This window comes from Macrotis lagotis, chromosome 1 (genome assembly GCF_037893015.1).
Source record: "Macrotis lagotis isolate mMagLag1 chromosome 1, bilby.v1.9.chrom.fasta, whole genome shotgun sequence".
Classification (NCBI taxonomy): Eukaryota; Metazoa; Chordata; class Mammalia; order Peramelemorphia; family Peramelidae; genus Macrotis; species Macrotis lagotis.
Window position 1 is genome coordinate 288192368 of NC_133658.1, and position 121896 is coordinate 288314263.

Sequence of the window (121896 nt, forward strand, 5' to 3'; positions counted from 1 at the left end):
TGGCATTAAAGGGAATACATCAGGAAAAGACTATGATGTCAATCATAAGAAATGAAATCCAAGAAATTAAAAATGAGTAAAAGAATAACAAGGACATTTTGCCTTTAGGATAAATGGCAACCTATACTTTGAGTAAATTCATTAATTCAAGAAGATTTTAAGTACCATATTGTAAATCTTAGAATTAGCTATTCTCTTACCCACACTGATTATGTAGCTACCATTAGGAGAACCGAAGATGATGAGCAATTTGTGCATAATCCTTATAATAATTGAAATTGTAATACTAAAGCAAATCTTCTAGTGGAATGGTAATGTATCAGATAAATAGATTAGAATCTTCATTTGGCTTTCTGTTCAACAAATTGATTTTAAGCCACTTTGATTTTGGGATTAACCTAGCCATTCTGAACATGACAAGCAATGAGTTATTTTTTTGAATAGTATATGATGAGTTTGTTAAAGTGAAGAAATAAAACTTCTTTCTCCTTTGCCTTGACATTTAACAAAAATTCCCAGCTTCTTATAAATATTACATTTTTTGGACCTGCCTTATACTTTTTAGTTTTCACACACACACACACACACACACACACACACACACACTCTGTTAGAACTAGAAGAGAGTTAAAGGTTATATAATTCAACTCTCATTTTGCAGAGGATAAAATTAAAACAAAAGTTAAATAACTTGCCCAGGATCACAAAACAAAACCAGCATTTGAATCCAGGTCTCTTGGCTCCAAATCTTTTGTTCTTTATATTCTACCTCATTATCTTCCTTATTTATAGATAAGATTAAAGAGGCTCAGAGATAGTCTGGGCAATTTAATTTTTTTTTTGACTGTGCTAGAATGGAGATGGCACTACAAGAACCTCTGAGCAGTCCTTCCAGTTACCTGCAACCTAATTATATTTTCTGGTTTCATTTATACTGAGAATGTCAATATTGATATAGTTCAATTCCTTCAGTAGTACTGATTGGACAGGAGTACATTTAGGGTACAGAAAACCTAACTTACTATTAATGCAGTAAAAGATTATTGAATCATTGAGATCTTTTAATCCCTTTCTACCACATTAGCACAGAGAAGTAGAAGTATGGTGGTCTCCAAGAGCTGAAGACCATTTTGTATTTTTCTTTGTTCCATGGTTGCCATAGTAGATTAACCAACTGGTAAGGCTGTATTTATTTAGTTAGGCTGGACAAAATACACTATGTTGCTGCCACCATACTCAAAGCTTTTGTACCTTGATAGAACCTCCCTAGTGGTATAGCCTTTGAGAATCCAAGGGTACCCTCACTTGGATTTTTGAGAATTTTGTTTCAGTGGATGTCCAAAGGCAACAAGAAATAAGTTTTCATGAGACACTTGGTTACTTGTCTTGTGGTGCTCATGATAAATATACAAAAAAAGGCCACATTGCAGCTTATGTATTCTACACTGGATGATGAGGTAGAGAAACTAAAGAAATCAATAATTCTCCAGCTGAATTAACATTTTGAATATTTTAAAAATTTGAGTGTAAAGGTGAGCATAAAAAATCCAGTGGCAATGAGGATTCCAAATTAGGAAATTGAGTCCAAAGATTTTAAGTAATCTCTGACAAGACTGGCGAGTGACTGGACAGGTCATTTATCTACTCAGTGCTCTGGGCAGATAATCTGAGACTAATTATCAAAGAAGATGCTAATTTTTATTGGTGGAGGAAATTTCCCCATTTGAAAATAACCTAAATTAATGAAATTGCAGGTCCAGTGCCTAGATCCTTAATAGACAGGAAATTATTGGTTATTAATATAGGAATCAATTCCCAATCAACTTTATGTGCAGTTAAGCAAACCATTGACTTGTTATACAGTAAAGGTCAGAATGAACCAAATTAGAAGAAAAGATAAAGATGAGAAAATGTACCATTACTAAGTTTCAGTTTAAAAAAACTTGTAAAAATAGAAACTGGGTATAGGAAAAGATATTAACATGGACCAAGCTTCTGGGCAGAGATTGCTTAATTTCTTTTGTATTCCCCTGTACCTGCTTGGTACAATGTAGTAGGTAATACTTGCTGATTTATTTGCTTTGATTGATGATCTTCTGCTTATCAGTAGCAGTTACATAAGCAGTGTTTGTCCCTGGATTTCCAGAGCAGAATTCAAAGATGAAAGGATATTTCTAATAAATAATAGAGTCCTGATGTTCTTGTAATGACATTGTGCTGATTATATTAAGTCTTGAAATAGTTTGGCACTTCAGAAGTAGATTCACCAATACTTAAAAGTATACAGTTTAACATTACATTCAGGAAAAAGCAAGAGAATGAAACTTCCTTGTCAGCCCCACTCTATGCTGCTTATACTCTTAGCAATCCTCTTCATCCTCTTTCTATTGGAACTTTGCTTAGATTCTGCCCTTCAATGCTAGCCTCTGCTAGGTGAGCTTTTGTCTGATCTTGCCTTGGGATCATGAAGTTATAACATGAGGCCACATGACTGGGATTTCTGTTATCTGATCTGACACTGGGTCACTTCCCACTTCCCAAAGTTTTCTGGACACTGTTCTACCTAATTTTATTTGTCTCAGTCTTTTCATGATTGATTTTAAAGCCATGTCATAGCTAGTAACTGAATGTTCCCCACCCTCAAGACTACCACGCTACCTTTTCCCTCTTTACTCTTTAATTTGGTAATGTAAGTGGATTCCATGGGTTCACTTATTTCTATGTATGTGATTCCCAGATCTGTTTTTCTAGGCTTAGTCTTTGTTCTGAGCTCCTTAAATAAATTATCAACAAATGCCTCTTAGACATGGCATCTCAATATGACCAAAAAGTGAACTAATGATCTTTTCCCGAAAGCCCTCTTTTGAATTTTCCCTAGTCTTATAAAAGTCACTACCATCTTCCCAGTCACCCTGATTGGTGTCCTCCTTGGCTTTTCATATCTAATATACATTGTGAAATTTTGTCATTTCTAACTTCACAATATATACATTTCTCCCGTCACAGCTACAACATAGCATCGTTGCTTCACCTGGACTTCTCATTGCCTTCTAACTGGTCTCCTTCCTTTAAGCAACTTCCCACTTTAATCTTTCCTCTACTATGCTGCTAAGGTGATTTTTTCTTTTTTTATTAATACTTTGTTTTCCCATTGTATACAATAGTAGTTTCTACCTATCATTTTCTGTAAGGTTTTGACTTTTACAATTTTTCCTCCACCTTTTCTTCCTCCCCCATCCCCCTACAGAAGGCAGTCTGATAAACTTTACATTGTTTCCATACTATACATTGGTTGAAATTGAATGTATTGGGCGAGAAATCATCTTGAGGAGAAAAGAAATATTAGCGATAGCAAAATTAGTACATGAGACACTTTATTTTTTAAAAAAAAAATTGAAGGTAATAGAATTTGGTCTTTGTTTAAACTTTACAATTCTTTCTCTGGATACAGATGGTATTCTCTGTCACAGTTGCTCTAAAATTGTCCCTGATTATTGCATGATAGAATGAGCAAGTCCATTAAGGTTGATCATCACCCCCATGTTGCTGTTACGGTGCACAATGTTCTGGTTCTGCTCATCTTGCTCAGCATCAGTTCATGTAAGTCTTTCCAGGCTTTTCTGAAATCCCATCCCTCTTGGTTTCTAATAGAACAGTAGTGTTCCCTAATATACATATACCACAATTTGTTCAGCCATTCCCCAATTGATGGATATCCCCTTGATCTCCCATTCTTTGCCACCACGAACAGAGCTGCTATGAATATTTTTGTACAAGTGATGTTTTTATCCTTTTGCATGATCTCTTCAAGATACAGACCCAGTAGTGGTATTGCTGGATCAAAGGGTATGCACATTTTTATTGCTTTTGGGGTATAATTCCAGGTTGCTCTCAAAGGTTGGATGAGTTAACAGCTCCACCAACAATGTATGTGTCCCAGATTTTCTACATCCCCTCCAACATTGAACATTGCCCTTTCTGATCATATTGGCCACTCTGATAGGTGTAAGATGGTATAAGGTGGTCTTTCTAAAGGGTAGAAATGTTATTTCCCTGCTCAGTGAATTCATTGGTTGCTTGTTATGGCCAAGATAGTTTTTGGTTTAAAAGTTGCACAACTTGGCCTCCTTTCCTGGCTTCCTAATTTTACTCCCTTTCATATAGATACAGACCTACTTGGGGTTCCTTCCACATTGCTGAAACATGGCTAATATACAGTATAGAACTACTAGATGGTTTTATGTATAAAGCATTTTCATTTAGCCTTTTTTTGCTGAGCATATAGTTGAAGTTATATAAATCAAAAGTTACATGATTGTGTATATATATGTGTGTGTGTATACATATATATATATGTATTTTGAGTGTATATATACATATTGTATATCTTGAAAAGTTAATGTAGTTTAACAATGAAATAGGCCCAAAATTAAAGGGGAAAAAACTAAATTGGAATGCCTTTTGGAAATTGTGCAGTGTTTTCAATGATTCTAAGCTGCTCCCTAAACAAAAACCTATATTTTCACATGAGTATTCTTGTGGTATTGCTATGTAACTGCAAATCTTAGAACATCATAATCTCCATGGAATCAAAATGTTAGGTGATTAAAACAGTAATGAGAATGTATATGATGGTTATAAAGCTGACAATGAATGGTCAAAAAGTGATATTTATATAGTATGATAAAAGAATAATCAGCAATCCTGGGGTTGGACTGGTTCTTGTTTATCAATTTAATGTGAAAAGACTTAGAGAAAGAAAATTGTATTTTATTTTGGGTGGATTCCCTATGGTACATTAATGAGACATTGTTAAATTTTAGACAAGATGAGAAGATAAGGATGGGTCATGATCTTTACCATTGTCTGAAGGACCCACAATGATAAGATTATGGATTTGTTGAAATACTTAGAAGTAATTTTACAAAGAGAACCAGAAGGGGCTTTAAAATCATCTACTTCAATTCGTTTTACCAATGAGAAAGGAAACTGATAAGTGACTGGTAAATGACTTGTGCAAGTAGCAAAGAGAAGAAATACAAACCTAAGCCATTTGACTCTTTTTCTACTACATAACATTGAACCCAGTCATAAAAATCATCTCCAAAATTCACTAATAGGAGTAATATGATTGTGTGTGTGTGTGTATGTATATATATATATATACATACACACACACACATATATGTGCGTGTATGTTGTGGTTTTTTAACCATTGTTTTTCCCATAGCAAGGGATAATAGCATTCAACAATGATTTATGGAGTCCATTCCTATAATAGAAAACAAATAATAACTCTATTCCTTTTTCCCCCAGATGGTAATAAGAGAATTAAAAGATTATTTATGAAATGCCTGGGAAAACAAAGACCAAAAGGAAAGTAGTCCCTGTCCTCCTGTCCTCAGGGAACTTTTATTCTATTGGTGTGGAAACAATAGAAACACAAAAGAAGTAAACATGAAAATAAAGAAATTTGAACTTGAACTAAAGATTCCATTAATTAGAAGTGGGGCAGAAACAAATGGCATGAGGAACAGTTTGTAAAGTCAAGGAGAAGGGAGATAAGAATAAGCTGTTGAGGAATGGAAAGTCTATTTACTGGAATTTTGATTGTTTGAAAAATGAATCGGATTATAACAGGCTGTAAAAGCCAAAAAGTGAAATTTGTGTTTAATCCTAGAGGCAATAGGGAGAGTCAGGGGAAGCTCTTGGGTCAAGAAGTGACTTGATCAGAGATGCAGTGGACAAGATGAACTGTCAGGAAGAGATTTGTCATGTTGGATTTGGAGTTAAATAGGATTGAACTAAGGTGTCAGGTGCCTACCAGTTTTTCTGTCTGACCTGCTTTTTTTTTTGTTATAAAGAATATTTGTTTTCATATCTAGTAAGGAAAATTTCTTACCCAGCTGGTTCTAGTTATTCTCCCTCTCTTCCTTTTACATGCTTTATCAGTGGTTCTACACAAACGTCAACCAAGTGGCCTTTTGGAATTCCCATTAAATAAGATAAGACTTAGTTGTGACCAACCATATACTCTAGTTATCCCATTGAAGAAGAAAATGAATCCCTTCCATTAAGGCCAAGTTGGGGTAGAATAGGAGTGAGAATGGATGGCAACTACTGAAAGGAGCTCCTAGAGATACTGATGGGGATGCTGGCTATAAATAAATGTCTTAAGTCAGGGCTAAATTGCTGGTGGTTATAGGAGTGGAACACATTTTATAAAAGCAATAACTTCAGGAGATGTAGTCGGGCTTCTCTGTCTGCACTTCTGCCTGTTAAAAGGCACTTGACCTAAGCCTTGGTGTCTCATAATATACCCAAAGCATGTGCACAAAGTATATAACTTGGCATGTCTTGCTCATTTGGTATGCACATGCAAATTGCTATGGAAGGGGAAGATGATGTATTTATTTGGGACTTGGAGAGAATAATATATTTAGCAAGTGATCTGACAAGAGTTGATTTCTCTGTTAGGGCCAATTTATTTGCAGGTTTCATTTACAGTAGTGTTACAACACCATGCTCTATGATTTTTAAAGTAACTAGATATCATCCCTCCTATCTCTATCACTCCCATACTCCCAACTCCACCATTCATTGTTTGAAAATAATTCAAAGAAGAAACCAAAAATTTAACTTTTGCCTAAATAGAATTTATGGTGGTGTGCAATGCTACAAAGGAGACCTCTGTCCACAAGAAATTTCTTCCTATCTCATGAAAAGCCTCAGCTGTGGTCATACTTTATGATGGCACAAAAATAAAAATAAAACATTTCAGAATTACATCACCAAGTTGAATATGATGTTAGGTCCTCAAAATTCAGTCCCTGCACATATATAGGATCTCAAAGTTGGGGAAGACTTCAGAGACCTTGCCTAACTTGGACCCCCTCTTTTTTCAAATTTATTTATTTTGAATTTACCATTTTTCCCCTGATCTCACCTCCCCACCCCAGAAGGCAGTCTGTTGGTTTTTACAATGTTTCCATGGTATACATTGATCTAAGCTGAATGTGATGAGAGAGAAATCATATCCTTAAGGAAAAGAAATAAAGTATAAGAGATAGCAAAATTACATAATAAGATAAAGGGTTTTTTTTTAAATTAAAGGTAATAGTCTTTGGTCTTTGTTCAAACTCCCAAATTCTTTCTCTGGATACAGATGATATTCTCCTTCGCAGATAGCCCAAAATTGTATCTGATTGTTGCACTGATAGAAGGAGCAAGTCCATTAAGATTGATTATCATCCCCATGTTACTGTTAGGGTGTACAGTATTCTAGTTCTGCTCATCTTGCTTATCTTCAGTTCATGCAAATCCTTCCAGGCTTCTCTGAATTCCCATCCCTCCTGATTTCTAATAGAATAATAGTGTTCCACAATTTGTTCAGCCATTCCCCAATTGACAGACATTCACTCAATTTCCAATTCTTTGCCACCACAAACAGGGATACTATGAATATTTGTGTACTAGTGTTTTTAACCTGTTTTCATCATCTCTTCAGGGTATAGACCCAGTAGTGGTATTGCTGGATCAAAGGGTATGCACATTTTTATTGCCCTTTGGATGTAATTCCAAATTGCTCTTCAGAAAGTTAGATGAGTTCACAGTTCCACCAACAATGTATTAGTGTCTCAGATTTCCCACATCCCTTCCAACATTGATAATTGTCCTTTTTGGTTATATTGGCCAGTCTGAGAGGTGTGAAGTACCTCAGAGATGCTTTAATTTTCATTTCTCTAATAAGTAGTGATTTAGAGCAATTTATCATATGCCTATGGGTCACTTTGATTTCCTCATCTGAAAATTGGCTTTGCATATCATTTGACCATTTGTCATTTGGTGAATGAAAAGCCCCCTTTCTGTAGATATTGCCACCTACCAAAAATGGATATCCAGGGAGGAGGGGAATCCAATGCCTCCTGATATATCCCATGCCATGTTAAGATAGGACGAATTCGGGGGAGGGGGACTTTTCATTAAGTCTAACGTCTGCTCATTGCTCCTAGTTTTCTGCCTTCTGGTGTCAAATGGAACAAGGCAATTCCTTGTTCTACAGGACAGCTCCCTGAAGAATGCTATTATGTACAGCCTGAACCTCTTTTCTAGTCCTTGAATCTTTAAAGGACCTCCAGTCCTTGAATCTTTGAACCCCCTACAGCCCAAATAGTGCATTTGAGAGGGGGTTAGGAGAAAAGTTAAACACAAACCAGGTCCTGCTGTCAAGTAGCTCACAAATGAGACATAAATGGGATAAATTGGAGGTAATCTCAGTTGGAAGGTGCCAAGATGAAGGGGATCTGGAAAGGCTTTTTACAGAAGGAGGGATCTTATTTGAAAGAATCTGGGGAAGCCAAGAAGTAGAATTCCAGGTCAATGAAAATGCTCAGTGGTAGGAGATGGAGGGTCCTGTATAAGGAATAACAAAAGAGGCTAGTTAAGTATTTGGAGAGGAGTAAGGTGGTAAGATGATTGTGAAAGGCTCCTGGAGGGGACAGAGAGCCAACTAGTGATGACTTTGGGGAGTAATAACTCATCTTTTGTTGTTTAGTAGTTTTTTAGGGTTTTCTTGGCAAAAAGACTAGTGGCACAACATAAAGGAAAAGACATGCTCCCCTTACTCACTGACCCATAGAATTCTGGACTCCATATGTCCTCTGCTTTGGAGAACCTCTTGGTGGGGGGGGCAAGGTCTATCTATTACCATCTATCCAAAGCTCAGCCAGTCTGAGTTAGTGAGAAATGTTTAGTCTAGGATCACACGGCGGGATTTGAACTGCAGGTCTTCCTGACTCTAGCATCCTATATCCTATTGTAGATATCTCCCTGGTCTGGGAAAAATAAAGCTAATAAGACTATAAACATAAGCTATAATTTGAAATCACAAAAGGACATAGTACCATAGGAAGGCATTGCACATTTAAAAAAAGAGCACTTTCTCTGAAGATGAAGAATGAGCTAGGTGGGGATTCGATGTATAATAGCATATAGTCACATGATTTCTCCAGCCTCAGTTTCCTCATATTTAAAAGGAGGGGTTGAGATGAGAGGACCTCTGAGGTTGTTCCACATCTGTGATTTCTACCCTCTGCTTCTCAGCTCCTAAGAGAAATTCTGTCACCCACCCATTGACACGCCCCCACATTCAGGTGTGCCCATCTTCTTGTTGCCCAAGCTGTTGTACCAACTTGGAGCTTTTTTTTTTTTGGCAAGGCAATGGGGTTCAGTAGCTTGCCCAAGGCCACACAGCTAGGTAATTATCAAATGCTAGAAACCAGATTTGAACTCAGGTACTCCTGACTCCAGGGCCAGTGCTCTATCCATTATATCACCTAGATGTCCCCAACTTGGAGCTTTTGACAGATCTCAGCAACCTGCATCCCTTCTTCCACATATACAAGCAGGAGATTGGGTAAGAGCTAGGGAAGGAAGGAAAGTCAGTCGACTTCATCTCCCTTCCTCTTTTTGCTAAAGGACTCTGCTCTCCTGTTCTCCCTGTAGGTACCTGGTTCAGAAGCCACCTAATCCTAGCTGCAGGGAGTTAGGTCTGCTAGCACCAGCTCACACAGAAAATATTTCTTTTGTTTTTAAGACCTTGGAAGGGGACTCCCCAGCTCTCTCACTGTCAGAAAATTACTGTTTTCAATCAACCCAAATCCCTTATGCTATATACATGTGTATGTGTGTGTATGTGTAGTTTATACCTATTTTTTTTCTTTTCCCCTAGACTTCAGGACCAATTTTCTCCCAATTCCCCTTTCCCCCTCACATCTAATACCTATAACTCTCTCTTTCTCTAATCATCCCCACCCTCTTTTTTTCTTCTCTTGGAGTCAGAGGTATTGTCCTCATGACAGGAAAGGCCAAGCCTGACCCTGTTCCCAATGGATAGAGCACCAGGGCTGAAGTCAAGAAAGTCTCATCTTCCTGAGTTCAAATGTGACCTCAAATATTTACCAGCTATGTGACCCTGGACAAGTCACTTAACCCTATTTACCTCAGTTTCCTCATCTTTAAAATTGAGCTGGAGGGCAGCTAGGTGGTGCAGTGGATAGAGCACCAGCCCTTAAGTCAGGAGTACCTGAGTTCAAATCTGGCTTCAGACACTTAACAATTGCCTAGCTATGTGACCTTGGGCATTGCTTTAAATAAATAACCCCATTGTCTTAAATAGATGATTTAAATTTTTTTTTTAAATTGAGCTGGAGAAGGAAATGAACAAACAACTTCAGTATCTGTTTAACAACCTCAGATGGGGTCCCAAAGAGTCAGACACAATTGAAACAACTAAACAACATGGGACTGACGAGGATGTGAAGGACCTACTGGGAGGGAAGAGGAGGAAGGGGAATGGAATGGCCAGATCTCTCCCAATCCCATTGGAGGGGAAAAAGAACTCTTACCTCTGGTGCTCAGTAGCCAAGGATGAGTCTGCTCCCTTCTCTTCAGATAGATCAGAGACTCCTATTCCCAGGACATCATTGCCGGGACTCAGACTTACCCTTCTTTCCATGACCACTTTGCATGACCACCTGGGCAGAGGCCCAAGGAGGAAAACGGACTTGCCCACAGTCACACAGACAGTGGGCATCAGAAGTATGATCTGAACCCAATATTCTTGACTCCAGAGCCAGAGTTCTTCCCACTGTCCTCCAAGACATCTCTTCACGCCCTAGACAAACCTATTTTGCACAGAACCCAAATCTTCTCTGGAAAAGAATGCTTGTCCCACAAGGCCCTTTGAACTAATTCCTGGTGGGCTCAACTGGCCACCCTTCTTGTCTTTTCCTGCTTGGACCTATGCTCTGAGTCTTTCCTCCCTACTACTAAGTGTCATAGTGTGTTGGGCTTGGACTGGTAGAATCTTGCTAGCCAATGTAACACTGGTGGGCAAGTCTCTATCTGGGAAATGGAGATAATGATAGCAAATAATAAGCAAATTACTTTGCAAACTTTAAAATATATAAATATTAGGGATTGTTACTTTTTCATAATTTTCATATTTTTAAATTTTTATAATTATTACTAATAATATTATTATACCTACTATCATAGGGGCAGGGTCAATTGGAAGAAACTCTCTCTGGATCAGATAGAGTAACCACTAGACCTTGAATGTAAAGATAGATTTCATCCCTGAGCACTGGGTTCATTTATATAACCTTTATATAAACTTTTAGACTCATAATCTACTCCCATCCTTTTCAGTTCCTTCTTCCATCTTACCCATCTCTATCCTCGATGTCATCCAGGCTATAACAGCTGGACTAATTGCCAGATGCTTCCCTCTCCCCAGGGCCTACCATGTACCCATTCTTCTTTCACAATATTTATTCATCCCATTATTATCACTCTTGCCCAGGAATTTTACCACTTCATCCCCAAAGTATGGTTGTTGGCCAGACTTCCAGGACCCTCTTTTTCTTTCGGGATCAGTCTTGATGTATCCTTCTTCTGCCCAGAAAATTCTCATAGCTCTTAACCAACTGTTTGGAGGCTAAAGTAATGGCATCATACACAGAAGGAATTTGAGGAGTAAGCTGGTTCCTATGCAGTCTGGATTCTTACCTCCTATCACTTTTCCAACAAAAACATGTTGTCTGTCTCAAGCTAGACATGCCTTCTTGCTCTCTGGCCAAAGCTGTGCTTATTCTAAGTTTACCCTGAGATTCTTCTCACCTGGGAGACCTTCCCCCTCTTTTCTGCCTCCAAATTTTTCAGAGTCCATCTTAAGTTCCAACTCTTCCACAAAGCCTTCCCAGTTCATAGCAATCTCAGCCAGTTGTACTCTGTATTCCATTCTCCTCAAACCTTGGAGCATTTATTTAATATAACAGTCTAAATGTGACTGCCCCTTTCATCTGAGTATTGAGAGAAAATCAAGCCATCTAGTATCCATGTTTGTTATCATAAATCCTTTAGAACTTTGTTCCTTATGGTCACCTCTTCCAAAAAGACAGGATTTTCTGGGGAGACAGTGACAAGAAGGAAATGGTTAGTGATGAGTATTTGAGTAGGGATATTTGAGAGATAATGTTGAAGAGGGGCCAAAATATAGACAACTTTGAATGTCAAGTTAAAGAATTTGAATTTTACCTTAAAGAATATGAAGAATTCATTGAAAGATTTTGAGTCAGAAAGTTTCATACTAGAGATGATGTTCTAGGAAGATTAGTTTAACAATACTGCATGGGCTGGTTTGGGAAGTGAAGAATGGGAGCCTGGAGAGAGGGGTTTCACCAGTGGAAGATGATGGTCAGGCCTGGGATAGCATAGAGGAAGTTAGAGCAGAAAGTCAAATATGGGAAACTTTGAGGAGGGGAAAAACCTAAGAAACTTGAGGACTAATTAAATGTGAAATATGAAAAGCCCCTAAGATTTCTTGCCTTGACGATGGGAAGATGTTGGCATCATCAAGTATGCTGATGTGGTAGGGAAGACAATGAGTTTTTTTTTAGGGTTTTTTTTTTTTTTGCAAGGCAAATGGGGTTAAGTGGCTTGCCCAAGGCCACACAGCTAGGTAATTAAGTGTCTGAGACTGGATTTGAACCCAGGTACTCCTGACTCCGAGGCTGGTGCTTTATCCACTACGCCACCTATCCGCCCCGACAATGAGTTTCCCTTTGAGTATGCTGAGTGTGTAAGGTGTTAGAGGGACATCCAGGTGGGGAGGGGTTGTCCAGCCAGAAGAAGTTGGAAAATACAGGATTAAATTCATAGAATAATGGGATCATAGATTTAGAACAAGAACGGACTTTTCTTACTAAATCTCTCATTTTACAGATGAAGAAACTAGAGCTCAGAGTTTAATTGATTTGTCTAAGATCATGAATCAATGACAAAGATGAGATTTGAACCCAAATCATATGACCCCAAATCCAGCTCACAAGAGAGAGGTCATGATTGAAGATGTCATCAACATTGAGTGGGAAGAGAATATAGAGAAAGAAGGTTCTCTTTTTAGGGGGACAGGAGGAGGAAGCATCTGAACAGGAACCTGAGGTAGGAGAGAATCAGGTGAATGCAGTGCTAAAAGAGGAGGGAATGACAGGACAAAGGTTGTCAATTTGACATTCACCATGAGTATTGTAGAACTATTGTAACTAGAGCAGGGTAACTGGATCTTTGTTATAATTTAGAGCAGCAATATCAAGCCAAATATAGAACCAGGGGAAAGGTGCTAAATCATACATAAGGATCCTTGCAAGTCTCATTTTGAATTAGTTTTAAAATGGGATATAATTTATGTTTTATTTGTGCTTTGCATTTATTTTGCTAAATATTTCCCAATCTGGTTCAAGACCTCATGTTTGATACCTCCAATTAAAAGGGAGATGACAGTTTTGGGGATCCTTTTGTAGGTAGAAACAACTGAATTTAGTATCCACTTAGTAAGAAAAATTAAATGAAATAAAAAACTTCCAGATGGGTTTCTTCCCATCTTATTTCTTCTCCTTGTGGCAGCCTCTCCACTGGCAGCTTCATAGTAACCTGGTGTCTTGGTCTTCCTCAATGGGGCATTACCCTAAACTATTTACTCCACAGGACCTTGTGTCCAAAGTCCAAAATCTTTCCTCCCTTGAGATCAGAGACTGCTCCATTTTTTTCTGTTTCCCCATAAGCTAACACAATTTGTGGCCTTAGTAAATAGGCCTTAGTAATAGGTGGCTTAATAATTTTTTAATTGAATCCACTAGTGACTGTGGAGAAAGCAGTGTCACCAAAATGGTGAGGAGGGAGAAAAATCAAAAGGGATATGAAATATGTGGGGCAGAGAAAGTGGTAACATGAATATAGATGCCATTTTTAGCATATATGATCTTATACCAGTATGTTTAACAGTGATGGGAAGGAGGGAGATGAGTCAATAGGTATGGCATTCTCAGAAGGAATTTTTAGAACTTGGGAGACCTGAGCATATTCCCAGATCTAGGGGACTGTAGAAAGGTGGGGGGGTGGTGATATGATCAGTGGAGCAGATGCCCTCACAAATAAGGTGGTGCATGTGAAAAATACAAGGTACTCTTACAAATTCAAAAAATCATTCATTCTCATCATCATTTGCATTTCTTAATAGTTCTCTCCCTTGGGGAGTTATGCTCCACTCACTGCTGATGCATAGTTTGAGAAGCTACCCACCTGAGCAATGTCAAGGGCAACACCACAAGCACACATTATGAGCCCCAAGACTGATTTCTTGTGTACTGTTGGACAAGGCACTTACAACTGCCTTGGCCTTGGGCTGTAACTTGAGAAAACTCCACTAGAGAATCTCCAAGGTCTCTTCCAGCTCTGACATTCTGTGATTCTTGGCCTCCGGCCAGTTTCTTTAACCATCACTGAAGTCCATGTCCTTCATTAAAGGGGATTTGGAGTTTCTCATGTTAAGGAGGAAGGTTCAAATTTTACTTCCCTTGGAGAGAGCTGGGTGAGCATTGATTCTGTCCTCAGAACAAGGCTTCTCAGTGATTTTACCCTGAGTCAGGAATATTTTTTCCTTCACTTAGAAGGAATATTAAGAAAATGATTTAATAAATGAATTAATGAATTGAATATTGATAAAATAATGAGTATTAATAAAATAATAATATCTAGAAATTCCATAGCACTTTAAGATATGTAAAATACATGTTATCATATTTATCACAACAATCATGTGAAGTTATTATTATTATTATTTCCATTTTATAAATGAGGATACCTAGGCTAAGAGAGATAATCTGAATTATCCAGAGCCACACAACTAAGTGACTGAGGCAGGATTCAAACTCAGGTTTCTCAATATCAATATTCTATCCAATGCACCACCATCTGGCTAGACTTATTTCAAACCCTGTAACCTATATTTATAATAGAAGTTTCCTCAAAGTATTTGTACAAAGTCAGACATAAGATTTACAGCTTTAAGTGGCTTCCAGCTCCACCTTCTCATTTTGTTGAGGTCCAGGGAATTCAAGGGATTTTCAGGGTCCATAGTAAATGTCGGGGAACAGATTTGAAGCTAGGTCTTTTGAATCTTGGGAGCAACTAATTGGGCACAGTGGATCGAGAGAAGAGCCTAGAGTCAGGAAGACCTGAATTCAGATCTGACCCAGATCAACTGGGTTACCCTAAACAATTCACTTAACCTCTTCCTCAGTTTTTTCATCTGTAAATGGAGATATAGTAACAGTACTTACCTTTCAGGAATTTATTGTGAGGATCAAATGAGATGATATTGGTAAAGTACTTAGCACAGTGCCTGCTGCTTATTCCTACCCTCCTTCCTTAGAATTCCAGGACAGCATACTTTCTACTGTGTCACAATACCATCCATGTTTTTGATCTGGTATCTTCCAGAGTTTATGGTCACATCTCTTCACCTCAAAGTCTGCTCTTCAGTGTTCCAGACTCTGATATTTGCTCCTATTACCTTTCCACTGAGGATGAGTAAGCTCAGGTCTGACTGGTCAATGAGTGTCTGCCTACAATTTATCTACTTATTACAATCATTTGACAGTGGCCTCCTGGTCTCTGGATCTGGAAGCAATTGTCCAGATTGGCTCATGAGCCAGAAGGCACATCTGGGGATCACTTGAAAGATAGCCCTGTTCCACTCTAGTTAGGGACCTTTCTCTCCAAAAACATGGAGTGAACCCAATGGACAAAGACAAAATTGGATTTCCCAAGTTCCCCTCTAAACTCAAAGGGCAGACATCCTTTTGATTCATTTCCTTTCTTCCTCAGCACAGCTAGGTTACCTCATACTAGCCTGAGAGGTATCTTGGAGCCAACTTGAACCAACTCAAGAATCCACTATTAAATTTTCAGTGTAAGCATTGACTCCTTGGAAATTGGCCAATGCTACAAACCAGGATTTGACATTGTTTTGTTATTGTCTAGATTTAAGAAAGTGATGAAGAAAATGCTAATAATGCAAAGAAAACTTAAAAGTGTATAGAGGATACTTTCCCCACCTCTCCCCCTGTTCCAGAATTGGTTGTTAAACATTTATCATCCCATCCCTGCATGTGGTCAATTTTAATCCATATCAAAGGAGCTGATTCTAACCCAAGTGAAAACAAGCCTTCCTGCCTACTTTCTTGAGAACTTTCTTTCTAATATCAACCAATGACATCTTTCCCTGAATTTAGAATAAACACCAGGACATTGAACAACTTGGAAAAAAACAAGACAAGACAATGAATAGGACTCCTTTGGGGGTTAGAGGGGAGTGGAGACCAGAGGGAGGCTATAACCTGCCCCTATAGGCTATAATCAAAGAGGAGTTTACAGGAACAGTGTGAACAATGGAAACCTCAGTTTCTTCATCTATAAAATGAACTGGAGAAGGAAATGGCAAACCACTCCAGTATCTTTGCCAAGAAAATCCCAAATGGGGTCATGAAGAGTCAGACATGACTGAACAACAATAATACAGACTCAGCAGTTTGTAATCCTCCTTTGCCCATCATCATTTCTTTAGCTTTTGTCTACTTTCAGGAGGGAAATCTGGGCTCAAAATAAAACATTTGGGCAAGACTGCTCCCACTCCCACCCAACTCATTCTGAGCTTCAAGCTGAAAGACAGCTCAAGTACATCTCCTGCAGGAAGCCTTTCCAGATCTCCAATCTTCCAAACCATCAATGGTGCTGCTGCTTGCTTCAGATTAATCTAGTATTGACTACTTTTGTGTCCATGTTATAACTACCCAGTAGAAAGTAAGCTCCATGAGGGCAGGGACTGTTTTGGTTTTTGTCTTTGCATCCCTAATACCCAACACAGGGAGCTTTTTGTTTTTCTGTGGGGATGAGTTCACTGGGGTAGGGAAATCTCTCTCCAGGTTGGAAATTCTTTCCAGGGATGCCGTTCAACTGTTCTTTGTGTATAGAGTCTGATAGCTGCCTGACCATTGGATTGTTGGGTGACTTACTGGTGGTCAGATAGATAGGAAGTGTCAGAGACAGGGCTTGTCCCCAAGACTTCCTGACTCCAAGGCAAGTCCTTGAACCACTATCAGCTGCCTTTCACCTCCTACTTTTTGTTACAGAGTGGTGATTTCACGGCTGCAGGGAAATCTTGGGGAGAAAGCTCCCTTTTACCAGTGCAGATACAATCTAGTCTTTGAGAGTTGCTACTGAGAAATCAAGTGACCTATCCAGGATCAGTCTGTTAATACGTTTCAGGGGCAGAGCTTGAACCTCACTCTTCCTACTATAGCTGAAGATGACTCTTTTAAAATTATGCCAAGTTGCTTCTCACACACATAGCAGGAATTCAATAAATGTTTGTTGAACAAAATGTCACCAATCCTACACCACCCTACCCTCTTCTACTCCCAATCAGAAGTGTGTTGGAGCCAGCTTGAATTAACTCTTTAGTTCTATCATTAAATTTTCAGTGTGAGCACTTTTACCTGAGGAAACCAAAAATATTACAAATATGAGCTTGATTTATTGTTTTGTTGATTGTCTATTTAGAAAAGTGTTAACAACAAGGCTTAAACTTAAAGATGTCTTTTATACATCCCCCAGAACTGGTTGTTAATATTTACCAGCATTCCATCTGTCTCCAACTCAATTTTGCCTGGCTACAATCAGGACCAGTGTAGGTAGTTCTCTCCCTGGACCCAGTAGGGACCTGTTGTCCCACCACCACCATAGAGCCCCCCCTGCTCCTTTAGCTGGGCCTTCTCTTGGATGCCTTTGCTTCTAGAAATGCCACATCTGTGAGCGGGGCAAGGTGAAATCCACAGAGCCCAGAACATTAAAGGGATTCATGTATTGAACCACTAGTAATTAATTTTATATAGCTGGAGTCACGTGGATAGCAGACCTCAAGCTTTGGTCCTGTGGTGGTGGTCAGGAGGGGAAAGTGAGGAAGGGAGGATAAGGAAAGAAAATGTGATTTCATTAGTTTGCTTCAAAGAATGGTCTCTTCTAGTCCTTTTCCCTCAAGTCCCTTACCATGGTCCAAGACTTCCAGGAACAGAGAGGCACTTTGTTTTGAGGGTGTCGGAATGATGGCCAAGGAGGGACCAGGGAATGGAGGTGGAGAGGAAGACAAGTCCCCCCATATCTCGGGGCTGAGATGCCATTAGTTCCTGGCCCCTGCTCGGGAGTAACTGATGGCCATTCCCTGTGCCCCTATAAATGTCTCATAAGAATAATCCATGGCCCAAGAGACCATAAATGCCAATGCAGCAGGCTGGGTTATTTAGAGGGGTTGCAGGGTGATGGGGTGGGGGAGCAGGCGGAGGGTAGAGGAAACAAGCAGAGAGGCCTATTAGGCTGAACATCAGGGAAACATTTTCCCTTGGCAGCAGGAGCCATTTGGATGAGGAATAAGCTTTCAGGGCCAGAGGGCAGCTTCTCTTGCAATCTGAAAGTGAGCTAAGCTCCCCAGGGGGACATCCTGGGTGTAGGCTGACCTCCTAAGCCTTGTTCTTAAGGTCCAGCAATCTCCAATGATCAAGGCAGGGACCACAAACCCTAAAGAACCATATTCTAAGCCTTGTCCTAAGGAAATAGCTGTGGCTCCACCCATTACTAGGTATCACTTAGGGCCTCACTTAACCCATCCTAAAATGATCATATTCCCCTCTTTTACCCTGCAGATTAGGGTGGTCAATATTTAAAGATGTGAGAAAACTATGAACTTTGTAAGAACATGAGAGTCAGATTTAAAACAAACCACCCAACCAACTAATCAAGATCAGAGTTGTTCTTTATAAATCATCCTTTTAGATTTAAAGACTATTATTGTAAGATCATAGATTTGGAGCTAAATGGAACCTTAGATGCCATTGAGTCAACCCCTTCATTTTATGGATGAGGAAACTGATGCAAGAGAAGTTAAGAGACTTGCCTATGGTGTCATAGTTAATAGTGTTTGAAGTAGGATTTGAATTCAGGTCTTCTGTTATCTTGATTATAGAATAGTCAGAATGCCAGAATTTGAAGAAACTTCAGAAACTATCTCATCCAACCTTTGATTTTACAGAAGAGGAAACTGAGGTTTCTCTTTCTTCACTTTGCTCCTAGAAGATGGCTAAGTCCTCCCTTGAGTATCAGCTTTCTAGGATTTAGTCCAGGAAGGTATTTAAAGGATTATCTATTCCAGTCCACTCATGTTACAGATGAGGATTATAGGACCATAGATTTAGAGCTGAGAGGTCATCCTAGTTCAACCTCCTTGGTTTATAGAGGAGGAAAAGGAAACCTTTTGTTGTTTAGTGATTTTCAGTCATGCCTGACTCTTTGTTACTCCTCTGGGATTTTCTTGGCAAAGACACTGGGATGCTTTTGCTATTTCCTTCTGCAACTCATTTTACAGATGAGGAACTGAGGCAAACAGGGTTATGTGACTTGTCCAAGGTCACACAGATAGTACACATCTGAGGCTGTACTTGAACTCAGATCTTTCTGGCTCTAACTCCTACACTTTATTCACTGAGCCACCCAATTTCCCTATTGATGTCTAGAGAGGTTAAGTTTACCCTAGGTCACCCAGATAATAAGTAGCAGAGGTAGGCCTTGAATCCAGGTCCTCTGAGTCCAAATCCAGAACTCATCCCATAAGGTTATACAGCCTCAAAAGCAGAGCAAGGCAGTTCAGGTAACCTATGTAGTAGAAGAATGGTTTCAGTCTCCTACTTTCGCCTTATCATCTGCCCCAATTCGGGACCAATTCTGCACCTGAAATGAATCCTTGGGGACTATGACTTAACAACCTGCTTGACAACAGGGTCCTTTTTGGCACTGAGCTGTTCCTAGTGAGGATGAGACAGAACCCACCTGTTCTTTATCTGCTCTGGTCCTGTGGTGGTGGTCAGGAGGGGAAAGTGATAAAGATGTACTGAAATGACCTGCTGTCCCCTTTGCCCATCTGTACCAGGTCCTTCCCAAGCAACAGGTGTCTGCCCCAAGGGAGACTGGTGCTGTTAGGCAAGATCTACAATTTGAGGAGGGGACTATTTTACTCCCTCCTGTTCACTAAACTGCAGTGTCTCCCTAGTACTTCCAGGACCAAATAGAAAGTCCTCTGTTTGACATGTGAATCTCTTTGTAACCTGGCCCCTTCCTTTCCCAATATCTTTAGATTTTATTTCAACCACTCTCTGAATGAGCTACACTGACCTCTCATCTCCCTAGACCTAGGGCAAGCCTTCTCTCTTCAGTCCCACTTCTTTACTTCCCTGTCTTCTTTCAAGATTCCTTGCCCATCTCACCTTTCCCTCTGTGATTATCTCCCCTTGATCCAGTACATATTTTGTCTGTATAGAACTTCAAGCCTCCCCCGTTGGACTGTGAACTCTTTAGTAACAAGGACCATCTTTGTCTTATTTTTTGTATCCCCCTCCCCCACCCCGGTCTGGCACATTATAAACAATGCTTGTTGACTGGCTAATTGACTGTGCAGATCCCTGGCTAAGGATCTGGGAACATAAACCTCTCTATTTCTTTTTGAATCAAAATACAAAAGACATAAAAAAATAAAAAGAACAGAACACCTGCACAGAAATGAAAACAGGGTGGAGAAACAGCAGTTAACAGGTCTTTTACTCTGTAGGATTATATGCCATCATCCAAACACCCAGGGTGAATGGCTCTTCCCTTTCTGTCCCTTGATATGTGGGATACAATACGAACAAAAATAATTCTCTACAAAACAAAGTACCCATCCCTACACTCTTCAGAGCCTCTCCCACCTCAAGACAGTGAAGTCCTCCACACCTCAACCCCAGGGCTGACCTTAGGGGCCTGGTAGTTTGCAAAAGGAAACCAAAGTGAGAATACAAAACATCATAAATTCGGCATCAAGATTTGTAGGCAACTGTAACTCCAGGTTGTTCTCCCAACTGTGTGATGAGATTGGATGGGTGCTTGCTGACGGTCTTCAGTCAACCAGAAAGATTTGGGAGGGATGCTATTGCTGCCTTGTCAGAACTTGGGATGTGGAAGGGGAGAGTGGTCACTGTCCCTCCCTCCCCCACAAAACCGCATGAGGAAATGAGAAAGGTAAAACCAAAATTGTAGGATCATTTGCTTTGGCAGGAGCAACTGAGTCTCAGACCCTGAACAATGGCCTACTTTGGGGAGAGAGAATGGATTAAAGATGACAGGGTCCATGGAAGGAGGGAGAATAGAGGATTTCCCAAAGAAGCCCCAGAAAGAGCTTGACCTTCACCCTTCTGGCAGGAAGGATTAGTGTTCCTTGGCCAGGTCATCACAGCTGCTCCTGGTATTCAGGACATGAGTGAGGATAGAATGAAGGTGAACAGTCCCGGTAATGCAGCAGTCCCTGGGGGTGAAGATGGGGAGGGGCTACCTTTGCCCCGGTGTCCCCTCCTTGCTTCCCAGCTTTGGGGGATGAAGCGGTGTCAGTAACCTAGGCGGCCTGCAAGCCACAGAAGCAACCCAGAGCCAAGGAGCACAGCAAGGTGGGGGCCAGCATGGGGAGCAGGGTCACAGGCTTGGCCTTCCTCCCCTTGGCAGAGAGGCTGGTCGCAGAGCACGCCCTGGAAGCCACTGGGACAGAGGCAACGCTGGTTCTGGTAGCACGTCCCCCCATTTTGGCAGAGTAAGTATTCGTCATCACAGACATTGGCTGGAGAAGGAAAAGGAGAAGGAGGTGCGGGATTAATAAAGCAGAGAATAAACCCTAAGACTGGTCAAATGTTTTTCCCAGTTTGATGGCATCACCTGTCTCCAAAGCCAACCCAGAGGCAGAAAAAAAACAACCTTCCCTTTTAATTCTCTTTCTTCTTTTCTTTCAACCTATTGGTAATTTGTTTATTTATAGAACAGCAATTTCTGGAAGTGGCCTGCTTTCCTTCACTTCTCCCCTCTTCTCCCAACCCTACTACCACCTCCAACCAGAGTGAACCTTCACACTTGTAAAAAAACAAAACAATGAAGTGCCAGCGTCTATAGTAGCCTGCCTAGTAGTCTCCCTCCTCTCTGCCACAAGGAGACAAGTAGATTCTAATAGCTGGCTCTAGAGACCCTTATTCCTTTTATGCTCTTTTCCCTCAACACTAGAAAAGGAATTCTCTTGACTATGTGTTCTCAAAGGCTTAAACTGTAAGGTTTTTTCCTCAGAATCCCTCTGGCTGTGTTTTCAACTAACTTCCTCTTATTCTGTCCTTTGGGAGATGTGGCAATAGCTTCTGCTACTCTCCTTATAGTATTCTTCCTACTCTAGATTTAGTCATCAGTCACTCTCACAGCCTTCTCTTCTCTAGGCTAAATAATCCCGATTCCTTTCATCTTTCCTCAGAAGACCCTCAGATTGCTCTGGGATCAGCTGTTGCTAGATGAAGTAGGGCCACTGGAAAGATTTCAAAGGCAAGAACCACCCCCCCTGAGAAATAATTACAACCTGGCCTCTAAAGGAGCCAAACATGGCCCTTGTTAGTATTCTTTACTCCTAGAAGAAAGAGTACTGAATGTGGGAATACTACAGAAAACCCAAAGCCTCCACACTTTACAAAGGATCAGAATAGCTGGTAATTGATTAGCCTGATAGGTATAGCTCCCCCCACATATACCAGCCTGTCAAGAAAAGCAGACAAGGGAGGCAGCAGTGAGTAGGTGGGTACAGGGAGAAACCCCTGGAGAAATAGAGAGCAGACCCCATTTCTCTTTGGAGACTGTCTCTAGAGCAGGGATTCTTTTTTTATTTATTTTTTAGGTTTTTGCAAGGCAAATGGGGTTAAGTGGCTTGCCCAAGGCCACACAGCTAGGTAATTATTAAGTGTCTGAAACCGGATTTGAACCCAGGTACTCCTGATTTCAAGGCCAGTGCTTTATCCACTGCGCCACCTAGCCACCCCAGAGCAGGGATTCTTAAACCTGTTTTTTATGTCACCCCTTTGGCTGGGTAAAACTGATGGACCTCTTCTCAGGATGTGTTTACATGAAAAAACAACAAAGAGGATTTCAAAGGAAACCAAAGGTTAATGAAAATAAAAATGCACTTTTCCCATTCAGATTCAGAGACCTTGAAATCTATTCAATCATGGACCAAGAGTTAAGAACACCTCAATGTATTTTATCAGAAAGACACACACACACATAGATACAGACACACACACACACACACACACACACACACACACACACACACACAATTCTGTTTTTCCCATCTCCATCTTTCCCTGCTCCCCTTTATCCACTCTCTGTCCACCTCACTAGTCTCCATGACCCATCTTCAGTTTCCAACAGAATCCAGCTGGAAGGTTACCTGGACAAGTACCCTGTTCACTTCTCTGAGTTTTTCCTGAAGTAGGACCTTCCTGTCCACATGATCTCTGGGCATTCCTGATTTCTATTCTCCCTGTACCTGCTCTGGCCCTCCCAGTCTGAAAAGATCATCTAGATTGGATTCCAGACTTTTTTTGGTAGTTAGGTGGATAGACTACTGAGGCTGGGGTCAGGAAGACGGGAATTAAAATCTGGTCTCAGACACTTAGTAGTTGTGCTACTCTGGGTAAGTTACTTTACCCTGTTGGTCTCAGTTTCTCATCTGTAAAATTAACTGGAGAAGGAAAATAGCAAAACCACTCAAGTATCTTTACCTAGAAAACAAATGGAGTCACAAAGGTGGCACATGATTGAAATGAATGAATAATAACAACAATAGATTCAGAAGCATGAAGAATCTTAGAAATCACTAAATCCAACCTCATTTTACAGATGAGGAGAATGATGCAAAGAGAGGCCCAGGGTACCAAAGCTAGGAAGTGTCTGAAGAGGATTTGAACTGGATCTTCCTCACTTCCAGTCTAGTACCCCATCAAGTAGATCACACTTCTCCTATGAAGCATTTCCCTTTGTTTATTACCCTCCTAATGCTACTCTGAGGGTTCAAATGCTAGCCACTCTTCAAGGCCCATTCCAAGTCTTATCCTAGCCTAAGACCTTCCTTGACTCCTTGAGCCCACATTGACCTTTCCCTCCTTTGCACTCCTGACTCCTTTAGAATCTCTATCACACCTAGGCAGTGCAGTGGATTGCCTAGCTGTGTGAACTTGGACAAGTCACTTTAACCCCATTGCCTTAAATAAATATAAATTTTTTAAAAACAAACTCTATCACATCATCTGGGATTGGCTTCTATCTTGTCTAATGTTGTTCTCTGATTGTTATAGGTCTCTGGGTAGCCTTTGCATCCTCACTCAGTTTGAGATCCACTGGGTTGGGGTCCCTTGCTGAATGCTCTCATTCTAGCCTAGGGCTATACACATGGGAGGAATGCTTTATTAGTTCTAATCCTTCAACCTAGCATTTGAGACTTTCCAAAATCTAGTTCAAACCTACCTCTCCAGTCATCTCATATTAGCATCTTTTGAATATATTCTGCTGCAGTCAAACAGAACAAAATCTCTGCATTCTGATCCTACCCTGTGCTCTCTAACTTTACTTAGATTTTTTTCCTTTGCCTGAAATATTCCTTCTTCCCTTCTTGTCCTGTTGAGTTATTCCCCAGGCTATAAAGTCCAAATCAAATGCCACCTCCTCCAGGAAGCTTCCCCATACCCAACCTTACCCTTCCCTAAAAGTTTCCTCCCTTGACTTTACATAGTATTTTGTTTATTTTGTTATAGTTGATCAGTTGTTTCTGATGCTTTGTTGCCTCATTTGGGGTCTCCTTGGCAAAGATATTGGAGTGACTTGCCGTCTTTCCTTCTCCAGCTCATTTTACAGATGAGGGAATTGAGGCAAACAGGGTTGTGATTTGCCCAGGATCACATAGCTAGTAAGTATCTGAGAATGAATTTGAACTCAGGAAGATGAGTCTTCCTGATTTCAGGCTTGACACCTAGCTGCCCCCATTTTGTTTGCTAATATACTTTATATGTTTTATGTTGTATTGTAGTTAGCTATGTCTGTATTACTTCCCCTACCAGGCTATTGGGAGAAGGGATGCATGAAGGAGGGAAATGATACCTTATCTAAACTTTGAAAACTCTGCAAATACTAGACATGATTGGTGATTCAGTTTGAAATAAGGACTTTTTGAACTGAATCCCAAATCCCAATCTGGTTGCTACCCAGATTCAGGTATCCATTTTAGACCCAATTCCCTGCTTTTCCTCAGCATCTTCTGAGGTACTAATTAGGAGAAAGAGAACCCAGGTCTCTGGCATAAACCCACCCCCACCAACTTACGGAAGCAGCCCTGGCGCCAGTAGTGACTAGGGAGGCAGTCATCACACTTCGGCCCCGCAGCTCCCTCACGGCACTCACAGTGACCAGTCTCATTGCACCGGTCATTAATGGATCCTATCTGGTTACAGTTACATTCTGTGCAAAGACAGGAAAGAAAAAACAAAAGTAAAACTATGGTAGGTTTTACTGTTACACCTCTTTCTGCTCCATAGTTCCCTTGCTACCAACTCTCCATCCCCTACTCCCATCTCCGTTCACTGGGATAGGACTCCAGAAATGATGCAACCTTACAACCATCTGTCCATCCCTCCCCTTGTTGACTAGTCATGTCAAATTCTTCATGACCCCATTTAGGGTATTCTTGGCAAAGACACTGGAGTGGTTTGCCATCTCCTCCAGCTCATTTGACAGAAGAGGAAACTGAGGCAAACAGGATTAAGTGATTTGTCTAGGGTCACACAGTTAGTAGCCGAGACCAGATTTGAACTCAAGAAGAAGAATCTTCCTGACTACAGGCATGATGCTCTATTCACTGCACCAGCTAGTTGCTTACCCATCTTCAATTTTAGAAGAAAGAGGAATAGACATTTATTGAGCCTCACCTATGTATCTTATGGGAAGTACCCTTTCAATAATCTTGGGGGTAGGTTCTAGATGATGCCCTATTTATACTTGAAGAACTGAGATTTTTCCAGAGGGCACTTGGAGATTTGCTTGCGTGGGGTTCCCTGAATCTGTTGTCTTTTTCAAGGGAGGGCGGTCACAAGGGTCCAGCTGTGCTACATTATGGCTGCAGGGACTAGCCTATTGGCAGAGGGTAACCCTCCCACCCAAAAGACATTCAGAAGAGTGTAAGGGGAAGTACAGCAGTCTAAGAGGTAGAGAATCTGGCTTCAAATCCTGACTTTTTGACCTTGGTCTCTGAGACCCATTTTCTTTATCTGCAAAATGAGGGATTGCAGTGACTAGATGATCTTTGAATCTATTCCTGTTCTAAATCCTATAATCACTAAGCTCCTTCTGAGCAATAACATTCTCTGGGTCATTGTGGATTCACCCACAATTACTGTCTCATTCTTGACCTCAGACACTGTTAATGTTGATTTTGAGGCATACATTCTTTTGTTCATTCAACTACAATAATTTTCTGCCTATAACTGTTTACTCACTCCTATCCCACCTCCTCTTTCCTATGTATCTTGTTCCTTATCCTCCCTAACCATGGTGGAACTAATTGTCCTTTCCCCATGTTGTCAGCCTGGGTTCTATTAGCACCATCTTCACCCATTTATTTACACACATATACACACAGACATAGAGTCACACACAATACTCTGAGTTCTATAGGGAAAAGGAGAGGAGGGTGCCCACTGTAATCCAAGGTTCTGACTGTCCCACTGTAGTCTAACCCAGACACCAGGGCAGTGGTCAAAAGACAACTTAGTTTTGATCAACTGAAAGCTGATAGAATTATCCCTTGTACTCTGGGATACCCAGAGATTTAATATGGACTGACAGCTCTGAGCTTATGGCTGAGGACAGAATGGCAAAAGGGTTCTGATTCTCTCCTTGCAAACAGGCTGCAAGCACTAGAAGTGATGCCCCAGAGGACAGGGGAGGCAGCCAAAAAGGGCCCAAAGAGCCTAATTGAGAAAAGGTGTGTGTGTTTAGGGGGAGGGAGAGCAGCACCAGCAGTGCAGAGATCAGCCTTCTCCTTGGCTAAAGGTTAAAAACAAAACAAATGAAGAGCAGCAGAAAGTTAGCTCTACCCATGGCCAAGCTGTCCAGACATATTTCCATGATCATGGGTTCATAAGATTTAGAGTTGGCAGGGACCTCTCAAAGCATCTTTTTCAAACTCCTCTTTTAACAGTGAAGGAAACTGAGGTTCACAAAGGGTATATGACTTCCCCCAGATCTCTGAGGTAGCAAAAATGGGATTTGAACTTGGTCTTCGGCCAGCTGGTAGTGTTTTCAGGTACTTGGGCCCTCTAGAACAATTCAATCATTAGCATGACCTCTTCTTGGCAGGAGACCTTCAACCTTTACTTTCAACCAAGGAGTATCATATATTTTTCCTTTCTGGTCTGCCCATTCATTGGTGCAGAAGATTGGAGCCTGAAGGAGATTTAGAAATTATTCTTAGGTTTTTAGGTTTTTTTTTTTTTTTTTTGCAAGGCAATGGGGTTAAGTGGTTTGCCCAAGGCCACACAGCTAGGTAATTATTAAGTGTCTGAGGTCAGATTTGAACTCAGGTACTCCTGACTCCAGGGCTGGTGCTCTATACACTGCGCCACCTAGATATTATCTCATTTTATCTCAGTTCCCTCATTTTAGAGATGGAGAAATTGAGACCAAAAAAAGTAGAAAGGACTGGCTCAAGGTCTTATAGATGCTTAAGGGCATTATCAGAATTAAAATGTAGACCTCCTGGTTCAAAGACTAGGGCTTGTTCTGCCTTGCCTTGCTCTCCAGTTCACCATGCCCCCCACAAAGGGAAACCCATTCCTTCTCCCCTCTTTTTTCATGCATCCTCCTAGCCATCCATGCAAAACTGCTTGGCTTGCCCATGACTCTGGTTGGGAGCCTTCCCAGTCTGACCTTTGGCACCATTCAGCACACTCACCAATGCAGACATTTTCATCATCAAGCTCGGCAGAGCCATTGCGGTAGTAGCCCAGGCGGCAGTGCTGGCAGTGTTGGCCACGGGTATTGTGTTTACAGCTAACACAGGTCACCACATTCAAGAAGTCAATGTAGCTACAGCGGTTGGAATGACCATAACACTCACAGTCTAGCAAGGAGTGAAAAGAGGAATCATACATGGGCATAATAGATAGGTATGTCACAGTTGGGAGGAATCTTAGAGACCATCTGCCCCATCCCCTTTATTTTTTCAGAGGTTAAAAAATAATCAAGGCCGACCCAGAGAATTCAAGTAATTTGCTTATCTAGCATCATTAGCAAATTAGAGGCTCACAATCTGAATAAGCATCCAGATATTTCTGATAGTCCAGGGTCAAAAGTCTCCAGAGAATGGAAGCAATCATTCTTACTTGCTTTTAAAAATCTTGGGCAGCTCTTGGGAATAATGGACAAATTCTCTTTGGGACTGACCAATTTTGAAGTCATTTAATTCTTTTCTTAGAAAGAATGTCTTTTAGAAAAGTTTCATGTATAACAAGGAGCAGTCCTTTGGCCACACTGCACTCAATCTTTAAGGAGGATTCCTGGGTCTAGGGATTTGGGGAAGATGTTCACAATCCCCTAAGCTTTTTGATGAGTGACTAGGGGATAGCACTTAGAAAACATGGTCCAAAGCTCAGCATTCAAAGAAGCTACATGGCTACCCTGAATTCCCTTGAACTGGGCTCTTGATTTGCCAGTTCCCATGATAGGGATGGGGGGACAACAGAATCCAATGAAGATGAGAAAATGGACCTTGATGGCACTGAGTAGACCCTAGAAAGGAGTCAGCATGCAAGGAATAGATGAAATGGGTAGATATCTGCAAGGGTTAGGACAGTGAACTGAAACCACATCAAGCACAATAGAATGACCAAGGAGCTTTTCCCTGTCATGTTGCATTGGAAACAGGAAACTGTAAAGTATGAACTCTCCCCAGAAAGAATGGGAATAGAAGGAGGGGGGCATTAGCCATGTTGGCTAGGATCAGCTTTTTCATTAGACTTGAATCCCTTACAGACCTTCAGCTCACTTATCTCTGAATTAGTCTTTGTTCCAGTCTGGAGACAACTATCTTTGTTTCATCTTCTTTGTATATCCAGGGCTTAACATGGTGTCTGACCCATAGTAAGCACCTAATAAATTATTCTTGTTAGCTGCCTACTGCCTGAGGTAGAGTGGCATGTTCCTTTCCCTTTCCTACCCCTAGATCCTTTCTCTTGGGGTTCTGGGGAGTTAATGAGTCTAAGATTAGACTAGAGCTGCTAAGAAGAGTGAAGCAAATTTCAAGATGTCTTGAGTGAAATGTTCAAGATTTTGGCCACGTTTTTCCAGTGATGACATCATTAAGGAAAGAGATTTGGGATGGAGAGGGCAAGCAGGGAGATGAAGAAGAAGGAATATTGGGTAAAGACTGAGGGAGTCTTACTCTCCACTGAGAATGAATTATAATATTTAAATTATACAATTACAATGAGAAAGCTTTACAAGGTACTTTCCTTCAAACACCTGGATGAGGTGCTTAGTATTAAGTATCATTGTCCCCTTTATGTTTATACTTGATATCAAATTATTGTTTGCCTTCTCAATGGTTGAGGAGGGACTGGAGGAAGGAAGAAATTTTGAAACTCAAAGATTTTAAAAAATGAATGTTAAAGTATGTGTGCATTTGCACATATACACTTTTGTACCCATTCTAAAGATGAGGAAATTGAGCTTCAATAAACTTGTTCTTAGGCATATAACTTGTGAGTATCAAAGTTGTGGCTCAAATTCAGGTTTCCTGATGCCACCTCCAGAGTTTTTTTCTACTATATCATGCTCTGGTCTGTGGCAAGGAAAAGCCCATTATTGTGAAAACACAGATGTCTTTGAAAAAACTTCTTCCCTCTGAAGGGAAAGAAGATTCATTCTTTTGTGTCTTGGGGAGTTTGGAGTCTCTGAGGGAATAAACTCTGAGCTCTCTAGTCAAGGAGAGACCAAGGGCTCCAGTGTCCTCATTTCCAGGGGGCTGCTTTTTTTGCCTTCAAGAGAGACCAGAAAAACTTAACTTTGATGTCAACATCCTCTAATCTGATTCTGTAGACAATGCTCATGTCATGAGCCCCTGTAGTGTGCCCAAGATGGTAGAAAGAAGTCTCAGTTTCCTTGCCAGAGGAGCCCCAAAGAAAAATTTCAGGAGCTTTTTCCTGCCTCAAACACAGCAACCCTGAACCTGACCAAATTAAGTCCTGTTCTCTAGGGTTGGAAGGACCCTAGAGTAAAAAAGAAGTTTGACTTTGACTCAACCATTCAAGTGGATGTTTCCAATCAGCCCTAGGATTGGCCTCTTGAAATGCTCTTCTCTTTCTCCTGTTGGCCTTTTAGATCTGACTTCCTAGACTCCTCTGGGACTCTTCTTCCTCTTACCTTTGAATACTTCAATGGGCACCACTTGAGGAGACTTAGGCTTGAGCTGGAAAAGTTTGGAGATCTTGGCAGGGGCAGCAACAGTGAAGGCGGCTTGGAGAAACAAGAGACAAGCTCTTTTATCACTTTCCCTAAGTCTTTGAATAAACAGGACAGGATGCCATGAAAAGACCACTGTTGAACTTATCAGAGGCCTGGAGGAGTCCATCCAGGCAGAGAGAAGTAAATAATTAATTGAAGATCAACCAACAAAATCAAAGAAGACCCCAATCTCTTCCAATTCATCCTATGTAAACTTTCCAGATTAATCTTCCCCAAACATTGATTTTTATATATGCCATTCTCTTTCAAAAACTTTCAGAGGGGCAGCTAGGTGGTACAGTGGGTAAAGCAATGACCCTGGAGTCAGGAGGACCTAAGTTCAAGAGTGAATGGAATAATGGAAGTTGGAAGGAATCAATGATAATCTAGTTCAACTTCTTCATGTTACAGAGCAGAAAACCAAAGTTCTTTGAGAGGGAGACACTTGTCTAAAGACATATAACTAGGTAGTGTCTGAACTAGGACTTCTTAAACACTGGTCTTTCAAATTCTAATCCAGTGATTTTTTTATACTATCCCATGCATTCTACACATATCCCCAGCTATTTATCATATACATATATATATATATATATATATATATATATATATATTCGCCACATTGCTTAACACATAGCCCATATTTGACAAGAATATAGAAATAAAAGGGATCTTATCGATCATCTGATTTTATTCCTTTTTTTTTTGCAATGAAAATATTAAGGCCCCCAAAAAGGAATGTGACCTGTTCAAAGTTACACAATTGAGATTCCAAACCAGGTCCCCTGACTCCAAATTTATTTATAAGGTCGATGAAAATGGCTCTAGGACATCGACTTCTGCTTCCCTTTTGGGATCTATATATCCCACCTCTTAGGAACTGGAGGAAAGTCCCAGGTTAGAAAATTAAAAAAATACTTCGACTCCCAATGCTCTCCAAGGCAGAACTGTTGACCAGCAGAGGGTGCTGAAAGCCTTCATTTATTCTCTGCAGTCCCTTAGAAACACAAAGAGAGGTACCTCATTGTTTGGCAAGAGAGGGATTCATGGCAGAGAGAGTGGCATAGTAAGACTCTTGAAATCCTAGTCTGGACCTTAGTTTCCTCATCTATAAAATGGGGTGGGGGTAATAAGCCCTGCCTTCCCCCACCTCACAAGGTAGTATGATGAGGACAAAATGAGATAATGAATGTGAAAGTGCTTTTAAAACTGGATAATGAATTAAAATGAGAAGGAATGGAATAGGAATTTACATGGTACCTGTTATATGTACTGAGTTGAGTTATTTACAGGTAACTCATCTGATCCTCACAACAATCCTGTACTTGGTGATATTATGACTTCATTTTATAATTGAGGAAACTGGGGCAAAAAAAGGTTAAGTGACTTGGCCAGGGTCATACAGGTGGTGTTGGAGTTTGCATTTGAACTCTAGTTTCCCTGACTTCAGGCCCAGCACTCTCTCCACAGTAAAACCAAGCTGCCTTTAAGGCCAAGAAGAAAAGAGAGACGTTGTAGTGGTATGTAGGAGAAAAATCATTTGAAGTCAGAGGACCTAGGTTCCAATTCTGCCTCTATCATTCTGTATACGACCCTGGGCAGGCAACTTAACTTCTTTGGAACTTTGTTTGCTATTCTATAAATTAAGGAGGGTAGGAATAGATGACCTTTTTGCCTTCCAGTTTTGAATCTGAATCTAGCTCTCATTATTGCTTAGCACAAATAGAGCAGAAATATGTTCAATTTACATGATCTCCTCACCATGAGAAAGTCTGAACAACAAAATTTCCCACCTGTCTACATGACTCTTCTCTATCTGCCTCCTTACTTCTTCTCTCTGCATATTATTCCCTGTTTCTTTTTTTAGTTTAGTTTTTTTTTTTTTTTTGCAAGGCAGTGGGGTTAAGTGGCTTGCCCAAGGCCACACAGCTAGGGAATTATTAAGTGTCTGAGGCCTGATTTGAACTCAGGTACTCCTGACTCCAGGGCCGGTGCTCTAGCCACTGCACCCCCACAGCAGCTCATTCTTAATTTAAAAAAAAAATTTTTTTTTAGATTTTTGCAAGGCAAATGGGGTTAAGTGGCTTGCCCAAGGCCACACATTTAGGTAATAAGTGTTTGAGACCGGATTTGAACCCAGGTATTCCTGACTCCAGGGCTGGTGCTCTATCCACTGCCCAACAGCAGCTCATTCTTGACTTTTTTACTTATTCTGAATGAGTTGCTTTTCCTATTCTTTATCTAAACCTTCCTCATCTTTCAAGGCTCAGTTTGTCTTATTGAGCTTCCTCCCCTGAATACCTGAACCCTTGGAATCTATGCTTCATGGTCTATTACTTACTCTTTGAATTTGTCTTCCTCCACCCCAAATTTTCCATGGCCCTCCTCCAAATCCCATCTTTTCTCAACTAGAACCATAAAATCTTTTGCATAGTAAGCTCCTAGAGCTTCCATTGAAACTCCAAGCTCCTTCCATTGACAGAGATCTGCATCTAATTGTCTAAGAAGGTTATATAAGGCCTTGAGAGGTTAAGTGACTGTTCAAACCACAGAACTGGTTTATGACAGAAATAGGATTTGAACCTAAGACTTCTTGACTGAATCAAATTTCACTAGGCACTACAGCTATCTATGACTATGCTATGGCTTCCAACTCAGCTAGTGCTTAGCACAATTCTCTGCACAAATTACTTTGAAAATGTGCTAGGACTTAATAATGTGTTAGAAACTCATTAAGTTCAATTCCATTCCATTTGACAGACATTTATTAAATGTTCTTTTTATTTATTTAATAATATTATTATTATTTATTTAATAACTATTAAATTCCATACACTGTGCTAGACCTAGGGGACAAGAAGATCAAATGACCATAAATAATCACTACCCTCAAAGTGCTTACACTCTAAATTGTCTACACTTTAGGCATTTACATATTCTGCTTTCTCAACTAGATTGTTACTCTTTAAACACATCACTCCTCTGCTCCAAAGCTTTCCTTGGCCCTCCCTCAAACACCTAACTAGAACCATAAAATCCAGGGTTTTGTAATTTTCACTTTGTGTCTCCTACAATACGCCTGGTACAGGGAAGGCAGATACTTGTTAACCGACTTGTACTTGGACATATATATGCAAAGGTCCACACATATGCATATGGATAAAGGTTACTTTCCCCCAGTAAGCTCGTGTGCTTTATTTAAAGGCTACAATGGGAAGCATACATTGGTTGCAACTCTTATCCATATGTATATGTAGTTGTCCACCAGGTGAAAGTTGGGGCTAGCTAAGCAGCAAGGTTGAGGTGAAGACAGCTGCTGGCTTCTCCCCAGTGATCTCCATCAGCAAATATTCTCTGTAACTAGGCAAACATCATGGTCAAAGCAGGTAAAGGGAATAGGTGTGGAGGCACTGGGAAGATCCCTAGGTGACCTCAAGTGTCTCCTGGGAAGAGGAGGCCAGATGCCATAAAATCTCAGAGTAAGCCCCCACAGATTCTCTGCCCTGCTGATTGGCCTCATCACTAGATCAGGCTACCTGATTAGAGTCAGACTATTCCTGTGAGTGTTTGGTCAGACAAATTTTCTCTCTCCAAAGCAGGCTAGGTAAATCCCTCAGATGCCTGTTTGGGTGGATGGGTCAGTAGTGTAGACTTTTCTAAGGGGCAATTTGATCATGGAAAGAGCTCTCACTGGCTCTGGAATCAGAGGACCTAGGTTCAAATTTTACTTTTAAGACTATATGTCTAGGAGTGGCTAGGTGGTGTAGTGGATAAAACACCGGCCTGGAGTCAGGAGTACCTGGGTTCAAATCCGACCTCAGACACTTAATAATTACCTAGCTGTGTGGCCTTGGGCAAGCCACTTAACCCCATTTGCCTTGCAAAAAAAAAACCTAAAAAAAAAAAAGACTATATGTCTGACCTCAAATAAGTCTGTTAACCACTATAGGCTTCAAGGTCTTCATCTCTAAAATGAGGGGATTGGGATAGATGGCCTTGGAGGTCCCTTCCAGATCCATGATCCTATATGTCTCAAAGCACATGAATCATGTCACCTTTGGTGTAACTCTTACTCTAGACTTTCTTACTAATAATTCCCTGCTTTTTTCTTAGGGAAAAAGGAGACCCAACCATTGTAGTACTCAGAAGGATATAAATGCTCATTAGTACACACTGAATGAATGAACGAATGAACCATAGCAGCTTATTTCATACCCCCCTCCCTCCACACCCCCCATAACATAATATCATATATGATATCTTATCCCCCTCACTCCCTGGGTGGTTCTACTCAATGTTGATTCTGCATGAATGATTCTCAGTGTTCTCCCCAGCTGGAAAGACTCTTCCTCTACAACTTCTCATTTTAAACTCCATTCCTAATAGCAGTAACAACTGACATTTCTGAGCCATTTTAAGCTTTGTAAAGCACTTTACATAATCTCTTTTGGTCCTCACAACCAGTCTGTGAAGTTTCAGCCAGTGATATTGGAAACTGAGGCAGAGAGAATTCAAATGGCTAGTGGTATGTGAACAGCAGGATTTCAACCTAGGCCACACTAACTCCAAGTCCAGTGCTCTACTATCTACTTCATCAATGCTACCCTTATAGTTCCAAAGAAAGACCAAAGACTGTAGGGAGCACTCTCTTTTCTCTATTCACTAGGAATGAAGCTGAACAAGTTCTCATAGTGCTCTGACCAGAGGTCATACCTGGTAAACTGAATTTGAAAGGCAATAGCAATAATAACTGACAAGTAGCATGTAAAGCTTTGCAATATGCTTCATTTACAGTAAATCACCTGATATGGGAAGAAATTTCTAGGATCAGAGACTCAGAGATGAAATAGGCTCTATAGGCCATTTGGAACACGAGGTGGAAGAAAGGTGAAAGAAAAAAAGAAAGGGAGGGGAAGAGCAATGAAGGGAGAGAGGAGGAGAGACAGAGACAGAGAGAGGAGAGACGGACAGACAGAAACAAAGAGAGAGATTACAAGGACAGAGAGAGAGATAGAAAGAGAAGGAGAAGGAATGAGAGGAAGAACCAGAGAGACAGAAGCAGAGATAGACAGACAGAAACATGGAGACAGAGATAGAGATATACTGACAAGGACAGAGATAGAGAAGGGAAGGGAAGAGAATGAGAGGGAGAGACAGAGAAAGAGAAAAAAGAGAGACAGAAAGCTAGAGATAGGGAAGGGGAAGAGACAGAGGGAAGAGTAAGACAGACAGAAAGATGAAGACAAATTCAGAGAAAGCAAGAAAGAGCAACAATGACCTCGGAGACTCTCTCCAGGTGCTTTCCCCCACAATTTATTCCTGCAAGGCCCAAGTAATAGTACCCAGGGGGATGTTGTAATTAGCAAAAATATGACCCTACCTTCTGTCTTGGTGTTAACCTTGGGCATAGGGGTGCCCATCTGCAGAGGGGAAGCTGTTGATGACTTGGTCCACACTCATGTAGAAATAAGAGGAAAGTCTAGTTACAAGGTGAAATAAGGACTAAGAGGTCCTGTGATATATGTAATTACTCCCTTCTGGATATAACCTTGGGTGTTATATCTCACAGACTTCTTTCCCAAAAACCATCCTTTAGTTACCACTTCCCTAGGTGGTAAAGCTAGTTTGCTCACTTTTACCCCACCTTCTAGACACAAGAATACCTTAGGAAAGATCTAAAAAATTATTATATATCAGAAGTATCTCTGTTGACATTGGTTGACTAAACTGGATCTAAATCCACATTAATGGCAGAACCTACATTACTATAACCTTTGTCCATACATGTAGATTTGAGGCCAGATGTGATAGGTTCATATTGTCTTCACCCTCATGAATGGGCTTTTTGCTCACTTAGAAGTCCTGATATATAGAACTCTTGGAATATGCAGTTCAATTCCAATAATCTAATCAATAAAACAAAATCTATCCATACTGCCAAATGTAGACCCAGCCACTCATGGGGAAACATAGCACTAGAAGCAGTATCTCTGGCAAACATTTGTAAAAGAGCATAATTATTCTAATACATATGTCTGTTCCCACATGTCACATGAAGGGATCTTCATTCCTTTGTTTAATCTTTGAGTTTTCTCAAGAGAATGTTGTTGTTCAGTCATGTCCAATTCTTCTTGATGCCATTTTAGGTTTTTTTTTTAATTGATGTATGCAAAAATACTGGAGTACCATTTCCTTCTTCAGCTCATTTTACAAATGAGGAAACTGAGGCAAACAAGGTTAAATGACTTGCTAGGATCACATAGCTAGAAAGCGTCTGAGGCTGGATTTGAACTCACTCCAGGTCCTGACTCAGGTCACTGACCTAACTGTCCATAGTAAATACTTAGTAAATAGTTATTTATTTGGAAATGTTACACCACATCTTTGAATATGGCTATTGTGACTTTAGACTTTTATTTCTCCTGGGTTCATATCCCCACTTCCTCCAGTCAGTCCTCATAAAACAATCTGAAGACTTTTTATCTTCCTGGATGTCCTCCAGGCAAACCCTGAAATACTATATTGTTCATTTTAGGGTATGAGTGGAGAATACAATGCTGGAAAGGTGTGTGTGGTGGGGAGAGAGACAGAAACAGAGAGACAGAGAGAAACAGAGACAGAGAGACAGAGAGAGAAAGAAAAAGACAGAGATAGATGTGTCTGTGTGTGTGTTTGTGTGTGTGTGTGTGAGAGAGAGAAAGAGAGAGAAAGAGAGAGAGAGAGAGAGAGAGAGAGAGAGAGAGAGAGAGAGAGAGAGAGAGAGTTCAAAGGATAAACTTGGGGGAAAAGGTCAAAATTTGGTTTTTCAGCTCCTTCAAGGGATTATAAACAGCGGCTGGTAGAGTATAAAAGGAATCTAATGTCTGAAAAGTACAGGATACTTTTTAACAGTGAGCTGGGAGTCTTTGGATATCAAATTGATATTAATATGGTGTTCAATGAGGAGAGAAGACCGCCCTCCTCAAATTGGCAAGGGCTTAATTAGAGTCATAATAAAAACTAGCCCTGAAGGCATTTTGCTTTTTAGTCATGCACATACATCACCCCTCCTCCTCCTCCTGCTGAGCTGGAAGAGTGAAGAGCCCTTTTTCAGAGTCCATCCTGACCAGCAGTCCTATCTTTGCTTTCTTTGAGTTCTTGCCTGTGGACATCCCGACTGGCAGGAGGGAAAAGCAGATGTTCTAGGTGCTTTGAATTTTTCGATTTATGTCCATAACACTTAGCACAGTTTTGTTCGTTTGTTTTTTGTACAGAGTACACACTTAACAAACACTTTATCTTTTGTTCATTTTGGGAGCCTGGGTCGGACTTGGGCCAAAGGGCAGGAATTACACATTTAGAGGTGCTGAGATGGCCCTAGGAATTTTCTGGCTTGGAATCTGAAGGGAGGAAAAAGTGCACATGGCAAATAACGTCCAGGCTTCCAGGTTTTTCTGGGAACATTCTCAGGTACTTCTGAAAAGTGTTCACTCAGGAAGCTTGAGGTATATGCCAGGGCCATATGGAGGATGTGATGGCGCCTCCCTTACTAGTTCTTAGGGCACTGGGATGCTGGGGACTCTCCCAGGGAGAGGTGCCAGGAGCAGAAAAGGCCAAGATCCCAGGTATTGGCAGGAACAATAGAGCTCACACAGCAGGTTCTCTAGGATTGTTTGTGGATAAAATGAACTGATGAGAACAGTGATGATGACGGTGATAATAAAAATGGAGAAGAAAACAGTTTTGCATGGACCTCATCCTCCTGTCCTTGGGTTATCTGAAGTCTAGCTTTAAGACTGGAGTTTTATCCTTCTTTGTTGACCTGAAGCAAGTCACTTTATTCCTCTTTGACTCAGTTTCTTCATCTTTAAAATAAGGAAGTTGGATTAGATGTCCTCTAAGACTTCTCTTCCAGGTCTAAATTCTATGATCCTAGCTATTATGCTTCCTTCAGAAGGAGAATTTTATTTTCCTGCTCTGAGCTCAAATTTTAATATTCTCCATACTATCTGTTAAGCCCATCTTCTGATGGCATCTATTAGCTGGATACACTAGGCTTATCAAAATATATCTCTTTCTTGATGCTCCCTAATTATCCCCACCACCCCCTTATTAATTCTTGCCTTCATTTTCTTCCAGGAAGGGGTTTTTAACTTTAGGCATCTGATGAAGCCTATAGATTACCTATAAATTCATAAAACAAAGTACATAAAATTACAAAACCAATCATATTGAAATAGAGATGTAATTTTTCCTATCCAAATTCCCAGATTTCAAAAATTTTTCCATGGGGGTGAAGCTAGGTGACTTAATAATACCTAGCTATGTGACTTTGGGCAAATCACTTAACCCCACTGCCTTGCAAAAAAAAAAACCCAAGAAAAAAATCTTTTCATGAACCCATGCTCTCAGGGGTAGCTTGGTGGCATATAATTATTTAGCTGTGTGACCTTGGGCAAGTCATTTAACCCACTGTCTTACAAAAACCAAAACCAAAACCAAACAAAAGAACCCATGCTCTCAGCATTGATTTATGGAGAGAATTCCCAATATGTGTTGGTAGTCGATTGACTCTTCTTGTTTACTCTCTCAGATCTATATATATATATATATATATATATATATATATATATATATATATATGTATATATATATGTATATGTGTGTGTGTGTGTTGTGTTTTCCCAACTAGGTTGTGAGTTCTCTGAAGGTGGAAAATGAATGATTTCTTTTTTCCTCTCTTCTTCCAAACCAAAGAATTCTTCCACAAGAGGTAGCAGAAACCAGCAACTAGAAACCTAGTCTAAGACCATACACTAAATCTCTTGGGTTCTCAGACCATCAGGAACACCTCACTCACTACAATCAGTGAGGTCCCTAAGGCCAAGAAGTTCCCTTGACATACCTGGACTTCCCTGAGTTCTTCCACCTTCCCTGGTAACAGGCTGCCCACTGGGAATGACCCCTGGGTGCATTAGGCAAAAGAACAAAAATCCAACAATCATGTTAAGCAAAGGACATAATCTCCTAGGGAAGAAGGGAACTCTCTTATGGTCTCACCACCCCTTACTCTCCTCTCTTTGAACTCTCAAGGCTCACAGAATAGCCCAAGCTAAAAACAACAGGGAAATACAACTTGGAGTGAATGTTCTAACTCTGACTGTTACTTCTAATCCCCAAAGATGGATATATTCATACAAGAAACTGAGGAGGGTTTGCCTGCTAAGACTCTTTCCAGTGAAAGAGTGATTGGGATATAGAGAAAAAAAATCTGCATATGTGTCTTGGAGAAAGGCTTCTTAGTTCCTGTTCCTCTCATTACCTCTGGGACTGCCACAACCTCCCTCAATATTGAGTTCTGCCCAATACTGGGAACTGGGGGCAATCCTGATAAAGTTCCAGAGGAACATCCTTTCTTAGAAGCCACCCTCTCAGCACTTTTATCCCACTTTCCCTCACTCTAGTTCTTTCTCCCTTTTGATGAGAATGCAGTTAGCCTGTTTTTCCTCAGGAAATTTAGAAACAGTAGATTTTCTCTTGGTTCCCCCCCACCCCCAATAGACCTGCATATTCCTTATTCCTCATCTACCTCAAGTTTTAATAGCTGGAAAATTCACCTCTTGGAAAAACAAACACACAACAGCAACACCTAAACTTTAGTTACATCCAGATCCCATGCTTGGGAGCCATGTGATCATACTAAACTAGTTCTTCATCTAATATTGTTTCTTAAAATGGCTATGGGACTGAGGGTGCTGGGGACACTGCCAGACTAGGATAAGGAGAGGAAGCAGGTTAGTCTAATCAAATAACAACTCAGCTCTCACCCAGTTAGTCTAAAAGGACTACAGAGATCTTCTCTTTCATCAAATCACTTTCATTCATTTGGTTTCATTGACATGACTTAGGGCAGCCATGTGCCAGGCTTCCAGGGACCCAGTTCATCATAACTTTACCAATAAGGTGTCCAGACAATGATGCTTGCCATATTTGAGAAGATATCAGTGGGGTTTTTCCCCCCTGAAAATATGGCAAGCAATCAAGAAGCTGAGGATCTGAATTTCTATATAAGTTGGCATTTAATTCCCACAACAGAGACCTCCATAAAAGGACATCCTTTACTGGGTGGGAGCTTGGAGTAGATAACCTGTTTAGGGCTTATCCAACTCCAAAAGTCAATAGCTCTAATAGTCTATGAATCAATGATCAGACTAATTTCTTCTCTGATATCACAAGGGATACTAGGCAAAAAGGCAGGATAACTATTTAAGAATGAGATAGGGCAGCCAAGATTATTTGCTGTGCATTAATGGGAAATGGGGTGCTAACTTTTGGTACCCACCTGTGAATTGTTGGGTGCTGGGAAGGGTGAGGGCTTGTGTTGTAAGGGTTGTGGGAGTAGAAGTGGTGATGTTTGCCCCAGGGACCAATGTGGTGGCAGTGGCCTTGGGGATAGTGACCTTCTGTGGCCGACTGATTCCTGGCAAGATATGGGAAGAACAAGAGTGGGGCAGATAGAAAAAGGAATTGGAAGTGGGAAAGGGAATGATGATTTCAAAAACACCATCTATTCCTTGCAAGACATCAGGAAAGACCACATGGATACATGTTTCCTAATGCATCCAGGATCATTCTCATGACATTTTCCATCCCCACCAGCATCCTATGCAAGGGGAAAGCAAGACCTTTTAGGAGAGAGTTGGGATCATGATATGCACCCCCACCCCCCACAACCCACAGAGAAAAATAGGAAAAGATAAAAGTTAAACTATATCAACTTCCACATCACTTTCTCAGGAGGCCTCCCTGATTCTCATTCAGTTTCCCCACCCTTTGGTCCTGATTGTACTCCCCCACTCTGTCATTTGACTAGTTAGTGTCTGGATATCAGTTTTCTTTAAGAGGAAGGCTAAAAAAAAAAAAAACAAGGACCTTTTACCAAACTGGATTAAGATCTTAAAACTTAAATCTATCATTGGTCATAAGGAAAATCACCAGCATTGGAGTCCTCCCTGGGATCTACTACCCACCACCCAGGAAGGGCATTTTCACCAGGCCAGGTGAGTGAAGAGGTTGGGCGGTGAGAAGAGGGGGGAGTTCACTGGGGGGTCAAGGGGACTTGCAAAAAGTCCAGTTTGTTCCTTTTTTTCCAAGGCAGTGCTAATGAAGCTCTAGGGGAGAAACTGAAGAGGCAGTAAGCTGCCGGGTGCAGCAAAACAACAAAAAAGAAATCAGAAGAGACTGGGGGAGGGAAAAGGGGGACAGCAAATGAGACACAATTAGAGGAACGAGATGGATGGCTGGCAGGCACAGAAAGAACATTAAAGTCCCTTCGTTTTTTTGGTGTGTTTTTTCCCGTGCAAACAGGCTCATGCAATAAGGATGTCAACCTTCTTTCTGTTCTCTAGTCTTTACTTACTGCCAAAGGCGGAGCCTGCAGCCGCACCTACAGGAGAGAGAAGACAAGGTCACATTATGGGGCCAAAGGAATGGTGTCTACTCTCTGCAGAGAGTTAGTTCATATCTCCTTGGGGAGGAAGGGAGATGGTGCTGAGTCATTCACCTCCAGTTTGAATATACCCTGACCTCGAAAGAAAAGGTTGCCATCTAGGTTTGGGGGCATTTCAAGGTACACAAAATGGAAGTAGCATCCTTCACTGGGTGTGATGTGGACTAGAAGAGGGATGCATTTTTCTCCCAAGGTGCTGGGAGAATCCAGAAATAATACATCCCAGATCTACTCCTATACCATTCCTGTCTGACCTCCTCCCCAAACCACCCCCCCCTCCTCTCCGCCCCCCCCCCAACCAAGCTCTATCACTCTCTACCATGTCAGAAGAAAAAACAAAAGCATTTCGTTCTAAGACTCAAAACACATCTCAGACAACTCCAGGAGACTCCTGGGAAAATCCGGGAGCTTCTGCAAGCATACTGTAGCCACCTGTTAGGTAGCTGCCATGACTTTCCTTGTCATGCTCTTCCTCCCAAATCCAATGAAGGAACTGCCCCTATGATGAGCTTGACTGGGTGCACGCATATGTTTCCCTTCCTATAGGGGAAGGCAGGCAGGAAGGAGAGGATCAAAGTCATTACCTGGATCTCTCCTTTGCACATCATATTCCACCTTATATTTTAGTTACTAAGGACCTGTTCTTTCTACAATTTAGCAAGTTCCTTGTAAGCAAGATCCACATGTCATACCTAGCCTCACACCCTTAAGCATTTCACACATTGATATGAAGAGAGCAGGTATGGTAAAACAGAAAGAACAATGGACTGGGAATTAGAGTTTTGGTTCAAATCCCAGCTCGGATACTTTCTAGCTATATGACCCTGGGCCAGTCACTTAACATCTCAAGGCCTAAGTTACTTCATTTGTAAAATAATGTGGGGTGAGGAGGAAAGGAAGAAATCAGACTCCAACTCTAAGTTCCTTCTACTTCAAATTTTATGATCCTATGACCTGAATTTGAGTCCCAGTTCTGCCACTATTAAATCTCTGATCTTGAGGAAATCATCCCATCACACACACACACTTCTCTAGTTCTCATTTTCTTCAACTAAAAATTGAGAGGGTTGAACTAGAGTAATCTCTAAGGGCCCTTTTCAATTCTGATATTCCAAAATTCTCTGAGTGTGTGAAATGATACAGGAAGCCAAGCCATTGGCTAGAGATGAAATCACCAGGCTACACAGGAAACTACAAGAGGCAGAAGGTTTTCCTGAATCATTAAAAGTTTACTGGGAATGTGAAATAGGCCATGGTTGAAGCAAAATGTAGACCTCATTTAAGAAATTAGATTGGGGGCGGCTAGGTGGCGTAGTGGATAAAGCACCGGCCTTGGAGTCAGGAGTACCTGGGTTCAAATCCAGTCTCAGACACTTAATAATTACCTAGCTGTGTGGCCTTGGGCAAGCCACTTAACCCTGTTTGCCTTGAAAAAAACCTAAAAAAAAAAGAAATTAGACTGGATCTTCAGGCAGTGACTGAGGACCAAGGGTCAGACAAGAGAAGGGAGGACATTTTGGGATGGCAATGACAAAGGGCCTTCAACACTGGCCTTGAAGTCAGGAGGACCTGAGTTCAAATCTAATCTCAGACATCTTCATACTTACTTAGCTGTGTGACCTTGGTCAAGTCACTTAACCCCATTGCCTTATTTTTTATTTTTTAATTTTTATTTACAGCAGTGGAGTTAAGTGACATACCCAAGGTCACACAGCTAGGCAAATATTAAGTGCCTGAGGGCAGATTTGGACTCAGGTCTTCCTGCCTCCAGGGCCAGTGCTCTGTCCATTGTGCCACCTAAGCTGCCCAATCCCATTTCCTTGTAAAAGGCCAAAAAAGAAAAAAGATGAATAGTGACAGAGGGAGAGAGAAGGAAATTTAAAAAAAAGAGAGAGAGAAAAAGGGGGGAGGGGAAACATGAGTGGAACACAAAGGGAAGAAAAGATAGAGACAGAAGGGGAGAAAAGAGAGAAAGGAAAATGAAGAGAGGAACAAAGGAAAAAAAGGAAAAGAGAAAGATGATTTTGATAGAGTGAGATTGATGAGAGAGAAAGAGAGGTGGGGGAGGGAGAGAGGGAGAGAGGGGGAGAGAGGGAGGAAAACAGAGATAGTAAATGAGAATAAAGACTGGGAGACAACCAGAGACAAAGGGAGACAGGAGGGGAGGTGGCAGTCACGGAGCTCATCATAGCCCCAGAATGCTCTCCTTGCTCTCTGAAGACCCACAAGCGCTATCCAGTAGCTGACAAGCTCGTTCTCTTTCAAAGGCTCTGTCGTCTCCCATCCCTGGCACTCACACAACATTCCTGTCACGGCCCTCACAGTCTGTATTTTAGCTTTGATCATCTTAAAGCCACATAAATCTTTCACCCACCGAGAGGAGAAGCAAAAGAGCAAGGCTAAGCCTCCCTTCCCAGGCAAAGCCATTAGAAACCAAGCAGTGACATTTGCAAGTCTGAGCTGTGTTTAAGGCCTTCAAATGGGCTGGGGTCCCAGTGGTGAGACATCCAGAGACCAAAGGTCTTTCTGCTTCCACAGATGATCTCACCTACTCTGACCTCCCCCTCATCGCAGGTGGGGTCCTATGGGACTCATTACTTTGTGGAGAGTTCTAAAATCACCTACGGAGAGGTGCAGACCCTATGCTGCTTAGCCCTGTCCTTATTGGAGATTCTTACCAGATCATAGGACTTTGAGCTGGAAGGGACATTAGAGGTTTTCTAGATGATTTTACAAATGAGGAAACTGAGGCCCAGAGAGATTAAAGACTGGACAAAGGTCACACAGGTAAATGAGAGAGCTGTGAATCAATATAGCTTCTCTAACTATAAACCCTGCTCACTTTCCACCACACTTGCTGCTTCCCCCCCTCCCCCAGGTTTGCCCATTCCACCAAAGATTCATGTCCTACGCCCTTAGAAAAGAAAAAGATGGAAGAATGACTGCTTTGTAGTCTTTAAGAACAAGGAATGATTTCTGAATGATGCTCTGCACCCACTGAGAGTGAGACTTATCACACGAATATAGACCTAGAGCCAGAAGAAAATTCACATCCAGTTTAACCTGAAGATCTAGTCTAACCTAAACCTAAAGGTGAGGAAACTGAGGTTCAAGGACTTTGAATAAATAATAAATAACATTTGAATAAATCAATATCACCAAAGATTTGAACTGAAGTCTTCTGACTCCAAAATCATTGTTTCTTTGATTGTCCCAACCTGTCTCTCAGGTTAGAGGTATTTTATAGTTAGGAGATCCTGAATTGTACATCAACAAAAGCTTTGAGAAATCTTGGTATCTTAGTGGATAGAGCACTGGATATAGAGTCAGGAAGTAGAGTTTGAATCCTATCTCAGTCCTTCCTACTTATAACTGAGCAAGTTTCTTAACCTCTCAACCTCAGTTTCCTCATTTGTAAAAGATGTAAAATTAAAAAATGCCCACCTAAATCATAAATGAGATAACATAGAGTGCTTAGGAAAACCTTAAAATTCTATGTGAATGATATTATTAGTATCACTATTATTATTAGAGATGGTTAAGGATATGGTTTTGCCCTGAGGCAGGAGCATGAACACAATGACCTCCCAAGGGCAATCCCTAAATCTCAGGGTTAGCTTCTTCCTATACATACATGCATTAGGGGAACCATTAGGGAGGGGCAAGTAGGACCCTGCTCTCCATGATCGGGTTCGAAAATTCTTCTTGCACTTGCCACAGTCCTGGCCGGTGGTATTATGTTCACACTCACACTGAAGTCCGCCTTCTTTATAGGAGCACAGGTTGGCATGGAGGTTGCATTTACACCTGAGAGGACACAAGACAGGAGACATCATGTGAGTTACTAGGGATCCTTGGAGCTAACAGAACAGAATCTCACCAGAATTCCCCAGGGCCTCAAAGTTATGAATGTAATCTCCATTGAGAGAAGCAAAAGAAAAGATTCATAAAGAATTTACAAAGACTTGGGTTACAGGGATCCACCAAGTGTTGAAAGTTGTCTATCTGCCTCTAAGTATTTCTTTATTAATTTTCCCCATCCAGGATACAAGGACCTTCCAGCATTTTTTTTCAGTTTGTGCCAAATGCCAATTGTCTGGGTTATTCAGAAGAGAAAGGAATCTCCACACTGCTCCAGCCATTTCCTCACCCATTACTCTCCCCTCAAATACATTTTCTAGCCATGTGAGAGATTCAGTACTATCTGATCTCTGTTAAACAGAATATTTGATTAGTAAGTATGACCAAGTCCCTTATCCTGATGACCCTTCAACTTGTACCATTTTTCATTGCTCCTCTTCAGTATGATGCATGGTATGACTAGCTCTAGACAGAAGTTATGAAGTAGGCAGTCTTCTTTGGTAATCTGAATCTCCTCTTTTCCAACACAGGGATGTGTCGGAATCAGCTCATACCAATTTTCAAGTATCATTTATGAAGAGATATGAGAAGATACCCCAACCCACTCTTGGTGGAGGTGGAAGTTACACATTGCTCAAGTTTTCTGACTTTTTCAATATATTGAATGGTTATGCTGATTTTTTTCCTCTTCTTTTTCTTTCCATTTGTTAAATGATATGACTCTCTGAGAAGGGGGGGAAGAAGGGAAACCAAGTAAAACTATGATTATATAAAAAAAGAGAAGACAGCAATGCAAACTTATTTTTTTAAAGTATGTCTTTTGTGTATTTTCTGTTTCAGAGAATCAGTTATTAAGTTTTTAATATTATGCTGCTACTGTTTCTCCATTGTTCCTTTTATATTCAGTCTTTAAAATTTTTTTTAGATTCAACTTTAATTTTCAATTCTGATTTCTCTCTCTTCACCTTTACCTCCCCTACCCATTGAGAAGGTAAGAAAAACAAAATCTATTACAAATATGTAGTCTTTTGAAACAAAGTCTCATATTAGCCAAGTCCAAAATAAAAAAGAGAGAAGATATATACTTTAACCTATACTGTGAATACATCTATTCTCTATTGGAGGAGGATAATGTTTCATCATTAGTCCTTCAGAATTGTGGTCAATCATTATGTTGATCAAAATTATTAAGTTTTTCAAAGGTAACTGTTTTTATATTATTGCTATTACTGTATAAATTTTTGGTCCTAGTTCTGCTTACTTCACTTTGCATCAGTTCATTTAAGTCCAGGTATTTCTGAAATCATTTCCTTCATCATTTTTTACAGCTTTTTATATTCTTACAATAGTATTCCATCACAATAATACCATAACTTGTTCAGTTACTCCCTAATTGATAGATATAGTGTTTATCTACTTTGTATCTATTTCCCCTAATATCTCCTAATCATCCTCCCTCCTTTCACTAGCATGGTCACCTATATCTTCACTAACCTAATCAAACCATCACAAAGGAGAACAAAGAAGTAAGAGGAAAAGCACTGGACTCAAAATAAAACTTATGGGTCCCAGATGGTTTTGGGACTTCCTGCCAGGAAACAGATGATAGACTAAATGACCTCTCTAAGTCTCTTCCAGTAATAAGATTTTATGTATCCTTCTTCTGCTATATAATACCTGTGTGATCTTGAGTAAGTCACTGTCCCATCTAGACATCAGTCATCTCAAATGTAAAATGACAGTATTGGACTAAATAATCTTTAAAGTCCCTTCTAGTTCTGAATACTGTGATTCTGCTTGGGCATCTTATAATCTTAAATTTTTAGGACTCCTAATCAATTTAGCATCTCCCCATCTAGACCCAGTACCTCACTAACATCACTCTTGGGGGATGTTCAATTGACTGAATTGTATTAACATCAGAAGCTAAGTGCATCAAGTGACAAAAGAAATTGTTATAATAATACTTTGAAATTAAATGTTTTATTCTACCTCTATTTTCTTTGCCTAATGGATAAAAATACACCATGTCAATTGAGGCATTCTTAAATTCCTGTCTATCTTTAAGACAGCCTAATAGTCCAGTGGATATAATGTTGGACTTGAGTCAAGAAGAGCTTGTCTCCAGAAATTCGCTAGCTATATTGACCCTGGGCAAGTCATTTTACCTTTTTTGTCTCAATTTTCTCTTATTTAAAAGAAGGATAATCATCTGTCCTCCTCTTAGGGTTGTTTTGAAGAGCAAATGAATACTATTTGTAAAAAAAGTTGGCAAATCTTATAGAAGTCTATGCAGATGACTTATCCCATTACATAGGTCTCAAAATTTCTATACATTGGCATTTCTCTTTTGTGGGTAAGAAAATACCCACACTCTATGTGTGCCTGTTTGTCTACTATCACTCAAATTTTCTCCTGACATTAAACCAACATTTTTTTCCTATTTAATCTGCTTTAAGCTCATCCTTCTCTTCACAGTGATATCCTTTCTACTGCACTGATTTTTCTTTCTCCAATAGGAGGATTTAAAAATACTTGCAGACAGTTATATCTCCCCTTAGCTGTTGCTTATCCACATTCTACATATTTAACTCCCTTAATCTTCCCTCTACTCATAAATCAATCCTGCCAGCCCCTTAATCATTCCTGTTACTCGCTTCTCCACTTCCTCTCATTTGTCTCCATCTGCCTAGTAATGCCAAATCCAGAGCTATACCAGATTTTCCCAGGAAGGTCTGCTACAGGTGTGGAAAGGGGTTGAACCCTGATGGGCATCTGGTCTCTGGATATTTGGCTTTGGACAGAAAATAGCCAACTCTCTGTCTATTCACTCTAATCCTTGCAGGTTGTATTCCAGTCTAAAGACATATTAGGAAGGGTAAATCTGCTCCCCTTCTTACTGACTTAACTTTGGGGTTTTCTTGGATTCTTTCCTCTCCCTTACCTCTCATATCCTATTGATTATCAAATCCTTTCAATTTCCCTCAACAACATTTCTCATGCCTGTCTCCTGCTCTCTATTCTTAATCTCATTATTCAAATACTATCATCTACCTGGACTCTTACAATAACCTCCTAAAAGATCTGCCTGTCTCTGTCCTGTGCCTGTTTTAGCCCATCCTTCATTCTGTAGCCAGATAGGTCCCTGTCACTTCTCTGCTCAAAGCTCTTAGAAGGCTCATTATTGTCTCCTGAATAAAACTCAAACTTCTTTGCTTGGTGTTTGGGGTCCTCCACAATCTGACCCTAGCTCACCTTCTCAGCTTTATTTAATATCATTCTCTTCTACTTAGTGAATGTGGTACAGTGAAAAGAGAGCTGCCTTGGAGCCAGGCTGACCTGAGTTCAAGTGCCACTTCTGGCATATTCTGGCTGTGTGACCTTGGATAAATTGTTTAACCTCTCTATGCCCCCTAGACAACTCTCTCACAGACAAGTTGCAGAGAGAGAGAGAGTTGGCATGATTGATAAGAGGAATTTCCCCATCTGGGGCTTCCAAATACCAATTAAAGCCCAGATCCAGTGCCTATATATACTTTACAGTGTATATAGTCACAATTATATTACTCTGCTCTCTCTGTGGTTTTCTGCCTCCATGTCTTTGCTCAAACACTTCATGCTTGGAACACCCTTTCTTCCTTCCTACCTCTTTCTAAAACACCCTATCAAATTCTATCTCCTATTTCCCCAGCTGGATAACCATCTTGCCCTTCATGATTTGCTTGGCATTTTATTTTACAAATGCATCTAGTATGCAATGTTGCATATCAGTCATCTGTATCTGTGTCTTTTCCCTCATTCAACTGAAGTCTAATGAAAGCATTAGACATGAATTAACATGAAAACAGGGATTATGCCTTATCCAAACTTGGTAGGACAGGGGTCTATAGATAGGGTCTATGCAGTTATTTGAATATTGTCTCCACCATTAGATTGTAAGCTCCTGGAGGGAGGGACTGTCTTTTGCTTCTTTTTGTCTCCCCATTGCTTGGCATAGTGTCTGAAACTAAGTAGGCACTTAATAAACGCTTATTGATTGATTGCATATAGTAGGCATAGTTCAATGTTTCTTAAATGAATAAATAAATGTTTGGTCATTAAGAGCATGAAAACAATTTAAATACCTAACTCCCTTCAAACTCAGCTTAAGGGCCACTTCCTGCACGGGAACTTTTCTGATTCTCTACAGACATGCCTATTGTGTTGTCTTGATCTGATGACTCTCTCCAGCTCCTAATGCCTCTGAAAAAATTTCCCCTGCCTCTAGCACTGGGCCTGGCACCCTGCTTGACTGCTTGAGACCCCAAAAAACAGGTTATAAAACAACTCTTCTGTTTTAAGTTATCTAGGTGGTTCAGTAGAGAGGATTTTGGCACTTTGGGTCAGGGAGACCTGAGTTCAAATTTTGCTTAGAAACTAACTAGCTATATAACCATAGGCAAACCACTTTACCTGTTTGCCTCAGTTTTCTCAATTGAAAAATAAGGATAACAGCAGTAACCCTCTCTCACAACTAATGTGAGGATCCAATAAAATGTTTTTTTAAGTTCTTTGCAAAACTTAAACCACTATATAAATGCTAGACCTAGTGTATCACTGTCTCACTCTGTTCTGACCATCCTGATCAGTATATCTTATGGATCAAACTGAGAAAAAACTCAAAGGGACTCAGAAGAGGTCATAGGGAGAATGGGAAAGATTATAAAGAGACTGGCTAGTTGTCAAACAACACACCAACGGGTCTAGATTTGCAAATGACCAGAGGCAAGGTTCAACTGTAAATCAGGTCCCCTACTCTGCCTGTTCTATGACAGCTACTCATCAAGACACTTATAGACTTTCTTTGGTTTCTCTCTTGCAATCAGTTTTCCCTATTGAAATTTCCTGGAGGGATATAGGTAGTGGAGACATTTATTGTATGTTTATGTATGTGTATGTATGTATGTATGTATGTGAGAGAGACAGACACAGTCACAAAGGAGAGGGGGGAGAGAGAGAAGGGAGGGAGGGGGGGAGAGAGAGAGAGAGAGAGAGAGAGAGAGAGAGAGAGAGAGAGAGAGAGAGAATCTTTCTGAGTGCATGAGATACAATGCAATCTTTGTGTGTATGCCTGGAGATCTGTAATGACATATATTTGTATATGCAAAATAAAATACCTGTGTGTGAGATCATGCTTTGTATGTATGTTTGTGTGATGTCAATTTTGGTTGCATATATGCAAGGAAAGTGTCTTAGTATTTTTCTGTGTGTACAAAGATATGATCTTTATGTGTGTGGAAAAAATATATATATATCCACATTGACATATAGGGTTATGGTCTTTGTGTATATAATATGAAAATGTGGATATATATATTTATTGGATTATGGACTTCGGGTTGTGAAATATTTATACACACATATTTATTACATACACTATATATGTATACAGAGTTATGATCATATTTTAGTATATATAATATATATGGATATACTTTTTTTCTATATGCAGGTTACAGGGTTCATGTGTGTGTGTGTGTGTGTGGGGGGCTCTGGTCATCATTGGTAGTATAAAACTAAAATGAGTCTCCTGCTGAGCCAGACTCATAATGAGGAGAATTTGCATCTCTAAGGAGAGTTTCCTGCTCTCCCCCAGGTGCTTATGTGCACAGGAGGAGAACAGGGGGAGGGCACTGGCATGGACCATGGCTCTCTGATCTCAGACTTGGTAGGTGACCCCAAACCCTTTCTGTTTCCCTGGGTGCCAGGCTCTCTTTGCCACTCAAAGGCCTCCATGCCCCCTCAAGTTGACATCTTTCTTTCTTCTTCATATTCTAGTTAATGTCCATAAAAAGTCTTGAATTCTGCCTCTACATTCCTGCCCAGTGAGTAAAACAGAATGATTTTTAATGACTATCACCAGCTAAATAACCTTAGTCATTTCTCCTCTCTGAGTCTAATTTCCTCTTCTCCAAAATGAGGGATTTGAACTAGATGAACTTTAAGTCCTTCTAGCTCTTACAATCTGTTAATTCCTGAAAGCTCCACTTGCCCAATCCCTCTAATTATTTGAGTTGGTCAAACCTTAATTCCTGAGCCATTGGGGGCTCCTTCCCCTGGAGCCATGCCCTAGTCTGGCCCTACTTTAGAGCAGCTCTGCTCCTAGTAACAGACAATAGCTAGGTGGTGCAATGGTTAGACTATTGGCCTTGGAATCAGGAGGACAGGAATTCGAATCTAGCCTTAGACATTTGACACTTCCTAGCTGTGGGCTAGGGCAAGTTACTTGGGCAAATTACTTAACTCTAATTTCCTCACATTCAGGGCCATCTCCAGTCGTCCTGTTTCATATACAATCACTGAATCAGATGGCTTCAGTGGACAAAGTGAGGCTGGTGACTTAGCACAGCACCCCACCCCACTCAAATTCAATTCATATGCCTTTCATGGCATCATCTCCCTTGATATCATAGTCTTCAAAAATGAAGGACAAACATAAGAAGGGACAAGTCTAATAAGACTAATTAGTTTAAGAAGATGCTTTCCATTCAGAGAACAGAAAGGAATGCACTGAAGAAGGGAAGGAGAAAAGGCCAGGCTATAAGATAGAACCACAACAAGAGAATCTCCATGTTGGATCATCACCTAGGCCAACCCACTACCCAAGAGTGAAAGCTTATCTTCAACATCTTTGGAGAAAAAAAATCATCTGATCTTTGTTTGAATACTTTTAGTGCTAGGGAACTCACTATTGTCTAAAATCAATTATTGGACAATCCCATTCAGAAAAAAATAATTTAATGCTGACCCAAAGTTGGCTTCTTTGCAATTCCTCCTCCTTGGTCACAGTGCTGTCTTCTAGAATCATACAGACCTACAGGTTTATTTTTTCTCTATAACAATCCTGTAGATATTTGTAGTATAGCAGGAGGATTGGAGTAGAATAGTGAGGGGGACTATTAGAATAGTGAGCTATTACTAAAGGGTATATGAGACCAAAGGCATCTGGGCCATCTAGGATGGATAGAGAAGGTAGAATTGTGAAAGGGAATAAGTAACCAAGCCAGGGATTGCCACACACTGGGGGTCATAAAGAATAAGTCTTGGCCTCCAATTTCTATTGAGATGGTCTAACTTTGCTGTCTCACTGACAGAGATGTTTCACCCTTAAACTTCTTTCCAATATGGAGGAATTTCTCTATGACTAGTCCTCAGAAGCATCTATGGTCTCTGCTCAAGGAAACAAAGTGTACCCTATCCCTCACTATCTTTCATTAGGTGGATACCAGTGGAAAGAATACTGAACGTGGAGTCAGATGACCTGGATTCAAATTTTGTCTTGATCTCTTAACTATCTAGATACTTCGAGCAAGTCACTGAACTTCAGCTATAAAATGGCAGGGGGTGCACCCTTCTAGCTCTAAATATGATTCTATGCTTGAGTTCTTCTTTATCTTGTATTTTTTTAAGGTTTTTTGCAAGGCAAGTGGGGTTAAGTGGCTTGCCCAAGCCCACACAGCTATGTAATTATTAAGTGTCTGAGGTCACATTCGAACTCAGGTCCTCCTGACTCCAGGGCTGGTGCTCTATCCATTGTGCCACCTAGCCGCCCCTAATAATCACCTACCCCCCGGACTCCTTTAGAAAAAGAAATTTCCTCAAGTTGGAAGAGAATCAGCTTCCCTACTCACCCTTTCCTTCCTCTAATCCTTCTTCCTTCCTTTCTCTTTTGCTTTCCCTTTCTCTCCCCCTATTTTCTTTCCTCCCTTTCTTCTCTCTCTCTCTCTCTCTCTCTCTCTCTCTCTCTCTCTCTCTCTATATATATATATATATATATATATATATATATATATATATATATATTCCCTCTCCTCTCCCTACCTTTTTTTCTTTCCCTCTCTCTCCTCCCTCTCATTTCCCCCAACATGTTCTGGTCTTTTTGTCCAAGGCAAAGTCAGTGACTGGGGCTCCCTGATTTCCTGGCCTCCAGTGGAACTGGTCCCATGAATTTTTAGTGGTCAAGACTTGCTAGGTCTGCTCAGTATATTCTTTTCTCCCAAAGAGAGAAAGAAATATGGAAGCTGAAAAGTGGATGCCCTTCCCAGATGCTTCCCTGGGCTACAGAGGGTGAAGGGAAGACTGAATTCCTAAGTCCTCTTCTGGCTTGTTAGCTATCACTTAGGTCTCCCAAGTGTTCCAACCTAGGGTGAAGTCCAGGATCATCATACCCTTGGCACAAGCCTTCTGTGACTGCTGGGAAGATGGTGAAGGGATGAATCTTTATGTTTCTCTCAAGGAGTTCAGCTCCCATTACTAACAGGAGAGGTAGCATTGTGTCATGGATACATTCTAGACCTAGAATCAGCAGGACCTGGATTTGAATCCTCCCTCAGACACTTACTAGCTGAGTGAACCTGGGCAAATCACTTTAACTTCTCAATTTGCCTCATTGTCTTCATTTGGAAAATGAGGGGACTGGACTTGATTACCTCAAAGGTTCCTTCCAGTTCTAAATCATTTGCCTTCCTGTAAGATATTTGAATAAATGCTCTGTCTTACTCATGTGGGATGAGATGAGGTCCAGAGATTTCAGGGAATTGGGTCACAAAGGAAAGAATATTTAATGGAGAAAAGAATCTAGATGTGCTAATGTACATTCTTGACTCTGCTCTCCATCTGCTTCTTCATCATAGAAACTGACATAGAAGAAATGTGCAGAAAGATATGAGTACTGGCTTTGGATCCAGGAGACTTGGTTCTGAATCCTGACCTTGACATACTTTACAGGTGGATTCAATAACCAGTCATTCTCTTATCCTTAGTTTTTTTCCTCTGTAGGATTGAGTTAATAACAGAAAAGAGGAAACTGAGGCAGAAGTCAAGTCACTTGTCCAGAGTCTGAGTAAATGTCTGAGGTAGGATCTGAACTCATCTTCCTGACTTCCGGTTCAGTATTCTGTCGGTTATGCCACCACTGCCATAGGGTCATTGTGGGTAAAACCTTTTTAAAAACCCATCACAGAACAGAACTGGATCTAGAGTCAGGAAGTCTTGGTTTCAAAATTAGGCCCTGGTACTTATTAGCTGTGAGGCCCTGGAGAAATCATTTAATCTCTTTGAACTTCAGTTTCCTCATCTATAAAATGGGGACAGAATGCTTGCTGTACTTTTCTTAGAGAGCTATGGTGAGACTCTAGTGAGATAAACAATATTAACTGCTGTGCAACTCCCAAGTGTCCTGCAAGCATCGGTTTGATTGTGTTACTGAGTAAGTGACATCCTCATGGTGCCCCCCCCCAGCAACTCTAAAATTGTATGTTTTAAGACAGGTGCTAAGTTGCCTAAGTAAAAAAGGGGTTTCTACTCCCAGAGTTCCTCATGCAAAAACTTATTAAATCTTAAAATGCTATAGAAATATTAACTATCATTATGAACATGGTTGCTCATTCTTGTATAGCCTCCTTCAACACATCCCCCTTTATTTTGACTTCTAAGATCCTGCCTGCTTAACTTTCTTTCATCTCATCTATAGGAATTGGAAAGGGGAGAAGAAAAAGGATGATATTAGAGAAGTAGTTCTTCTTTTCCTCAATCCATTTCCTAGTCAGCACTTTAGAGAGATGATTTTTTGGGGTTTTTTGCAAGGCAATGGGGTTAAGTGACTTGCCCAAGATCACATGATTTATTAAGTGTCTGAGACCAAATTTGAACTCAGATTCTTGTGACTCTAGGGCCACCTAGGTGGGTTTTTTTTTTAATGATAAAGTTAATAATGCCCTAGGATTAGAAAGGACTTGAGAGTTGCCTTCTCTAAATCAGACCGGAAGTAAGATCCCCTTCTATAATATTCCTGACAAATAAGTTTCTAGACTCTCTTTGAATACCTGCAATGACAAGCATCTTACTACTTATTTTTTTAAAATTCTGAACTTTACAAATAACAAATAAAATGAGCAATTTCAAATATGCAATTCAGAAGAAAGGACCTGTATATACATCTGTAAATCTCTATTACCCAGAGCTTGCCTTTCATTTATGATATAGAATAAATTCTACATGTAACTTTTAAAGTTTCCTAATTTGTCAATGATCCCTTGAACTCATTTCTTCACCAGAGAGTCCACTCCTCTCTGGGAAAGCTCTATGTGGTTAGGAATTTTTCCTTGTGTTGAGTTGAAATCAACCTGTCTGTAGGGTTCTATCTGGGGGGGGGCAAAGCAAAGAAAACTAATCTCCTAATCTCTAGCTGCCTCAGTTTTCTCAGTTGCAAAATGGCTATAATAATAACTTATCTCAAACGATTGTTGTGAGGATCAAATAAGATGTGTATAAAGACCTAATCATGGTATCTGGAATCTAATAGGGGCTATATATACTCCCCCTTCCATATCAGCCCCTGAAATAATTGAAGACAATCATGAGGTCTTCCTGAAGTCTTCTTTAAAGAATTTGGACAGACTTTGGGAAGATAGCGGAGGATGTGCTATGGTCAGTGGAGGTCATCAAGTGTCATACTCGACTGAACAACTGAACAAGAATTCATTTCTCCAGTCTAAATACATTTAGTTCCTTTGATTTTACTCTAATGGGCCACAGTCTTGAGTATCCTTACTACCTGGGTTTCCTCTCCTCTGGATGTCCTCTAGTTTGTCAGTGTCCAATGCAAAATATCATCCTGGAATTGGACGCTCTTTAGTGAAGTGGAAAATTCACAGTTTTCACCAGAACTGGCAGTTACACTCTGGGTTCTAGCTATTTCCTTTCTCAAACTCCATCAAATGCCTAGATACAATGTTACCCAAGATAACAGAGCTAAGGAGTATTTGAACTCAGATCTGACCCTCTACCCACTGTGGTACCTAACACAGGTTTAGTATATAGAGAGAATAGAGTTGAGTCAGAGAATGAAATCATAAATTTAAAGATGATAGTAGGTGGGGGTGGGGTGGTGAGGATGGTGGCTGAAATGGAAGAATTCAGATATTTATCATGTATTTACTATGGGGCAGGCACCAGTTCACAAATATTGTCTCATTTGATTCACATAATAACCCTGTGAAGTGGTTGCTAAATCATCCTACCTAAGGTCTTAAAATTAGTAAGTAAGGATGTCATATTTAAACACAGTTCTTTCTGATTTCAAGTCTAGAGCTCTCTCCACTATCCATAACCCCCCACCTGCTTTTATTAGTAGTCATTTTAAAATGACATTTATTTTGTGTTTAAAGGTTTGCAGGGGGGCAGTTAGGTGGCGAAGTGGATAGAGCACTGGCCTGGAGTCAGGAAGACCTGAGTTCAAATCCAACCTCAGACTCTTAATAATTACCTAGCTGTGTGACCAAGGCAAGTCACTTAACCCCATTGCCATGCAAAAATACTAAAAAACAAACAAACAAAAAGGTTTGCAGGATCATATGGTCCAATTCTCTCACTTTACAGTTGAAGAAAATGAGGTTTGAAGAATTTTAGAGATTGGCCCAAGGTTATGTCACCCTGTCCTCTTTCTACTGTCTCAAGCTACCTCTTCAATCCCACCTCTGCTACTTACTTGTGATGTGATTTTGAACAATTGATTTGACCTTTTGATCTTCATCTATAAAATAAAAGAGTTGGACTAGAAGATCTCTAATATCCCTTTCAGATCCAAATCTTATGAACTCTGAGATTCCTCCCAATTCTGTGATTTTGTGATTTTTAAATAAGTCTGCCCTCTCATGATGCTGCCTCATTCCTGTAACATCTATTGTCTTCCAGGAGTCCTCTTATAGGCATTTCTACTTGACTTCACCAGCATAACTATGTTGGGGAAAAGGGAGAGATTGCACAGAGTGATTTCTCTAGCCAATGGCACTACTGAGCTCTAACCTACTGTATTGTTCCTCCATTCTCTCCTAGTGAGCAGCTTCTTCATTCCTCTATTCTTTCTTCCCCAGGTTAATGTTTCCAGCTTTGTTCTCCCCCATCCCTGACCCAGTCCAAATACTTTCTCTTTGTCCACAAGCTCAAATTTTCTCAAGGAATAGCTTCCTCAATTTGACCTTCAAGAACCATCAATCTCACCAGAAAATGCTAACCTGAGCCACCTGACCTCACAACACAGCATTTTTCAGACCAATCCATCAGGGTGCATTATTTAATAATGAGCAAAAGATTAATTCTGGACGGACCAGGCCACCTGGCTGCCACAGTAACAAATTCCTCACCCATCACTGATCACCTTACTCTCCCTGACCCATAACTACAAGACCCTGCTTCTTTAATGCTTTGGGAGCTTCCAGGGGCAGCTGCAATAGACAGGGCATCATACTATGTATCAGGACCAGGAATGACCCCAGTCAACCAAGATTGGCAGCAAAGTAGAATGATGGAAAGTTCTCTGGTCTTGCACTCTGAGGTCCTGAGTTTAAATGTTAGCCATGCTGTTGAGTAAGTGTGTGAACTTGAGAGTTCTCAACTGTTCTCTGGATATCAGTTTCCTCATTTGTAAAATAAGGAAGGGGTTGAACTAGATGATGCTGAAATCTTATGAATGCACTGTGTGACCTTAGATAACCTTCTTCATTACCTGGAATTCCATTTCTCATGATTTTTAACAATTCTATCCTCTCTGCTTTTTAGAAGAGGCAGTGAGATATATTAGACTATTGACCTTGGAGTCAGGAAGATTCCAGTCTCTGCCTCTGACTGATACTGGCTATATAAACCTGGGCAAAATCTTCTGACTTCCCAGAGGCTCAGAGAAGTCTCTAAATAGTGCAGAGTAATTGTCAACTGGCTTTGGTGGAGGAAGTTTCCTCCACCAATGAAATCACAAGTCTGCAAAAAACCCCAGAAACCCCCTCCCTTCACTGAGAGAGATTAAGGCAAGTATGAGCTCACAGAGTTACTCCCAAGTCCTTACTCTGGACAGCAAGTATTTTCAAAGTCACCTGGACAGTAAACACTGGTTCTAAGCATATTTTCATATTACTATTTGCTCCACATAGCCATGGTCAAGGTCACTGAAGTTTCCACAGGTCATTTTCAGCCCAGGTGCACAGGGAATTCTGACTTACACAGAAAAGTAAGCAGAGTTCTTTGGGAAGGTCTTTAGAGAAATTCCAGGAAGCAGCATTAATTATCAAGACTATTAGAAACTTTCATAGCACAGATGAATTTTGTCTTAACTCATAATCATAACAGCATGGGCTCTTAGGAGCCATATTTGTTTCAATGATTACTTATTCAACAATTGGACACCTACTGTCTGCAGAGTATTGAACATTAAGGGAGAAGGGAAGGAATTGAACATCAACAAAAGACAAGATGTGCTCTTGGTCCTAGTGGAATCAATCAGTTAAACAATTAACAAGAATTTTAGTGTATACTATGTACCAGATACTGTGCTACAGTTTGAGGATACAAAACCAAAAGTCAAACTGGCCTTACCTTTAAGGAGCTTACATTATATTGGAAGAGATAGATACATACAAGAGAAGGTGAAACTTAACCTTAGAGAAAGATATAAAAGCTCAGGGATTGGGAAAGACATCCTGTAGAAGTTGTCAAAGGATCTGAGTCTTGAAGGCAGCCAAGAATTATAAAAGGTTGAGCATTGTGTGAGGAAGAGTATGGAGGTTAGGACTGCTGAATTACAGAATGGAATAATTAATAAAATGGAAGGAGCTGGTTTCTGAAGAGCTTTAAATGGTGCTGAGGAAAGAGTACTGGTCTTGAAGTCAGGAGGACAGGAGCTCGAATCCAGTCTCAGACACTTAACACTTAATAGCTGGGTGACTTGGGCAAATGATTGCCTCACATTCAGGGCTATCTCCAGTCCTTATGATTCATATTTAGTCCCTGGATCCAGATGGCTCTGGAGGAGAAAGTAAGGCTGGTGACTTAGCACAGCCTCCCCTCACTCAAATCCAATCCATGTGCTTGTCATGGCATCACCTCCCTGATGTCATGGTCTTCTTTGAAAATGAAGGACAAATATTATTATTAAATGCTAAACAGACCTGAAAGATAATAGGGAGCCACTGGACTTTATTGAGGGGGGAGGGTATGACACGATCATGTCTCTGCTTTAGAAAAGTCATGGTGGCAGTTGTATAAAAGATGAATTGGAGAAGGGAGAGAATGGACTTAGGGAAATCAATTTGAAGGCTAATATAATAGTCCCAATGAGAATCTCTGAGGTCTTGGACTAAGGTGGGGGCTCTGTGAATGTAGAGAAGGAGGGGCTATAAGAGAGATAGACATAAAAGAAGATTGAACAACTGTGAGTTCCTTAAGGACAGAACTTGTTTTTGCCTTTCTTTATATCTCCAATGCTTAGCATGGGCCTGTCACAAAGTAAGGTATTTAATAAATGCCAATTTATTGATTGATTTTTTTTGTCCTGTGATTATGATTTCATTGGTGATGGAGAACCCCAGATATTGAAATGCTCTCTACCAAGAAAGATAGTAATCAATAACTCTTTTGCAACTTAGTTTTCTGTAGCCCTGAGGAATTAAATTACTTGCCTATGGTCTCTCACAAGTAGGTATCAGGGGCAGGATTTAAACTCAAGTTCTTTCTTGAATATGGAAGAAGACCACTAAAGGCAACTAGCTAGGGCAGTGGACAGAGAATTGAGTCTCATGTATAGAAGTCCCAGGTTCAAATCTGGAAGACCTAAGTTTAAATCTAGTAACAGACATTTACTAGCTTTTTGACCTTGGACAAGTCACTTAACCTGTTTACCTCAGGTTCCTCAACTGTTGTTGTTTAGTCATTGGCAAAGGTACTATAGTGGTTTGCCATTTCCTTCTCCAGAGGAAACTGAGGCAAATAGGGTTAAGTGACTTGACTGGGATCATAGAGCTAATAAGTATCTGAAGTCAAATTTGAACTCAGGTCTTCTTAATTCCAGACCTTGTGCTTTATCTACTAGTTTCTCTAAACTTTTGTTACTTTTGAGTCATTTCAGTCATATCCAACTTTTTGTGACCCTCATTTGGGGTTTTCGAGGCAAAGATACTAGAATGGTTTGCCATTTTCTTCTCTGGCTTCTTAACTGTAAAATGGGATAAATGATAATACCTACATCCCTGAGCTGTTGAAGGGATCAAATGAAATATTCTTTGCAATGTACATAGCACTGTGCTGACACCAAGTAGGTACTCAAATTTTTTCCCTTCCTTTCAGTGGGATATTCTGGTGATCTAATAAATGTTTAGAAATATTCCCTTCAGAATAAATGGTTGTCAAGTCTATAAAAACCATGATTCTGTGCACTGGGACCTATTGCTGTTGCTGAGACAATGGTCTTTCACTTTAATTTAGCTACTCTTCTGGGATTCACACTGCTTTATCTCTTCTTTTCTGTCAAACATTTGTAATATTTCCATTGAGAAATAACAGCTCTATGAGAAGAAAAACATTGAACTCTTTTGGAGTCAAGAGTCCTGGGTTCAAATTTAAAACTAGATGGGGACCTTGGATATTATCTTATTTATTTCACAAATAGGGAAAACAAAGCTCATGCAGAAGAAATGACTTCCCATGGTCATCATGTATTTAAAGAACAGGGGTATCCAGACTCCCAATCCAGTGCTCTCTCTACTTCTCTAAACACAAATTTAGACTTAAAAGATGGGTTGGATCACATGGAAACAAAAGCCCAGAGAGAATAAAAAACTTGCTGAATATCATACAGCAAGTCACCAGTCAAGCCAGAACTAGAAGCCAGATGTGTTGGAAATCTAATGACAGAAGGCAAATTTGCCAAAAGGCACAAGGCCTTTTAGGAAAATATAACAAAAGGGTAGCATAGATTTAGAGCTGGAAGAGACCTTGGGTACCTAGTTCATCCCTGCCATCTTCCAAGTGATCAAGATCCCAGAAGTATAAAATGGTAGAACTGACATTTGAACCTGGTTCATTTGACTTCAAAATGTCGCACTTACTCCTATACTGTTCAAAGGACAGTTTACAAAGGAGAATAGTTCAAGGCCATTCTGCTTTCATAAGGAGCCTGGCAGGTCTTGGTCAGATTCCTTTTCCTCTCTGAGCTTAGGTATTTCTGTTGTGGTTTGTTTTCTATGTTAAAAGACAGAGTTGAGATAGAGGATCTTTAGTAGCCTGGTGATGAGGACATTGGCTACCATTAGAACTAGGCTAGCTAGATAGAGAGAGAGTCTCTGGGATCAGAGAGCCCATCCAAGCAATGCCCATAGCGTTGGCTGTCCTTAGTGTTTTCTCTTCAAGCAACCTTCTGGCTCTTTCTCTTTGGAGAACTACTTTCCCCCTTAGAAATGACAGATGTTTGGAACTTTTCTTTCCTTTGGCCACATAGGGATAGTGGTTCTTACCAGCTCAGAAAAGGGCTCTTGTCTGGGTTTGCACCTGGGACAGCTGTGATCCTGCCTCAGAACCAGGCTCAGCATCACTGCCTCTTAAGCCAAAAGCTCCCTGGAGCAGACGGTGACCTATACTTTCTCAAGACCTTGCTGGCCTGAGGCTAAGGGCCTGCATGCCATCTGGATTCTTATTACCTTGCTGCTCTTCTTGCCTCTGCTGTCCAGTCATCTCTCCTGAGGCTCTCTCCTACCTAGATCATCCAGAAGCAAGACAAACCCAGTGTCTGATGGAAAGTGCCTTCCTTTTGTCTTTGTCCATCATCCTTGTTCCCCGCTCACCCCTTTGGCCCAGAACAGACTCTTCTGCTGCCTGCCCTCAGGAGAAGCCAATCAGACTGACTTTTTAGTGGAATTGTTTGCTTCACTGTTATTGATGAGTCTCTAACAAGCCCCAAGGGCCCAAGTTTGTTTGAAAGGAGTTCTCTGCTTCTGGTCCCTAAGGAAGTCCCCATTTGAGCCAATCTGAGTTCCCAGGAAAATATGAATCAACCCAAAGCTGTCTTCCAGCCCAGCATCAGTGTATGCCCAAGCTAGGTCTGGCACACTGACTTAGCCCCCTCCTGACTACAGTGACTGGCACTCTGGTTGGGGGTAACAACAGCATGAAACAAACCGCTGAGTCTATGAGACTATAGCTTATGGTACATAGGAGTGTGCCCTGCCCCATTGTGAGAAGTGGGCAATGCCCAGGAGCTGCTGGGGGAGTTCTGTATGGGCAGTAGGCCTACAGCAAGGTCTTTGTGGAAAATCGTGATCTGGGGCCTTTCCTGCCTCTCTAGGAGAGGAGCTGGATGTTTGGAGTCCCTCCCAGATACAGACGGCAGAATAAATGTAGGTCAATTCCTAGCTGCCTAAAATAGTGATGTCATCTGCTCCCCGGGGGAGGCAAGAGGAAGTGGTAAGTTTGGGAGGAAGGGTGAGGAGGAGGGCGCCGGGTAGCTTGGCACTGGTACTGGAGTGCCTGAGGTCTGCCCACCTTCAAAGTTCAGAAGAAACAAAACTATTGAGAAATCTATCCCTGGGGCTTGCCATGGAGAGGAAACCCAACTCCAGGGCCTTTGTAAATCATCTCCTTTGGAGGTTGCCCCTGCTGTATGAAGATGAGTATGAAGGAGCTTAGAATTTAGAACTGGAGAGAGGTCTGAGGTAGAATCTAGTCCAACCCCTCATTTTACAGATGGAGAAGTTTAGGTTTATGGATGTATCATAGCTCTTAAAAGAATCAAATACAGTTTCATCACCCAGTCTCTCCTTGAACTTCTAAAAAAAAAGACATATGCGCGCACACACACACACACACACACACACACACACACACACACAGAATCCCCCCCCCCCCCAAAAAAAACCCTGGTTATGTTTCCATGGGTGAAAAGGATGCCTAATGTAGAAACTTCATCTATTCATGCTGACTGATAATTCATCTGTAACTTATGGGGTTGCTAGTTGATTTAGCAGATGGAAAGCTGGGCTGACTTCAAACACTTTCTGTGTCTCTGAGCAAGTAACTTATCCTCTTGTTTGCCTCAGTTTTTTCATCTGTAAATAGGGATGATAATAATAGCTTCTACCTCCTAGGGTTGTTGTCATGAATAAGAATAGATAATAGTTGTAAAGCATTTAGAAAAAGGCCTACACATGGTAGGCACTATATAAATGTTGGCTATTATTCTTGCTTTGTTTTTTTTTTTACAAGGCAATAGGGTTAAGTGATTTGCCCAAGGTCACACAGCTAGGTAATTATTAAGTGTATGAGGTCAGATTTGAACTCAGGTCTTCCTGACTCCAGGACCAGTGCTCTATCTACTGCTACCTAGCTGCCCCTTGGCTATGATTCTTACTGCTATTATTAATTCATAGTCTTAAGAAGTTATCTGGTACAATGAGGGGTGAAGTGATTTAACCTCATGGTTACATTAATATGTATCCGAGGTAGGACTTGAATCCTAGTCTTCCTGATTTCAAGACTAGTCTGCTCTCCACCACATTACACTACCACATTGGCTTTTTAAAAATAAATAATCATAACCTATGTTTTGATATTGCTTTAACAAAATCTTGTGAGTATTACTAGTTCCACTTTTGTCCTTATTTCTGACTCATTTTCACTCTCCATGTCCCCATTTGAGTTTGAGTTTTCTGGACAAAGTTATTTGAATGATATGCCATTTCCTTCTCCAACTCATTTTACAGATAAGGAAACTGAGGTTCAGATAGGGGAAGTAACTCATTCAGAGTCACACCACTAATAAGTGCTAGAAGAAGAATTCAAACCCAAGTTTCCTTTTTTTAAAGCATTGGAGTTAAGTGACTTGCCCAGGGTCACACTGCTAGCACATGTCAAGTGGCTTGAGGCTGGATTTGAACTCAAGTCCTCCTGATTCCAGAGCCAGTGCTCTATGCCTTCACTGTCTAACTGCCCCATAAACTCAAGTTTCCTGACTCTGTGTTTAACACTTTTTTCATTATGCTTAAGTCATGAATAATAGTTTTAGTTAATTCCCTTCCCTTCTAATTGGGAGGGGGTGGGGTGAGCGGGGTATGGGTATGAGACTTCTTCCACTTCTAAATCCTATGATTCTATGAACTTGGATGATAAAAAAAGAGAAACAAGAGAGGGGTAGATTGAAAGAAAGCAGGGACTAGAGGGTCTGGGTCTCACTGCAATAATCCAAGTGTTGCTGGGTAATGTGAATAAATGCTGCCCAGTCTTCCTACAGGAACACAGCCGTGCCGACAATTGAGTTCATTGGCCAAATCGAATTTGGGCTTCTGTACGGAGTCCTTTTCTATTAAGTGCTTTAACATACATCACCTCCCTCAGTCTATTGATGAAATCCTATTATCCTCTTAGAGCCGGAGGCAGCTACTCCAGCAACCTTCCACCCCCAAGCTTTTCAGGAGGTGAGGCTGTTCAAGGGAGTGGGGGGGGGGGGGGGCGGTAACACCATGGACATCCATGAAGTATGTGGAGTTGCAGATATGAATGGGAGCAGGAAAGGTACTTCACACTTCTTAAAGCTTGAGGCTTAGAAGGAAGTCTGTTTTGACTCCAGAACCCTGCCTGGTTCTTAGCCACCCCCACTCATCTAGAAGAAGCAAAATTCCAGCCATCTTCTTAGGCTGACTCAAGCTCTAGCCACTCACTGTACCAGAGGTACCAGGATGGTGCTGGAGATGATACCAGGGTTTGAAAATTGTGGGTGGGGAAAGGGCTGTCTGCAAGACTGGTGGGTGTCCCATATATACCAAAGTATTCATAGCAACACGCTTTGTGGCAAAAAAAAAAAAGTAGAAACAAAGTGGGTGGTCATTGATTGTGGAATGGTTGAACAAACTGTGGTAAATGAATGAAATGGAAATACTATCATGCTATGAGGAATGGTGAATCTGAGGAACTGGGAGAAATATGGGAAGACATATGAATTGGTGCAGAATAAAGAAAGCAAAACAAGAACAGTATGCACAATTATTATAGTCAAATAAAACAAATTAAAAGGTAGCCAAGTAACCATATTGTAGTGACTCATCTTGGTCCCAGGTAATAGATGATGAAACACATCTCTACTTTTGAAAGGACTATGATACTAGAATATTGCATTTTGATCATCAGTTTTCCAACTCTTTTCTTTGCTACAAAGACAAGTTCATCTGGGAATTAGAAGGTATCAGAAAGAGTATCAGAAAATGACTGTGGCATAAATAAAAGAAAACATTAAAACTGTTTAAAATTTAAACAAAAGGTGGTGTTGGGGGGGGAAGGTGGGAGGGGATTAAAAAATAAGTGTGAGTCTTCCTATCCCATCCCTTCTTTTCCACTCTACTTCCCAGTCCCTTTTTCTACTAGAAAAATATACAGTCTGTAAAATGATGTGTTATCCTGCTCCACACAATCCCTGAAGCTTCTAAACTGCTTATCCCTGGGGCTGTTTTCCTGTCCAGCTGGCAGTTATAGGAGGTGGAGTAGTGGTGAGAAGGACATATTTCAATTCCCCTCTTAGGTTCAGAGAACCCAGAGGAATTCAGGGACTTAATGGGGAACTAGTAAGGTGGAACAATCACTGAGAAATTGCCAAAACCCAGGTGGTAGCCAAATCAAATGTTGTCTTCTGTTTGAATTTGGGGCATGACTTTCTCGTGATCACTATTAAATAATCCAGGATTTGTAAGCCCATGTGATGAATAATTGTGTGTGTGTGTGTGTGTGTGTGTGTGTATGAATAGTTTGGCATTGTGGCTCATATCTAAATTCTTTCTTGCTACAGGAGGCTGAGGCTGGAGCTAAAGTTGATTCAAGTTCTACACTAAGTTTTGCATCAAGTTAGGGAGTTCTTGAGAGCAGAGAATCACCAGGAGTGGCAAACTGACCCAGGAGAAGGTCAACTCTTCCACAGTGATCAACAGTGGGACTGATCCATAAATGGCCATAATTTTTCTATCTAGATCCAATCTAAAACATTAATCAAAACAAAAAAGTTTTTGTATATGCAATATACATTATATACATATACATATACATAAATATATAGTACAGTGGTTACAGAGTTACATCTTGAGATAGGAAGACTTGAATTCATATCCACCTCAAAGAAATAGTAGAGGTGTGATCTCTGATAAGTCACTTAATCTCTGTCTGCCTCAGTGTATTCAGTTGTAAAATGGGAATAATAATTGCACCTACCTCTCAGGGTGTTGTGAGGATCAAAGCAATTAGCACAATGCCTGTACAGTAAACATTTCATAAATTTTTGTTTTCTTCCTATGTCTTTGTATGAGTTAAGTACAAGTACATATTGTTAGATGCATGTAGGAATGAGCATGTGTGTATATATACAGGCTACACATAAGCACGTGTACAATAAATTATGTGAACATATGTGTGCATGGTATACATATAAGCAATACACATAGACTGTAATGTACACATGTACATGTTTGTGCAACCACACATATAAGCAAGTATATAAATAGGCATGCATATGGAAAGAGTATATAAATGTATATAAGTATGTAAATGGATCTGTGGGAGCATGCTTATTTAAGTATGTGTGAATGATAGTATGTACATATAAGGTGGCATGGAATCTGGGTGCACATGTTCATAGATGGACACATAAGCATATTGTGTGTATCTATTGCTTTTCAAATAACACACAAGTCAGGGCTCTCTCTGACTGTGCCCGTGAACAAGGATGGCAATATGGGGTGGGAGAGGAAGAAAATTCCTGTTAATTAGCCTGGAATCGATCTGTATCTTCCCAAATTTGATTTTCCTTAAGCAACCCCGTCTGTCCTGTCCATGGCCAATTAGCTTCAATTACAGCCTGTTAGTCAATGCGATGAAAAAGACTTAGGGAGTTCCAGTGGCTAGAAGTAGAGATTGGTGTAGCAAGAAAGAGAGAGAAATAAAAACAATGGAGATTGGGTTGGAGCCTACAGGATGCAGGTTACTGATCCATTATCTAACTTCAGAATGTGAGCCAAGCTGTTTTGTTTTGTTTTGTTTTGTTTTTTGTTGATGGAGTCAAGAGTGAAAAAGAGGGAGCCTGGTAGAGAATACACCTTTCTCTTTCTTTTTGTTATAATCTAATATTAAAATGAATCTCCCTTGCTTGGGCTCACACTGACAATGAGGGACTAGGTCTAAAAAAAAAACAAGCAATATGGAACATTTCCTTCAGATCCTCTCTAAAGAAGAGTAATCCACATGGGGCTGAGAGCTGACTGTGTTATGTTTATAGAAGCATGTGTCTGCTCATTACAATTATACCTCTACTAATGAAGAGGGTATACACCCACAACCCACTTTGTTGGCAGAAATGTTACCAGAGGTAGAAACAATACAGGAGATAGAGATACCAGAAAGGAGAATTTATAGTATGAAAATATCATTAAATATTCACTAAATAACAGCAGTGTGAGATAACAGGTTGGCCAAGCCTCATTCATACTCAAGAGTAATCAATAACAATAGCTTGTGTTTCTAGGACCCTTTATTATCACATGGAGCATTTCTACCTATACTGTCTCATTCTATTCTTATAACCTGTGAGACACTAAAAATACTCTTACTCCCATTTTACAGAAGAGAAAAGTGTAGAGCAGTCAAGCTCACATAATTAACAAGTCACAGAGCAATTGATATGGAATTGAATGAAATTCAGACCTTTTGTGGTCCAAACACAGTCTGCTTTCCACCACATCACATTTCCTCTTAATCTGTGATTAGTTCAAGAGCCTTTCCAGTTTGGGGGTGGGGGAGGAGAGTCAGATACCAAGTGGATACCAAGCACACAGAGACATGGACCAGGTAAAACCAGCACAGAAAGTGGGTGGGTCCAAATGACAAATGTCCTTGATTTCATAGTTTGACTGTGGGTCTTCCCATTTACCTTCCTGTGGGATGCAGACTGATCAGAACTATGTATGGAGGTATTTTTGTCTTAGTGGGAACACTGCTGCTGGGTGTTATGACAGAAGCTAACACTGCTATGTAGGAATCAAGAAGATTTTTGCTTTAAAAAAAATAGGGAACTTTGAAAAGAGCTGTGTCTATGTTTAGGGGGGAGGTGGGAAGGAGAGAAAATAGCTTCTTTTCTTGCAAATTGAAAAAAAAATTAATTTAATTTTTAAAAAAACAAAAGAGTTATATTTTCACGGGAAACCCTGGGACTCCCTTATCAAGATATAAAGACTAGTATTTGTGTATCATTTTTAAGGTTTGTGAAGTGCTTTTAAAATATCTCATTTGTCCCTCACAACAACCCTGGGAGATGGGTGCTATTATTATTCCCATTTTATAGATGAAGAAACTGAGGTAGAGGCTAAATGACTTGTCCAAGGTCACATAGACAAGTATCTGAGGCTAGATTTTCATTCAGCTCTTCCTGATTGCAGGTCCATTGCTCTAATCACTATATCATTAAGCTGCCTGAGAGAGGCCTGTCTACCTTCCTCATCCTCCCAACAGATAGTAAGAAGGTTCACTAAAGAACCACTTATAAAAGACCTGGGGAGAGGTAGAATTTTCTATTGGTCTTAGCAGGACTCAGGAAACCTGAGTTCCAGACTTGGTGCTACATACTGATTTCTTTTTACTTTTTTTTCCTTTCTTTTCTTTTTAATTTTTTTCTTATTTATTTTGGTGAGGCAATCAGGATTAAGTGACTTAGCCAGGCTCACACAGCAAGTGTAAAGTACTGAGGCTTGATTTGAACTCAAGTCCTCCTAACTCCAGGACCAGTGCTCTTATCCATTGTGCCACTTAGCTTCCCTCACCCACTGATTTCTTTTGTGATTTGGGATGTTAGGCAGCCTCTCCAAACCTCCAAAGTATATGCAAAGGATAGAACTTGTTCTTAGTCATCTTGTCTGTTTCTTGTAAGGATAAAATGAGGGCATACTATCATTGTTCAGAGCCAAGAAAGTCTTGAAAGATTGTTTAGCCAGCTCCCTCATTTTCTAGATGAAGAAAATTAGATTGAAGTTCAAGGTCATGAGATTCAAATGGAATATTTGTACCCGATCTGTGGTAGAACATTCTGATCGGCCACGTCAAGCACACTGTACCTTGACCCCAACATCATACTATCATTGGTCCTCTTCCAATATGAAGGACAGAAAACAAGAGATCATGAAGTACCTTCTTCTTGTCCCTCCCCTTTCAGCATCCATATATATGCTGGTTTTCCAATGAGAATTTAAGCTTCTTTAGAGCAGAAACTGTTTAAGTTCCAAGCTTGTCATTCTATGAACTCTATTAGATTGAACCTCTTTTAGCTGCAGTAACTCCTAAAGATCATTTACCAAGGCATGGGTGAGCTTTATCAGCTTGGATGGAACTTGTGCCCATGTGAATAAAATCATGGATTTTTGCAAAGGGCTGCTATTACATCTATACCAAATACCTTTCAGAGGCTTAGCATCTCATTTTAGTTTAGCCGCCTTGTAGGACTAGAGCCAAACAGTTACCATTCCCTCTCCTCCCTAGGGGATGGACTAGGATTGGCCAGGGCTTTAGGAATCATAGAAATAGAGCTTTAGAGATGAAAACTGCCACTTCAACCCCATTTTGCAAATAAGGAAACTCAGGTAAAATCAGAAAAAAGAAGCAATTTCCCTAAGAATTCAGGGATAGTAGCTAACAGAGCTGAGATTTCAACCCAAGGGTATCTGACTCTAAATCTGATATTCTTTCCATTTTACCATAAGCAAGAATTGGGCAAGGAAAATTCAAAAGGAAATTCTTTCAAATGTATCTCTATATCTTTGGGACTTCCTATTCTGATCAAGACAGGTCAAACAGACTGAATGGAGACTTAGTATATAAACCTGTGTACATCTTCAGCCCCCTTCTTCACCACCCTCACTCCTAAGAATCGATCCTTTGTTACTGTTTAGTCATTTTCAGTTGTGATGACTCTTTGTGACCCTATTTGGACTTTGCTTGGCAAAGATTCTGGAGTAGTTTGCCATTTCTTCTCCCAACTCATTTTATAGATGAGGAAACACACAAACAAGGTTAAGTGACTTGCCCAAGGTCACATAGCTACAAAGTGTCTAAGACCAGATTTGAACTTAGGTCTTCCCAACTCCAAGTCTGCCACTATATCCCCTTAAGTCCGAGTTCTAAGTTGGTTATCTTTCTAGGGCAGTGCCATACACATATTCAGCATTCAAATTTGCACTATTAACCTATAAGACTATTAGCTCCTTGAGAGCAGGAACAATTCATGTTCATATCTCTCACATAATACCTATCACTATGATTTGCATATAACAGGCATTGAATTTAATATTTGCTACAATGATTTTAATCTGCATAATTTGTCCCTTTGAGAGGACTGCCACTGTTATCAGCAATTGAAATTCTGAAGGCTGGACAAGAGGAAAAGGTGTGAGCAAAGTTTACAGAAAATCAGTGGAAACGTGTTTACCTATAAGATAGTAATTTTCTACCTCAGAGTAAGGTTGGAGGGGAAAGAGATAGGACCTATATTCTGCAGAGCTGCCATGGCTCTGGATCTTCTGAAATAGAATCAATAAATACTTTTCCTTCCACTCTTTTAACTTTAAAGTACCTATGTAAAGAGGTAGGGAGTGTGCCCATAAGTATAGTAAGTAGAAAGGGCTCTGTGTCTCCACCACCTACCCTATTCCCTCCTACACAGACATGCACAAACCAAGGATTTTTCTCCCCCAGCTGTTTCTATTCTCAGCCTAGTTCCGTCCATCTCCAATTACCCAGCCGATCAATAGGAATAGTACATTTATGGAAGATGAAGAAAAGAATGCAGATGATAGAAACAGAAACAGAAACATAGAGAGCAAGAGAGTCAGAGAAAGACATAAACAGAGACAGAGACAGAGGTAGAGACAGAAAGAGATGAGACAGAGGCAGAGAGACAGAGGAAGAGTCAAGGAAGAGAAGAAAGTAAATGGGATGGGGGGTTGCCAGCAGCAAAGGGGAGGCAAGAAGTGATAAATGAAAAAACTGGGTCAAAGTCATGTATAGCTAAGATCTTTACTCCTCTTAAGACTAGCTCAAAACCATTCTAAGGAAGGCAAACCAAATATCCATGCTTCCAGGGTTCTCCTATGGCCTTACTAACTCTCCTCCAAATTCACTCCAAATTCTCTGGGATCTTCTGAGATAGTAGTAATAGACACTAAAGCCTTTGGGGGAGGCTTTTAGATCAGGTTTTACCCTCTAATTGATTAAATGAATTTGTACAAGCTACCGTTCCTCTTTGGGCTTCAGTTTCCTCATCTGTTAAGTTGAAAGGTTAGACCAGATGATCTTTAAGGTACATTTTTTTTTATTCAGTGAGAGTCTACTATTTACAGGGTACTATGTTAGGTGAAAGTTTAGTGTAAAAATTCAGCTTAAAAACTGGAAAAGATCTTAGAAATTATCTAATCTAACTTCCACATTTAATAAAGATACTATGACCCAGAGAGGCTGACCCACACAGTAAGTGACAGGGCAGGATTTGAACCATGGTCTCAAACTTGAAATCTGGTACTCTTTCATTCATATCTTGTTGACTCATTTCTTCCTCTGAGTCCCTCAAAGCATGTTAGAGACTAAGGACAATCTTTTCTATGCTCTAAAAACTGATTGTGGCACGGGTGGTAGCAGTGAAGGGTTTGCAAGTAGCTTCATTACAAAATATTCATGCTGATTGTGTAATATAGGGCATTTTAACCTCTCAGTGTTCCAAGCAACTCAGAGGCTGAAAGTTGAAGATCATGTATCAACATGCATTTGGTAAAAGGGAGCTTCCTCTCTCAAAAGAAACTTTTATACCAATGATCAAAACAACAATAACTAAAAAATTGCATCTAAAAAAAGAGCTGGCTTAGATGCATAAAAAATACAAAACAAAACAATGTGAAATCCAACCGGGAAAATCATTACCTGCATCATAACATGAAGGAAGGCTTCATGGAGCACTTGATTTCACTTTTAAAGGATAGATAGGAATTTGGTGGTTGAAGAGAAAGAAATAGGACATTCTAGGCAGAAAAGCACTGAGCATGCAAGGGAGGGGAGAGAGGGACAGAGAGAGGTCCAGTCTGGATGGAATGCAGAATGCACGGAGAAGAGTAATATGAGATGGGGCTAGAAAGGTAGGATGGCGCCAGATTGTGAAAGGCCTTGAATATCAGGTAGAGGAATCTGAGCAAGTCTGATATTCTATAAGATGCTCTAGGCAGAGGTTATTTTTCTTTTTCTGGTACTCTGGAGAGAATGATTTCCTGGAATTGACTTGTGCAGAGTAGACACCTAAACTGAGCAGAATTTCTAAGGGCTTGGGTCTTTTTTTTTTTCAGGGAAAAGGAGAAGTTACAGTGCAATGTGGAATGTCCCAATAAACAGTCACTTTGTGCAGCCTAGGGAACAGGAAGGAGGGAATTATTAAAGGTCCAAGTCTAAGAATGTACTCATTATGCTCACCTTGGCACTAGATTTGGAGCTGGGAGGACTTAGGTCCTTAACCTCTTTATGCCTCAGTCTCCTCACATGCAAAATAGAACTGGATTTGATACTCCTTAGAGGAAGTGCTGAATGTCAGCATCTTGATTCTGGTTGTGTCAGCTACTTCCTCCCTCAAGTCCTTCCTTTTAGTTCAACAAATATGAATTAAGTTCCTTTCATGTGTACAGCAAAGATGATCAAAGAAGTCTGGAACTGTTGGATTGGGCATCTCTCAATCTGAATCTGAGCATGCGCTCTGGCTCCTTGATGATGGTTGTACAACTTTTCTCCCAATAAATTCGAGATTCTCTTGGTTATTTCTACTACATGAATGTATACAGTATTGCATTTACCAAGGGAAAACTTCCCTAGAGAACTCTGACTCAGCTAAGGCTTCTCCCCAAATACAGTTTCATTTCTTGATGTGTTCAGTGGCTCAAAGCCACTGACTTCTCCACTCTGGAATTGAGTTTCACTATCAGCACAACAAAGAAAAACAACCCCTGTTTCATCTCTTGCCCTTCCTAGGGATTTGATCAGGTGAATGATTTGAGATCCAAAGCTGTGAGATATAATTGCATTATCTAGGAGGTCAAGTACCAGGAACGTGCTGGCTTTATTTTAATTTCCCATCCCAGACTCTCTCCTTCTTTCAGCTCGGTTGGTCTGGGACCTTTCTTTACTCCCTCTACCTCTTTGTCTTGCTACTTCCCTGCACAGAGCATCAAGCTCTGATTTTGCACTGATTCCCCCCTGGCTGGCCCTGGCCCCTCTCCATCTCATCTGGGTATCTGGGGGGCAGCTCACTCCCCCCAAGCAGCCTCCATAATTAGCTTCTTGACAGAACAGGAGCTATTTCCAGCTGCAGTATTCAGTCTTCAGCCAGGTCTGTAGGGCATGTGGGTGAGGGGAAAGTATGAAATTATTCTAGGTGTTTGTACTAGTTTCCCCCCCTCCCCCCTTATCTCCCCTTCCCCACCCCACACACCTCTTTTCCCTTGACAATTCCTGACTGAGTTCTCTTGCCAAGGCATCTACACCTCCTCCAGATCAGGTGTCCCCATTAAGTGGATACCAAAGAATTTGTTCCCTTTGCCAATTTCAAGTCTAGTTCTAGTCAATAAGTCATAAAGTCTTAGAGTCTAGAATTACAGATTTATAGAAGTTCAATACTAGGAGGTACTTGAGAATAAGGATCATAGATTTAAAACTAGAAGGGACCTTAAAGTTCATCTAGTCTGATCCCACAAGGTCAAACAGTTCATTAATAGCAGAACTAGGCCCAGGTCTCAGGTTTTCTGACTCCCAATCCAGTGTTCTACCTACAAGAGCAAGCTGGAGTCTAGTGCTGCCAAAGTCCTTAGCACTAGAGAAAGAAGCCAACACAACAGAGGAAGAGGATGAGCTAGAAGACTCAGACACCTGGGGACAGTTTCTACCCTTGTCTTTTCTGTGGATGTCCTAGAACATGATCCTGAAAGATGTGCCAATGTAGTCATGGTTAAAACCTAATGGGACAGCCATCATCCCCAAGATTAGCAGGGTTTTTCAAGTGCAAAAATATCTTCTGAGCCCCCTCAATAGCTTGATTAAAAGTTTTTTTAAAAATGCCTACTGTCGTCTTCCTTGGAGATGGAAGTTAGATTGGATATGTGAGGCTAATATTTAATTGGAAGGACTTGGAAATATCACTTTGGAAATACTCTGACATGGTCATGCCCAAACTGTCCAGCTTTAAGAATAGGATGTTACTCTTGGCTATATACAGTCTTGTCATTCACATTCAATATTTCCCTTTGTTTTCCTTGCTCTCATGGCTGTAAGAGACTACTCATCTTCCTTCTCTATTGAGGAAAAATACTCCCCAAATCCTAGCCCCAGGTGATCTTGTTGAGGTTACTAAGAACTAATGTCTGCCACTAATGACCAATCCTAAGAGTTGGGATTAACCAACTAAAGAGGAAACTATCAGGGCTGAAGTGGGAACTGAGTTCTTGTCATTGCCTTTCTTCATTCCATTGTGATTATTAAATTTAAGATTACAGAAGTCAAGAAGCCAATCTATGTGGTCAGGAAGGAGGGGAGAAAACTCCCTCAAAACTCCCCAACTAAAACTCTATGAAATTTCTGCTCTTTGAATAGATTTGAATAGAAAATTCTCTCAGGTATACCACATCACTGCATGTATAACACACTATTCTGGGTAATATTAACCCTGATCAACATCACCTATTTTCAATAATCATAGACAATCAGTCAATACACATTTATTAAGTGCTTACTAGGTAGCAGGCACTATCCTTAGCTCTGGGAATACAAAGTAAAACCAGATCCCTCTCTTCCAAGAGCTCATATTGTAATAGGGAAGGCAATAAGTTCAGTAATTTATAGATGAGACATATGCATTGCAAATAGAAGGTAATCTAAGAGGAAGTCACTAGCAGTGGAGGGAGGAAGAGGAATCAAGGAACAGGTCTCTTGCAGAAGGTAGGATTTGAGCTGAGACTTGAAAGCCAGGAGGTGGAGGTGAAGAGGGAGGGCATTCTAAGGTATGAGAGACACAGTAATGGGATGGAGTTGGAAAATGAAGTGACCTGGAAGCGCACACTCATTTTGTCCCCATCACCAAGACTCTCACAATAATGGTGTTTCCTCCAGACTCTGCTCATTTAAAATGCTAAATTGCTGCACTCAATTAGAAACCACTGGGGGTAGGGAAGACAAGAGGCCCGGGCTCTGCTCTGATGAAGGCGTTTCAGCTATAGTTTTTGCCTGGCACTGACTTTCCATCAGTATAGATTTTATGGGGCTGCTGACCATGGAATATAGAATGCTGGAAAAGTCCTGGCCAGAATGCTGGCAATATAATGAAATATAGAATGCTGGAAAAGTCCTGGCCAGAATGCTGAATCTGGAGTTAAAAAACTTGGGCCCAAATCCTACTTCTGTCACTAGCCTAAGTTACCTTGTGCAAGTCTCTTCATTTTTTTGGCTTTCAGTTTCTTCATCTAGAAAAATGAGAAGATTGACTAGATGCTCCCAAGTGCCTTTCAGCTCTAACTTATAAACTGATTTTTTGGGTTTTTTTTTTTTTAGTATTTTGCAAGACAATGGGATTAAGTGGCTTGCCCAAGGCCACACAGCCAGGTAATTATTAAGCATCTGAGGTCAGATTTGAACTCAGGTACTCCTGACTCCAGGGCTGGTTATCTATCCACTGTGCAACCTAGCTGCCCCAAAATGATTTTTTTAAAATGAAATTTATTATAATGAAGGGAGAGAGCAACAAATTTTACTAATGGGGTAACTGAGGACTAGAGAAGCAAAATGAAATACCTAAAGTAACATAGGAACAGAGGTGGGATTTGATTTCAGGTTCTCTGATTCCAGATCCAGTGTTCTTGTCAAGTTCCTTACTAGATCAAATAATTAGCTCAAGATCACACAGGTGAGTTAGGACCTAAATTGGAGCAGAGCCCAGGTCTCCCTTGAATACATCGATCAGATTCTACCAAACATGTCCAAACCAGCTCCAAGAGGCAAGCATTTGTGAAGGGATCCCTAGAACACATCTGAAAAGAAATACAGTGCCTGGGAATACCTGGCCCCGGTCCACCAGACTTCACATGGAACATGATTCACAATGGCTATGGAAAAAATTATAACAGGTCACATTCTATCTTCTCCAACTTATTTTTCTGAGCCTGACATTCCTGTGGCTTCTTAATGCCATGAGGACTTCAAACAACAACTAGAGTAATGGTGATTTCCTCATTAGAAGAGAAGTAAAAAAGAAAAAGCAGAGAAAATCACAGCCTTCTGTTGAACTATCTAACCAGACCTAATTAATCAATCCACCAAGCTATAATCTGCCCTGCCAACTAGCCACTGAAAGTGTACTTACTTTATTTGCTAATTGATTGCTGCAGTTTTTGCCATCACTACCACCAGTACCAACTGCCCACAAGGACCTTTATCCCAAGTGTAAGATGAGAACCTCCAGGTCTATGTGAGACCCCGGGGGGGGGGGTGTTCTACTAGGCTAACTGTGAAAAACTAAAGTTATCACAGAATTTATAAAGGTAAAATAAATCTTGAAAATAATATAGATTAACCTTATTTTTAATATACATATAAACATACATAAACTCTCTAAGGGTAACAATCTCAGAAAGAAGGGATTTGTCCAAAGTTTAAATGTAGCGGGGGGGGGAAACTGGAATATAATGTTAAAGAACAGGACCCATAGTTCTTTATAAATAGATGTCACATCACTTTCTCATTCCCATCTCCACCCCTCCATAAGTATATTGGTCTTTGACCTAATACCCTCTTCAAGGCTCTATGGTTTTTAAAGGCAACTGAGATTCCTGGAGCTGTCCAAGGTGCTGAACTACTTTGGCTTGCCCTCTGTGTGTATCTGATTTATTGCCACCTAGAAACACTGAATGCTATCCAATTTGACTCTTTACCTGCTGCCTACTCTAACCAATGCCCTTTCTGACACTGCATACCCTGCTCATCACTGTTGCTCATTCTGACTTGGCTAGTATGGTGTGGATCTCAGCTAAATCTCAAGGCAGGAATTATCTTTTCTTGAACTTATTTCACTTTCTCTTCCTACAATTCTAAGCACGGAACTAACATAGTACTCTTTTCTTGGTATGAAATACCTCCCATTAGATTCACTTCTCTGGTTTAAATTTTACAGGGGGTTGTATTATTTGTGGAAGGTCCTTCTTTAAATGCATTTGTAATCTGGGAGGAAATGGAAAGTCCTATGGAAGGGTCTCCTTTAGCCCTGCCCCATTAGCATGATTACATTTCTCAGATGAGTGATTTGTCATCCAGAATGGCACAGAGAACTTGATCCTGAGGGATTTTGATACAGGATGGAGGAATTTCAATAGCTTTGTGAGGGAAAAGGAGACATCCTAGTAAGACTCTGTTGCCCTGGATGGGAACAACACAGTGCCAAGCTAGGGAGGATGGGCTATCAAGTAATACAGCTTCCATGCAAAAGTTTGCTGAAGGGTCATTGAAGAATAAACTTTGTCTAGTTTATACTTATGCTTGGGTAGAGTTTCCAATTTAGCAACTTTGGTCAAGTAGCCTAGGGAAGGAAAAATTTACTCCAATAACTCTTAATTTGTTTAAGCTTTCATGAAGATGTTCAAATCACCAGAAGCCCACTTTCCTTGGGCAAGAAACTCTCTATGCTGACTGAATGTTAAAGTATGTCAATTTAATTTCTCCTGTGACTATAAAAACTAATTAGTCAACCTAGAAAAGAGATGAGAAAATGATGCATTACTTTCTCTCTTTTTGGAAGTGGGGGACTGTGGGTGTGGAATATTTAATATACTGTCAAACTCAGTTGATGTGTTGGTTAATTTGTCCCTCTTTCTCTTTTATTCTCTGTTGAAAGAGATTTCTTGCTGGGTAGTGAAGGGAAATGAAGGGAACTATATTTTAGAGTGCAAATCAGTCTGAAAGGGGCATATCTTTATATCTCATTTTCTCTTACCTGCCCCTTAAATCCTGAAATTTCACAAAATAGATTGGGGGTTTCAGTTAATTGGAGGTTTCCCTGATCAACCTAGTGCTATACTAAAACTACAAAAACCAATTACCAATTGTACCATAGAACAACCAACCACCATCCAGTAAATCTTATTTGGGTTTTGTTGTAGTGGATTTTTCCCCTTTTTTAAACAGCACTGTTTGCAAAATAGAGTCATTACAGATGGCAATCCAACATCTATATATATTGGAACCACAATCCTTTAATGAAATATGCCAATACTCAGGACATTGTTAGCTTCCTAGATTAATGATTCACATCCCAGGAGTAGACTTGGCCCCTGTTTCGACTATATTGACATATACCTTGTATAATCTCTTAAGATGCAAGAATAGAAAGCCACTTAGTACCAAACCAATTAAATCTAGTTGACATTCCTTTATGGGTGCCATTTAGTTGCTAAGTAAAAGTTCAATATGATGTGGGTTAAGATCCTACTTCTTAAAATTACAACTCTTATTTATATTAGAGAGGGATCTTAAATCAAGTACCTGCTTTCATTTCTTATAACAATCTCCACCCTCCCTCCCACCACTCCCTCAGTCCCAGGTTTTACCTGCCAATGACCTCGATGTTGGAGATGGCATAGAAGTATTTGTAGAGGTTCTCACGCTGAACATAGGTACCACCTAAAGCAGGTCGAAGCAGCTTTATGCGCAAGTCAGTGGCGGTAAAAAACTCTTTGAGCCCCTTGGCACTCTCCAGCCTGGTGTATAGGTTGTCCAGGTTTCGGAGATCTGGACCAGCAAAGATAGCAAAGCGGTCTCGCACCTCAAAGCGTACGTGCTTTTCCTTCTTGGAGCCAGCCCACCGGGAATACTCCTCTGTGCATACCACCCTGTTTGCACTTGTAGTAGACAAGTCACGAACCCTTCGGGGAGGCATGTTGAAGGCTTCCATGCAGTCTTCAGCATAATACTGGTAAGGATGCCATGTCCGCCCATTATCCAGTGACTTCTCCAGCATCATGATAGTGGGCCGACCATACTCAAAGGTTACCACTATGTCATCAGTCAGCTCAATACTTTTGTTCCAGGAAAGGGTGATATTGGCTTCCAGTGGACTTGGGTATCGGCTCCAGGTTACACTCTGCCAGTAGGTGGCCAGCCCCTCATCCTCCTTGTCAAACATGAGTCGAGGTGGGTGAGCCAGGTCTGGGTTTGAAGCATCACACTCATCACTGCACAAGTATGGGTTTTCCTGGGGGAGGGGGGAGAGGAAAGGGGAAGGGCAGCTGTTGGCTTGTTAGGAGGGACCCCCTACAAACAGAACAAGAATCACCCTCCCCTCTCTCCCAGAAGCTGTCTCCAAAATGTGTGGCTCTAATGTATGACTGTTCTATCAGAAAATGGTTTCCTCAACACATGGAGACAGAAAGTGCTTGAGGATACCAAATAAATGAGTGGGGTGACTGGGACAATTTCCAAAATACCAAAGTATTGGGCAGAGTTTCCAGAGTTAGCAGGTCAACATCAGTCCCTCTACTTCCTTCTCAAAGTGCAATAATGCCAGTTACTGCATACAACCTTTAGAAAATACTCCATTGCCTTAGCTTAAGGCACCAGCTGAGAAGGAAAAAGAAAAGAACTTCTCCACCCTCTAGCTTCTTTGTTCTCATATTGTCTCTCAGATTGCCTCTAAAACCATCTCCCAGCATATGGAAGTTCACACACAGACTTCTTGAGAAGTACAGGCTGTATATTTCTTTCTTTCTTTTCTTTTTTTTTTTGCAAGGCAATGAGGTTGAGTTATTTGCCCAAGGTCACACAGCTAAGTAAGTATTAAGTGCCTGAGATCACATTTGAACTCAGGTCCTCCAGACAGTACTCTATCCACTGTGCCATCTAAGTGCCCCCACAGTATTTCTATTATGACAATGATTCCAGGCAGTATGTTTCCTGTTTAGATTAGCCTTAGTCCCTATTGTTGCCTTTTAAATCTATTTTCTCTTATTTGCTTTATATATGTGAACTCACAGTGGAATTCTCAAAAGGTTACTCATGAAACTCTGACTCCCCAGGCCATTTGCAGACCTATTTGATGAATATTTCAAATCCTTCATTTGGTCAGAAACCGAACAGCTAGAATCCCAGCATTAAAACTTCTTGCTGCTTGCCTCATATGGGGGCAAGAGGTGCTCATTAACTCCTGAGATGGAGAACCAGCATGGGACCCAGTGTCTAGATGGAATAGAGGTAAGATGCCAGAGGTAAATCCCCAATTTCTATAGCCAGGCATAGGTAGCCCAGGAAGGCTTTTTATTTACTCTTAAGCCTGATGATTGCTCATCCCTCTCTCAGCTTTAATGCTTTAAAGGGCATCCCAAAGTCCCCAAGTACAAAAATAGTCCTTCTCCAATCCCTTACCTTCATGGACTTATAGGATCAAACAACTATCAGAGTGGGATTCTTAGTCTAACCCTAACATTTTAGAAATAAGGAAGCCAAGGTCAGAGAGGGAAGGTGAGTTGACTAAGGTCATTCAGTGAATAAATGGTAGGAGATGGGGACCAGAAGCCACATCCTAGCTACAAAGTCTATGATGTATTAAGGTACTCTAACATAGTGATGTCATCTTGGTCTTCTTGGATAATGAAGGACAAGAACCAACCAATCAATCAGTAAGAGACATGGCCCTGTTTCTAGATGTCCATAATCAGTCTTCTCTAAACCTCTTTTATTAACACAGATGAATTTATATGATTAACACATTATTATTCTAGATCTGGATGGTTTCAGATACTCTCCTAATCACAAAATTCCTACCTTCCACAAACTATAATCCCCTCTTTTTTTTAAAAGCTCCATCTTTGAAGGAGGGCTGTTTCTGGAATCAGAGAAAATGGATTCAGATCTTACCCTTGTATGATCTTGAGCAAATTACAACCTCTAAGGGTCTCAGTTCCTCAACTATAAAATGAAGGGATTAGACTAGATAGTCTCCAAGATTCTATCTAGCTCTAAATATGTGATTTACCACTTTCTTCCTCCTTTTGGGCTTTTCTGAGAAGACACACAGGGTTAGGGAAGAATTGGGAGACAATGACATTAAGGAACAATATTTCAGTTTGGATCATTTTCCTGGAAGCCTTATCTGGAGCCCTTTTTCACCACCCTAGAATATCAATACCCTACACATTGGTATTAGACTAAAGGCATTATCACAACTATTTAATAAACATTTCTATAAGAATAATAAAAATTTCCTTATACTGCAAAGATTGTATCAAAGGCCGGGACTATCTATTTTCCTTTGTCCTTCTATTCTCTCAAAGCTCAACACAACACTGACCACAATGAACTCTTGATCAGTTAACTACTAGTTAACTACTGTAGGAGAAAGGGAACTGCTAGATTGGACCCTCCTCTTTGTCTCTTTTTTTTTCATTTTAAAAATTCATTCTCCCCAACCCCCCACCCCAAAGATAAGTACCCTAAAATAAGTGTCCTAAAGATGTCATAGCTGACACTCCCACCCCCTCTTACTGTCTGTCCATCACTGGGAACTGAAATCCTGCCACTACTGGGATCTAACCTCGCTGCCAAACACGGTCCTGACCTAACCTGAGGAGTCAGAGCACAGGCCCCAGTTCCTGGTTCTGAGAAGCAGATGGCCAGAAATGCTAATGAATCAGCCTGTGTATTTACCAGCCTGCTCCTGCTGTGTAGAGAGTTTAATAAACAGCAAGTACAATAAATAAATCTAGAGGCTGAACCAGAATGATATTCTCCCATCATCCATTCTCTCTCTCTGATTCCTTCTCTCCCTCTTTCTCTGTCCCTTGTTCATTTTCTCTGTCTTTGTCTCTCTCTGTCTTTTCCACTCTCATCTACAACTTAGACTTGACTATTTGATCTTTATTTTGTTTTAAGTAGCAAGGTGTCCTGTTGACATAGACCAAGTCTTGCCAAAACCAAAGTCCCAAACACACACCAGTTCTCATCATATCTGACACTACTCAACTTTCCTTGCCCCCACCCAAGTTTTCCCTTCTGTTTAAGGAAATTTTAAAAATTAACTGAACTGTTAGAAGCATGGTCACCCCTAATACTCCCACTAATCCCCAAGTGCCCTGGATCACAGCTGATTAAATTGGGTGTGAGTGATGGGCAGTTATGGTTCATCTTGCCTGGTCTGTTGCTCCTTTGCAGCTTCCCACTTATTTTCATTTAGACACAGGTGAATAATAAGATAAATGATGATGATGATTATGATGATAATGAGATATAATATGAAAAAGAAAGATTACATTAAGATTATGTTCCTAACCTTTTGGGATGACAGAATCATAGACATGAAGACTGGAATGAACTTGAGAGATAATCTAGTTCATATGAGCATAGTTAGAGTTGAAAGATCTTAAAAGTAATTTAGTCTATCCCCCTCATTTTACAGATGAAGAAACTGAGGCCTGGACAGGGCAAGTAAGTTGCCTAAATTAGTAAGTGGTAGAGTTGGAATTTAAACCTTGGTCTTTCAATTGAAAAAGTCAGAACATTATCCACTGCACCAAGGGAATGGAGTCAAGAAACCTGACTTTAAAACTTAGTTCTAATACTTAATATCTGTGTGACCTCATGGAAGTAAATCCACTTCTCAAATCATTTCTTCATCTGTAAGTTAGAGATAATCACATTTACACTTCCTATCCTACAGATTTGCTGTGAAGATAGTGTGTTGTGAACCTCAAAATCATCCGAAAATATGAGCTATTTTTGTGACAAAGGAGAAAACTAAGGCTGAGGTAGGGAAAGTCACCTGCCCAAGATCATGCAGTGAATGAGTGACAGAGATAAAACTAGAACTCAGGATTTCAAACTCTGTACAAAATCCTTTCTGTTAAACAGTGTCAGTTCTCAAGAGCATTAGATCGAGATCTTAACCAGGGGCAGCTAGATGGCACAGTGGATAGAGTACCTGGAGTCATGAGGACCTGAGTTCAAATTCACCTCAGTCACTTAATAATTACCTAGCTGTGTGGCCTTGGTTAAGGCACTTAACCCCATTGCCTTGCAAAAACCAAGAGAGAGAGACAGAGACAGAGAGAGATCTTAACCAAAAATTAACTCAGAGCCCCTCTCCAAATCATGGTATATACAGTCTTGGAAAAAGCCGATATCTGCCCCCAGTCTGGTTTTTTTTTTTTAGGTTTTTGCAAGGCAATAGGGTTAAGTGGTTTGCCCAAGACCACACAGGTAGGTAATTATTAAGTGTCTGAGGCCGAATTTGAACTCAGGTCCTCCTGACTCCAGGGCTGATGCACTATCCACTGCACCACCTAGCCACCCCTGCTCCCTAGTCTTAAAAGTTACAAAACAGCAAATAGAAAGACTAACCAAGCATAAACTGGTGGGGGTAGAAGGTAGGTGGTACAAGAGGAAGTAGTAAGAAAGTATAGCTGATAGCTAGTCTAAACTGACAGATCCAAAGTTAGATCAGCCAGATGTTCTTCAAATCCCAGGGAAGGTAGGATGCCTGGGAGGTTGAGAGAATAATTTCAGATCCCTATCAAATCAAACTCCAGTCCCTCCCTGAAGATAATATTCCAATAGTGCAGTCTGACACAGATCAAGGCTGGAGGTCTTAGTTTCTAACTGTTCTCAGTGAATAGTGGTGTAAGCTGAAATCCTTATTCCATGACCTATTTGTTCAATGCTTCCTCTTCTGTGAAACAGTAGTGAATAGGACCTATACCCAGAGACTAACCAAGTCTAGAAGATCTAATGAAGGCTTCTCTCCCTTTGCCAAGCTAGCTCTTAGTTCCCCAAAAGACAAGTATGGTGTCTCTCTATCAATTCACATGGACTCATATGCATGTAAACATGGGAGGTATGACTGTAATAATGAGAATATTCTGGCTGTAATGAAATAGCAGAGAACTTATGCACTCAATGAATCCTGTCTGTTAAAGTTGGCTTTTTGGGGGATGTAATATTTATTTCAATAATGCTTCTATCACTCAAGACTTTTTGAGATTTGTTATCTTGGGGAAGCATTAATAGATCCATTATATTCAAAATGATCAAGATGAGAACCCTTGTTCAGACTACCTACAGTACTAAGTTCAATTCTGAGTACCTTGTTTTTCAACCAGTCACCAACAAATAAGAATTCATTCAAAGGAAAGCTGATGGGGCAGTTGACAAGATGTCATGTAAGGATTTCTGGAAGGAAATGGAGCCTGGGGAAGAGGAAATTTAGAGGTAAATGACCATTGGCTCCAAATATCCAAACTGTGTTTGGAAGGAGGAATTGGGTTTATTTTAATTTCTCCTTGTTAAGATTACATAAAGAAGGAAGTCTAGACTTGTGGCATAGTGAGTGGAAACAGCACTAACCCAAGAGTCAGAGGACCTGAATTTAAATCAAACACACACTACCTGACTCTGTCTCTTTCTTCCTACCCCCTCTCCTTTCTGTCTAAAGGAATTGGAAGATTAAGTGAACTGTTAGATTGCTGGTCATACCTAATACCCTCCTAACACCAAGTGCCCTGAATTACAGCTCATTCAATGTTGTGTCAGTGATGGAATCTCGGGAGATTATTTAGCTTTCTGGGTCTCAGCTTTCTTATCTATAAAATGAAGTAGCTGAACTAGATGACCTTTGAGATCCCTTCATATTTTAAATCTATACTCCTTACAAAATCTAATGTCAGATTTGAAAATTATAATGACAATACTTTGATACTTGAGAGGCTTTCTAGTATAATAGATGAATCAAGAAGATCCTGGATTCCAGTCTTACCTTTGTCGTATATTGATTGCAAGACCCCCGGCAAGAAACAACCTCAAAGTACCTCCAGAAACTTAAAGTTTTAAGTTACAGAGAAGGCTCTGACCGACATTGGTGGAGGGAGTTTCCTCACTGGGAGCTCTTTACACTCCCATGAAATCATAGGACTTGTTTAAAAAAAACCAACCTACTATCTTCATATAGATAGCAATCATACTATCTTGTTTAGCATGGACCAGGGTCTGAAAACAGATTTGGAGACAAAGACCTGAGCTTATTACCGAGCACAACTCACCCACTCTGAGCATCAATTTCTTCACCTATAAAATACCTATAGTAACTCTCTTTCAAGGTTGCTGTAAAGTTCTAATTAGAAAATGTATGTAAGCATTTTGCCAACCTTGCAATGCCAAATAGTTGTTTTTATTGCATCCATATAATAACCATTTGAAACAGGAAGGACAGGTATTATTTTTGCCTTATAAATAAAGAAACTTAGGCTCAGAAGAGGGAAAATGACTGGTTCACAATCAGATAGCAAAACTGGGGTTGGAGTTCAGGACTTTTGACTTTCCATTCCATATTTTGAAGCTTTGCCCAAAAAGTATCTATCAGTCATCCAAATTAGTTCAAGTCTGAAGTATGAACAAAATTAGTCTAGGCGTAAAAGAAAGCTGCAAAAAGTCTCCAGTTTGGTTTTTAAATGGAAAATATAGTCCCACAGTATTTCTGCTATACTTTTTCACCAAGCATCACTCCTACTGCCAGACACCCTACTGCTCTGACATGGGGGAGTATGGCCAGGGCCAAGGAACATCTTAGTAGCTAACAGATTTTTTTTAACCTGTCTACCGAGTTGCCAACAAAACCCTGTCTCATCTTCAATGCTGCCAACCTCAACTGGGTGCTGAGAAGCAGCTGTCGGCAGAGTTTAAGGTGGGTGGCAAGTAGTTGCCAAGGACAGCCCTGGGAGTGGTAGTGGGGTGGAGGGAGGACAATCAGGAGAAAATAAGGATCAATAGAAAAATCATCTGAGCCTCATGTAGGCCTGTAGGATAGAGGAAAGAGAACCTAGGAACAACAAATCTTGGAATGAACAGGGAGATGAAACTAGAAATTTCCTCCACCTCACCCCCACTCTCTACTCATACTAAGATTATTTCCTTGATCCACCATCTTTCAAAGGGGAAGAGAAAAACAATAATGCTTTCACCCTCCATTTCTCCCTCCTTCACTCAGAGGAGCTGGGAGAAGACCAAATTAGCACACTAAAATTGTTTTTTTTTTTAAAAAATCACCAAGAGTTTATTACACAAAGAGCAAAATGGATATTCAGAAGACCCGAGCTTGTGCTCTGTCACTAAATACGTGTTCTTAACAAAGACCTTTTCCATTTCCTCAACTGTAAAACTGAGGGTCTTAGACTGGATTATATTGAAGGTTCTTCCCAGTTCTAGCATTTTATGCTCTAAAGTCCCTTCTAAGTCTCACTCTATGGTTTGAGGACTTATGTTCTAAGGTCTAAGATTCTGAGCCCCAGGTATGGAAGAGGAATGAATGGGGAAACCAGACTGATAAAGAGATGGATGGAGGGGATATTTCTCTTGACCTAACATGCCTCTTTGCCATTTTGTTCTTCTTCTGAGGAAGGGTTTGAAAGGCTGTGGAGGAGGAGGTCTTCCATTCAGGGAGAAAAGGGCAGAGGAAATTCATCCTAACAAGCTGTTTCCTATTTATTGATAAGAAAAGTTGGAGTTGGAATAAATTATTAACAAAGTGGAAATGGAGCCTTTATACAGAGGAGTTTCTAATTCTAGCACAACCAACATCTCTTCCTCCCCCTTCCCTTTTCTCTCTCTTCCTTCTTCCACTTATTCTCCCCTCCTCCCTCTCCCCTTTCTTTTCCTCTCCTTCTCTCTTTCCTACTTCTCCTCTCCCATTTCCCTTCCTCCTCCTTCCCTTTCTCTCTCTTTCTATATCTTCCTCTTTGTTTCTTCCAGTTTTTGTCTCTCTTTCCCTTCTTTCTCTATTGCTTCTCTCTCCTCTCCTCCCACTTCTTCCTCTCTCCCTTTTCTTTCTCTTCCTTTCACTCTCCTTCCCCTTTCTCTCTTCTCTACTTAATTCCCCTTCCCATCCTCTTTGGTGTATTGATTCTTCTCTCCTCCCCCACCCTCCTCCACTTTGCCCTCCCATCCTAAGCCCTAACCTCCTCCTCTCACAGTCACCATCTTTTCAGTTACTCTTAAAGAAGAAGGAACACTAGTGCAAGGTGACCCCTCTCAGCCAGGGTGGCAGAAAACTGTTGTGTCGATGTGTTCCATTCAGGAACCTGTGAATCAGCAGAAACTGACACGGCCCTGTCTAACAAAGCAGCTCTTAGTAATCACAAGTCGGGATCTGGGGGCTGGGGGTCGGGTGGGAGGTGTTTCTTGCTTTTCTAAGATTCTTTCTCTTGGATTGAAGCAATTATTTAGGCAGAGAAGAGCCAGGTTAAGATGTACCTCTTTCCCTAGAGACCTGCTTACTGTGGCAGTCATCTAAGAGATGCCAACTCACCCTGAACCTTGCCCCTGAGCCAACTCATCTATGCCCAAGAAAGAGAAAGTTGCCTTATCCTACAGAGTGAAATTGCATTTTAGATCAAAGGGATCTTAGAGACAATTTAGTCCAATCTTTTCATTTTACACAGTAGGAAATTGAGTCTCAGTGAGGGAATATGGCTTGTCTAGAATCAAATAGTGTTAAGACACAAAACTAGAACTGGTTTCTTTAGAACTTTTCCCCACTATAGTATCCTACTTCTTCTCTGAGGGCTCTATCAAATTTACTGTGTGGTGGAGGTATTCCTAGACCCCAGCATGGTTAGGGCAATGTTACAGCAAGAATATCAGCAGCATGCATATATCACATTTTCATTATATAAGTCTTTTAATCATCCAGAGAGCTCAGCCTCCAAACTGGCTTTGGTAGAGTCATAATTCAAACAATTATATCAATTAGGAAGCTGAACTAGACAATCTCTTAGGTCCTTTCCAGTCCTATCATTCTAAGATCCCTAATAATAGCACCTACTTCACATGGCTGTTAATGAAGATCAAATGAGTTAATACATGCAAAATGCTTTGTGCCCCTTAAGGAGACATTTAAATGCTATTTTTATCATTGTTTTATTGTGTTTGCTCTAATAGTCCATGTCCTAAAATTCTTTCTAATACTGATATTCTATGTTCTAAAGCTCTAATTCTCAGACCCTGCCTTTTTATTGTACCTTCCTATGAACTAAGAAGCTAAGCAGTGATATTCTATAATTCAGTGGATTTGGGGAACCCCTGAGGCAAGTGGTGCTCAGGGTTATATGAAGTAAAAGATCAAGAATAGACTAAAACCCTGACCCTGGAGAGTTTAACTAATTTTTTTTTTAAAACCACTCCATCCCTAATTCTTTCACTCCTAGCAGCCAGGGATCCTATGACTTTCTCGGGTAACTGCAAGGAATTTTCTGAGACTGGATGGAGGGTTAAGATTAGAAGGTCTTCCAAGAGTATGGATGGATATTACAGGGTCTGAAACTCTCTGAAGGGAAGGGGATATGGGTTCTTGAGCTTTCTACCATTTGATGTCCCTGATGGAACTAAAGGACCTTTGGAACTAAGAACTGTGATCAGAATATATGCATTCAGTTATTATACTTCCCCAGAAAAACAACTGTATTCACAGTAGACATCCATAGAATGTGATCCAGATTGTGAGCATACACTGATGGCTCACATTATCACTGATCTTTCCTTTCCATTGTATTGTGTCATAAACTGAGTCCATATATCCAAGGACTTCTTCACCATGTTTCACATCATGGATTCTTTTGGCAGCCTGGTTGAAGTCTATGAACCCTTTCTCAGATTAAAAGTGTTTGTTATTTAAAAAATTCATAGTTAAAGGAAACGATAAATTTCAGTTAAAAGTTCACGAAGATATGTTTATAATTTTTTTTCCTAGGCAAGTTTATGGGATCCTGAACTCCAGGTTGAGACCCCTCACTCTATACAAAGCTATGATATTCATTCTGATATGGTGGTCCTGTGGTTCCATGTCTGGATTAAAGTAACTGAGGGGCATTTTAGGATGTCAATAATCTGGAATCTAGAATCCATTGCCTCTTTCACTCCAAAAGGAACTAGGGTATACATACCCATGTGCATAAAACATATAAACATAGATCCTTAAAATCAATCAGCCTTTCCTCTTCTATCACTTATTGAATCTGCTTGCTAGCAAGTGTTTTCCTTTCTGGCATAAGCTGTGACACAGTTGAAAAGACATCAGGTGTTGAGGTCCCAAAGAAATCAAGAGACAGATGAGGAAAATTTTCAATAAATATTGTTTTTTCTCCCACTATTAACTCCTTGCTCTTTTAATCTTTTTTCTCTTCTCTCTCACTGACAAATACCCTTTGAAAATGTCTCAACTAATAAGTACTGAGCTTGTGTTTTGTGTGTGTGTGTGTGTGTGTGTGTGTGTGTGTGTGTGTGTAGTAAGATAATCATATATGAGTCGAGTTGTAAATTTAAATTCCATGCCCCAAAGTATAAAATGATAGCCACTGTTAAATGCAAATAAGCATATATACTCCCTAAAATACAGGAATTTCTTGGGGAGTAGTGATACTCATAATTATGAGAATGCCTTGCTGCTTGTATTTACCAGAAAAAGTCTTTCAAGTTAGCCATTCAGGAAGCAGGAGGGAGTGGGCTGGGCAAAACATCATTAAAAGTTAAGTGTAGCCAGTAGCCCTGCATACACTATTTGCAAGATTTCAGCAGATATCTGTAGGATATCAGTATTTGAGATACAGGTTTGATTTACTGAAGTACAGTTGACCAGGATAAGACTTTTCCTGATGGTGACTCTTAATTTGCTCCTATTTTTTCTGCACATGGGAGCAGAAGTACCATTGTCCTGCCTCCAGGAAGCTAATTAGTTGCCAAACTCATAAAGCTGTTTTGGGAAGGTGAACCCACCATGACCCACAATTTCCCATCTCAGTTTTTCTGACCACTATGAAGGGATCCTTTAACATACCAAATTAGCGAATCTCAGAGACTGGCAATCAATCCTTGTCAAAAAGGTTATATTATGTATCTATCAACTAAAGCAGGAGTTTTAAATCTGGGGTCCACAGACCCCTTTCCCCAAGGGACATGGATAAATTTCAGGGGATCAGAGAACTTGGATGGAAACCGAATACATCTTTATTTTCATTAACTAAGATGTAGCATTTACTGCAATTAGGAATTTTTAAAAAACCAACCCATGAAAAGGCTTTCATAGGCTTTCCCAAAGAGATTCAAAAAAGGGTAAGAATCCAGAATTAAAGTCGTCTACCTGTGATCGAGGCATAACTCCTGGGAAGGAGAAGATGAAAGGGGAGGTTCCCACTAAGAAATAAGGGCAACCAGGACCAACATCAAAATGCCAAGTCTTGAATTACCTTCTAAATACCTACTCCTTCCCACCAGAGTTACTGATATTAGATTTAGAATTGTCTGATTCTCCCACCTCCCTCCACCTTCACCCTCTGCAATATATCCTGGCTGAGATGCACTATAGGAACCCTGAAAAGGAAGGGTTAATCTTTCTAGAAGCTAAAAATTCTATTCTTAAAGTGATCATCTCTGCTTTGCCCCAGGGCACATACAATTCGTCCTCAGTCCCCTTTTCCATGTAATAATTTCCAAAAGACTTCTTCTTTGGGGCTGATAATCCCATCACCAGCTGATACTGCACCTGCCTAGTTCCCCATGGTCTCCCTCAGCCCCCACCTAACCATAGCAAAGATCAATGTAGTAGTCTCTCTCTCTCTCTCTCTCTCTCTCTCTCTCTCTCTCTCTCTCTCTCTCTCTCTCTCTTTCTCTCTCACTCTCTCTCTCTCCCCCCCCCTCTGTGTGTGTGTTTGTCTATCTTTTCTCACTCCTCTGCCTCTCTCTTTTGCTCTCCATCTCTCTATCGGTCCTTCTATCTCTATCCTTCTATTTCTGTCTTTCTGTCTGTCTCTCTTTGTCTCCATCTCTCTCTCTGCTATCTCTGTCTCTCTCTCTCTCCTCTGTTTTTGTCTGTCTCTGTCTCTGTCCTTTATCCTTCTTTGCCCTTATGTTTCTCTCTGTCTCTCTTTGTCTCTCCCTGTTTTTTCTGCCTCTGTTTCTGTCTCCCTCTCTTTTTCTCTCCATCTCTCTGTCAGTCTTTCTCTCTGTCGCTATCCTTCTGTTTCAGTCTCTCTCTGACACTTCTTCAAGCTAAAAGGTCACACAAATATAGAATTAATTCCCAGGTTCACAAACTCATAGATTATTAGAACTCCCTCTACCTTAGAGATCATCTAGTCTAACCCTTTCATTTCATAGATGAGCAAAGTATAGATCAGAGAGGCAAAGTCACAATTCTAGGGTGAGGTCAGAAGACTTTGGTTCAAATCTTGCTCTGCTGCCTCCTATCCTTGTGACCTTGGGCAAAGTCCCTTATTCTTTCTGGGCCTTGATTCCTTCATCTTTAAAATGAGGAGTATGGACCAAATGACCTCTAAATTCCCTTCCAGATAATTGATACTGCAATTTGCCTGAGGTTAAAAATAAGAAAAGATAAATTAGGATTAGAATTTGTATCCCCACACCTTGCTCTATACCTTTGCCCCCAACCTTTGGATCAGGCCCTTAACTCCACACAATTGTATGTTCCCACTTCCACACCTTTAGTCACATTTTTCTCCCTCCCAGGAATGCCTTCCCTTTTCCTCTCTACATCTCTGGATCTTGTACATCATTCAAAGGCCACCTCATATCCTACCTCTTTGACTCTCACAGCTGTCAATCATACTTTCTTTTTCTGAATCGATACAGAATTGAGTATTAACTATGCATTGTTGGTTTATTTTTAAGCCACGTTAAATTATTCTCTAATAATTTCTGTGTGTCTATATGTTAATTTCCTCAACTAGTCTGTAAGTTCTTCAAAGGAAGGAAGTAGTATCTCATATAACTCCTTGGACAACTGTCTTTCTTAAAGTGATATGCATTTCTTTGTTTTCTTTCTTAATGTTTCTAATATTAGATTGTTCTTGTTTGTGTTTGCTCATGCATTCAAATGTGTGCCCCTTGAAGGCAAGAATTACTTCATTTTGTTTCATTCAAAGAGAGACAGAGAGACATTTCACTCAGTGCCTAACACAGAGCTTGGAAGAGTGTTGATTGAGCAATTTCCCATGGAAACTAGCACAATGCTGACCTCACTGAAGGAACTTTTATAACAGTCCCTAATTTATCAATCTGGTAAATTGGATTTTGAGCATACTGCTTTCTTAAATGAAAACACACCTATACTAGTTACTGTGATAACATGTGCAAGTAAGAGTCCCTACCCAAAAGGCATTTATAATCTAGTTTAAGAGACACCAACGCAGCCCCAGGAGGATGACTTAAGGACATTTATAGAATAACATATTGTGAATTCAATTAAAATTTGTAACAGCATGAACAAGAAATGAGGCATAGACCAGAAGAGGAACCACTCTCACAGTTGTATTGAAGTTATATTGAGTTCACCTTTATAAAATATTTCTAAGGTTTATATGATAACAACCTTACAAGCAAGATGATCAAAAGATTTGCCTAGGGTCACACAGCTTATTAAATGTTGGAGCCAGAGTTTTAACTCTTATCCTTTGGTTCTAAATACTTCAGTGGATTGCGTGTTGGATTTAGAATCAAGAAGATCTGAGTTCAAATCTAATTTCAAATATTTCTTAGCTGGGCAACCTTGGGCAAGTCATTTATCCTTTCTCAGCTTCAGTTCCCTCATATCTAAGATAGGAATAATAATTACAGACCTTCCAAAGTTATCCTGAGATTTAAAATGAGACTGTATTTATAAAACATTTTACAAAGTCAACTAATTCATTAGTATTCTAACTCCAAGCCCAGTGTTCTTTTTGTGACACCAAGTAGACTCTTAGATTCAGAAGGTTCCAGAGAGATTATCTAATTCATTGTCCTGCCTCTTACAGGAATCCCTTCCTCAACATCCCTCAACATCCCTCAAGCTTTTACTTGAATATTTATAATCATGAGAGGCTCAGTTCCTCTTAAAGGAGTCTGTCTATTCCCCTCATTGGTTCATTCTGGTTATTAGAAAATTTTTCCTTCTGTTATAGCTTGAACTTATGATTTGCTTTTTTGGGTATGTGTCTTATTTACCTAAAGCTTTCTCCTTGACTATATTGCAAATGGTCCCAAATGAGCAAAGGGGAGGAGAAAATGGTACTGGAGTTAACTTAAGCACAATTCCTCTCTGGGATAACAGTAAGAACACACATTTATATAAATAGCACTTCGTAATTTAGAAAGTACTTTTCTTACTCCAATGGGCTGTGTATGGCCAGAATTAGCATCCCCATTTTACAGAGGAGAAAAGATGAGGCTCAGAGTGGTCAACTGAGTTGTCCAAATCCTCATCTTGTTAAGATCTGAATCTCAAAACCCAACTGTCTGACTCTAGAACGAGTCCACTTTCCACTATTACATTCTGGGATCCCAGACAGCTGGTGCCTCTCCCTCTCTTCTTTGTCCAATAGGGAATTCCCATAACGGATTCCTCCCCTCCCTCGCCTGAACGGCAGACACACTCAACCTGTTCATCCACCAGAGCTCGGATTCTTGGCAGCTGCCCCACTGTCTCTCTGTTCCTTCCTCACCACCACCCCTCCCCCGGCCCTTAGATTCTGGACCTTGGACTCACCACCCAAATGGCTCACCCATTTTTATTTAATAATTTTTAATAACTGAAATGCTGGGGGGGGGGAGGACGCAAGCTGTTGAAAGAGGAGAGAAGCAGCACAGTAAACAGTATCCAGAGAGCACCCAGTAAAGTGCATTATTGATTCCGCACTAAGAAAATGCTTAGAGAGTAGGAAAAACGTCCTGCTCTTTAAAAGCCTGGGCGAAGGATAAGCTGGGTACATGCAGCCTTTGCAAAGAGGGACTGCTCTGCTGACATGAATATTTTATTATGTTAAAAAAAAGACTTGGATGGTTTAAAGGGGGAGGGGCAAGGAGAGACTGGGACGAAGAGTTCCGTTCAGAAAAGAAATGAGGGGATAGTCCTTTCTCCTCCCCAACATGGGAAATCCCATCAAGTCACACCGACAAGATCCAGCAAACCAAAAGAGTCTGGGGCCAGGCAGTGCCCTGTCTTTCAGCTGTAACCTCCCTCCTAGGGAATAGATACCAAGAACTCAGAAATAGGAAAGGGTTATCCCTGCTCCTCTCTAGACTTTCTTTAACCCCCCCCCCCCTTCCCAAGAGAAAAACGGAAAGCTGGCTGAATGGCTCCAGTACTAGAGGATAAAGATGGGTCATAGTGTGGAAGGATGGAACCCATTAACCTTCAAGAAAAGAAACCAAGATAGAACTGAAGGGTCTCCTTTTCTCCACAGGATAGTGGGGGGAAAATACCTTACTTGGAGTCAGAGCACCAATCTTAGCTCTGCTATTCACTACACATGTACTTTTGGGCAAATCCCTAACCTTTTTGGGGCCTTAGTTTCCCCATAAATAAAATGAGAGATTGGATTACATGAACAATAAGGTCCCTTCCATTTCTAAATCTTATGAGCCCATGATCTAAAAATCGCTGGCCTTTCTAAATAACTTACCTCCTGGAAAGGTGCAGGCATAAATGGTAAGGGACCTAAGCTCTAAATACTGTTAGTATGATCTAAGACGCAGTTCGTAGACCCTCATTATTATCTTTGGATAATACTCAGGTCACATAATATGCCATTCATTGCTTTGTTTGACAAATACATTTTAGCTAGCTGTGCAGTGGACAGAGTGCTAGACCTGGAGTCAGGAAGATCTGAATTCAACTTCCACCTCAGACACGTACTAGTGGTGTGACTCTGGGGAACTCTTAAAACCCGGTCAGTTTCCTCATTTGTAAAATGAGTTGTAGAATGAAACAGCAAATTTTTCACTATTTTTGCCAAGAATATTCCAAAAGGGATCATAAAGAGTTGGACATGACTAAAATGACTCAACAGCAAAAGAAAGAAAGCTCCTTCAGGGCAGGGACTGTGTTTTGGGCAGCTAGGTTGCATAGTGAATAAAGTGCTGGACCTATAGTCAGGAAGACCTGAATTCAAATCTGGCTTCAGACAATATCTGTGTGACCTTGGGTAAGTTTCTTTAGCCTGTCTGCCTCACTTTCTTCATCAATAAAATGAACTGGAGAAGGAAATGAAAAATCACTCCAGTATCTTTGCCAAGAAAATCCCAAAAAGGGTCATGTAGAAATGGGTACTGTGCTGGGCTTCTGGGTGGGAGACAGATTCATCTGAGACTGTTCCATACCTCAAGGAACTTACAGTCCAAAGAAGGAACTAGAATTGGAACACAGATTGGAGTCCTACAAAGCAGCAAGAGCAGATTGACTAGCCAACACTAAGCCTGGGGGCATCCGTGTAGTCTCCTCCAAGGGAAAGGTCCTGCCTCTGCTTGGATGGGATGATCTCTGAGGTCCTTTCCAATTCAGAAGTTGTAGGAGGGAGATACCTCTGGAGTTTGGGATAATTGCAGGAGCTTCATGCCAGAAGAGGTGGAGGAGGAGGAGGAGGAGGAGGAAGAGAAGGAGGAGGAGGAGGAGGAGGAGGGGAAGAGGAGGAGGAGGAGGAGGAGGAGGAGAAGGAGAAGGAGAAGGAGGAGGAAGAGAAGGAGATTTGATCTGGACCTTGAGAGACAAATGGGATAGAGAGATGATCAGTGCAGATGAGGGAAAGGGTGGGGTGGGCCAGGAGAGCACAACCCAGATGGAGGAAAGCACAAGGCTTGTTCTGGAAACAAGGAGGCTGATTTGGCTGGAATGGAGGGTGTGTGAAGGGGAGCGGTGGGAGATCAGGCTGGAGAGGTAAACTAGGACCAGATGGTGGAGAGCCTTGACATTTAGCAACTCCAGGGACAAACACAGGCTTCTCATCACCAGACCAGCCTCTCTGCACGAGGAAAGGTTAAAGGGACAGTGATTAATCCATCTAGAGAGGAGGATATTGAAGGGTGACAAACCAGGAGGGGCAATCAGAGAGGGAACCCAGAGCTACTGTTGCCTGGCCCCCTGGGACACAAAACAAAATGAAAGAAGTTTATGCAATAATAGGAAAGATGTGGTTTAAACATGAAACAATTCCCAGGAATGGCCATGATGGAAAGATCACTGTATTTGGAACTATAAAATCTGGGTTCAAATGCTGGTTCTTTCTCTTATTCCCTGAATAGCTTAGGCTAGTCGTTTTTACATCACTGAACCTCAATGAACTCTGACCTACCAGATCCATTCTAGTTCTAAGTCAATAATCCTATGAAGCTTCCTGAATAATTGGGTTTTTTTTTTTAGAAGACTCAGTGATAAAATCTGGCCCTCAGCTTGTCCATCTGTAAAATGAGAGGTTAATACTGAGATAGCTGCCAACAGATAACTGTCTGGATGATGATTCTAAGTATGTATGACTGAAAACAGGAAAATGAATTTAAAGAATGCTTTTAGGGTCCCTTATCCAGGGCAATCTCTAATAATGACTCAGCCTTTTAAGATTTGCTGGATGAAGAGCAGAAAGCTGGCCTCCAAGTCAGGTAAAACCTGGATTCAAATCTTGCATTTGACCTGTACTACTTGGGTGACCTCTCATTGCTCCAGGTAGCTCCTAAGAGTTGAAGTGGATCTTTTTAACCTACAGTAGTAGAAGAGTTTCCTTCTCTGGGAAACACTTATACCAACAAAATCCACCTCCAATACAGCTTTTTACCCTCCTAATGATCCAGTAAGGCAAGTGGTAGGAGTTCTATATTCACATTTTACTAAGGAGAAAACCAAAATTCATTGTGGAGGAAATGACTTGTCCAAGGCCAAATAGTCAAGTAGGTGTCAGATCAGGGATAGATACAGGTTTATAGGCTTCAAAACTGTATCACTACACAATAATACAACCTCCTGAATCCCTGTCCTGCATTTCAGATACACCTTTCTTTCTTGCCTTCTTTTTTGTGGGGCAATGGGGCTAGGTGACTTGCACAAGGTTGCACAGCTAGTAAGTATCGAATGTCTGAGACTGGATTTGAACTCTGGTTCTCCTGACTCCAGAACCACTACTCTGTCCACTTCACCAGCTAGCTGCCCCTACTGATATAGTCTTAATCCCTATTTGCCCTACCCCCCTCCCAGCTGAACTGTATATTCCTGGATCAGGGTCCTTTAGGAGTAAGACTCCAGTTGACCCAGAGAGAAGCCAGGTGAATGGATGACATCACAAAAGTCAAATTTCTCTTCTTGGCAAAATAAAAGCTCTTTGATGGTGATAAAGAGGAGAGGAAGAAGAGGACTATAAAGGCAAAGAATGAGACAGAGAGGATGCAGAGCACCCTCATGCAGTAAGATTTGGAAGTCCCCAGAATTCTCAAGGATTCTTCCAGCCCACCACTTCCCATAACCCCTCCATAGGTTGGGACCTAGCCAAGCTCTCAAGCTCCCTCCAGGCAGAGAAAGGGCTCCTCCCCTGCCAGGCAGACAGCCTTGGAGCCAAACAGTTTCTACCAGTCCTTAGTCCAACCTTTTAAAGACAAGGGGCTAATTTGAAAGCAGAATCCACACATCCCCCTCTCATACTTACCCACACCCTATTCTTAGTTCCAATACTGTTATCCATTGTTTGGGTGTATACATATGCATATATACATACATACATACACACACACATACACACACACACACACACACACACACATATATTTCCTCTTTCTTTCTTTTTCCTCTAAAAACAGATCAGGTTCCTCCCAACATAACCATCTTACTTCCTCTAGAGCTGGTGCGTGGGAGAGCTCCCTCTGCCAAACAGACATGAAATAAATGAATTATCAAATAAGTAGATTAGCAAACTCAGTGATATTGCAAAGGGCAGAGGGGAGGGGTGTGTGTGGATAACTCCTATTCCAATTTCCTTCTTCTGAGACTGTGTGTGTGTGTGTGTTTATTGAGAGGGAAGGAAGGAAGCTGATAAAGACAGCATGCTCAATCAGCTATGCATACACCTACATAATGATGACAAATAATGCCCTGAATTTATCGGGCACCTTCTGAGAGGCTCAAAGTGTTTGTTCCATATCAATTTGTCCCATTTATCCTAGATAGAAACCCTTGGGGAGACAGGGTCAGTTTATTAAACAAATGGCAAACAAGCTACAGCTGGTTCTGAGACCATATGCTCCCAAAGGGCAGAACCCCCCTAGATTTCACTATCTTATCCACCTCAGACTGGTCCACCATAGTGATTTTGCCACATGTCTGTCCTTCCCATGACTCATGGTGCAGGGTGGTCTGACTTAGATGAGACATTCGTCGAGAGCAGGGGCCATAGAACTAAGAAAGACTTTAGAAATCACTTAAGGGTGATATTAAATTGTTTGCTTTCTAAAGGAAGGGGGAAGGGGCAAAAGGGAAAGAGAAAATTTAGAATTCAAATTTTTCAAATTTCAAAAAATATTTCACATGTTATTGGGAAATAATGAAATAAATGAAAAGAATTAAAAAAAAGATCACTTAGGTCAACTTTCTTTTTTCTATATTCAAGATTTAAACATCTTTCCCATCTCTGTGCCCTTGTTCATACTGTTCCCTTTTTCTCAAACATCTCCCCAAGTATGTTCCACCTGATGAACCCCTATGCATTCTTCAAAACCTTTCTTAAACTCTTGCTCCATGTAGCCTTCTCTAACCACCTCTCTCCCTCTAGCTTTTATTAACAATGAACTCTCTCTCCCTGAGAAGTCACAGCACTTAATAATTTTCATACTCCTACACTCTATTTTATTTTATGTTTATTTACATACTTGTCTCATGGGGCAGCTAGATGATGTGGTAGATAAAGCACTGAAGAGGATGTGAGTTCAAATCCAGTCTTAGACAATAACTATATGAAGTCATCTAACTATACTTGCTTCAGTTTCTTCCTGAACTGAAAAAAGGAAATGGTAAGCCACTCTAGTTTCTCTGCCAAAAAAAAACCCAAATGGGGTCACAAAAAGTTGTATATGATTAATCAACAAATAAAAAACAAAACTTGTCTTACTCCTCCTCCTCCTCTTATCTTAATCCCCCTACTAGATAGCAAGCTTCTTGAGATTGGGGCTATTCCTCTTTACAAATTCCACTTAGTGGTATCATCATCATGGATTTGGAGCTAGAAAACTTTAGCTTTAGAGATCAGTGAGTCCAATTCTCTCACTTTATAACTGAAGGAAGATGAGAAAAATAAAGTGACTTGCCCAAAGTCACATAGATAATAAGAGCAATAAAGGGATTTGAATACAGGTCTTCTGATGCCATATCCATGATTCTTGTCTCATCACCTAGCAAAGGGACTTGCGAGTTCTCTACTGTTAGATTCTTATCACTTGCCTGATTAAATTCACAAAAAAAGGAGACTGATGCCAATAAAAGATGAAGCAAACTGCCCAAGGTCACAGAGACAATCAGTGGCTAGGACAAGAACCAGTCTCCTGACTCACCCAACTATGTTCTAGGTCCAACTAGGTTCTTTCCCCTACATAGCATGTGATCTGCTGCCATATCAAACACCAGCAACTGCTTAATTAAAGTGATGGGGGAGGAGAGAGGGAAGTTGAGACATGGAACAGAGAGAATGCTAAGCACGCCTCTGCAATGAGAACTCGAAGTCTCTAGGGATGCCCCCACCCTGGTTAAGAACAAATTAACCTGAGAAGGGGAAGGAGAAGTTCTCTTTGTTGATTACCCATCAAACATTTTGCTCCTGCTCAGTACTTTCCACCAGAGGTCAGAGGAAGGATAGAAATAGTTGGGAATTTTAAATCCAGCAAATGTTGTTCCTTGTTCATTCTTAGATGGGGTTAATGGAAGAAGGAGGTTGAAGCTCTTGGCTAAAATGAGATTTGGAGATTATCTACAGATTCTATTTTCTACATTCTCTTTTTTACCCATTAGCAGAGATAACCCACCAGAGGATTTCATTCCTGCCTCATTCCTCTCCAAACCTTTCACTGGAGCTCTACACAGTAAAGGAATGGATTGGCATGTTTGTTATCTCCTTTGATTTCCCCTGCCAACCTTTTGTAATCAAATAGCCAAAAGGCAGAGATAATAGGAAGGATGGAGAATAAAGTAAATGGCCTGAGTCTTCTATTCACTCATCCCTGGCTCACTCAGTATGGATGCTTGAGACAGAGAATGTCAGTTCATCGAAGGCAGGGACTGAATCTCTTATGTATTCAGTACAATCATAAAGTGTCAGAGATGGAAGAACCTTGGAAGAGGTCATCTGGACCAACCTCTCTTTTTTCAAACTAAAACTGAGGACTAGAAAAGGAAAGGACAGGGCAGCCAGGTGAAAAAAGCACCTGACCTGGAGTCAGGAGGACCTGAATTTAAATCCAGCCTCAAACATTTAATACTTACTTAACTTGGGTAAGTCACTTAACCCTATTGCCTTGCCAAAAAAAAAAAAAAACAAAGCAAAAAGAAAAAAGAAAGGGCAGAGCCATAACTAGGAATGTTTAATATCAAAAGGTTAGGAGGGGAGATAAGAGTTCATCTGGCATATTTTGGGGGATGTGTGTGTGTGTGTGTGTGTGTGTGTGTGTGTGTGTAGGAAACAATACCCCTAACAACAGCAATATCAGGAGACTCCAAATTTCAACTATTCTTTTCTGCACAACTCCTATCTTCTTTGCCTAGTTAACATTTCCAAAAAAGGGACTTCCATCAAGTCATACCAAAGGAATCTATCAGTTCCACTGCTTACTGGTCAGTCTTGCTCAACACCATCTCTATTGAGTAGGATTCCATTCTAACTTCGATGTCAGAGTTAGAATGTAATACTCACTTAACAGCCCAACTTAGTTATTTTGGGTTTTGTGATTGGGCCATGACTTGACCTGAAAGGCACTGGAACACAGTAAATTGAGAACTAAATGGTCTTGGAATCAAGAAGGCACAGATTCAAGGTGTTCTTCTGACACATACTTAACGGGCAAGTCACTTAATCATGATTGATATCTGTTTCCTGATTTATTACAAAAAATGATCAAACACCTCTTTTATAGGGTTGTTGTGCAGACCAAATAAGTTAATATATGTAAATCACTTTGCAAACCTTAAAATGCTATATAAAGGATAGCTATAATTATTAACTTCTCAGTGCCCAACCAACTTTACAAATATATTAGGCAGAGAAGTTGCTGTTCTATATTGGTAGAGGGAGCATCTTGTTGGGAACTGATGAAATTATATAGGTCTAGCAAAACAAATCAAAACCATCACCAATCCCACTCTGAATCTGTATGATGAGTTGAATTGTCACAGTTTAATTCATTTGATTGTAATATTAGTTGTTCATAACAACCTAGTTTTATTCTCCTGTTCAAAGAAGGGAGGCTCCTTTCTTTGTTTTCTACCTGTCCTATGGAGAGACAATAAAGTACTCAAGGGCTTAAAATTAAGGAGACCTCAGTTTGAACTCTCTGATGCTCACTAATTGTGTATTACTGGGTATGGCATTTCACTTCCCTAAGTTTCAGTTTTCTCATCTATAAAATAGGGCTAAAAACATTTTTACTCCCTATCTCATAGGGCTGTGGCAAAGGAATATTATTATTATTCCTACAACAGGCTCTCCCATCTCTCATTTTTTCAACAGTACCCCTACTTATTGGTACTCATAGCTATTGCTCCAGTTCATGATAACTGAGGAGGTCATAGTCCCCTCTGTCCTCTCTGTGGCCAGAGAAAACCTGAGCTGTGGGGTGAGCCATCAGAGTAGAGCTGAGTCACCATTGTAGCTTTGCTACATGTATGAGGGAACATCCAAAATAGGTCAAAAAGAGAATTCATTAACCTCAGAGTTCCTCTGGTCAGCAGGAGGTAGTTATCTGGCTTGAGGTGACCTGGTGACTTGTGGAATATTCCTAACTTTAGTAAGTTGGACTCATGAATGACAACCACACTCTCCCACCCAGTGGCCCTTCACCCTGGGACCAAGCTGGATAAACTACCAGTTGTTATACCAGTAAGACATTTTCTAAGTTCTCAGCAATCCATTCTTCCCTTTTGGAAAAAGCATTGAGTTTAGAATCTGGAGACCAATGTTCACTTACTCTTATTTAACATTATTTTCCATATGTAAAGTGACAGACTAGATCACATATAGGATTCCTCCTAATTCTGAAGTTCCGTGTTTACCTGTGTTGAATGAACTTAAACTGCTATTTGATATCAAAGATGGTTACAATGAGGAGGGTGAGAATGATGTCCTGTTGTAGAATGAAGTCTACATCTTTGGGGACAGAGAATGAAAAGATCTCCAAACAAGAGGAGTCCATTTGAAACAGTACATGTATATGATAGTGCTCAAGAAACAAAAATGAAAACTAAAAACTAAAAAGTCCCAGAATTGGAGCAGTTACCTAGTGCAGTGGATGAGTACTGGCCCTGGAGTTAGAAAGAGCTGAGTTCAAATTTGACTGTGTGACTCTGGGCAAGTCACTTAACCCTGATTGTCTTCCCTCCCCCAAAAATCTCAGGGTCACCAGAAAACAGATAATTGAAAGAATCAAATGATATTTCCCAAAGTTAGATCAAATTTGGGGAAGTAAAAAGGGAGCCATGACTGAAATATTGAATTTAGAGAGACAGATTTCTGATATTACTAATTACCAAAATAAATTTACTGTTTGTATTGCTGCAATGAAATGACTTGGTATAAACTGTCTAAAATAAGGTACTATGGTCAATAAGCCAGCCAACATTCATTAAGCAACAATTAAATGCCAATCAGACTGCTATCTGCTGGGAATACAAAGAAGAAAATGAAATAGTTCCTGTTTTCTATTTTAGTTTTTGTAAAAACAAACAAATAAATAAATCATACTGCTCAAATACTATCTGGCCCTCAGCCTTCATTTTGCTGGTACTTCTTTTATGTCCTTAGAATTTATCTACTATGTTTTCCTTTGAATTATACTTATTTACATTTGCCAATCCCCTACTGGGACAGTTAGGTGGCACAGTGGACCTAGAGAAAAGAAAACTCATCTTCCTGAGTTCAAATCTTGTCTCAGGCACTTACTAGCTGTATGAACCTGGGCAAGTCACTTCACTCCTGTTTGTTCAAATCCAGCTTGGCCATTTACCATGTTACCTCACCTTTTACTGTGAGAAGAAGGAACTGGACTACATAGTCTAAGGATCCTCAAGTTCTGAGCACTTAAGTTCTCAACAGTTAGATCCACATTGAATGATAATGAAGCAGAGAGACAAGAAATAAAATATCTGGGGACCTCTCACTACTTCTGGTCCTCTGAGGGTTCCAGTAACTTCACATTAGAAAAAATGACTTCCTTTCCAGTCTGTTTTCACTGCTGTGGTCCTTAGGACTAACTGGATTATCTGCTTTTTGATTTTTGAATTGGTATTTCTCAAATGAGATATTTATTAAAAAAAACATTTAGTACAATGCCTGTAATTTAGGAGGTTCTAGAGAAAAGTTTATTCTCTTCTCTTGCAATCTCACGGCCTATTGGAGAGTGGAGATTAATAATGCCTTAGAGACAGGAAGGTTCAAGCCCTGAGCCTGGAATGAGCTGTGGAACCAAAAACAAGTCTTTTGACTTCTCAGTGATTTAGGCAACTAGGGTCAGATGTATTGCATATCTTTATTGAAAAAAAATTCACAGGGAAGAACCAAGAAGAAATAGTACATACTAGTAAAAATATTGCACAATCCGCTGTTAATGATTTAGCTATTTTCAGCAATACAATGATCCAAGAAGATTCCAAAGGACTCATGATGAAAAATGTTATCCACCTTCTGAGAAAGAATTGATGGAATCTGAATGAAGATTGAAGCAGACTGGGTTTTTTAATTTTTCTTTATTTTTCTTGGTAGTTTTTTTGGTCTATGTTTTCTTTCACAATATGAATAATATAGAAATATGTTTTGCATGAGTGCATATGTATAACTTACTGTTTGCCTTCTCAATGATAGGGGAGGGAGTGTGGGGAGGGAGAGAAAATTCAGAACTCAAAATTAGAAAAAAAATGAAAGGTAAAAATTGTTTTTACATGTAATTGGGAAAAATTATTAAAAAGGGGAAAAATCACAGTACTGGCACAATCAAAGAAACAAACATTATCCACTGCTAATATTGACCTAGGATGTCCACTCCACAACATCTAAACACACTCCATAACTTTATACTGGGAGAGCCCCCCCCAAAATTATTAGAATTGGCAGGACTTCAGGAGTTAAAAATGTCAGAACCAGAAGGGACCATCTAGTTTTTTTTGACAAATTGAAGAAACTGACACCTCAGGTTAGGTGAAGAAGAAATGAAGGCACATGATATACTAGAAAGGACACTAATTCTAAAACCAGAAGATTCAGGTTCAAATCCTGCCTCTGAAACTACTTGTGTGACCTTGGGCAACCTTCTTGGGTGTCTGTTTCCTCATCTGTAAAAATGAAGAGTTAGGACTACTCAGCCACTGAGGTCTTTTCCAGGTCTGTGTCTATGGTCTTAAGTGACTTGCTCAAGGTCACATAACAAATCGGTAGTAAAAATGGCAACAGAATCCAGATCTCACAGCACTATCTTCTACTATAATATTTTCTGGTACTATAGGATGCTGCTATCCACCAGGAGTTTGTACTAAGGGAACAGAAACCAATTTTAATATGTTAAGTGATTGTGGGGGAAGGGAGGGAATCAAACAATAAAAACCAAAGAGATGATTTTGAAGTGATCTTTTATTCCTATGCTCTGCATCCCTGCTCCTTTCCAATAGGACAAATAATTGAGGCCATACTATGTGTGAACTGGCCAGCAAAATTGCTTGCAGCACTCGCCTCTATAGTATACCCATGTGGGGAATCTTAACAATGCATCTTCCCGGGTGATAAACTAAAGCTGCTTCAATGTACTCCTTTCTCCCTCACCTCCCTCAATCAAATCAATTCATCCTTCAGAATGGAACTGGAAGCCGAAAGGGAGTATGCTTATCAATCCCATCCTTTGGCTGTCTTGACTGTGGGCAGGTTATGTCTCAGTCAGGTCTGAAGATTCTTCTTGCTCTCAAATGGATCTGCCCATTTGCTCTGCTACCCCTCTCCTCCCTCTCCTTATTCCATTTCCTCCATAAAAAAAAATCATGTAGAATCACAAAATGCTGGAGCTAGATAAGAGCTAGAAACCACCTGTCTAACCTTATCTTTTTGCAGAGAATGAAAGTGAAGGAAGCAACTGTAAGTTACAGTTCTCTCAGTTCTCCTGAAGCCCACTTGACCTCACCCAGGCATAGGCCCATCTCGTCCTAGTTCCCACTACTTCTATGCTTCTCTCCAGTCAGAACGCTTTGGTTTCTGCTCAGCCCTGCCCTGCTTTGTTAGCAGTGTGGAGAGGATATAAGAGGAGGCAATAAAATTGAGAAATTGCTCTTCTTCCTCCTCTCTGCCTATATGAATTAAAAGGATGAGTTCAAGTCCCCATCTAAGGCAGTGTGGTATAGCATGACGTGTCCTGACCCAGGAGTCAGGGGATTTTGGTCCAAAACCTGCCTTTGAGGAGTAAATCGTACAGTTGTCTCACTTTTAAAGTCTTAGTTCCAAGCATCTGAAAAATAAAAGAGATGGGCTAGAAGTTCCTCCCAGCCCTAAATCTATGATTCTATTCCCTATGAAACCCTCCGTGACTATTCCAAGACACAGGGACCTCTCTGTCCTTTAAATGCCTCTGTGTGGGGCACTTGATATCCGTTTCTTTGCATGCACTTATAAAAGTAAACTCATATAGACTGTACACCTGCAGGAGGGTTAAGTTCTTTTTAAATTTTCTTAGTATCCTTCTCAACCTCCCTAACACAGTGCCTTTTACATTAAAAACACTCAATAAGTATTTGCAGATTGATTAAGTGTAAGTGACCTGTGACCCCTAACCCCTCTTCCCTAGAGTGGCCAATTCACCTCTCTTTTTTTTTTACTGTGGTCACATCTGTCCTCTTTGCCTTCCTCCCTTTTCATTATTATAATTAAACCCTCTGCCTCTAACTAGGTCTATGACAAGTAACTTAAACTTTCTGGCCATCAGTGACTTGGGAAAAAGCTCTAAATCTTGAAAGATAGAAGATTTGGCTCTGATTGCTGGCTCTTCCAAATTTCCTTGCTGTTTGACCTTGGGAAAATCCTTTCCCTTCTTCAGGCATCAGTTTTCTCATTTAACAAGCAAGGGAGATAGACTTTTAAGGTTCTTCCAATGCTAAATCTATGGTTCAAGGGTATCTCAGGTCCTTACAAGCTCTAACTAATTCTGTAATTCTCTCATCTGTTGCTTTATCTTAAAAACAGGACAATATACTTTTCCTTCCTAAAGAAAATAGGCTAAACTAGAAAATTTCTTCTATCTCATAAAGATTTAAGATCTATGACTCTGTGATAGCTCCTCCAAAGACTTTCCATTCTCCTTCATCACCTACTACATCCTCTAATACATATAAACATCTGTCTCCTTACCACAGTGCCCCTTGCTATTTATCTATGTGCATATATGCCTATGTATATATATTACATATATATGTTTATGTGTGTAGATTTTTCTTTAGGTTTTTTTCCTATCAGGTGTGAGACACCTACTGATTTCCTCCAAGGTGTGTCAGGAAATATTTAGAAATTGACAAGCACTCCACACATGGAAGACGTCAGGAAGTCCTGCTGTAGAGAATTTTTCCCTTCTGTTTCTCCACAGGCCAGCACCTCTCTGACAGGCCTCTTGGACCAAGGCAAGCTGCTGCCCCAGTTCTCTCGGTTCTCTGCTCCCCAGGAAGGAGATTTCACTGTATAACAAGATGTCATCAAACAGAACTATTCTTATCCTAGGCAGGGTCCTGCCTCCAGCATTTAAATAGATCATTGAACTGTTTTAACTAAAGTGACTAGGTGAAACTCAATCTCGGAAGTGGCTTCTAACTGAGGGTCAGAGATGCATCAGACTTCCAGAGCCTCCCTGTGTTGTTGTTGGGGTTTTTTCCCTGATCCATTGGCCTTTCAAATTCCACAATACTTGGAGATTCACCAGAGAAGAAAATTGGGGTACAAGGGCTAACTGACTTAGGGGAGGGACATATACTTTTCCTCTTCCTCTTTCTCTTTTCAGATCCTTCTCATTCTTTAAAATGTACCTTAAGATATGATTTCTCTCTCATCACATTCAATTTGGATCAATGTATACCATGGAAACAATGTAAAGATTGGCAATTGACTTCTGTGGGGGGGGGGAGAAAAGTAAGATTAGGGGGAAAATTATAAAACTCAAAATAAATAAAATCTTAAAAAATAAAATGTAGCTTAAACTCTTGATGGTACAGTGAAAAGAGTAATGAATTTGAAGTGAAGGCCCTGGGTTCAAATCCTGCCTTTTATACAACTACTATGACTACAAGCAAATCATTTAAACCTCTCTGGGCTCCTGTTTTCTCACCTGTAAAAATGAGAAGGTTGGGTTAGATGGCTTATAAAGTCTCTTTCAGCCTCCAAGGTCTCTTTTGAATCTAAGTCTTTGATCTTCTCAACCCACACCAAATCACAAAAATGGCTCCCTCCTTTGAACTTCTGAAGCATTCACTATCTGTACCCCTGAATTAGCAATTAATTAATCACTCCTTATAACATCTCCTAAACTGCCCAAATAGACACTTATTTATCTATCATATCTCTGTGTGTTTTTTGTCTTCATTTCTCAACTCTTTTCAAGGGGAAAGTCATATAATCATGATTTTAGATCTGGAAGGGATCTTGGGGACTAATGACTCCAATGAGATGGAACTATAAGCCAGAGGTGTGAAATAACTTGCAGGGGAGTTCCACAGATCGTTAAGTGTTAGATAAGAATTTGAACCCAGGACTTCTGACTTCAAATTCCATATTTCAGTCCTTAACTTTTTCCTCCCATTCTATTCCCATAGTACTGAATGAAGAGGCTTTTGTACATTACTTAATAAATGTTTGTTTAGTGATGAGTCCTTGTATGTTCATACTCATTTGTGGGGTCGAAGGGAAAGAATAAAAAGTCCTGAGTCAGCCATCATGGCAGCTTTGCATTCCATAAGTGGAAACTTTTCCATAAATATTGAGTTCTGGCGAGAGACACAGAGCTTCTGACCTTAATTTTGCATGCAGTGTTCAATGTCAAACATTTATTGATGTGAAGGAGGAGAGATCTGGGGGAACACAGAGACTACATCTAGCTCCCCTGTCAGTTAAATCACATTACAGCCCTAGCAATATAATTTTTTGCAAGTAGGTAAAGTGAGGCACAGAGATGTTAAAATCAGAGATTGGTGTTCAAGCAAAGCCCTTCTCTGTCCCTGACTACTAACTACTGGAATAACTGAATGACTTTTGTGATATAAGCATAATGTTTGGGAGATGAGGTTTTAGAAATGTTAACCAGGAGATACTTGGTCCCATCTGGATCTAAATTTTAAAATTCTGCATTCAAGAAAATGAAAATCCTGTGGTACTTTTGAATGAGTCAAGCTTAAGAGAAAGAAGTTGCTAGTCCTAGGAAAGTACTATTGATGTCTAAGAAATCATGAAATCATAGCTTTTAGAGACAGAAAGTTCCTCAGACACCCTGGAATCCAGTGGTGTCCAACTTAAATAGAAATGAGAGATACTAAACCATTCATGAGGATCCCTATGGGTAAAGAATGGCTTAGAAAAGCACATACTAGCAGTAGCTGTATTTTTTGTTTATTTTAAAAAATATTTCCCAATTACATTTTTAATCTAATTTGGCCACACTAGAGCAAATTGTGGGCTATAATGTATAACCACATGTTTGGCATCTCTACTTTGATCCCAAACCCTTATTTCATACATGAAGAAACTGAAGTTCAGAGACAGAAGACAGCCTGACCAAGTTTACATGGGTTTTTAAAGGGCAGAACCAGAATTGGAACCCTTTTTTACCCTGATGAATCATATTGACTTTATGTAAAAACATATAGAAATTTCTCTCTCTAGAGAGAAATACACACACACACACACACACACACACACACATAGTGTATAGGAGTAGTCAAGTGGCACAGTGGATAAAAGTACAAAACCTGGAGTCAGAAAGACCCATCTTCTTGAGTTCAAATTTGGGATCAGATACTTATTAAGCTGTGTGGTACTGGGCAAGTCGCTTTACCCTTATTCCTCATCTGTAAAATAAGCTGGAGAAGGAAATGGCAAACCACTTCAGTATCTTTGCCAAGAAAACCCCAAATAAGGTCAGGAGGAGTTGGATACAACTATGTGAACATGAGTATATATATATACATACATATATATATATATATATATATATATATGTGTGTGTGTGTGTGTGTGTGTGTGTAGTCTATATGCATATACATGTATATACCCATATAGCTATATTTCATAAACACATATAATACCTATATAAGATAGATATATATCTGAGATAAATATGTATGCATATATATATTCACATACACATATGCCTGATCTAACTGGTTAGATGATTTCTCAAGTCCCTTTCATATGATCACATGTATACATAATTCCTCCAATCTTCCGAATACCTTAACTTGCTTCTATCAAATGAGAAAATGGATTTGTAACCCTAACAGCTCACTTCAATCTAACAATATTCACAAATAATAATAGCTATTAATCTATACAGTTATACTACAAGGAGTAAAGTTTGAACCATCCATATATTATCTCATTTGATCCTCTCAACACCCTTGTGACAGGTATCATTATTATACCTCCATTTTTGTAGATGAGGAAATTGAGGTCAAGAGATGTGTCTTGGACAAAATTGGGTCTTCCTGACTCCAAGTTCAGTATTCTAAGCTGTTTGTCAGATACTGAGGTAATGAGGATACCGACAAAAGAACATAAAGGATAGTTCTGGTCACTGGTTTTTTAACCTCGCTCCACTATCCCTCTCCTCAGGTTAGCTATTGTCTCTCAGACCCAAAGAAAGTTTTTTTTCTCCTTTTTTATAAGCAGCACAGGTAGCTGGCTGCAACCTTTCTTCCTTGCAGAGAACTGCCTAATTACTTACTATGCCAAGCCATCTCCCGTCCTCCACAAAGGGAGGCTGAAAGTGCAGCGATATTTATTGGTAACATCCACCCCCCCCCCTCTTTTTTCCCTTCCCCAGTCCAAGGACCAGAATGGTAGCTCCTGGTGCTGTTTCCTCAAAGCTGAGAAGGTGGCATGCTACCGCTTCTGAAACTCTGCAGCTCTCATTCAAATTTCACCCTTGCTCAAGCATCCTTGGTTGAGAGCTCTTCCCCATTAATTCTCATTGTGCATTTAGAACCATCCAGGTTTTTATTTATTCATTTATCTTGTCTATCTTCCCCCTCCCCTTCCTCACCAGAGTGAAATTTACAATTCATTTCTCAGGTGGCCTTGCCAGAAGGGCATTGAAGTGAACAATGAGGAGAAAGGAAGCAGAGAGGGAGAATTCTCACCCCAGACCCCTGAAAAAAAGCAATGACTTCTTTGTTCCTCTAAGCAAGCCTTAGATTGCCTTCCTGTAGCAGGCTTTGGAACTCAGAGTTTTGGCCAAGTAGCTAGAGCTGTAGAAATATAATGGTCAAGGTATGGACGATCTCTTGCTTCGAGAGTTTTTCCATAACATGGGAACAGGTTGGCTTTGAATCGAGGGAAGATGGGGCTGTCATATTTTCAGCTTGCTAACAATTGGACAAAGGATGTAATTGCACAGGACCCATTGTTTTTAGGGAGCAGCCCTGACCGTTAGGGAAAGTTAGTTGGTAAAATCAAACCTGAATATGCATTCTCTTCTGTTTCTTTCCAGCCTTAAGTAAGAGATGTATTGTATAATATCTACACTAAAGCACTAGGTTTAAAGGAAGAAATGCTTGGATCCATTCTGCCTCCAACAGTCACTAGAGGTGTAACCCCAGGAAAAGCATATCTATTATCTCTGGACTTCATTTTCCTTATTTGTAAAATGGGGGAAATGTTACCTATATTCCCTTTCACCATTGAGCCAATGCATATAAAGTGCTTTGAAAATCTTAAAGTGCATTCAAATTGCATGCAGGGCAGTTATTATTAGGGCCAATATATAATCGAAACATCATTGAATTAAATTCAGTAAATACGGCTTGAAGAGTCCTTTCACTCCGGGGAAGCCAAGTCCTCAAAGGGTGGCCTCCAACACCTCAAAATCACTCTCCCCACCAAGCCAGACAGTCTCATTCTTGTTGTCTGCACATTTGTAATCAAAGGGCAAGGCCAGGATGGCAACCCATGATAAAATATTTAAGGTAGCCCAACAGGTGGAGAGGTGCTAAGATGCTGCCTGCAACAGAGACCTTAAAATGTTTAGTTACAGTCTCCTTCTAGTTAATCCTGCCCACCACTTCTCACTCACCCTGGGGGTAAGGGTGGGGACTGGGGAAGAGGAAAGGTTATACTATCTAGGATGAATTGGGAGGGGGACAGGGGAGGAAAGTCTGTCTAGTGCCAATTTTAGCTCATCACAACCAGTGGCTGGTAATGCCTAGTTCATGATCTGCCATTCTCAGGACAAAAGCTCCATCAAAGGGAAGGAAGGGGGCATGGGGTTAGAGGAGAAGGAGTTTATAATTCTGAATTGGATATCATTGGGGGAGGGCTTCTAACCTGGCTTTTATGGTTGTCTCTGACCCCTGAAGCTCTTTAAACAAAAGTGAGTCTTTTGAATTATGAATCAGTCATTTCCCCTCCCCCACCAAAACAAGCCTTGTGGTATGCCAAATAAAAGGCAATGATTAATATTTAAAAGAAAAAATACATTCGAGGTTTTAAATACAAGAGCTAGTGGCTGTCTTTCATTTTAGAGGGTGAAAAATAGTTCTCTCACATGCTAGGAAGAGGGATACCACCTCCAAGATACTCTCATTCTGGCCTTTCTGTCCCTCTCCTGCCCTGAAAAAGCCTGGACACCAAGGCCTTAATTAACATTGCCTGAAAGCACAGCCCCCTCTCCTCATTCTTGAGTATACAGGTGACCTTCTCAGTCACCTCTAGGCATAGGGAGGGCTTCCCTGAACCCATATGCCCTCTTGGGTGGATCTCTATGTACCAGAAACCAAAGCAACCATATGTAACTGTACATTTATGTGTGTAGATGAGCAAAAGCAGCTCTATTTTCAAACAAGAAACTGAGGGACCTTTGCAAGGTCACAAAGGATTTGCAAAATAATTTAGGGAAGAAACTCAAGTCTGTCTGGATCTCTTGACTGATTTTTTTAGAGAATCAGATATGGAGGAAACAACATTTTATCAGCAGTCAAAAATATCTGAATTTTTATTCCTTTGTCCATCACTTAATAATCATAATAATCAAATTAAGTCTCTCTAAGCCTAAATTTTCTTATGTTCAAATGACATAATAATCCCTGTCTTCTCTTAATTCATTGTATTGTGAGAACTAATGAGAGAATTTCTGAGGAAATGCTTGATATGTGATAGGCTACTCTTCCGCTAGTGAAAGGTTGCTTGGAGTAGTGGGATAGAATCACAAGGACCTGAGCTCAGGTCCTTCTTGGTCTCTGTCAAATGCTGACTGTATGACCCTGAGCAAGTAACTGAATATCTTGGTGCCTCAGGTAACCCTCTAAAACAAAAACTTAAAATACAATTGCCACAAGAGTAGGATCACTTAAGTTGGAAGGGACCCTAAGGTCATTAAGTCCAACTCTCTGATTTGGCATATAAGGAAACTGTGGCACAAGATGTTTTAGTGATAACACCACCAGGAGGTCTGGGGCAGCATATGAATGAACCCAGGTCTTCCTTGTCCAGCTGATTCATCTACTATGCCCAGTTTCCCCTTTGAAGTTTTTCATATGAATGAAATCATAGATTTGAAAAAATGCACTTTTTATTAATAGCTAACAAAAAGCAGTACTACTGTTCCCGTTTATTCTGATTGTTATATGGTACTATGAATTGAGAGCTGAATTTGGAGTCTAGACATGGGTTTCAATTATGATTCCATTGCTGACTACCTGTGTGCCCTTGAACAAAATAACCTTTCTGGGTCTCATTTTCTTCAATTGTAAAAATGAAAGAGGTTGACCTGTGAGTTCCCTTTAGGCTCTACATCTAGGGTCCTCTGATCTCAGAAGGGAATGAATAGGATAGCAGTTGGCAGGGTCATTTGGACCCACCCAAATTGCCAGCAGAGGACCATTTCTCTAGGCTAAGGGAGGAGGGTGGGGGCAGAGAACATATCTAGGAGAGAGGACTGGACAGTTTCCTATACCTTGCAAATAAATTCTTGCCTGCTCACTCTAGAACAGTGCCTTAGGCTAGAGGAACCTACTAATGTCCACAAGTAGAGTGCAACAGAAGAAGCAATGGGAGGGGTGGAAAAGGAAGAAGAAAAAGGACAAGGAGTAGTGATGATTGCAATGTGTCCATTGGATCAGGATCCAATTTTCACTTTGTTATCTTACTCTGTGACCTATGGTCTGGTGAGTAACCTGCACTTTTGCACATGTTCAGGGGTAAGGGTGAGGGAGAGCAGAGAAGGAAAAGGACAACAGTGAACTGAGAACCTGGAAACTCCCCTAGTAGCAATACCTGCCTTGGGAGGGGGGTATCCCACCCTGTCCATCTACCTCAGGTTTTTATTTCAAATGGACCAAGAGGGGAAGAAAGATATCCACTTACATGAGTGCAGAATCTCTCTGGGGGATCTCCGCAGGTGATTCCAGCAGGCTCCACCTTCACCATGACATAGTCCTTCATGCTCATGGCCTTAGGCTGGCAGGCATAGAATTCCCAGGATGGCCCCTCATCTGTGGTTACCCAGGATTTGCAAATGTCATAATCCCCCATGGCCAACGGGAGGCAGTGCAACAGAAGGGGCGCCAAGAACAGCATGGCAGCAGGTGGAGGCCGTGGACCCCGGGCCTGAAGAGGCCCTGGAAAGGCAGCGTCTGGGTTAGAAGTAAATGATGGACTTAACATGGAGGTGACACATCTACCAAACAGGAATGGCCAAGGACATTCCAGAGACCAAATGATCCCTAGTTTGTAGACAATAAGGAACCTCTTTGTCCAGAAGGCAAGTATATCCCGGTTGATGCGGAAAACTCAGAGTTGGTGCTTCTTACACTGTTGAATAACAGACCAAAAAGTTGTCCATAACTTCACATTCCCCTATTCGTGGCATAACAAGGTGGGTGACTTCTCCTTGAGGTGAAGCTGAAGAAATTGGGCACACTTTCAAATGGTGACAAGGTTTCGAAATGGGATAGGGAGAAATTTCACAGGGATCTTGCATGAGACTGGATCAGATTGCTTTTAATTTTTGTCCTTCCAATCAATGAAGGATTTAAAGTGTCCTTAAAGGTGTGCTGGAAAGAACTTAAAATGACCCCCCCCCCAGGCCTGGATTAGAAAAAATAAAATAAAATAAAATCAGGTAGTATACATGTTAGTTGGAAACATATTCCTCTTTGGGACTGAAGGTAATGTTTTGAACCAAAAAAATAGAAAGGCTTTGATATGGGTTTAAAGTGACAGCTATCTTGTGATTCATCTGAAACAATAAAAAGCCACTGAGGTGTTGATCAGGGGATGGGTTGTTTTGCTCTACTTGAAGAGGGGATAGGCACTAATAGGAGAGCAGCTGACCTTGGCTTCTAGCCACAGGCAACTTATTATGAAGTTTCTGAAGCTTCAGTTACCAATCCATCCAGGTACCTGGGGTCTGGCTTGTCTTTCATTGTAAGAAGGGAGGAGAGAGTGCTCATTAGCAACAACACCTGCAACAAATTAGAGAAAGAAAAAGAGAGAGAGACAGAGACAGAGAGAGATAAAAATTTTCAATAACAAAAGCTCTCCAACTAAATGTGAAAAAAAAGGTGCACTCTCTATCAAGGTCTCCAGAGAAATGTGGATTATTTTTATTAATATTGAAATTGTGCATCTGGAAAAAGTACATAATTAAAAAAGGTGATGGGTTTTCTTATCATTGGTAGTGGTGAGGATGAGGTCAGCAATAGCTCCCCCCATCCTGTGGGGCAGGACTTCAGACTTTTCCAAAGTTCCCCAGGAGCAAAGATTTAATAGTTGCTTTACTAGCAAGTCAAAATGCCAGAGCTATTAAAAGTCAGCGACTAGACTATGAATATAGGTAGAGACAAATAGATAGTAATAGAAACATAGGCCAATAAATAAGAATATTGGGCAGGAAAACATAGTCTAAGAGCCATAAACAAAATTTATTTGGAATATAAAAATTCATATATATGTACATATATATTTAAATTTAAGAAACTAGCAATAATATTGAAGGCTTTCTTCTGAAAGCCTTCTGTTGGGTTTTTCTGTTCAGAACCAAGGACACTGTAATTATTCTCACTGTATTTATTTGGATCACCATAATTACTATCATCAATTTCATCAATAATAATTATTAGAAAGTATATATGTAATGATCATTTAAATGATAAAATTAATACAATCATTTTACTCATACATATTTTAAATGCTATAAAAATAATACTAATGGACACTTGCCTTATTAATCAGACTTCTGTAATGTACTTAACCAATAGAACCAGTCTTATTATGTTGAATTAATACCAGATTCATGAGTTATTATTTATTGCTTCTTATTTTGTTAAATGACATCAGAACTACCCAAAGGTGATGCTGAACCATCAGTCTGATCCCCATTCCCAATCTCCAAAAAATAGAAATGGGAAGGGTAATTTTCTAATCTGAAGCCTGGGGTGTTAATAAATTTTCATAATTCTCTGTTACACACACACACACACACACACACACACACACACACACACACACACACACACACATTCTGCCAAAGATGACAAAGTAGATGAGCCATTTTTGCTCAGTCTAGATTGAGTACTCCGCTTATCAGGTCTTGGTGAAGCCCTGAATTATAGTACCATTGATCCCTGTTCAGGGGCATTCATACATCTGTATTAACCTCTCCCCCTTCCCCTTCTCTCAGGATGAAGGGCTCCTGATGGAGATGAATGAGACCCTAAAACATCCTCATCTTTCTATGCTGTTTAGAGGGAAAGCCTGTTCTATAAGCTAGCACGCCTGGCCTTGAATGCGTTCCCTGATAGAAAACTCTCAGAAAGAATACCGTCTGTGTTCTATTTTTACAGCATGAGTAAATGTAGTAAAAATAAAATAGTGTGTGACAGGCAAAGGTCTGAATGCTGATATCAGAGCTGTTGTTGTGTTCACCAAAAACAGTCCCTTCCTAATTAATTCATCAAATGGGTGTCTTCCAACTGTTCAGGAACAGCAGAGACAGGTAGAGCTCAGAAAGGAGTCCAGCCAGAAACAATTGTCTCTCTTGCTCTCCCTAGGTTAGACATGGTGTTAACTTTAGGGATTCCTTAACCTGCAGAACACAACCGCTTTTGCCGGCATTACTGGCAGAAGGACGATGTCTAAATGTGAGGCTGGCGGCGGGAGGCAAGGAAGGAGAGAAGGCTGGGGGTGGGCTGGAGGGCTCTGTGGAGCTAAACTGAAATATCTATTAATTGCTCCTTAGTTCTGTTGGCTTAAATGCCACACATTGCCCGAAAAATGAGGAAAGGGAAGAGAGAAAAGGCAACAACAGAATCTGCCTAGGAAACATATTTACAACCAGTCAATCAAGTGGGAATTTGCAGACACTGTGGGGGGGAAATTATGATTTCAGCACTCTAATATTATTTGACTTTGCCAAAACAACAATACCAAAAAAGATCACCAGAGTTTTCTGAATAATGAAGTATATAAATCAGGCGGTGGGAAACGAGAGAGGGAAATATTCATAATCAGAGGTTTCATTCTGGTAGAGTGCTTTCTCCTTGGAAAATAAATCTCCACCTGCTATTATTAAGAAACTGCAGCTCTCCAACACAAATAGAATCAATATTCTTTATTTTCGTTTAAAAGTCTTGGAGAAGCAAAGGGGGGTTGGGGTACGGGAGAGGGTTACTGAGAACCAGGATATTAAACACACCAAATTAGATTTTACCAGTCCAGCTGAACTGAGATTCCTATTGTATTGAGTTATCGCCTCTTCTGTCTGATAGGGATCTCAAAGAGGCAACACTTTGAGTTGCAGACAGCTTCAGTGACAATGAGTAAACTTGGAGCAGCTCCTCAGGTCCCGAAGCACCCTGTCCAGAAGTGTCTTTTCCTTGGGGTGACAGTATCCGGTCCACTGGTCATCTCCAACTACCCTCCTTCTCTCGATTCCCTTCATCCCTTCCCCACCCCCACCCCCCTCCATTTTTCAGGACCACTGGGAGACGGCTGTTGAAACGAACTGAGAAAGCGGGCTGTCCAGGAACACTATAGAGCAGGAGACCCGAAGAAACCGCGACGGGAGCGCCAAGCTCAGAGGCCAGGTGGTGACCTCCCAGCCGGCTGCGTCGGTTTGTCCTCCACCTCCCTTCGGCTCATCCAGAATTCCTGGCTGGAGGTGGGCGGCTGCTCTTCCTCATTGGTGTCTTTTCACCGCACGCTCAAGTACTCGGCGCTGACTCCGGGGCTGGTGGTCCAAAAGGCAGGACATCGGAAAGCGGGGATTGAAGCCAGGGTGCTTCCTGCCTGGTCCGACTACTTGCAAAGTTCTGGATAGTTGAGACATTTAATTTTTTTAAAGAGACGAATTCTCCAGATCACAGGGCTGGGAGGAGCACCTGCACCAAAAGTCCCTTGGGGGCATTTTGAAGGGTTATTTTTCCCATTTTGTGGGACCCAGGAATGGGTGAGGGGAGTCGGTGGGTGGCTGCGGGCAACTGACTTTGGCAGGACCGGAGTTAAGTAAAGGAACACACTACAACTGATCGCGGAATATAAGCTGTCTGCATGAGAAAAATGGGCTAATTCCGAGCAATTCCAAGGCAGATTTTATTGAAAGTTGTGTGCAGGCAACGTTATTAATTAATAATAATGCATTTAATAAAACTCCTGGCACCGGCCAGCACTGAGGGTGCCCTACTCATTTGGCATAGCCTCCTTTAATTAGAAGGCTACACTTGAAACCCCCTAGTAATTAGTTGCATCTTTTTTTCCCTTCCGTTTCCTCAGCATAAAACCAATTTTAAAAAAAAGGCAGTTGCACCAACATCTAAGCAAACAACTTCTTAGGGAGAAGCCTTGGAAATGTAAGCAACTTACAGCTAAAGCTTTGCTGCTCCCTTGCTTTCCCCCATGACACCCTGGTTCCCCTTCACACATTGTCCCCGATCGATACACCCCCACCCACCTACCCATCCCTGTTTCCAGGAGGCAGAGTCCGAACCAAGACAGAAGTTTCCCAGTCATGTTGGAAAGAAGGCGCTCTTTGCAACTTGACAGTCATCAGTCTGCAGTCTGGATAAGGAGGCAGAAGGAGCAAGTGAGGAGGGGAGAGTAGTGTTTCTGCCCCTCCCAAGTGGCAGTTCAATTGGAGGGGAGGGATCGTAAGTAAGCGAAGGGTTAATTTTTTTGCTTAGGAATACAGACTGATATATTCAAGGCATCCTTCCCTAACGACCCTCAAACAAACACAAAACCCCAAACCCGAATAGGACAAATCAGTAAAACCCAATCCTTAGCAAGCCAGCTAAAAAGAAAACCTTCTCCTTTAAGATCTTGCTACAAACACAAATACACACCCCTCTAAGGGGGAGACTCCGGTTCTCTCCTAGTAGAAGACTCTACTAAATAACTTTTACATCTGATAATTCAGTGGGGTGCTTTAAGCGTCGCGCGATCCTGGGGAAAGCCTGCATGGTCACCGGAGCCCTTTTAAAAATGAAACCAGCCTTGCGAAGCTGCAGCAGCTCTTCCCCCCACTCCAGCCTTGCTCTGTCTGTCTCTCTCTCCCTCTCCCTCTCTCTCTCTCTCTCTCTCTCTCTCCATCTCTCTGCCTCTCCGCCTTACCCGGGCTTGGAGCCTCTCTAACAGGCGCAGTGAGGGACGGACAGAATCCACCGAGGAGCGCAGGTCAGTCTGCCAGCCAAAGCACCACCACCCCCTCTGGGCTCTGCCTCTCTTCTGACTGTTGACTGGGTGGGTGAGGGGGATGTAGGGGTGAAAGCTGGTCCTTTCTCCTCCCTCCTCCTTCTGCTGCTGCTGCTGCTGCTGTTGCTGCTGCTGCTAGTTTGGTGTTGGAGAGCAATCAGGATGCATGTGGAGCTGCCTGCAGCCGTCCCAGAGACGCTGGATGAGGGGAGGGGGGCAGGCAAGCCTGCCCGCGCCTCCCACTCGGGTGGAGTCGGAGGTCGGTCACAAACAAGTTAAACTTTTGTTTCCCCCTTTCTCCCTGAAAAGAAGCACGGAAAGAACCCACAGTGGTTGGGATCTGGTCCTTCCTGGGCTGTGGTGGGTTTCACCTCTTCTCTTCTAGGACGGTCAACATCCCCCCAGCTGAGCTCCAGGACAGATGGCTGGGAGCTTTAGGAAATCTCCCTCTCCCTCTCCCCCTCCACTCCTCTCTAAGTTAATACTGAGGCTAAATCCTTTTGCCATCACTTTCAATCACAATCGGAGCTTTTATCTCACTGTCTGATCCAGGCTGCGTAACTTCCTCTGTGTGGCTTTAACACACCATCCCACCACGGAGCAATGGTCTTCTTAAAGCTGCAGGAAAGCAATACAGCCAGACTCAGGGGAAGAGCCGCAGCAAAGGAGGGAATGGCTGAGAGCAGGGTGGTCCAGGGCCAGAGAGATGTCCTGATCCCGGCAGTCGGCTTGTGATGAAGCAAGGCTGCTCTGAAGGCTACTTGGCTAAGCATCTCCTTTCTTGGGCCTGGGGGCAAGCTCACCAATATAATAAACAGGGTGCATCCCTAGCCCATTTTAGTCATGAATGTTTGGGAGATAAGCCACTGCTCTTGCTGGAGTTTTCTCGCAGTCTTCTTTTCCTCGGGGTAGCAGAAGGGACTCCACTGGGCTGGCAAAGGGCCCGTGGGAGTGGGAACTGCCCCCATCTAAACCCAGACAGGATGCCTGGAAGAGCTTTGATCTCTAAAGCCAGCTCGGAGGGCTCCCCTCTCACATCCAAGAAGACTTCTTTCTCCTCTTCAGTGCTACACATAAGGACCAGAGCAATGGAGAAAGGGGTGGGTGGGTGGATTTAGGAAGATGGGGAGGGGGGAGAGAACTGAGCAAATAACCAGAGACTGAATATCAGCTGACACATCAACGCCTCCACCCTGATGGGATCTGTTTTTGATTAAGCCAAGCCAGATTTTTCCACGGGAGGAGTAGGGGGATTGGCATGTAGCTACAAAAAGGTGTCATCGCACCTACCCTCACTGGCAGAGCAACTCCTTCAGGGATTGGAAGAAAAGCCAAGGGGGACCCTCTGACAGTTTACAAGTTAAGGCAAATCACTGTTCCTCAACCCCTAAGAGACTATCTGATGTACAGCTTTTCTGTGGGTTGAAAAGGAGTTTCCTCTGTCCTCTAGAGGGGACTTTTAGGAGGCTGTCTGAGTAGTCATAGCTCCTTTCCTCTGGTCTGAATATTAGGTCTGAATATTTCAAGGGTAGTTGTCATTACTATTCAGGTTCATAAGGAAGGGAGATAACAATAAGACTACAGCTTAGTCCAAGATAACATAAGATGCAGGGAGTAAGCACTAAGAATTCCAAGCCCTATCCCCTACTGTTCCTTCACTAAATTTAACCCTTTCCTATTTCCAGTCACAAAGTTGCTCTTGTTTTCTCATCCTTGAAAAAATGAGATTACACCCCCAAGTTCTATTTCAAGGCCTATTTCAAAATATCTACATACTGTAAAATTATGAAGTCTCACTTGTTGCATGGGCAGGAAGGCTGCCTGGGAATCAAGTCAATTCATTCTAAATCCCTGTTTTACCACTGATTTGCTAGTTAGCCCAGCAACCATCAACAATTCCCTTTGAAACCATACTTATCCATTTTAAAAGGGTATTGGTGCCCTTTTACCTTCCTTACCTTCCAGGAAGAATACAACTATGAAAAGAATTCTCTAGAGGACATTTAGTCCATTGCCCAGCTCTAAGCCAAAAAAAAAAAAAAAACCCCAGAGAAGTACCTATTCCAATAAAGACCTTTGAGAATTTAGATTTAGATTTTCGCATATCCCTTAGTCACCCAATACAGTGCCTCACCACCTTAAATGGATATAACTTTCAAGGTGAAAATATTATCATAATATTTGGATTACACAGTAGTAAAAAAAAATGGGGGGTCATAGTTCAAGATACCTCCCAAAGAAAATGATGGACTGAGGTCCCCTCAGCCTCTTTTTGCAGGCAGAATCATTAATCCCTGGGAAAAACCCTGCTCTTCCATCATCATGGTCTGCCTGGTTGTCAGGAACAGCAAACAAGAACTAGAAGAGTTTGCATTTTATTTCCATTTC

At 40.8% G+C, this 121896-nt stretch overlaps 1 protein-coding gene across 3 annotated transcripts; it reads right to left on the minus strand.

The window, feature by feature from the left end:
* Positions 1-20500: 20500 nt before the first annotated feature.
* NTNG2 (netrin G2) lies at positions 20501-120583 on the minus strand. Of its 3 annotated transcripts, XM_074210855.1 has the most exons (12): positions 119428-120583; positions 114184-115283; positions 79171-79814; positions 45456-45628; positions 41732-41758; positions 40655-40792; positions 39218-39277; positions 35714-35788; positions 30253-30345; positions 27785-27952; positions 25159-25293; positions 20501-21592 (listed from the first exon to the last, which is right to left on the minus strand). In XM_074210855.1, the coding sequence occupies exons 2-12, from the start codon at positions 114481-114483 to the stop codon at positions 21366-21368; spliced, it is 2040 nt and encodes a 679-aa protein (XP_074066956.1). In that variant the 5' UTR covers positions 114484-115283; positions 119428-120583; the 3' UTR covers positions 20501-21365. The 3 variants fall into 3 exon arrangements, with proteins under 3 accessions (XP_074066956.1, XP_074066954.1, XP_074066955.1); XM_074210853.1 differs by lacking the exons at positions 35714-35788; positions 39218-39277; positions 40655-40792; XM_074210854.1 differs by lacking the exons at positions 30253-30345; positions 35714-35788; positions 39218-39277; positions 40655-40792.
* Positions 120584-121896: the final 1313 nt, after the last annotated feature.

Excerpts from the sequence above, each read along its gene's own strand:
- NTNG2 (XM_074210855.1), bottom strand. The coding sequence starts at position 114,483 with ATGTTAAGTCCATCATTTACTTCTAACCCAGACGCTGCCTTTCCAGGG. Across the intron at positions 40,793-41,731 it reads TGCAGGCTCCGCCTTTGGCA|GAATCAGTCGGCCACAGAAG; the intron begins GTAAGTAAAGAC and ends ATATCTTGCCAG. Across the intron at positions 21,593-25,158 it reads CTGGCGCCAGGGCTGCTTCC|CCAATGTCTGTGATGACGAA; the intron begins GTAAGTTGGTGG and ends TTCCTTCTCCAG.